Raw genomic sequence first — 144179 nt, 5'->3', positions numbered from 1 at the left:
TGGATCGGGAGCTGAGAGACAAGAAAAATCTCTTCTTCAAAGTAATTTGCGGTGCCTCTTTTAATCCTTCCTTCATTTCCGTGGTGCTCCCACCCAAGACACTCTTTCCTCTGTGCTCATGGCAACCCGTGCTTTACATTTTGTTATGCGAAGCTTGGCAAATAGTGTCAACTAAGTTCACCCAGAGGTTATTTTAATTCCCTCCATCAGGGTTGCAATCTAGAGGCTCATGTTAACCCGTTAATTAAAGTGACCCCCCTTTTATTATAGCAGCTTCCCCTCCATCAGCCAGCACGATGGTGATGCCGTGCCAGGCAGGGAGCTCTTTTTAAGAGGACCTGATCTCTGCTGGGCAGGCGCCAAGCAGTAAAGCAAAGTGGGATCCCTGCCCCTCGGCACCGCATCTTCTGTGACTACAGGTATGAGAGCTGCAAACACACGTGGTGACAGCCAGGGACCCACAGCAGCTCCCACTGACTCACGTGGCAGGTCCACGCTATGAGCACCTCTTGCAAATAAACGCAAGCCTGCCAAGGGCTGGCGTACCCCGTAGAAGTTTGCACTCCTAAAAAGCTTGAGAAAAGTTGTGCTTCGAGCAGCTTCGCTTCAAAATGTTTCACTTCAAAAAGGTTTGGCTGTTGCATCTCTTTTGTGCTGGTGCTCCTTGGCCAGGTCCTTTCTGCTGCCGGCTGGCTCTGCGCAGGCAGGTGAGATACCTCTGCTTTGCTGCGGGCACTCGGGTACGTTTGCTGCATGTGGGAGGCCATGGCACGCGCCCAAGGGCTTTTTCCACATCCGCTGGCTGTGCTTGTAAAATGGGTAGGGGTAGGTTTTGGTTTTGCTTATAATTCACTTCTTGCTTCATGAACACTAGCTAACTGGAGGTACCAAAATAGCACTTCCTTCCATCAAAGCACTCCACAGCCTCACGCTATTCTTTTCTTGAACAATTTCCTTAATAAGAGAACTTCCCTTTTTCTGCTAATAACTCTGGGAAATATGTTTTGATAGCACCCACATTCAGCTGCCTGCATTTGTTTTTCCCTAGCTGGTACCTTTTGATCTATATATCTGCTAGGATGAGCACACGTATTACCTTGTATCTGGATCGGAGGTGACAGCCGTGCTGAAAGCTGGACTGATGGCTTCTCTGCAGCTCTGCAATAAATTCTGCTGTGGCCTGACAGAGGAAGGAAATCGGTAGCCGCTGTACTCGTTTTGCTTGCTCTGCCACTGCCGTGGCCTAACACACTCCGTTCCCGGGCCCTTTTACGGAAGAGCTGTTTCCTGCATGGGAACCCATTCCTGTTTGTGACATACTTTATCTGAATAAAAAAAAATCACACCAACATATATGGCAATTCCTTTCCTGAGCTCTGTCGTGATGACTCAGCTCTCGTTCTGGGTATTTTCTGATTCCTGCGCCTTTTCTCTGGGACAGCCTTGACCCAGCCTAGGAAAGCAGCTTTCTGAATGAACTTCGGCTACTTGACTGGAAACAAAACTATTTATATATTTAATTACTGCCTTGGATTTCAAAAACAGCCCTGAAAATATGGGTACCTCGCTCCTAATGTAGCACGCATATATGCACGTGGACTGCATTTTCTGGGTACCAGAAAAATTGGCTTCCCTCCTTCCAGTGGACAAAAGCTGCACAATTGTATCGATGCAGTTTATCTGCCATATGAAAATTAAGCTACACGACTATAAACGTATCAATGCTAGGAAAGCCTCACTGATAAATACGCAAAAGAGTTAATGAGTACACACAAAACTCACACCCCTACCTGCTGTTATATTGGGAGAGGGTGTCATTTTTTTGTGTCTGAAAAATCTCAAGGATGGTTCCTTTGCCTCTAGTTAGGCTTGCTAATTGTCTAAGCAGGAACTTAACAGATCCGGTATAAGAGCTTGATTTACAAGAAGTAGAGTTAAACCCAGAGTTAACAGGCTGAAAAGAGAAAAGCAGAATTAAACACTCTTTAGATACACATCACCAAATTACTTCTGCAACAGTTCTCATGAACAGAAAACCACACCTTAGATTCAACACCCTTCCTGTGAACCTAAGCTCTCGTAGCTGACTATTCACAGGCTTAAGCATTTGTGGGATGACAAGTATATAAAAAGTGTGAAGACACCTATCTTGTAATGACTTTCTTCAGAGCCCAGACATTTGCCTGCACCTGGACTGTTGTGTCTGTTCCTAATGAGAAACACCACCTCACTTCAGATTTTCGTTTTGCAAGTATATTCTCGCAAACAGCACATCTCTGATCAATTTAATACCTTTTGATACCACTTACGAGACTTCTTAATGTTTATAATCAACACACAGAGTGTTGAAGGCTCTTCTAAGAGCTGGATGGCCAGAATTTGGTTAATTACAGGTAGGAGTCCATGTTTTGTTTTTAGCATTTGGAGGATCCACCTGTCAGGGGGAAAAGACGATTTTGGCTCAGGCTTGTACTGCGCTGTGCTCCCGAGCACAGCATGTGCCTCCCTCGTAAGCTCAGCACCGAGTTCTGTGTGTCCTGGGGTCCTCTGGCAGACCCCGGGCAGTTTGCATTGTCATTCACTCTTTCGTAGGTCCCAAACAGCAGGCTTCCACAAGCAAGCGGAGGGGCCATTTGCACGCAAAAATATTTTTGTAATTTTAGAAGCTACTTTGGGAACAGCTATTTATTTATATAAAGAGTGGGTATTGACATTTCTAAGCTTCATATCAGTATTTGTTCTAATTATATATCCTGGGCTGTAAAGCATTTAATCGGGTTTGTTCAACAAAATAGCTATCAAAGCACTTAAGCTCACCCTCTGGGCTTCAGTTTGATTATAAAGGGCCCGTCTGGTACTCAACAAGTGGCACTCTACCCAAATTAAGCAGCAGGGATCAATATTTGTATAAGAGTTCTGTGCCTTTAAGTCCTTCAGTCTGATATCAGGAGGGTCCCTATGCCTCATGTTTATTTGCAAAAACAATTTCCACGCATCTATCCAATGTTGAACGTGCTGCTACAATCAGAGTCATAGGAACACCAGAATTTTAAAGGAAGAAGTCCACTTTGGGTGACGACTTTGTTAAAAGAGCCAGATTTTACCTGGACACCCAAGTCTGGCTCAGTAGACTGAAAGAGTTGGAAAACAGGAGAGGTACAACCCAATCCCCAATATCTTTTGGAAATAGAGTTAGTAGAGAAGAATGGGCAATTAATCAGAAAATCCATGGACAGGAATTTTCTTCCCAATGTTTTGCTAAGGGAATAAGACTAGAGCAGCATGCCAGCCTCTATGGCCAGAGAGGGAAGCAATGGGGAAAGGAGAAATGGGTGTATGGCTTCTAGGATGAAGAGACCGCAAGTATGTTTTTCTTGAACCATTGTTTTCTTCCATCCATGTCCAACTATTAAATTGTGACAGGAGTTCTTATTTTATGGTTGTTTGCTAGCTACTACAAAGAACCCAGACGGAAATTGTATGTGCTGCTATGATTCTTCTGAGTATATGTAGTTGTATCTTCTAATACTTTGTGTTTCACTGTTGTGGAGGACAGAAGAGAATTTTTTATCAATATTGGGGTACTGAAAAGAAAAATTAATCCCAGGACATGCTGCCACATGGAGGTTTATAGAAGATCATTAAAAAGCAGAAATGTGCAGTATATGCTAGGGAGTGATGCTCATCATAGAATCATTTCTCAGAAATAGAAATAATGAGACTGGGATGTTTTCTACTATTACTGAAAACATGTGCCACAGACATCATTTGTACCAGAGATGGAAGAAAACTATTAAATCATAGTTCACACCCTGCAGATGGATGAACCATCTTCTGCTAAAGAACTTCACAGATATTTAAAGGACGACATGTAATCTTCTGAGATCCAAGACTAGTAATTACACAAAACATACAAAACTGAACTGATTCTAGTGTGCCTGTTGAAAATGTCACTGGAAAGGCCACATGAGATAGTTACATTTCTAACTCTTCCAAGCAGTTCTCGATCAGCATTATTACTTATAAACTTGCACACACAAAAAAATCCTGAAAAGTCACTTCATTTTTATGCTCACTTTAGCATAAATTATGCATAAAGAAGAGGCCATTCCATATTCTAAGAACATTTACTGAGAAACCATTTCTAAATCAGGATATCCAGATGTCATCCCATTCAACTTGGGCAAAGCATTTGCATCAACATTTCCCAGTGCTCTCAACTCTTCTCTGAATGCAATTCAAAGGTAGAATGAAAGTGGAATTTGGGCCACAAACCTCGCGGGTCCATTGATGTTTAAAATAAAGTGGTTTATAATCTTCGGAACAACATATATTACAAAATTACTTAACAGAAGAACAGAAGAGACTAGCTCAAGCTTTTATTGCCTTGTCAGATGTAAAAATTTATTTACACAAAAGATGACACTTCAACTGCAGGTCCAATTGTTTATCTCAGTATGTCTTACATTGGAATAATCTTGACATTTCTAAGTATGATTTTTGCAAGACAGCTTGGAACAGCTGCATCTCGCACCTCACGGCCTACCTCACAAGCCCAAAGACCATTCTGTGTTTGGGATTTCTCTATTGAGCACGACCCACAGGTAAGAATAGCAGAAATCTTAAGACCGCTGTAATCCACAAACACTATCGCTACCACATTCACAGCATTAGTAAACCACATTGTCTTGCATTATTAACATCAAACATTATAGCTAGTCTTAAAGATTTACCACACACTTCTCTAACAAAATGTCTTTTTTACATTAAAACAGAACTGTGCATCAGAACAACTGCAAGATATGTAATCATCCATTTGGCTTGATTTTATAATAAAAATAATATCAGTCATCCGTTTAACTTCACCACTTGTGTTGTGCTCCTTTCCCCTACCCTCCCGCTTAAGAACAAAGATATTAAAACAGGCAGTATAATTGTAGCACTGAGGTAGCATATTGTAGTTGAACAGAATAATAGGTCTGCTATTGTGCATTCTCCCCTTTAAAGCACGATTAAAAAAAAAAGGCTTTCCAATTTCTTTGGAGAAGATAAGTGTACAGTCCATTTTCAACAGCCACTCCATGTTAAATCCAAAGGACAAGGCGTCTCTGAACAGTAGGTATGTTATACCAGATGGAATGAGTGAGAACATGCACAATAAGGAGAACGAACTGTGTCAGTTGTGTTAGAACCATAGCTACATTTTAGCTCTATTGCACCCTATTATGAAATGCACCTTTACAGTCTCTGAAATTTAACTTCAAAAGATTAGATCCCAAGAAAGGGAAGCTCTGTCTCAGTTCTTCTAAATGTGTTTGACCCAGAAAGGGTCAAACAGGTGTGACAAAACCAAAAGAAACCAAACAGGTCTAATATAAAACCAACAGGAAATATCAACTTGAGTATATTAAGAGAGTCAAAATTAAAGGTAAAAGATACAACATGACTAATTGAATGAACTGAGAGCACCTTCTACTTCCTTCACTTAAAGTTAGATCTGGCATAGCTTTAAAAAAAAAAAAAAAAAACAACTTGCAAAAATGCAAGAGTGGAAGTTTAGCTTCATAACAATTGAAAGTAACAAATGATTTCTCAGCTTTGCCCTGCTGGTTAAAAGCTTTAAAAGAAAAAGCTGAAATGAACCTGTACCCAAGACTGTAGCCTTAATACCCAGACTAACTGCTGAAGCAACTCTTACCGACTCCTGCATATTTTGGGGTGAGCAGCAAACAGCGATCCCGAAGAGCTGTGATCTTTCCCTGCTCCGTATGCCACACTGGTGCAAACAGCCCTGGCAATCTCTGTTGCACAGTCCACAACCCCCTGCCCTGGGCTGGATCTTGGAAACCCTCCTCCTCTCCATCTCTCATACAGCAAAGCAAGAATGTCACAAGGGTTATAGCCCCTTGAGCCCGAGCTGCATGAAGGAAAGGAATTGCTCTTTAATATCTTGGAAAGCAGGTAAAGAATGTGACTGAGCTGCTTGTTAAATGACCTCTCAGAAAAACATGTAAACGGCAGAGGAAAAATGCAAATTCAGTTAAGTTGACCAATTCAAGCTGCTAGAAAGAGAGATTTTAATGTTAATCTTTCAAGTAATCCACAATGCACTCCAATACCTGCTATCAAAACTTTTAAGGCTTTTTTGAACACCCTTTTAAATACAAAGGAGTATTAAACAGAAGGAACTTGCTTACAGTAAATACAAACATCTGAAAAAATCTCTGAAACCTGTTTATACACATACTAATAAATTCTTTAATATTTTGTACAACTAGAAGGTGCACAGACTGGCATTCAAGCGGTCAATGTTGGCAAACGTCTGTCAAACAATAACATGATTTACTTGGATAACAATATAGTTTAAAATGCCATAAATTAAAAATAAGTTAGTTCACATTTTTTCCCCCAGCAGTTATGTACATCTTAGTCTTTAATGAGATCCTGTAGCCTTCTTTAGAAGCTCCAGGTCTTTCCGTCGGCTTTTGATAGCTCTGGCACAGCCATACTCTTCCAGTTGTAAAGGGATATACTTCTCTATCTGAACTAGCCCTTGCCCAGCAGGACTGGTAAACAGCTTAATCCAGGATGGCTTAAAGTTTCCTTTGAAGCCCAGAAAGGCCATGCTCCCTGTGACAAAAAACAGCTCGGTATTACAGAAGCAGCCAAGTCCCTTCACGTACAACACACTAATGGCTCAGGAAGAAAATAACGCATTGCTGTGATATTCTCCCCCCAGGACTCCTCAGTGCGTTAATCCAATCTCAGCTTCCCACGCAACTAATGAGGAAATACTAATTTGCATTTTTTTTGTCATTTGTCATTAAATATTTTGAAATCTTTATTTGAAAACCCAACATGCATGACAGCTATAAGCTTGCCGTCTCAATACAGCACTCGTGCCAGAGGCAGAGCGTGGTCTAGACCATGTGGTCTATAAAGCGATCGTCCCTCAAAATACTAACAGCTTTTAATTGCTACATTCAGATTTTGTTAGAACAGAAAGCGCTACCTTGGCACAAGGAAGCTTTTAAAAATAGAACCGAAAACCCTCAGATTTGCTAGGTGAGGCACAAAATGGAGGCTTTGAAAAAAAGTCTGAGGAGAAGAGAAATGTGCAAAACTTCACTAACCATTGCTCTGCAGGTAAGGCGGTTTGGCTGTCCCCAGGGACATTAAGGCTTCTGATATATTAGGACTGTCTATGTCACCTCTTGTGCTCAGCAGAACTATAGACCTGCATCACAAACAATGCAGAGATGGCAACGGTTATAAATACTGAGTTTTCTGAACACTTTATTGCATGCTTTTACAGTTAGCTGGCCTAATAGTCCACTTGCTTAATAGTACTTGTGGTACATGGAGATAGAAAACAGTCTCTGGAAAAACGTTCCTAGACAATAGCCCATTCTGGAAGATAATTGTTATTAAAAAACAAGACTGACTTCTAAGATTAATTTCAAAACCATTTGGAAGTGTGATTAAAATAGTTTTTTTTTAAAAAATTATTCATTAAACAATCACATTAAAGCATTGATACAAAATTAAAATATTAGAAAGTTGATATTTCTGATGCTAACTTTTTCTCTTTGTTTAAAAGGGGTTTAGTGATAAGTAGTTTTCTCCCTGGATGAGAGAGAGAGGTCACTCACTAACAGTATAACATTTTGTGACGTAGTTCAGATTTTTAGATAGTTTCAGATTTTCTCAAATGAAGCAGTTAAATTGGAACACGCAGAGTTTTCCAATGCTGCCTGCCTTCCATCTCAAAAGCAAATTTCTTTAACTAAATGTCATGCAATAACACTTCTTAGCTTAAAAGAATAGCAACTTATAGTTTAACAAGGTCATTTCAGTGCACTGTTAAAATGTTCCCGTGTTTCTTTTTCCCTCAACATACATACGTTTGGTTCACTTTTAGTGCTTCTGCATAAACGCAGTTAGTGAAATCCTTGTTAGAGAGCTAAATATTTCCATGTAGAACTACAGTTTATGGGACATACTGTAAATAAATGTTCATTATACATACCTTTGTGGAATTCCAGATTTTAAATATCCATCTATACGCTTAATGTCTACTTCAGAGAATAATTTATTTCCTGACACTGTGCCAATGCAGGCATCAACTACAACAATAAGTATACCATTATCCTTGAGGGGAAATATAGTGTCATTGACCTAAATGGGAGGAGAAAAAGATGGGAGGGGAAAAAACATTTTTTTTTTAACATTATGTACAAATTCAACAGCTATTCTACTGCACTCAAAGTTATCTTCGTCTGGTTTAGACATAATGGTGTACAGCTCTTCCCCCAAAACACTTGCTTCTCATTAGCATCTCTTCATTTTTCCTCTGGAGAAGAGACTTTTGGTGGGACTTCTGAAATTGCATGGGAGTTTTGAGTCACCTGCTTTTATGTGGAGATCATACGTTTCAGGTGAGTTACTGCCTGCCTTGATAAGTTCTCCCATTTGGGGAAGCTAACATTCAGATACTGAACTGTCTGCGCTTCTTGCAAGAGCTCAGTTGATCTGTCTCTGCAACAGTCCCAGTTTTAGCCCCGTTTTTCCCATGAAACACTCTTCTTGCTTATGATAATGTGCAAAAAGGCCCCTAGAAGTTTGTAGCTTCTGTGTAAAGATTGCTGTGCTAACAGATCACAATCAATTTGTCTGTTTGGATAACTCAGAGTTTTACTATTTCAATCAAGACAATGCATTTAAATTGCAGGATGTAAGTCAGACTTTAAGCTTTGTGGTATGAGGATACCACATAATAATGATAATTCTAAAGATAATTCTATCTTCAGCATCACGTACAAGTCTCCTCCAGCTTCCAAACAGAAAAAAAAAAATCAAAGTAAACCAAGTTTTATACAATATCACAGCACTATGCACATCAGTACAGCATCATAACAAATTCAGAACAAATACAGCAATCTCTACGGATTCTTTTGTAATTGCAGTTTAACAAAGCTTAATGGGACAAGTCATTCAAACCATTAAAGTCAGTCATCTGTTAGCACAAAAAGTATTTCAGCTAAAAGGATTATTTAACAAAGTTTTTTTTTAAAGCAGCCATCAACAAACATATAACAAACCAGATTTTAACAGGAATGTGAGGATTTTAAACTCTTCTTTACTAGTACAATTTTTTCTCCAGTAGCAAAGGACTTGAATACATAATGGAAGACTTTGGAGCCTAATTTCCTGAGGGAAAAACATCAGCTTGATTTCTTTTTAAACTATGAACGAACAGTTATTTGAGTGAAGTGAGCTCAGCATTACATAAAGCTGTACAACTCCTGTAATATAAACTGCTGAAGAAAAAGCTTTTAAAAAGAAAACCATGAGCAATACTTACAGAAATAAATGCCTTCTGACCTCCACTTAACTCTTTTTTACCAGGAGAATTAATCTGCACAAGGAGGTAGTTTTTGTGAGGATCACTGGTGAATACCATCTGGATATCAAACAAAACACTTTAAGTATACATGTGGAGATGTCATCAACACTTTATCACACAAGGCTTAACTCACTCAAATAATCTATGCTCCAAAGCCAATGTGTCCATTTAATCATCAACAAGGCTGTTATTTCCATTTCTAGCCATGACAATAAATATAATGACATATTTTACCTGAGTTGCACCACACTTTGTACACGGTACAGTAGATTTTACTGGCATTTGCTTTATGACAGTTGGCCCTTGGTAGTACTTTGGATAAGCTTTTGCCATGCAGTTACTGATCCCTTTTGCTGAATCTTTGGTTACAATCTTGATCCTTTCACATCCCTGAGATGAGCAATAACTGTGACCATCCCTATTATATTTGGCTTGAAGAAATAAAAAGAGTAATCTATGCAAAAGGTGGAAAAAGAAAGAAAAAAAAAGTAGATCATTTACTAGAAAGATACATATTTACATAAAATTTAACAGCTACACTCCATGATTTTAAGAAGCAGGGAAACAACAATATTTACATCAGCATTTACTTCTGTACAATTGTTTAAGTTATTTCTAAATATTTAGAGTTTTTACTAGAATTAGGAAGTCTCTACCAAGACATCTGAAATCCCCAACAATTACAGGGGACACCATGACAAATGGATCTGTTCTGAAAAGAAGAGCCACTCCCCAAAATAGAGGCTTGCAGGAAACAAAAAACAAACTGCAGAGCACAAATGTTTTCTTTGATCATAGATCTTCACAGATGCCCAGCAGTAACTGTTTGGATATTCGCCTTCACCCGCCAACACTGGACAATGTAGTTGTATTCTTGCATGTTAAACAAATGCCTGGAAATGCATTTTAGGGGGTAGCAGTCATTATTGTTCCCATGACATAGAGACTGATAATAATTCTTCTACCATTTACTTGTTATCATGGAAGTTTTTAGACAAAGGAAACTTAAATGTCTTTTAAAAAGCTACACTCATCAGCACATTTACCACAGATGGACAGAGTAACGTATAAGGGAACGAAGCCCTGTAGTAATCATTTGCTTATAAACTAAAGAACAAAATTTGCAAGTGATGTACGTAGAAATTTTCTAATAAGTCTACCACATCTTAAATTTCCGAGAAGTGTCAGAAGTACTTTTGAAGGGGAGACTAGGACTTTTAAGTACTTCAGATAAGTCTGAAAACAGAGTAGTATTTTCAGAAATGGGTAGGTACTATCTTTAAAACATTCGTGGAACCAAAACCTTTCTGGAAATTTCTAGAAATTTCAGTTTAACAGGAGGGCACAAATTTTCTTTTAAGACTTTAAGTAACTAAGTTTCTTCCTGAAAGACAGTGCTCTGCAGCACTCCAGGTACCATGGTTTCCCCAGGCCTAGGACAGGAAATAGCTGTGACAACTGTGGTAGTCTTAGAAAAATATTTTAATGACAACCACTGTATTTTGGAAATTGGAAGTCACGTAAAGTATTATTTCACATATGCTTTGGGCTCCTTTGAAATCACTTTCCTCTTATGCGGATATCTCAGAGTTGATTTTAAGAGCATCAAACTGGCCATTTTAAGGTTAAACAACATGCCTTCCTGTAGGGCCAAGCTACAAGGAGTTACCCAGTACTGCTGTCAAAATAAAACTTCTTGTCTGATCGATTCTTTTCGAGTTCCAGCACTGACGATACAGGTGTATAACGCTCTATCTTGCTTGACAGAGCAGATGACTGCCTTTGAAAGGTTTCCAATACTATAACAAAATCCGTATTTGGTTGATAACAAAGACCAACACGAATCCAGTCATTCCTGAAAAATAAAATCAAATGTATGATTCACCATAGGAACAGTTTAGGTGACAATGTGCAGCAAACAGATGATTCAAAAAATAAGCAACAGGAATATAGAAATTCCCCCACACCCTCAAACCAGATCTTTCTTCCCCTCTCTGCACAAAATGTTTCATTAAATACCTTTGATACCCTTAAGATATGTTTGATTTTATACTTCAGATATTTAATTAGTTTATCTGACAACAAGATCAAGTATGACAAACCACTCAATTCCTGCTCTGTGCAACTTCGCTATTTGACACTTTTTCTTCTCCAAATGATTTTCCTTAAAGACTTAACTTTAGGTGCAGGCTCGCTGTTTAAGCTCAGGCTTTTCACATTTTAATATTTGTAGCAAAAAGTCAATATCCAGTTACACTGATGGTTGACAACTTTCACGCATGCTAATTCTGCAGGACATTACTTCAACGTTGCTTTATAAATCAACAATAAGAAATAAAAGGAACATACTTGTTGAAGTTAATGAGATAAAGATAAGTGACATTTGGAGCTTTTCCATTCCAATGGATTGTGTAGCCCTTTTGAAGCATCACTACTGGCTGGTATTGTTGAAAGATGGCTCTCTGATTAATACCTCGCAGAACCACAGGATTGGAGGGGTATTCATCTCGTACGATGGTCATGGAAAGGTTCTGCCCATTCCATGTTTGGACATAAATCTATAGGATATTAAGGGAGAAGAAAAGAAAGAGGAAGGGTTTGGACATAATCTTTTAATCAGTCCAAAAAGAAACGAAGTAGTGAAGAATAATCAGTACATTATGAACAGAGCTGCTACATTCTGAACTATGCAAGACCCAAACAGAACTACTTCTTTTTTTAAGAGCCGTTTGTAAAAAGGTTGTAGATTTTGCCCATTTTACAGACTAAAAAAAAGGGGATGGAGGAAAGAAAAGAGAGGTATAGAATCAGTTAAGGTGCTGGGCCAAATTCATACCCAACGTGAAGCAGAAATTGGAATTTTCTAGGCAAGAGATTTGTAATTCAGAAAGCTGTTTTTAACATTTTCATAAAGAAAAAAAACCACCACCAACAAAAAAACCCACACAAACCCAAGAAAACAAGACCCAGCCCATGAACAAAAGACAGTACTCCAGTGAAAAAAAATCTCCAATGCAAAAATGTCTTAGCAGATAGGAGTGCAACCTGGAACTTATGGTACGCAAACTCACAGCATAAACATTTGCTTTTACCTTGCTACATCTAATATTGTACACTCTGTTTACATACTGAGAATAATGCAAATTACAGAACTTGCCTGAAAATACACATAATACACATAAAAGTAGTTGAAATACTTTAAAGATACTTTGAACGATTTTTTTTTTTAATCTAAAGATAGGGAATTTTGTATGCTATCCCCCCAATTTTTCATGTTCTAGATTTGTTTTAAATAGAAAGCTGGAACAGTACTAGCCTGAGCATACGTCCCACTGCAAATCACTCCATTCCATTCTGTATTGTTAATGCACTTGGGGTGCTGAATCAGGTAGTTATCCATTCTGCCAACGTAGGTATCCTTGTAGTCAGTCACCGAACCATCTAGATCATGGAATATTGAGGTCTTGTCACCATCCAGATCTCCATCTTCAAACCAGGGACCAGGTTTTCCAAAGAAGACTCTCAGAGAAACCTGGTAATAGCAATAAGTTAACTGTTTGAATTGTTAGGTGACGCACAAATTAACACTTGCACAATTCCAGAAATGGAGGAATTTGACAGAGTTGATTAAAAACCTTCTGGCAAAGGCAGTGGAATCCTGCAAACAGAATTTCATTTTTTGGTAGTAGGCTCAAGTCAGGTCTTTTGCCCAGAAGATCTTTACTGCAACACACCCTCCATCTCAAACAACATGCCCTTTTGTTCAGGGGACAAAGGACACCTTGGGTGACCTCTCACCAAAAGATAAATTCTGGAATAGGAAGCCCTTAGATGATAAAAATACAACAAGAAGAAAGTGAAGCCTCTTACAGGAATAAAAGCGAACTCGTAACAAACTTACATTCGGACCAAACTTCACAAAAGAAATGTTGTTTTTAGGTGTCATCTGCCATGTGTTCTTCATCAAGAAACCAACTGCACTGGTAAATCTGTCCGGAGTTGGCACAAAGTTTTTGAATGTGCATTTGGTAAGATGAATAGGTCCATCATAAATTTGAAAACCTCTGATTGGAAACGTCCTGTTAATACAAGTAAATATTTAATGGTTTTTAAAATAGCATCCTGTAACAATAACCATGACAAGCCTCAGCTGGTGTTAAAACAGGTTTTCTCTCATTCAAGAATCAAGAAAGCAACACGAGGACAATGACACACAGATCAGGTCTTTGTAAAGGAAAACCTGTTTCTAGGCTTATCTATACGACTCAAACTCCCAAGCCTTGACTCTTTGAATTTTCTTGTTAGAAGAAAGAGCTGTCACAGTCCATCTGCAAATCCGTCCTTTCCCCAGAGGGGGGGGGACACCGCAGGAGAACACTACCACTTGCTCGACTAACCTGAGTACCTCATGAAACATCACCGCATTCCCCTCTCAAATAAATGAGCCCTCACAAGTGGCTAAGTGGCATAAAACTAGTCTGGCCTAGACCTTGCAAAAAGTCAAGAGTGACACAGCTGTCACGCAAAGTGTTAAAACACTTTGTCACCTTCAACAGAGTCTTCATCTCCTACAGACCATGCAAGAAAGGAGCTTATATCTGATACAAAGATCATTTCTGGGGCAGTAGTTATTTCAATCATAAAATACTTACCGATTTCTAGGCAGAGTGCGCGTTTTATTGTCTATTCCTCCAGTTCCCCAATATTTATTTTGGCCACCAGGAACCCCATAATTCTTGCTCTCACCTACAAACAGAGACTCAGATACCTCCTGGCTGGCACCTTCGTCATTTGGGAAGCTCCCATCACTATCAAAGCAATTTCAGAGAGGAGCTTTTAGTTAATGTTCTCCAGCAGATGAAAACACCAAGCTGTGGTACTATTTCTGTTTTTACAATGGTCTTGATAAAAGCAAAGCAGTCTATGCCTCATTTATAATACATAAAGCAATAAATTTTATCATTAACAGTATTTCAGACTAAACATTTAAAAGGCTAAATACACTTGTGCTGAGCTGAGCATTACACTTTCTTGTCTCCCCCTGTAGTCCCATGCTTTCAGAGCCCACAGCCGCAATTCTAGACCCGTTTTGTTGTTACCTAAACTGACAACAATTTTGGCATTCTACCAAAGTTGTTTAATTCTCTTGTATTAAAATGAGACTCTGCTCGCTTGAAAGACTCATCCCTTTCCTTTTCCTCTACTCAACTCTTCAGAGAGAAAACCAAAACTGCCTAAAGAGTTGTGCTATACCAAAAACACCTAACTCTTTTGGTGAAAAAGCAGCGAATTGTGGTGTAAAGCCAGCACATGTTGAATTAAAGAGCAAGCTTTGCCAGTCATGTCAATTTACAGCCTTAACAGTATTTTTTGCACCCCTGGAAATAGACCTGGGCCCAAAAATGAAACAATATCCTTATGCAGGTATACCTATTAATTTTGATAGAAAGATTTATATTTTCTAAACTTTTAAGCAAGTAAAAACACAAGTGATTAACACGAAGTACTCACCTAGCAAATGTCAAACCTATTCCATTGTCTGCAAACCTAAAAGAAAGTTTTTCAAATCAAGCTTCAAGTCATATTTTCTGAATTATCCTTCAATAAACTACTGTAAGAGCACATCCTGTTTTGAACTGCAGAAAGCTTGAGTTTTTGTATTAATGAAATTTAGAAACCCCCCACACTTATAAATAAGTCTTATAAAAATGGTGATGTTAAAAAAAGATCAAGTAATCTTTTATATATATTTAAGTGGAAACACGATAGCTTCAGGGAAGCCATAAAAATCTCAGTACAAATGTATGGTCTTAACCAACTTCTGGGCTTCATTCTTTTCTATTATGCAAATTTTTTGCTTCCATTTAAGGCAGGTTCCCATTTAATTGTGTATAAACTTGTTTCATCTAAAGTAGTGGGATACTGTGAAAGTAGTGGAAGATATTGAGAAGTTCCCAGAGTTAAGCATCAGTCCTCTCTTATAACCCTGTTGTAATTCATTGTCATAAACGCACCTTTCGGGGAAATTTCTTACCCAAATGCAGCGGTTTGCTTCTGGATACGTACCCTGAGTTCTGAATGAGGATATCCCCTCCCCTGACCCAGGCCCCGTGATCGTTGTTTTTGAAAGAGATCAGTCTGTCAATCAGGGCAGCAACACGGGGCTTTTCAGGGTCTGCATCTTGATGAGGCCGAAACCTGGGACGAAAAAAACAAACGCTTAAAATAAAAATACTATTTGTTTTATGTGTGTCACACGTGTAGGGCTGAGAGAACCTGAAAGTTAAACGCTCACGCTCATCTGAGAGGCAAAAATCAACTCTGCTTCATGTTTGGAAGTGACAGAAACCAAAACCAAGCACATCTGTAGTTCTCCATTTCTAGAAAAGTGTCTACATGGACCTAATCAAGTGGGAGCTTCTCTTTTCTGAGAACTCTCCAGCCCTTCGTTCAACCTCCCTCAACAGTAATCCATATAGTAAGCTTCCTAAACTATATTTTCAGTTTTAAGGCTCAGCGGTCACAACAGAATATCGATGAATATAACTACTCAGTACTTTATCTCCCATTTGACATTTGCTCGCTAACCAAAGATATTTTATTTGAAGTTCAGGACAAAACTAACCAGATGCAGCATAACCTGAAATTTCCTAGACTCTCCACTATTGTCTCTCACTGTCTCATTGTCTCTCGATGTGTTTGATTTGCACTGTCTCAGCAAATAACTTCCAATAAAACTGTACCACTGAACTACGACCTCCAACTCTAGGAGGTACGCCAGGAAACTTTCAGCTGTAGGAAAGGCAAGTGTATGTATTACCACTTGTTTGAAAAAGGCATACAAGTATTTAAGACTGAACCATAAACCAGAAAAACAGATTTTAAAATAAGCCTTTACCTTTAGCAACAATACCAGAAAATACTTAGACCGTGACAACAGAGCATGGTTAAAATGAATTCTAAAAGGCTGAAAACCACCTTGGGCAAGCGCTCAGGAGGAACAGCCAGCTCCTTTAAGGCACACCATGCTCTGTTGTTCCTAAAACACATGAACATATGAGAAAAAAAGGTATGACCTTATTTTTCAGTTATTATTTATAATATTTAGAACATGTTTTTCCTCATGTGAATGTACAATCTCAGACCTTATCCATTTTTCACAGATTTGATAGAGAATATCCTTTACCTTGCATTGTTGTCCAAACAAAGGTATTCTCTGGGATCATCAACACTAGCGTTAGTTGTTTTAATGCCCTTATCAATGAACAAACCAGCCTAAAACAAACAAGGAAAGACATGTCATACTATCCAGCACTGAAGGCTTTTAACTAGTTATCTTCAGCAATAAATATAAGCATTAGATTTTCAAAATTAAAAAGTTACAATGCATTCAATACACTACATTACATACTGTCTGACCTTTCGATTGGACCTAGCTGACATATTCTCTAGAAAGAAAGAGATAATCTATTTTTTTGGGGGGGGGTTGCATAGGAAAGAAGGAAAGAGGGAGGGAGAGAGGGAGAAAAAAGAAAAAAGCTACACACACACACACACACCCTATTCCTGAAAAATCATTAAAGTTCATTCTAAATTTCTTTCACATCATCTGACTATCTGAGGTTTTACACTTTCTTCCACATGCTGTACTGGACAATCTGGAAACCAATCTTGTGGTGAATTCAAAATATTCTCACAAATGTCACCAATTTTGGGGGGGGGGGGGGGGGGGAGGAAAAAAAAAAAAACTGTGCAAAATTGTTTTGTCTTTTAGTTTAAAACTCAATCACCTTTACTACTAAAGCTAACTTTCACCAAGAAATCATCATCAACTTGAAACTCAATAATACAGTATGAAATAATTTACTTTTGAAAGTAAGAAAGAATAATTTGTGTGACTAATTTAACAAATTAAATACACTACAGCTGCAGCTACCTTCACCTGTGATCCAAATGACAATTGTGTTGCTATACAAGTAGATCTTCAGATCTGCTACTGGAGTTAGTTCTTTTAACATGTAATTTAGCACACAAATTCCTATTTTTGTTTAAAGATAATGACAGTTACAGTGCTGAAACACTTTTTTTCTTTACAATGCACTTTTGCCTTCAATACATTTTAATTCCAATCTGAAAAACTGCCCTACAGTCCCAAATAGACCTTTCCTTAACTTCCATAAAACAGTGCACCTACACTTTGACAGTTAGGTGGCTGAGGTACTAACAAGTAAAGTCAGAGGTGTGGGGTTTTTTTTATTTGGCAAGAAAACATCCAAGACTTTGACAGAGAAAGATTCTGCAAATAAATATTGATCCTGGGTTTTATTAGGTAAGCTTCACACTAACAAAAATAGACATCTGAAGTTAAGTAGCTTTATAAACGTCATCGATATCTACACAGACAGCAGCTATCTTCTAAGTGAAAGCATCAGTTAAAGGACTTGAACCGACTTCACGTAGCAGAATGTGGAAAAGATTAAAATCACTTTAACAAAACAATAAGGAAAGCCTGTACCCAGACTGAGAACCCTCTAACAAAAAATTGCTGACAGTAGGTGGACTTCTAAAGGCAACTCGAAGCATAATCTCTAGTCAAACTGTGTCACCATGTAGAAATACCCGAATTACTATATGTAAAAAGACTCCAGGAAAACACATCACAGCTATTCAATGAATCACAACCATAATAAACCTCAATACTTTGGGGATCAGCTTTCTTCAAAGTAGGAAACTGCTGCCAGGAAAACTGAATAGCATCTGAAAATGTTACTCCTGGGACAGTGTACTTCACTAGAAGTATTAATTGATTTCAGTTGTTTGTGCTCTAAGAGAATACTAAACACAGCAAGTACTTGAAGTAAAACATCGCAAGAAACCATGCACATGCTTTTTATAAACTGTTCTACAATACCTAGACAGAATCACGCAGGTCAGTAACAGCTCAAGCCATCACCTAACTGGATTATCATTTAAATAGATGAGTCCCTATATAGAAAAATAGCAAAAAAAATTAAAGTTCTTTATTTATGAGATAGTGCACTACCTTAAAATTGGAGTGAACCCTGTTGTTATAGAAGATTCCTAAAGGTGTAAGCTCTGACTTAGTTTCAATGGCTGAACCATAAGAATCTCCCGTTGCAATCTTGTGAAACAAATACCATATTCCAGCATCCTGCAGATAAGGAGAGAATAACATTACTTATAAGAGAGTCTGATACATCAGTGTTGATATATCCACTTCTAATCACAAACCAATTGTATGTTAAATAGAACTTGCATATTTTAAGTAGGGCAGCAGATACGAACAAAGCCAAAATTAACTTCGGGCAATGGAACGCATTCTTCAAAATAAATTCTCTGAACACCTGTTTGATGAGAAAGTAAAAATTTTCAAATAGGGCTGTATTCTAGTGAATAATATTTATAAAAAAGTGTTTTGCTTTTCGGTGAAACTATGTAACACTATACATTTAAGATCCTCTAATATTTCAAATCACAAAAAAGTGTTAAGAGTTCATGTAATTTTTGCATTTGAATTACACTTTATATATATATATATTTGGTTTCCTTTTGTTACTAGTTAACTATGCTAGTTACCGTAAAATATTCAAAAGTCCCTTCTCTCCTCCTCACTACTACAGTCTGACTAAGGTTTGTTCATTTCCGCTCACATCAGATTTAGTGACACAGCCAAAAAAAAAAAAAAAAACCCACAAGAATTTTCAGGGAAAGGGAAAAAAGCACATCGAGAAGTCTGGCCAGTTCAGAGCACTGTGCCAATAACATGCAGTAATAATCAGTGTCTGTTCATTTTCTCCACTTCCTCAACATCCCTGCTCTTAAAGAGGCTAGGTTTATCTGCTAAGACAGAACCACAAAAATTCATATTCTGTTCTATTCATATTCACATTTGGGCTCACAAGAGGTGGCACAGGGACTGCACCAGAATAGCAAACACCTACAAATATGAAAAAAACCCTTGCAGAACTACATGCTCTGCACTCTTATAAAAGTTAAGGGGGGGTGGGTGGGAAGCATAGGGAGCATTGGAAGGTTAAACAGTAACCAGAGAACTGCTGCATATTGAGTGCTCTATACTACGAAAGAGAAGAAGAGTTTTCATCCTCCCCTCTTTTCATGAAATGTTGAAAAAGCCAAATCACTCTGGCTCAAAAGAATTGACAGATTTCACGCTGACAGAACATACTCATTTTCCAAACACCCCTGGAAACTCTGCTTCTCCATAGCGTATTCCCATCCCTAACGATGGCGCAGCTCAACGTTTCTGATGGTTAACAATGCTAAACAAATGTGGATGTTCCATTAGTAAAATACCAAAATCTTACTTCACATTTAATTAAATACAGTTCCACGCTTGGCAAAAGCAAATAATTTTTACCCAAAACACATCTTGCTGCTTAAAAGAAAAGTTTTAATAAGGAAACTTAAAAGCTCCTTAAGCACTTACGAGTATTCAGAAAAAGGAATAATGTTATTTTTAAGAAACACAAATGCAGCTCTCATAAACAGCCCAAACAAAAGAAAAGCATCTTTTGCTGATATAGCCTTACGATAGGCTTCACTGTGTAACAAAGGAGAAGGCAGGGGGGTCCTTTTATTTGCTTGTGATTTGTTACAATTTATGCCAGCAAAAGCTCCACAGTGTAATTTATAGCAACAGTTTGAGTATTTTGTTTCTGAAACATAACAAGCTGTAGCCTTTTATACTAATGTAATTATGTCCATGCAAGGGAGGTTTGCCAGCTTAGCCTGCACGAACACCAGAGCTGCTAAACTTCATACCATATACAAATGCTCACTCTGATAATGCACACCAAGATAACAAAAGGAAGTGACAGTCTCTAGGATACACTGCAAATGCAAAACGAATGCAAATTTTAGGCAGCAGACACACACAAGCTGTTTCCTGTAACTTGGCCTGCAATACTGAAAACAGGTAAAAGAATGTTACATAAAGCCAACAAAATGGAAAGATACTGAGTAGGAAACAGAAGAACGATTTGATTCAGTAAGTTTGTCCAGATACTTCCTAACAGTAGACAGTTAACAAGAAAAATGTTTCTTCAGAGAAAACAAAAACAAGCAAGAAGCAGAATAAGAATTTTGTAAGTTTTTTACACTACAGATACTTCAACTCATTTCAATATTTCAAATCCTGTTCCATTAATTCTGTTTTTTATGTATTCTATGCCTAAGTCATAATAATGCACTGACACACACATTCTACTTTCAGTACTGGAGTCTCTGCATTAAGAAGTCCTTCCTTTATTCTATTCCCACTGATCTCTTCAAAACAATCCACTCAAAACAACGCACACATATCAGCCTCTTATCCAATTTAAAAGCTGAACAGACTCCAGCCCCTACTCCACAACCTATATTGTGACAAAAGATAAGCAATAATGTTCACAATAGGTAAAAATGCATCGAGCAATCACTGCTGAGACACAAATGGCTAATGACAAAGTCAATAATAATAAAAAAGTATCTTAGCTATGCTGTTTCTTGTATAATGAACTATTTGTCAGCCCAAAGAATGAAGCTATAAAGCCAAATCTTGAAAAGCAGTCAAACAGTAAAATCATGACAGAAGTTACAGAAGATACAGAAGCCTTAATGTTAAAGTGCAGTGCACTAACTCCTTGGGAAAAAAAGGATTTCTCTCTCCCTTTATCCCTCTGTCTCTCTCGATATATATATGTGTATCTGTGTATATAAGCACACATGCATGCACACATATGCACACACATACACGCACTATTATAAGGACTAGAAACTGCAAAGAGGAAGAGATCTCCTCTGTTCCAGCCAAAACAAAGGTGGCATCTCTTAAATGCACATTTAGACCAAATTTGCACTTATAATGCCAATGTGCTACTAACATGCAAAGAGATTCATATGTAAAAAAAGGAAATGTGTATGTGTGCGTTTGGGGTGTTTTTTTGTTTGTTTTTTTTTTAAGGTGTAATGTTGTTCACATTTTGTGAGCATCAGGGAAACGAGTAGTTTGTGCTAAAGTACATTCGTGTGCCTCACCTGTGAACCTGCAGCTGCATTATTTATGAGATGATTGTTGGGATGAGAAATCCAGAAGGTTGAAACCGCCCTGAAATATTATTCAGAAACAAACTATTATTCAGAAGCTCTAGGTCCCTTACAGAAATCTCTTACCTTTCATAACAAGCACATTAGAAAATGCTAATCTGATGTCTAAATTCACTAGTTTACATATGAAGGAAAATCACAACCCCCCCCCCCCCCCCCCCAAACACGCATTTTAGTAGTCATGGAAATGCTTCTTTTTTATTTCAATACACAGTATTTTAAAACATTTTAAATACTCAGTGCAATGATAAACTGTTTTAGTAAGCTTCTAGAAGAGATTAATGCTATGAAGAAAAACTAGTAGCAACAATTTGAGAATGTGAGGGCCTTTGCACAGAAATAAAGATGCAGTCTTAAAAGTCTTTTGAACAAGTACCACAAGAAATAACAATCTTTCTACAAAACAACTTATTTTTATCTTTAATAAAAGGCTAGATACCAATTCTTTTTCTAAATAGTGAAGCTACATGAATTACACTTAAGGTCTCTGTATTAATAAGCTTATGCATAAAAATGTTCTCCTCTCTATATTGTCAAGAGACCCTCAGCAGTTTAACTACTGCAAACAGTTTGATTCTGCTTTTTCACCATGAAATACTCACATGCAGTCTGTGGCTGGCACTGGGACATAACTTCCATACACTTTATCCCTAATGCCAATACACATGCTGCTGTTTCTATCTGTAGGAAGAAGAGTGCCTGGTTTGGTGACTAGTCCAAGGTTGTGGAACAGAGTATTCCTCTGTTCAATGCCATCTTCTAAGAAGAAACAGTGACCTAGTGTGTCATAGCCAATGGTGTCCTTTATCTGCAGAAATACAAGTTCATTATGTCATTAGCAATAGCATTGACTGGGATTTATTTGACAAGGGCCATTTAGTTTTACTATGTTCATACAGCTGCAAATGAAGCTTCAGGATCAGCAGTTCAGATGATTCAAACATGAAGTTTTATTTATCCCTTACAAACACACTACTACGGCCTGGAGAGCTTAGCTGCCTGCAAGGATCTGAAAAAAACAGAACAGCAAGATCTGTTAAAAAGAAAGTTACTGTTTGCACTTGTTTGTTTATTCGTTGCCATAAAAAACACCCACGCTGCCAAGCATTTAAACTTGAAGAAGGTGACTATTTTTGCTCTAAATACTCTTTTTAACACTTATCTCAACAAGGCATGGTTTTACTGTCCTGGCACCTACCAGCAAGCCATTAGTTGCATGAACAGTCACACATCTGGAGAAACAGTGATGAATGGAAAGACCTTCCAGATAAGTCTTAAAATTATAACCTCCTTTTTCATCCACATCCCCACATAGGTGAAAGTGGACAGGGTAACTTCCAAGCTGCTGCTGCCCCATTTGCTTCAGCTCCACATAGGAGAGATGAACAGATGTAAAATTCTTCAGAATCTAAAAACATAATGAGATGTCCAGAATAAGTAAAACACTGCTTACTTTTTAACCAGTGGAAATTCAAGCTAATATATCAGCTATTTCTGCCAGATATACACAGGTATTGTTAAGGAATAGTGAACTGAAACTGTCTAGAGGTAGCCGCTTAGCACAACTTATATAAAACTTGCTTAGCATGAGTAGCTAAATTTGCTGAAGCCTTAGGCCGCACTTAGATAAAATAATGAACTTTTACTTAGTCCAGTAAGGAAAGGGCCTCAGAGCTGGTTCCAGCTGGGAAGATAAGGAAGTTACAAGCAGTCTGCATTCCTGCGCCTCACACTCCGAAAGGGAGGGTGTCAAGGCTTTGAAATAAGACCAGTGCAGGGCATTAGGACCTTGAGGGACAAAGCCTCAGCTCACTGCTGGGGCAGTGTTAATTGTTATGATTTAGAATCACCTCCTCCTCCTCCTCCGGACCTTGAGACACAACAGTAAGACCCAACAAGAAATGAAGGTACAACTGTCAGCAGAAACCGCAACAGTAAAGATAAGGGAGAAAAACAGCCTGCCTAGGAACAACGATGAGACCCAATAGGGAGCAGGAGACCCCAGACCTAAAAATTACTATTGGTCTGAACTACCGCGTGAGGGGTGGGAAACTTAATTTGAAAAAGCTATAATTGCCCAGGGATTTCTTTGTTCGGGGTCCCTCTTCGGAGGCACCCAGCTCGAGCTGTAATTACTGCACGCGCGTCATTAAAATTTAATTATTTAATTTGCTTTGATTTGGCTCTGAACTTTTCTGCGGGAACCTAGGGTCGGGCCCTGTTATGGTGGCCGACAAGCCTAATTTCCATAACAGTTTGGCGACCCAGGTGGGACCCTAGGCGACCACTGTCGGGGCCTCTCGTCTCCAAACGATCATCTGGCGCCATCGGGTGAGTTCACCTGGGATCTTTGGCAACGAGAGGCACCGAGAAGGTGAGTCTTAAATTCCCGCCGAAATTCTAAATTCTGGTCTGGTAACAGTGCACTGTAAGGGGTACACGGGCTGGCCACCATAAGGCGTACCAGGGGATGGGTGTGAGTCCCATCCCCAGGGTCTGAGTGGGCTTTAAGTCCCAGCCCTGCCCGGCCGGAAAGGGGAGTGCGCAGCCTGATCAGCATAAGGCGCACTGCAAGACTGTAAGACAGAAGTCTAGAGTCACTGTGACTGGTGTGAGTGTGAGCAGTAGTGTGTGTGTGTGTGTGTGTGTGTGTAGCCTGGGAACCGACCGGGGCGCCCGTCGGCTGAGGAAGCCGCCCGCTGCGAAGGGACAGCAGTCCTAGCAGTTAAAGACTCGGGGGGTGTGAGTGCGGTTCCCAGAGAGTGAGAGTGAGAGAGTGTGTGATCACACCAGCCACAGGGGCTGGAGTTACTGGTAAGGAAGTGCGCTGCACTTCCTTACTTTCGGCATAGAAAAGGGGATGCCCTTAGCCGAAATTTTGGGAAATTGGAGTAAGATTGAGGGTACCAAAAATCTAAGGAAAAAAGGTTGATCCAACTATGTCAGGAGGATTGCCCATTCCTGACAAAGGAGGGAAACCCAGCGGAACGGTGGCCACCACAAGGGACTTTTGATCAGCAGGAACTAACTGTCTTGTGAAATTGTCTAGAAGACAGGTTTCCAAGTCGAATGGATTACTGGTATGTTTGGGATAACTGGGCATGGGCGCAGGAGCATTTGAGCCAGGAGGGAGGGAGGAAAGAAACCCGCCGAAGGTAACACTTGTGCTAGCAGATACTAGTACCCCGGACTGTGCTCCAAAAGTTTCTGCTCCACCTTATATGCCTGATGATCTATCTGTCATTACTCCTCCTTCTCCCTCTACTCTACCGGCTGCTGGACTCTATCCTATGATCCCCAACGTGCTGACTAACCCTGCCGCTTTACAGCCAGGGGGAAAGGGAGGGGCCAGTCCCCCCCTCCTGTGCTGCGGGTATTTACTAATCAGCCCTGGGACCCTGGCGATCTCGCCTTATGGAGGGGTAAAATGCCGAGATTAAGAAAAGATGCAGAGCGATGTGTGCAGTTATTTTCTAATATATGCACTGGGCACAACCCAAACTGGAGTGATACTCAAATTCTTTTGAGGGAATTATTTCAACCAAATGAAGGGGATAAGATAATTAAAGATGCGGAAGAAGCGCAGCAAGCTGGGGGAAATAGAAACCTCTGGCTAGCAAATGATCCAAATTGGGATTGTAATAATGCAGGAGATAGAGCTGTGTGTCAAACAGGACTTTGAAATTTAGTAGAAGCAATCAGAGCATGCAGAGAGTTAGGAGTAAATTGGACTAAAGTGCAAGAATGCAGACAGTGATTAGATGAACACCCCAGTGACTTTTGGGGACTTTTGCGGTAAGACCTGCTAAAATATGGAGGAATGACCCCACAAAAACTTCAGTGATGCTCTTGCAATTAGTGTTTTTATAGATCAAGCAGCCCCTGACACACGAAAGTATTTTAAAGAGCATATGCCAGGCTGGCAAGGGGAGGGGGCGCGGCAGAACCAGAGGAGATAGATGGAATCAAAGTGAAGGTGGTGTACAATTAAGAGCTAATGATGTTTGTCATTATTGCGTGGAACAAGGGCACTGGAAGCAGGAATGCCCAGTGAGGCCCCGTGTACTGGGGAATAGAGGGGCCAGCATGAGAAAATCAAACACTAGGAATGAGACCAGGCAATTCCCAGCCAGTCCACAATGACAGGAGATAGGAGACTCAGAAAATACTGTGGAAATTGGGGTAAATTTATGGGATATAAATTTGGATTTGAGGGGCAGGTAATGGCAAATATAGAAGGTTTAGAAGTTCCCTTTCTAGATACCGGAGCCACCCTTTCCCTTTTAAATTTTGAGCCTAAAGGATGCAAGTCGTCAGATAAAATAATGATGCGAGGAGAAACGTGAAAAAGCGAACGAATGTTATCTAAGCCCTTATTGCTCACTATTGGAGGTAAAAGAGCATGGGGACATTTTATAATTTCCACAGACTCACCCTCTTGCCTCTTAGGGAGAGATCTCCTGCAAGCCTTGGATACTCCGATCTGTTTACAGCCAGAAGGGATAAAATTAATAATTATGGGCTCATGTGTTCTGGCTAAGACGCCAGAACCAGAGTGGACTAATCTGCAAATTCCAACAAGTTTAGAATCAGTTCCTAAAAAGTTATGGAGCTCTTCAGGAATGGATGTTGGACTACTGAAATCAGCTAGTCCAGTCTCAATAAAAACAAAGGGGGGATTGCCTCCCACGGTTAAACAATACCCTATCCCAAAGAAAGCAGAGAAGAGCATCCAAAAACAAATCAATCATTATTTGAAACTGGGTATCCTTAGAGTCTGTGAATCCCCATACAACACTGATTCTGCCGGTTAAAAAGAGAACAGGCAAGATTCTGATGGCGATCCAGAGTATCGGTTTGTACAAGACTTAAGGGCTATAAACCAACATGTAATTGCTCCACACCCAGTAGTTCCCGACCCATCAACCGTATTATTACAGATACCTCATTGGGCAACTTATTTTACCGTGATTGATCTAACGTCAGCCTTTTTTAGTATACCGATAGCTGAGGACAGCCAAGATCTCTTTGCTTTCACTTGGAAGGGACAATTAACTTGGACGAGGCTGCCACAGGGATTTACTGTGTCTCCGACTATTTTTTCGCATATACTCAAAAATGATCTCTCAGATATCGAACTTCCAGGACATTCAGTGTTAATACAATATGTGGATGATTTGTTATTAGCAAGTAAAGATTATGAGGCATGTTTAAAAGACACTATTTCTCTATGTAATGCTCTTGCAGAAAAAGGGCATCGGGCATCTCTGTCTAAACTTCAGCTGTGTCAGCGAGAGGTAAATTATTTGGGTTTTATTTTAAAGGAAGGACACAGGTTAATTGATCCAGAACGAGTAAAGACAATTCTTAATATGCCCTGTCCTGTAACAAAAAAGCAACTTAGGGGATTTTTAGGAGCTGTAGGATTTTGCTGACCGTGGATTCCTGGGTTAGGAGAACTTACTAAGCCTTTAGTGCAGGCAACAAAAAAAGAGGAGATAGAGCCTTTGGCCTGGGGCCCAGAAAGGGAGAAAGCTTTTACATCTGTAAAAAAGGCATTGGTTTCAGCCCCTGCTCTAGGGTTACCAGATTATAGCAAACCATTTGAATTATTTGTCCATGAACGACAGGGAGTAGCAAGTGGGGTACCAAAAAACTAGGTCCTCACTGTAGACCAGTGGCCTATTTACTCCACACAGCTAGACGTGGTAGCTAAAGGCACTCCAGGATGCATCAGAGCAATAGCAGCTACGGCAGCTCTTATTGAAAAAACACGACCTGTAGTTTTGGGTCACTCATTGACTGTGTATGTGCCTCATGAAGTAGAACTGTTAATGAAACAATACGCAACTCAAGCACTATCCCCACAGAGAGCTCACCGCTCTGAACTGATAATATTGCATGCAGATAATGTGACCTTAAAGAGATGCAATATCTTAAATCCAGCAACGCTACTGCCTCTACCTGAGGATGGAGAGCCGCATCATTCCTGTGAACAGGTGGTCGTCAGCTCGAGCAAGCCCCGGGAGGATCTTAAAGACGAACCTTTGGGAAACCCGGACTTAGTTCTGTTTACAGATGGATCATCCTATTATTTGGGCGGAAGGCGCCACTCAGGTTATGCTGTCACTAACCTCTTTGAGGTACTTGAGACTAATCCTTTGTCTCCGTCTGTAAGTGCTCAAGGAGCAGAATTAATAGCATTGACCCAAGCAGCAAAAATCAGTAAGAACCTGCGGGTAAATATCTACACCGATTCTAAATATGCATTTGGAGTATTTGATGTAACAGGGATGTTATGGAAAGAACGAGGATTTTTTTACGTCATCAGGAAAGAAATTAGCTAATGGAGAAGAAATACGTAATTTGCTGGAAGCAGTCCAACTGCCCGAAAGAAATTGCTGTAATACACTGCCCAGCCCATACTAAAGATACTACAGAAATTAGTAGAGGAAATACGTTAGCTGACGCCGCTGCGAAGGCTGCAGCCCGACAACCTCTGAGAGAATGTATGGGGGCAGTTCCAAGGATGAACCAAAGTGAGTGACCAAATTGAATAGACCCCAAAACCATGTATGAAAAGGACTGCTCAGTGGAAAGAAAAAAAAAACAGGAATACTGGGAAGCAAAACAAAATGATGATGGAATATGGACAATTGGAGGAAAACCAATTCTACCAAAAAAAAAAAAAAATTTAATTGCTATAGCTAGGTGGTTTCACGATAAAGCTCATGCGGGAGCCGAGGCGGTAGCTAACCAGGTACAGAAAGTGTGGGCTGCTCCAGGAATTTATATGGCTGCAAAAAGAATAACAAATAGCTGCCTGACCTGCCAGAAGTTTTCAAATAGCAAACCAAGCTCAGAGTTAGGGGGATGACCATGGGCCCACTTCCCTTTCCAAAAGCTACAGATAGATTATGCGGATATGCCATCCGCCAATGGGTACAAACACTTGTTAGTGATAGTAGATCAGTTATCAGGCTGGGTAGAGGCTTTCCCAACAAGAAAGGCCGACGCAGGAGGGGTAGTAAAAGCCTTACTGAAAGAAATCATACCCAGGTGTGGGGTCCCAGAAGCCATTGATTCAGACAGGGGTGCCCATTTTACGGCAAACATAATCACTCAATTATATAAATCATTAGGAATAAAAAGAAACCTATGTACCCCTTATCACCCACAATCTTCAGGACAGGTAGAAAGAATGAATAGAACATTAAAAGAAAAAAATAGCAAGAATATGCACACCAGCCTAAAATGGCCAGAAGCATTAAACTTAGCTCTATGGGATGTTTGAAATGCCCCACGGCAACCCATAGGACTAACGCCAGCAGAAATTCTCTTCGGGAGACATTTAGCTATACTAGGGACTTATTATTCCAGCTAAGACCAGCCTGTTAGACGGAGATGAACGACTAGCCCAGTATGTTCTAAGTATGCAAAAAAGGTTTGAAAATCTTTAAAATAAATAAATAAATAAATAAATGCTCAACGATATCAATCCACACCACCTGAAATACAAGTGCCTGGTATACAGCCTGGGGATGAAGTTTTAGTTAAAGTATTTTCACAAAAATCCAAGTTAAAACCTAAATGGAACAGGCCATATACTGTCATACTATGTTCTTATTTTGCTGTTAGAGTTGAACTGTACTTGTATATGTTAAAAAAGGATGTGTATGTGTAAGAACACTTTGTAATCTTATATTCATAGATAACATTGTTGTAGATACAAGTAATTAATTACTCAAATATTTGTATTTGTAACTTTACCCAAAATTATGGGATGCGACTTTAATTATTCAGCTCCTATTACATCTTATCAATTGTTCCAATCTAATTATACATTGAGCCAAAATTTACTACCTACTTCCATTGGAATGAATCTTACACTAGTAAAGAAACTACTACAATGTGATGATTTGCGTTGACTGCTAGAATGCACCTGAAACAATGGACGAAAAACTCTGATCACCATTCATCATGATGCGGAAGAGATACACCACATCTTGGGAAGGGTAAAGGAGGACGGAGAACATCATGGATGGGAAATTCTTCTAGGATGGTCACCAACTGCAACAGGGATTTATAATAATGTGTTGCACCCAGTAGTAGTTGTGTTAACTGTGTTATGCCTATTACTTACGATTATATTATACATAAGATTATGGAAAGTGATAGTACGCCTCAAAAGACTTCGAGAACTCTGTTTAAAGTATTAGCAGGGATGCGTAATAAAAACAAAGGGGAGACTGTTAAAGAATAGCGAACTGAAACTGTCTAGAGGTAGCCGCTTAGCACAACTTATATAAAACTTGCTTAGCATGAGTAGCTAAATTTGCTGAAGCCTTAGGCCGCACTTAGATAAAATAATGAACTTTTACTTAGTCCAGTAAGGAAAGGGCCTCAGAGCTGGTTCCAGCTGGGAAGATAAGGAAGTTACAAGCAGTCTGCATTCCTGCGCCTCACACTCCGAAAGGGAGGGTGTCAAGGCTTTGAAATAAGACCAGTGCAGGGCATTAGGACCTTGAGGGACAAAGCCTCAGCTCACTGCTGGGGCAGTGTTAATTGTTATGATTTAGAATCACCTCCTCCTCCTCCTCCGGACCTTGAGACACAACAGTAAGACCCAACAAGAAATGAAGGTACAACTGTCAGCAGAAACCGCAACAGTAAAGATAAGGGAGAAAAACAGCCTGCCTAGGAACAACGATGAGACCCAATAGGGAGCAGGAGACCCCAGACCTAAAAATTACTATTGGTCTGAACTACCGCGTGAGGGGTGGGAAACTTAATTTGAAAAAGCTATAATTGCCCAGGGATTTCTTTGTTCGGGGTCCCTCTTCGGAGGCACCCAGCTCGAGCTGTAATTACTGCACGCGCGTCATTAAAATTTAATTATTTAATTTGCTTTGATTTGGCTCTGAACTTTTCTGCAGGAACCTAGGGTCGGGCCCTGTTATGGTGGCTGACAAGCCTAATTTCCATAACAGGTATCATGAGAAAACACCAGCAAGACTAGTTGGAACAATTAGTTTCTTGTTCTAGATCCCATTTTACAAAACAGTACCCTTCATGAATAAGAGTAAAAGCAAAAATCTATGCATGGCTAAAACAGATCAAATTTCCCCAGACATTATATTGCTACATTACACTGTTTGGTCTTTACCAGCTGATATGTTAAATATTCTTCATGTACAATGACATTCCATCCAGATAAATAGACACCACCCACATAGGGCTCATCCACCATGAAGCTGTACCAATGTACCTAAACCAGTCTGGGACAGGCTTAGTTGAACAGAACCACAGAATAACACAGGTTCAAAGAAACTTCTCAAGATCATATGGTCCTATCATTGGCTCAACAGAGGGTCAACTTAGAGAAGCTTGCTCAGTGCATTGTCCTAGGAATACCTCTAACGGTATAGATATTCACATGACAGCAACTGGTTCCTCCCTCTTATTTTCCTAATATCTAACCAGAATTTGCCTTGCTGCCCTTTGGTTCCAGTTGCCTTTTGCCCTATCACTGTGCACCTTCACAAAGCGTATCCATGTCTTCTTTGCCCTGGGGAGCCCAAAACCAGACACGACACTCCAGATGTGGTCTTGCAAGTGCCAAACAGAGGGGAAGAACTCTTCCCTGGACCTGCTGGCTGCACTTGTGCTAGCACAGTGCCTAAGATGCTGTTGGCCTTTGCCACAAGGGCACATTGCTGCCTCATGGTCAGCTTCTCACATAAAAGGTCCTGGTAGACAAAGCTTCTCTCCAGCCAACCAGCACCCTGCCCATGCCTTTGCATGGTGTTATTCCACCCCGGATGCGGGACTTCTCACTTGCCTTTGGTGAACTTCATGAGGTTTCTATCAGCCCTTTTCTCCAGCCTATGCAGGCCCCTCTGAGTAGCAGCTCCCTGTAATGGACCGACTGCTTCTCCCAATTCGGTACCACCTGTGCGCTTGCTGAGGGCACACTCCGTCCCATCATCCAGGTCATTTAAATAAAGATGTTAAACAGCACTGGCTTCACAACTGAGGCCTGAGGGACACCTCTAGGAGCTAGCTACCAGCTGGACTCGGTACTGCTGATCACAACCTTTTGAGCCCAACGCCTTACCTGATTTTCCACCCACCTTATATAGGTGGGAATGCCAAGTGTTGATGCTTGAACTGAGAAACTGGAAATGCCAGAATTAACAAACAGCTCTCATTCTGGAGTAATACCATTACTGCTGATTCAGATGCTCTTTTAAATTAAGAGCTCACGAAAGACATCTTTTAGCACCGAATTGAGAGAGAAATAAGAATTCTCCATCAAAATTGCCTCACAGAAACCAGAGAATTGCCCAGCTTCCTACATGGGGATCACCACACAACTCCAGAAAAGAACCCCATGTTCTAAAGCTGCAATTTCACACACATTTTAAATCAATATAAGTGTGGGTCATCATTGAAAGAGATGATATGAAGAGGCCTTCCACCAGCCTCTGCATTACCACTGCCTCCTTTTCAGTGACAACTTGCATTTATGTTGCTTCGAATGGATGTTGGAATTTGACCTCAAAGAGCAACTTCTTTGTTAAGAAAAATATGAAATTACCTTCAGAATTATGCATAATAAAGCTACTACTAGAAAGCAAAAATATTAAGCTGTAGAGACATTGAGGTAATGGGGTTGTACAATAATGGGGGAAAGCACAAATATGCTTTTTCATTCCATCTAACCTAATATGAAAACAGAAAACGAATGCAACAGTGATGCTCAGGCAGCAAATCCAAAGGAGCTAAATTGGAAAAAAAAAATTTTTTTTGTTATTAACTCACCTGCACTAGATATTTAACAAACAATCATTTTCATACAAACAGCTGAGTCCTCAAGGGATGTTGCTGATATAGTGGAGGACCATTTGGAGTTTTTCATCGCATAGCTAAGGTTTGTGTGCTTAAAATGTAGATGGATGGTCAAATCCAGACATTCCTTTGAGATCTGACTCTTAACATTTAAGAACACTAAAGCAGCAGTAAAGCCACAAACTAATGCCTCATTACTCATTGCCACTAAACCTCCTTTATGCCCCCATGACCAGTAGAAATCCCAGGCTGATTAAAACCCCTGAGGCCATGAATGTTTGCTAATGCCTAGCTCTCTCTGCTTGAGCACATAAGACTAAGAAAAACTGAAAAATGCCTTTAGTGCTAAAGTCTAGGTTCAGCAACAGACACCCAACAATTTTGAATAGGCTCCTGGGAACAATTTAACAACTTTGATGACTCAAAATGTTTGTTTTCTGTTCCATCTTCTCGCCATCTGACAGGCCTGCTGTACTCACCCTATTGTGGCAAGGTCACGCTTTGCAAGATTCACAGTTTGTCATTATCTGCTTTCATTACATTATCTCAAACACAAAGCATACTTACAGCCCACTCTGCTTTGCTTCCACAAAACAAAAGCGGCCACAAAAGGGAATGGGCTTTCCCAGCATTATGTCCACCTCTAAATCTAAAATCTGCATCCCAATGTTTCAAAAAGGGTGATTTAAACTGTGACCAACACATAACAAGCACAAATAAATTTGCATTTAAAATACAAGGTCTCAAACTTCTCCACTGTGAATGAAGAGCTGATATACTTCTGCACAATAATCTTAGTACTTAGTACAAAAAAAAAAACCCACAAAAAACAAACAAAAAAACAACAAAAAAAACCCCACATATCTAGTTTCTTTCATTTCCCTGCCTGACTTCTTGAGGCATCGAGGCAGACTTCTGGGATTCGATGCTCATGATTTGGGGAAGGAAGAAAGGGAAAGAAGATGGAGAAAAGGGAAATCAAATTTTATTCTATAATGTTACATGCTGAACATGTAGGGAAGTCGCTTGTAAGTTTTAAACACTGCCACACAAAGTTGCAATATATAAAGTATGTTTCTACAACATTTAAAGCACCCTCTTGCCCCAATTCTGCAGTCTAAGTCTTGGTGAGTTATATCTAACTTTGGGAAAGCTGAGAAGAGAGTCTTCTAGGCAAAGCAGCTATGTGAATTAATGTTCTCTAAATTTTCAAATCCCTCCAAGTTTAACATTAATCCTTTTGTCCTCGGTATGCCTTTAGGTTACAGAAAGCTACTTTAAAGTGTTCTTCATACCTTGATATGTCCACCAAATGCATCATAACTGAAAAACTGACACTCCTTTTCACGATAGCACATATTTTCTGTCTCTCCCTTGATTAAGATGTTCCTTGTAAGGACTCCAACTTCTGCTCTCATGTCCACTCCATCAATAACTTCTCCCATATGAGGAAACTGAGGATTTTCTGTCCAAAAACAATTTTGAATTAAAAAAAGTGAGAAAGTTGTCATTGATTAAAAACAAAAATAGTTATTGTATATAGGAAAACTATTTTTAGCACCAAAACTCTCATTCTGACACCTCAACAAGCTTTCAAAAGCTCTCAGCTTTTCTTATGCTAAGACACACGAATGCTGTAACTGGCAGTTGATAAACATTAAGCAAGTAAAAAACAAGCAAACTCCCCTTTTCCAGACATGGTTGATTCAGTGATACTTGAGCACCTTAGTGTGAGGGATCAAATACGCTACTGCATGTTTCATTCCAAAACAAGGCGCTGTATATATATTTTTCATTTTACTAAAAGGACCAAGACCTCTCCATTTTTGTCATTCCTAAAACAACTCCCAAAACAAATGCTGTAGCTGTTCAGGATGGGAAAAAAAACAAAAACAAAAACAAAACAAAACACGGAAGCCTTTTCAAAAGCTAGTTACCCTAAATTTCTGTATCTTGCTAAGAATTAGATGGGAAAACAAAGCTGTAAAATGGGACTATACTCCTCTTCTTGAAGTCTTCCTTATTGTTCTTTCCATATTTGAATAGCACGCACATATCAAGTGAGGAGACAGCAACTAGGCCTCCTATAAAACAATACCTTTCTTCATTTTTGTTTTCCAATTACAAAAGGGCCAAAAGAGCAAAAAAAAATTTGAAAAAAATCATTTCAAAAGATAGTGAGTTCTTCGTTATGTCAAATTTGCCATTCCACAGAAAATTCATTTTTTGTAGAATAAAGATATTGTTTTTTGGTTCTTGTTTTTTTTAAAACTGCTTCCCTTACTATGAAAAAGGAGACTTAATAATATCGTATGGGGGAGGGAAATAAACACGATGGTCCAATTCATCTCCTTTAACATCTTTTAACAATCTAGACACAGTTCTGGTAGCATTTATTTTCACAAAACACAAAATTTTGTATTTTATGTCATATTGTAAATCTTGCAAAAAAATTGTATACAGATTCTTAAGCAGCTGCTTTCTCATGGTACACAGTTTCCAAGATGAAACAGAGTTTGCATATTTTCTATTCAGTGGTGACAGAAAGTCTTCTCAAACTTCATGCTGCAAGCTTGCACCTTAAAATATCAAGTTCAATAACACATATGAGGTGAGAAAGTTAAGAACAAAACTGAGGATGTTTCCTGCACGCCGGCACTAAGTCAGTTCTGTGGTTTCACGCATGCTGGTATTCTCTGATGTCTAATAAGGTATATTTATATAAGATTTTTTCCTGCCTAGGACTTCACAGTGCAGTAGAACATATCTTATCAGAGCTAATGAATGCTGTAGGATGCAAACAACGCTGCAAAGCGGACATATAAATGGGCAGTCCCAGAAGACACAGGGGAAGAGGAAAGTTTGAGGGTGTACACAGCAAAGCTCTGGGAACCGAGAAGCAGAAGATAAGAGTTGTTTGAAGAAGAGGAAGTCGCACATTACAGAGGTGAATGGGACAAACCCAGATCTCCACGAGGAGAGGAGCATCGCAGCTGATGCAGAAGTAGCCTGCTCAGCTGCAGATAACCCTGCAGACCACCAGAAGAGAGCGACGCAGGAGGCCCAAGCTCTGAGGCCGACAGAGCTTCCTGGGAGGAGGCCGCTGGGTTGGCATGGACGGGGAGCAGGGTGGCAGGAGGGAGACACACATCTGCAGAGCCAAGGAGTCGATCCCAGGGGAGGCTGCCGTGAAGTCAAACGGCATGAGTCAGAGCAAAAAGGGAAATGGGCAATAACATGTACGATCATTTTGTGCACATCACGCCCAAAGAGAAAACAGATTGCAGCTAGCCTGGGACATCCTGTGCGGGCGCAGGCTTAGAACAGCCAGCTATTTTCATAACCATTTTACTGGGAGGGTGGCGCAGATGCAAAAACTGAGGAAGAGAGAAAACAGGTTCAAAGACTGACGTTTTCTATTTTTTTCCCCCTTTTTATAAAAATGGAAAAAATATAATGACAAGTTTTGGAAGATGGTAAGGGCACTACAGGCAAAGGAAGTAGTAATGACCAAAACAACAATCCAAGCACATATAAAGATTAGTGAAATGACAGAAAGCAGCCAAGAAGAGAACACAACCATAATTCATTCATGGATGAAAACTAAAGCATTCACTAAGCCTGGGAAGAAAGGCAAAAGAAAGGTTAGTATGGTGAGCATTACAGGTCAGAGGCAGATCTGACATTATACAGAGCAATTTTATAGTAAGGGAAAGTATACATTCCTGTATACGGCAACAAGACAGAGACATTAACAGGCAGTTACTGCTCCTGCTGAGAGGACCTGTTTGGGGTCCATTCCTGCTAATACACATCTCGCACAAGATTCAGGAAACGCTGACCATTCCCATACCTTTGACTTTGACCTGGTGTTTGCTACACTCTGGGCAGGGAAGGAGAGTGAATTCCTCCGTCTGATACATTGAATAATCTGTGCTCGCAACTATGATCCGGTCTCCAGGCTCCCAGCTACTGACATCATCCAGAAGATTCAGTATCACTCCACCCACAGCTTCCACCCGGAAGCCTGAAATTGGAACACCTAATAAAAATGGGAAAAAAGAGGAGAGTAAATACAGTAAGAGATTATATTTACCTGTACATGAAACCATCTTCAAGAAGATGGTTAAGCTCTGTCTAATAAGAAATTTGTGAGACTTCACACATTTCAAAATCCTCTAAAGTACAGCTCTGCTCTGAAATGTGACAGTGTGAAATACCATTAGAGTCTGCTTATTTGGTGGATCTCAAATAAAAAGAAGGGAAGAGGTGGAATTAACAGTGACAGTAAAAACTGTATCAGTAAAAGAAAAATCAGTAAGTATCAGTAAAATCTATCCAAAAAATGATACATCAGACAGCAACAATTTGTAGATCCAACTAGCTCTGCTTGTTTAAAGTGATATGTTTTTGCATTTTAAAACTTTGCAGATGTAAGCAAGGACTTGGCAAGCCAAAGTAAGGAGACTTTCATTTTACACACAACTAAAAATGGTTTGGCAGGCTAAATCACACACACATGCAATTCTACTGCATTCTGATGGATTTGCCTAAGCTCAGCAATTCTAATTTCACTTAACATTTTATTCACTGCACAAGGAAGAACTGAACCAGGATCTGGCTTACCTTTATAATGGAGCCTACCTTGATAGTACCAGCAAGTAAAAGATATATATATTTTGGTGAGTTTTCTTTTTTTTCTTTTCTTTTCTTTTTTTTTTTAAACGTGAGCCAATATGATTGCATAGGGCCACAACAAACAATATAAGGGTAGTAAAAAGCATAGTAAAAATAGCTCAACTACTTTAAAAACAAGAGTTTGACTACCTTAAAAAAGTCTTCTGAGGCAAAACCAATATTGTTCAGTAATTTCAGAAGCAGAAAAAGATGACTGCCCATAAACAACAAAACTCACATCAAAGGTCTTCTTGAAAAACAACTAAAGGATAAAAGCAAATGAGTGGTAGATCTTCCAGGCTCTTTATACCAGAAAAATCAACCTTGAAAGAGGTTGCCTAATGCTGATGAGAGAACTGAAGTTCACTATCATAAAGAACAGAAACTCGTAACACAGATAAAACTTTTCTCTTGGCTTGTGCACAGTTTTCCTTTTAGGATCACCATCAATATCTCAGAAGCTTAAATTTAAAATATATATGACTGACAGATTGCTAAAAGAAACAGAAGATCTATTTTAGTGGTTTATTAGAATCCTTATTCCTATCTAATATACTAAAAATGAAGATGGTAACTGCCTCTTAATGTAATGCTTCACATATACTGTACATTTAGATTGAGACCAAAATTTAGATTGCGAAAGCAGGCTGTACTGGAAGAAGACTGTCCTTGTACTTAATCCAACAGCCAGGCCACATGTGTGGCAAAAAGCAAAACTCACAGAAAATTAGAAATTAGAATTGCAACTGACAGTTCTAGCAAAAAAAAGCATACACAGCTTCTTGTTTTTCCCCGGCCTGCAGAGTTTTACCAGACAGTTCCCTACCATCGTTCCACTCGCTGTACGCTCTCACAACAAACTTCTGACCATCCGCCGTGAAAAATTGTTTCTGAGCGAGAGCTTTCCCACCGGTGCTGTGATTTTCGTAGTTTCTCACTGATTCATTACAGGAAGAATTTCCACCACCTATGACACCAACTAAAGCCCAGGCTTGCCTAAAAAAAAAGGAAGAAAAAAAAACCCCCAAAGTAAATATTTGAATATAATCTCCCTAAACAAACTCTTCACAAACAGACACAGGACAAGACAGGGAACACAGAAGGTATTTATAACTCCTCTGCCTACTCTCCCCAAACTCATTTTAAAGAGCAGGAGAAAAAAGCTGACATACATAATAAAAAAAAAAAAAAAAAAAAAAAAAAAAAAAAAAAAAAGATAGTTTAAAACACTTGGATGTTTTACATAAACTGGCAAATATGAGACCACTTCATTTAGAAGAGAAGCCTTTCAGATATGTTTTTGGCACACCGTCCAACAAGATACCCCCCTCCCCCCCCCCCTTTTTTTTTTTTTTTTAAGAAAAAAAAAAAAACACAAGGGACAAGCGATAGAAGTAATTCTGGCTCCTGCTCACAAACAGGTCTGCTGGAGCTGGGGCAGACTATGAGGCATCGCTGACACTTCTTGCCGCAGCAGTGCTGTCAGCCACTGCCCGTAAGCCGCCTGCACACAGGAGCCCCAGGAGACGTCCTTGCATCAGGCGGGGAGGGACGCATGGGCCCAGCTGCGGCTGCTGGGGAGCAGGGTATGTGACTGGCACTATCTTTTGAATCTTTCAGGACACTAAGTATACTCTTAAAACCTTTGGACACATGATCGTGGAGGTTTTTGAAGGCTGAGGCCAAGGGTTTCATTTTTTTCCCTCCGCTAGCCCTTCCCTCAGCTGGACAGTTATCTTGGCCACGTGCCTGCGGGGAGCCGGGAACTGTCCTTGATGTGTTTCCACTTTCCTACAGCCCCACTAGGTTTTGAAAATGGAAAATGAACTGCGTGGCACAGAAAGCTGCCACCAAGTTGAAAAAATCACAGTGTTTTGTTGTCTTTTACTGCTCCATAACGCCATAATTACATGCAGAGGCAGCAGACTAGGACATCATTAAAAAGCTGGAAAAAAAATGTATCATTAAGGTTTGACTCAAAGGAAAACAGGGTCAGTCAGCTGGACTTAGTCCATTGTTAATGATTGATTCAAAGGCAGATATTAAAACCACCTTCAATCTAGCTGCCTTTATTTCAGCCCTCTTGTATTCTTCTTAATGATTCGGTTTAAAAGGCCAAATGAAATTGTTTGGTTTTAATACACTTTTGAGAACAGTATATACTGGGCATGCTTTTCCACAGTACCAGCAAACAAGGTGAACCTTCCATACACCAACATTTAAAATAAATATCACAGAATTTAGCGCGTCCTATTTTGGATGAAGAGACAAGTGGAGAAGGACATAATGCAGTATTTATTACCATGTTGTTTCACTAGCTTTACAAGTTTAACAAAATGACCCTGCTTTTCCTTGGTGACCATCGAGAAATGAGTTGCTTGTCCATCTTCTGCTGCAGAGAGCAGAACACCACAATTTTATGTGCTTAAAGAGTCTCTTAATACTAATGAAAATAGACAGGAATTGGTTCAGCAGAAAAGAGAGAAAAAAGAAATAAAAGATATCTACTTCATGGCAGTGGGTTAAAGAAGTTCCCCATTTTAGATTAATTGCTGTGGCAGTCACAGGCAGAGACGAACATCAGAACCCGTCATCCGGATCAAGGCTGGCTGCACAGGTACCGAAAGACTTTCGCATGGTCTTTCTCGACTCTCAGAAGAGGCACTTATTCTGGGCCATGTAGATCTCAGTGCCTCTAACGAAACTGCTTCACAGGCAGGCTTGAAAGCAGGACCACGTGGCCAGATCTTTACACAGCTATTTTTAAGAACATGTTTCTGAAGGGAAAGTTGTAATACGTAACCTCGATTGATATTCTGACACTGCTGTGTCAAAGCAGAGGAAGGGCCAGATCTTTACACAGCTATTTTTAAGAACATGGAAGGAAAAAATAACCGTAATGCAGATTTTAGGGGATAATGGGGGGTAAAAATACAATAGAAAAACTAAACTACTGATTTTCTGAAAAACAAAAAGAGGTTATACAAAGCCATCTTTACGGAAGCTGAAGAACTGGTGGACACTTAGGCGATTCGGTGTCCCTTTCACACTTATTGTCAACCTGTACAGCAGCAAGCCACAGTAAAAACATGCACTGCAAAGTCATTTACAATAACAAAATGAATGGCACAGTAGTTTTAAGTTTCCTGCTTTAACACCTCTCACTGTCCCTATATAGCTTGTTTTACCTCTACTGTTGTATCTTATTAGTTGTCCCACCATTTGAGCACCAACAGTCTGAATGAAAGGAATGGCAAAAACTACAAAAACACCTTATAAATGTATTTCAATAATAAAATATTTTTATAGACCACTTCACTTGAAATACAAACAAAGGGGTAATGCACTTTGGTTTCAACAGTGCACGGGCATGGATAGGATGTACAGAGTAGTTTGATATACCTGATCATCTCCCCTTCTCTGTAGTCCCTCTCTAGCTTGTCATTCCTTGCACTTCCAAATATCAAATCATATGCATTAAAAGCTTCGCCTAGTACCTATTTGCTGTCTGTGTATTTGAAAGGAAGCAACTCCTCACTGTACCCAAATTTAATTTCCATAAAGAACAGCAAAAGACTGTAATTGTAATAAAACCTATCATACAGATATCTGTTAACTACCAGTCTCTGCATTATCCAAATACTACACTGATAATTAATCCTTATAAGATTTTCAAGACAGCCACTGTCAAAGTTTGACAAATCCCCCAAAGAGGGTAGAAGGTCTATCTAAACTTTACTCAACACAAAAGATGAAAATAAGTTATTTACCTGTAGCTCAATCCTGTGACAAACTTACTTCCCAGAAGATTTTGAATAGTCAATCTAGTTTCCTTCAGTAGATTTTTAGCAGCTGAATCTCCCACAGCAATAGCAACAATGCGACCAGGACTTCCTTTTTTCAGTAAGTTCTGGAGCTTCAAGCTTTCTTCTGAAAACTGATGAGTATCAAACCTTAATATTTCCAAAACCTCTGCTGTGTCCTGATCGATCACTCTCACATTTAGTCCACGAGAAAAATTCTTTTTAAAGGTATAATGACCATAGGCCAGCCCTGAGAAACTTATAGTCTTTGACAGAAGAGTCCATGATACCTTCTGGTGCCCATGCAATTCCAGCGTCCCTTCAGGGCCCACACCAATAAATTTTTTGCCAAATTCCGGCACATCAGCATCTTCATTTGATTTCCCATACAAAACGATAGTTGCTTTGGATTTATAGCGGCATTTCTCTGCTCCAACATGAAGCATTCCACCATCCTTTATCAGGATAAAACGAGTTCTCAAAGTAATATTTTTAGAACCTTCTTTATCATCACCGAAAACAAGTAACCCTAAAGGAAAACATATTTTCGTAAGTCAAAGTAATATCAAAGTAGACTCAAAGAACCCAGCTCTCCAATAAGAGCAACAGAAAAGTTGGAAAAGATTTAGTTTCCACTCCCATGAAATGAGCAGGTAAGCTTTTAAATATGTTTAAGAACACTTGGGAAAGTAACTCCTACTAACTGTGATTTATCTTTCTAAGAATTTGTTGAGTTCGTTCCTCTTTTTTTTTTTTTGTTTGCCGTTTTGGTAGGATTGCTAGCACACTTCTAAGACCAGAAGACAATCAGACCCTGTACCTGGAAAGCTACTACACAAGCCTTCGTTTACTATATCCTAGAGAAAACCATACGATTGCCCCACTGAAAGGGCATGAGAGCATTCATCCATCCTTTTAACGTTTGATGCTTCTGGCTTGGTAGCAGGTAGAAAAGTAAAAGCAGAAGATCTGGTCAATAAGCTGCAATACAAAATTTCAATGCACTTAGCATACAATCACAAAATAAAAAGTATATAGTCAATTGAAGCTTCTTGTTTATCTTGCCGTTACATACCTCCATCCTGTATAACTATAGAGTGTACTGTAGCATCTGAATCCAGACGAAACAAATCCCCCTTTTTGATAAAAACTCTTTTTTCAGGATCTCGTCCGGGGCTCCAGTTTTTAAGACGGGGATTCTGATCAGGACAATTCTCTGCAATACAACGTGAAATTCAGTCTTTTGAAATAAGCTGTCACCAACAGGACTATGGCAGTCAAGGGAGCATTAGGATGAACACGCGTCAGGCAGTGTCAGTCACCTCTAACAGACTCCCATCACCTTCTGTGCTTACAGTGCTTCAGTGACGGGTGCTGCAATGCGCGTTCGAGCAGCCAAAAGGCTACAGAAAAAGTGGCTAAACTTTCACAGGAAGGAAGGCATTCCTATGCCTAAATTAGAGGGGGGGGGGGGGGGGGGGGAGAAGAGAAATTCAACAGATGGTGGGAAGCCAAAAAGCCAGGAGCACTGATATCTGCAAGCTTCAAGACCCAACTCAGGCAGGACCACTAAGCCCCCTCCCCCCGACACCACGCACAGGCTCTGTGAAGAAACACGCCATATTTCCTGGCCGGCAGCGGAGGGAAATGTGTCCATGAGTCAGCAGCTTGATGATTTCTACACTGTATGATTCATCTAGTAACTGTACGTGTTTCTGTCGAGTCAGAAAGATGAGGAATATCATAACTAAACGACGATGACAAAAAAACCCCCTGGACTCGATTGCACATTGCGTTTTAGCAAAGACGACATGGCTGCTAGAACCAAAACGAAGCGCTCCTCCAACGCAAGTGTGCTTTTAAAGCAGGCGGATCAGCTTTTTGGCAAGCAAATCGGATGCGCTCAGCAAAAGCGTTTTGAAGTGCTTCCTTAGTAATTCCACCGGGCTGCAGGGAAACTTCATATATTTAGTGCTTCACCATATATTACCTCCAAAATTACCGATTAGATTTTACAGTCCACAGTCGTTGTCTCCACGGTTAAGATTAAATGAAAACAGAAACACATAACGGAAAATGTTAGGCAGCTAGAGCCTGGCCAAACCGCTCAAGCTGAAAATTTTCCAGGTCAAGCCTCTGCTTCGGAGTATTTCTGTAAGTTTTAACAAAAATGGGTCAGCTGGTAGTTGCTTCTAACAGGGTTAGGGGGGAAAAAAAGTGGTATTTTTGTAAGTGGTTATAAAAAAAAAAAAAAACCCTGCCAAAAAGAAAAAAAAGAAAAAAAAATATCTAGAACCTTCCACATGTTGGAGCAAGAATATGAAATTTGGCAGGAGAAAAGGCAGGAAACAGTTCTCAACATGCTGTTAAATAGTTGCTTTCTACCTGCTTAGCCACCAAGTCTGGAGTTTTCCAAGCCTCTGGGAAAAAATTATCAGTGTTATATTGTGCTCAGCAGAGGTTTATCACGGCTTGGCAGCCACGTTTTCTGAGGATCCTGTTTACCCTGGGCCAGCTCCAGCCGAGCACTACAAAGGCCAAGCAGAGCTTTCCTCCAAGAAAGCCTCTGCTCCTCGCGACGGCAGCCCTGCAGCGCAGGCCGCCGGGGCTGGGGGGGGAGGGACGCCGCGCTTGCAGCGCCCCACGGCCCGGAGGTGACCACGACGGCAGGAGGCTAAAAGCGAGGGGGAACGAGGAGCCGGTGCAGAGGCAGGCACAGGGGCACAGACCTGCATCCTTTTCCCTGCTGCGGAAGTATGCCGGAGGGTTAGGATTTACAGGCGATTGCTACTAAATCTCACCTTCCCTCCGTGGCCCGTTAAGCAGCCACAAAAAGTATCGACAACGTGGATTTCCCATTACCCTTTAGCGAGAGGGCACCTAGCCGGGATGGCTATCGCTGACTTTAATGCTGCACCTGCCGGGTTTCAGCTGCGGACATTAAAATTCCCGCCTGTCAAAAGCCTCCTGGGGAGCCGCTGCAACAGCAATACCACGAGGTTAAATTTCCAACCAGCCGGATCTTCCTTGGTGCCTGTGTGGGATGTCTCTTTTGTTAAGGCTCCCAAAGAGCGCGTGCTTTTCCTCTTACAGGATGACGCGGGGAACTGCAGAAGGACAAGATGCAACAACTAACGCTGCAAACTAGCTGGACTTCCCCAAGGGAGCAACGGGAGGTTGAAGGAAAGCAGTCATGACCTTGGGTTATTCCTCAGTCTTTACAAAGTCATAACAACAGACAGAGGGGAAAAAAAAAAAAAAAAAGGAAAAAAGAAAAAAGTTATCTGTCGAATCACAACTCTTCCTGCAACATCCTGAGTATCCTGGGTGATCCATCAACCACGTGCTAACCATACCTAAATATTCAGCGCAAAACATCTGTACAACTCAGGAATAAACTACTACAAATGATGCAAAAACATGCCCAAACCATTTATATTAAAAAGGGGGGGCAGAGGAGGGGGAACTGTCTCCTTCACATCAGCAATTTTTAAAGCACGAAGGGACCACTATTTATCATAGCCCACAACACATAATAAAACCTCACCTCTTTTACTAAAACATCTACCAAAACTTGTACCTTTTAGTTAATTAGCAACAGCAAGCTTTAACGTCTTGATATCAAAGCTGGAAGACTTTCTTCCCAGGATATTTCTCAGTCAACTAAGTCACCTTTAGCTCCCTTGCATGTGGCTGTGCTCAAGTACTCACTGCAAATCTGCACCCACATCACCAGTGATCACAAGGTAGCACTAACCTGCCATTTACCACTTCCTCAATTTTCTGTTTTCCTGCAGCCTTGTTGGGAAAGTACAAATTGTGCAACTTCACCCAAGAAGAGATCTCTGCAACCCACCACCAAGCGTGTTCCAGTAAGACGTATGCACCCATTTAATACTGCTATCTGAAATCTTCAATCGGTTGGTATCTAATTTGATCACCACGCATTGTGTTAGCTTGGGAAACAGAACTTTTGGCATTACTATGTCAGAAATGCAATAGTCATCATCAACCAGTTTCAATTCAGAAAACTTAGTTTTTAGAAACCTGATTCTATGTTAAAAAAAACAAAACAAAAAAAGCCACTCCCCAAAATATACTACCAACCTTTACCAACTGCATCTCATAATGAGCCTAAGCAATATTTTGCCAGAGGCACATCTAGCTAATGGTCAGCAGTTAATAAGATCATCTGCTCATGCTTTCTCACCACTGGCACATTTGGTTCCCCCCTATCCCAGATTCCCTGAAAGTTGTCCAGATTTCCCAAGATCAGCTAAAATGGGCTGATACAAAGAGCTGCCCGTTCAATTTGTTTAAAAACAAAGCAAACACATACTCAGAGTATTTTACTTGAATGCTATTTTACTATCTTCCCTAGTTACTGCTCAAACAGTGAGTATTTCATTTTGTCTGCAATTTGTGAAAATACCAGACAGCTTCTTTGACATACAAAAATAATTACACCTATTCAGCACACACTCCCCCCCCACTATCTTTATTTATTGCTATGCCTTTTTCCTTCAAGTAAATCAAATTATTCATAATAAAAACATAAAAAGTGACACCAATAACAGAAAAAGGAGCTGAACTTAACACTCCAGGACTGCTCCCTTCCCCACGTCAAAATTACAGCGAGTATCGCATTTTTGTGCTAAACCTTTAACACTATTCTGATGTTGAATTATTGAATTACATTCATGCAGACTTTAACTTCTAGGACAAGTTTGTTTGCACAAGAACTTACCATCTGGAGCATATTTTGAAGCTATTCCCAAAAAAATCCCCAGTGCAACAAAAAGCGAAAAGCTAGAGACGGCAAAGCAAATGAGAGTATTTTTGTGTCTGTTGGCTTCTGCGCGGCGGCGATGCTGCTCCGCTGGCAAGGACGCAAACGTTGCCCGGGCTTCTTGCCTGGCGGAGGTGAATTCGGCTGAAGCGCGGCTCTGCGAGGGCGGCGGGGGGCGAAGAGGGGCGATTCTGCCTGGCACGTACCCGGACGACCTGGGACCGCTCCCGTTCTGAGGCCGAAGGAAAGCAGGGGAGCTCCCCCTGGGATCAGCGTCTTGCATGTTATAAAGTCACTGGAACACACACGCACAGAAGGGGGGAAAGAAAAAAAAAAAAAGAGACAGGGTTTCAGAACGGAGAGTACATTACAGCAGGAAAAACCATCAGTTGCAAGTCACGTGCATTCTCCCCAGCGTGGCTGTTCATGCAGTACCAGCCACACAGTAGCTACTGGTCACCTGCCACGGTGTAACAGTGCAAACCAACATTTAGCATTATTGTTCATTAACAAAATTAAAATCAGAAGAATCTGGTACAAGGACCAGGTAGAGCACAGACCGTTTCCTAACGTTTCCACCAGGTATTTTTAATTGAATGTCGTCGCAGTTAATTTGTATTGTGCAATTAAGAAGTGACTTGCTGAACAATGAGAAAGCCAGCAACCCCCTCTTGCCACAGCTATGCAAAGAATGCCTAAATGTATTTCTTCCGCACGCAGAAGCTGAACAAACTCCTCATTGTTTTCTTTTATTGAAGAGACTGAAAGAGAAGTCTTCATTTCATAGGGGAAGCACTAAAAAGCATTTCATAAAGCACCAGACACAACTTTTATTTATGTTCACTTTTCCACTCTGATGCAACTTTTAATGAGCAGAGGTGCACAGAGCCTGCAAGCTCCAATTTGCTCCCAGCAGGATTCGGTTGCCAGTAAAGGTGTGTCTGGAGCGATCCTGCGAGCAAGTCACCTGCTGCCTTGCTCGGCAAGCCTCACCGTTTGTCTCCTTGCTGGGACGTCTGGGTTTGGACGCAAAGCTTGGAAGCAACGTGACTGTTCCAGATTTTTGTACTTATCACCCAGAATAGTGCACTATTTTTATTTCAGTTACTAGTATTCTGGTTCCATCTTTTTCTGGAGCAACCAGGGAGAAAAAACTACTAAAAATATTACTCCCCAGCCCATTCTGCCCAACAGCTTTGACCTACCCCACTTCCCTGGTCTACTTTAAGAGATACAACACTGCATACAATTACTTCCTCAAGCTTTCTTCCGACTGCATTGCATTGTAAGGAGTATACACAAAGCTGGCATGTATTTTTTTTATTAACATTTCTTAGGGATGGGATTTTTAAGAAGGCTGCTCAAGTTTCAGCTAACTGAAACCTGACCTCCTAACTAAATCCTGAAAGGGCTTAAGCAAAAGTCATGCATATTAAATAGCAAAATGAATTATAAAAATCAGAACTACCAAAGAGGAAAGGCCATAAAGATCCCCTTTCTCTCCCATTAACAAAGGGAAGTCTAAAGCTATACTCTGAAGTGCCAGGCACACTGGTGAAGGAGAAACACGACAACTGTAATCGTATTCTGAGAAGTAGCAAAGGAGCCTTTTGTCTCGCACGCTGCAAAATCTGATACTTCACTGTTTCAAGGCAAGCAGGGTTGTTGTCAGGGAGCAGGCTGGATTACCCTTTCAGGGGAGACAATGCCACTCCAGATGTACGCACAATGAAGATAAAGGCACTGAAACATTAACTGGAGCAGCCAGCCCCAAGTGCAAAAACCACGCCAAATCCACCAGCAGCTAATCCCGTGCTCCTTGCACCTGTTCCTCGCAGCAAACTGGTTTTCACCATTCTCCCTTCTGTGCTTTGAGAAACTGCTCCACAAATCTAATCCTCTGTGCTCAAACTTCACTGTCCAACGTTTTATGAGCACCGCGGAGTAGCTTGCTTTCATCACGAGGGCTTTTAAACTCAACTAAACATCTTCCAACAGTAAAATCTCAATCACCTTTTATGTTTCAGAAGCAGGGTTAAAAGCTTAATAGAGAAGGAGCCTTTCAACTAATTCAAAGGCAATATTCACATCTAACTGAAGCAGATATCAAACTATCCTTTTATTAAAAAAAAAAAAAAAAAATCTGACCCAGCAGTGAGAATTTTCATGTTTTGGATACCAAACTTCTTAGACTTGCTTAAAAAGTTTGCAGATGCAGCATTTATATGCAGCGCTGACTATAATGTGAAACAGAGTTAATAAGTCTTTTAATTGCTCAGCAGTATAAACTAAATCCAGAATGGTTATGCCACTTTTATCTACTAAGGCTTCATCTTAATAGCGCTGCCACTTTAAAGGAAAAAGTAATGGCAATTGAAAGTAATTCATTACAGCAGACACGGAAAGCACTGATATATTTCAAACATATTTTGTTTTATATGCTACAAAACATTAACCCTCCTTCGCAAGCATCATTTTGCTAACTGTAAAGTTAAAGTTTTCTAAGAATCCCATCCAGGTGCAAACACTGGTCACCCCAGGGATGGGTGGAAAGCAGCCTGCACAATCAACATCTTCCCCATTACAAAATAAAAATGAAGCAATACAACCACAACCAGATATTTAGTACAATCAAAAATTTAGCATATAGTCTTTCAGCACAACAGGAGTAACTATTTCCACACTTCTTTCCCTCTTCCTGTGTCATCTGAAATTCTCTAGCTGAAAGAATGATCTTTTTTATCCTTTACAGCAGCTATTGGTTTTTCTTTTAAATTGAGACATACTGACAATCTGACTCAAATTACTGACTTTTTTGTTCCCTTTTCAGATAGCACCACACAAATGCAAGTGCAATAGTAGTAGTATAACCAGTAATGCCCTAGAGAACAGTGCAGTTACTCGGCTGTGCAAATACAGCTTGAGTATAATGGGGGGGGGGGGGGGGAGGTGGGGGGAAGCTCCCTGAACTTTTTAAGTGCCACATTTTCTTGCAAACTCCCATTCATCTGAGTTTTTTCAACTTACCACTTTTACTTTCTCCACCCACAACCAAGGTTCGCCACTTCCCTTTGACCCAAGCCTACACTATACTCCTTTAAAATACCAAAGAAGGTTGCATCTTCTTTCAGGTATAGAAAACAAAGGATCCAGGAGACCATTGCAACTAAGAAAACCAGAGAGGGCTGGCTCCTGTCACCAGGATCTCCTAAACCCACGGGAGCAGGAGTTCTCATGAAGGAGCTCCACAACCTAGGTACCTCCTCTTGATGACGCAGTCCTAGACAAGCAGGAGTCCGCTCTTACAATTCCACTGTATTACATAGAGCTATTTTTGTATTTCACTTTGCAGCTTGTTTCAGAGTGATTTCAGTAAAAGTCAAGTTCTTGCACAATGTCCAACTGACTAATGCTGCCATTAAAGTTGTACAGAGTTCAATGCAAGTCTGCTACCATAACATTTTTGCTACACCATTCAAAGGGGCTGCTATGTTGGCATTTCAAAATTCTTGGCCTTCACCCTTTGACACAGTATTATACAATTTTTGCAAATCCATCATTCACTACAGTTTTTAGTTAGGGTTGCATATAAACACCTACTTCCAGCTTACCAATACCAGCGAGGCTCCAAATACATTCGGGTAGAGCATTTTGGATACCACAGCTCACTAGGTGCTTGTTAGCATCCCTCTGCTGGGATACTAAATGAATTCACATGTCATCCTTTTGCAGGAGTAATGCTATTTCCTTCCACACAGTTCAGATTTCTCCTTATGTACCCCTTCCTTAACATAAGCAAACAGGGAAGTGCTTCTCATATTCATCACGTCAGCCAAGTTGGCTTAAATAACTACCTTAAAATGAACCAGTTTATTTTGCACTGCAGCTAAGTACAGTGATTACCTGCAAGTTTCGTCCTGGTGGTAGTAGTGTGGACAGTAAACCATTGCCATGGATGGATGGCAATGGATCCCAGAACGGGCAGGAAAATCTCCAATTTCCTCACATCTTCTTCACCACTTTTAAGTTGTACCCTTATTCTACAGCAATAAGCAGTTACACATTCATACGAACCTACTTTGTTCTATACTGGCACAAACTGGAAACATATGCACGGTAAAACAAAGGAGAACAGCTGAATCTCCAGAGCCACAAGCGTGCACCGAGCAGCAAGCGGTCCACTTACCTGCTCCTCAGCACGGGGCCGATTTCCTGCAAAGGCATCAGACCCTACGCCTTTTAGAAGGCAATTCAAAACATCTTCCGATGCCACCCAAAATGAGAGAAACACACCAAGACACTTCACGCTTTCCTGACGGGAAATGATCATTGTAGGAAAACACAAGCTTGTTGTAAAACTCCTCGCTCACCACTGCATCATCTGACAGCCCAGTAAACAACGCAAGCTTACTTCCGTATTGTGCAAAATTAATGCTTCCTTTAAAATATATTTTAAGGGTGCCTAGTTGCATGTCTGTCCAAAACAAAAAAAGAGCAAAGAAACTAGATGAAACTGTACTGCTGCTGCTCTTGGCTATCAAACACTACACGTTGTAGCTCTGGCCTATCACCACGCAGTTTAATTTCAGAATATATAACCCCCAATAAGAAAAGGAGTGCAGGTGGGGGGGGGAATAAAAGAAAACCCCACACATCAGGAAAAATATTTCCTCATATAATACAGCGCCACACTGGTTCCTGCTGCTTTCCTGGCACACGGGCTTGTCTGGTATGCGATCAAAGGGCAGCGAGGAGCCCAGCAGAAGGGAAAGGGACAACGAGCTCATTAAAAGGCTCGTACGTAGGTACAATTGCTGCACAGAAAGCGGTGTAAAGCAAATTTCCAGTGTGACACGTACACTTTTACTTGCTGCCAAGCTGGCCACTAACTACTAGAGCTATTAATTTCAGGGCAATGTTTCAAATGCCTGAGAAGTTCCCAGTTCATTGGCATGGCATGAGCTTACCTTTAAGAAAACAAAGACTTCCCAATAAACACCTGGGGTATCTATATGCCTTCCTAGGCAGCTGCACATTTTGTTCTACCCCTTTGTTTTGAAATTAGGCCTATACACTAAAATAATAGACAGCATGTTTATAGGAATCTACTTTTCCATCTGCAAACGGAAAAGCTGGAAAAAAATGGGCGCACGGTAAAATGCATTAACAAAGTAACTGGGGGAGATCACAACAATGTTTAAGAGTCTGAAAAACCCCAACTGATTTTATAAATTGTAAAGCTAGAGACATCCTCTACCACGTACGCTGTTTGCTGCATGCCACCAAAAATGAGTCACCTCCCTTGCCCAGAGGTTTCTGAAGAAAGTCAGAGGACAAACAACAGTCAATGAGAAACAGAGACGTAAGCAAGATAGATAAGAAGTAAAAACATGGTTCAACAACAAAAAGTCATATTGCCCCAGATTTTCTGAATTTCCTGTATAGTGACTATTCATTTTAACTGAATTTGTAGGCACGCAGAAAACACACAAAATTACATATTATGCAAGCACTGGAAACTATTCAAACCAAGTATCACATTTCCAAAAACAAGCCTCCCCAAAGCACCCCAGATCAAGAGAGAGAAGTACAGACATGCATAATATTAACAATACAAGACAAGGCATGCAGGTACAAGTAATCTTTTTTGTTAGTCTGATTAAATATTTTGGGCATACAGCCTTTCTCCAGGTCAGAAAGGGAAGGAAATTTCAAAGCTCTATACAAGTAGGAAACAATTGCCCTGAGTTTAGTTACATATGGGTCACGTGATATGGGAAGCAATTTAGTTATTATCTATGGATTAGAAAAGATTTGGGGAGGAAGACGGTGATAAAATTACTTCCCAAGGGACGGGGACAGGTAATTTGTAGTATGTGGAATATGAGTCTGTCTGTAGGAACAAGCATGAAATTATGGCATGTCAGGTGAAACCACTCGCGTGGTTATGACTTGTAGCGTACGGCAGAGCCATCAGGAATTTGTCCTGGTCTCCCTTGGAGGTGTTCTGGAGATCTCCCTTAAGGCTGATGCCTGAAAGGGCAGAGGCAAAGAGACTTTTTGGGCAAAAAAAAAAAAAAAAAAAAAAAAAAAAAGTGGTTCCCCTCTCCAATGATAACTGGGTATGTTTTTGTCCTTTATCAACAGTTTGTGTGAATGAGGTTTGCAGCAGCCAGTTTCACTTATATAATTACCAGGAAAGCATTTGAAAGCAGCAGATGAAACATCTAACTTTTCAGAAAGTTCACATATGAAATTTAGGGATTTTTGTAATTCTTTTCCAAGTGTGCTTATTGTGGAGGTTGCTGAGACATGTCTGCCTTTTCTAATTCTTGGACGCTAAGCTTTATATATACAGTAAACGTTCAAGTGTTCTTAATTCATGTCAAGGCACTGCTAGTTTCAGTACTGCTCTAACAGAGCACTGCAACACCTTTACATCTTCCCCATTAAAACGAAAGCCAGAAACCGCAGCATCTGACTGTGGTCCTTATAGATAAAGCAATGTCTAACACTTCCAGGAGCTTCGTTTTTTTCCCCCTTTTGTCATAGTTAATCTTTAGAAATCATTTACAGTTTGGGGAACTCTATTCTGGTTTTCACTCATTGTTAAAATGAGCAGAATGTTCTGCTGGAGGAAGCTGCACAGAAACCAGTTGTTTCTTTGCGTACAACTGCATCTACCCATGCTTCAAATACAGAGGATCCAAGACAGCACGCTAAGAAACACCGCATGCACCCTCCAATGGGCAACCTGCATGGAATAATTTTTACTACACTTCTCACTTCAACCCTTTCGGAAAGGAAAGCTTTAATAATTTGCATAAGAGATCAAAAGGGGAGACCTGCATTTTAATCATGCATCTGTCTTTAGCTTGCTGTGCGAGTCACAGTTCATTTGGGTGCCGAGGCTGTAACACGAGAGAAACGGTCGCTAGCCTCACCGGGACGCCGCGGAGCTCAGTTTACAGAACACTTGGGTCTCCCTCGGCTCAGCAATATGTTTAAGTACAAGCCTACTTTTAAGCAAATAAAGAGGTCTGTTTAAATGGGCAGCTTCCATGTGAAAGTAGCTTCCTTCACCTTAGAGAACCTGAAGAAGATGCCACCAAAAAAAAAAAAAAAAAAAAGTAAAACCATTTTTTTTTAACTATTTGTCATGCTGATGCTAATAAGAGGCTGCATTTAAAGATATCTGCAGTCTCTAAAAGCACACAAATCCCATCCAAAGTTGCTACAGCTTAGGACTTACTTCAGAAAAAATTTCTATGCAATGGTAACACATTTCAAAGGAGAACTCCACTTCTGGGACAATCTTGAGTGACTGATTACAATCAAGTTCTGGCTTGTACAGTAGTCAAGAGGAGGATGGTTACACTACCTACCTAATTCTTGTTTATTAAATATTGTGATTGAAAAGCCCTTATAAAAAGATTATAATCATATATGACAGCACAGAATATAACAGTAGGAAAAAAACCACAGTTAGATCTCATGTTTAGCTTTGGTCAATGGACATAAACATAACTGCTCCAGGCAACGCCCAAGTATATTGATAGGATTACTAAGTACTCAGTGGGCTTTCATGTTAAAAAAAGAAAGGCCTAAGTCACACCATTATATTTAAAATATTGATCACTAGCACGATATGCTCTACTCTGCATCAGCATATGCATTTGCTTCTTTCTCTTCTTCATCTCAGTTCTTTGTACTTACCGTGATTTTCCTCTCTACTAAAGCTCTCAAATCTTAATCTTACAAGTTTATTCATCCAATTCAGATTTCAAGTGATGATACGCCACCCCTTATTTCTCTTACTTGACGGATTTTTTTCAAAATTTTTTTTTAATTGTGCAGAAGAAAACAATGCAGCTTGAAAAACTGCCTTCTGCCTGCTATAATTTCACACCTTCGTTCTTCTGACTCATACAAACACGAGGCAACTCTAAGTTACAGGAGTTTGCATTAAAAGATGATTAAGCCAAGAGCTCCAAGTCACACCCACTGAGCAAAGAGCAGCGACATCCGCACCTCTGAGCTGCATGAACTCCCAGAGGATTCTGTATCCTGGAAAAAGATGACTAAAAGGATATATGACAGAGGTCCATAAAGTCATAAGTGGCACAGAAAAGGTGAATGACTGTTCCTGCCTCTTCCAAGAAAAAGAGACATATAAAAAACCTTTGGAACCTGACATAACGCTGGATTTTGTAGATTTTAAGAGGTTATGTAGGTTCAGAAAACAGCAAGGACACAAAAAAGCAGTCAGCCAAGGATTGCTGCACACAAGGATTGCTGGCAGCTTAGGAAGTCCTCGAACCATAAGTTGCTGGTGGCTGGCAGCAGTGGGATGATTGTACAATCTTTACCAGACATCTGTTGCTCACCACTGTCAGACATCGAGTAACTGTCTGGACAGATACTTAGTCTGACGCAGTATGACCATTCTTGTACTATGCTTTATAAACTCCCAGTTATCCGTCACCTTCTGCCCCTGCTTCTCCGAACTCACCACCTCCTATAACTACCAAAATGCCCTCAGCCCCACCACGACAGCTCTTTGTCAACATTATCAGCACAAAATATACCTTTAACTGATGACTTAACGCGCCAGACTGGCATACGGTAGCTGAGGCATGGGAACACCTTCCCATTTGCTATAGGGACGGTGGCCTCCAGCAGAAGGGTAGGGCAACTGCCAGCTAAATCCACGAGGGCTCAAGGCCCTAATATCACACTGACCTGTTTTTGGTGCCTGCTAAAAACCGTTGCTACAGCGCAGCTAATGCATGGTAACTTGACTGCATGTCTGAACACTTGCATTCTGCATAGCTTTACAGAGATCTAACCCATAGCACAGAAAACCCTGGTACAACTTTAGAAAACAAAAACATTTCCCATCTGTAAGAATCACAGAGACAAACAGAGTACTTGAGATATCTGACAATAGAAGCAAATCTTTAAAAGCCAAACAAAGGCTTCAGATCCACCAGTAAGCATGCATTCTGCCGAGCTGGTGGCTGCACTCATAGTTTGGATTATTGTGGTAAATTCCTTTCTAGGGACTTTACTCCAAGAACTTTGCACCCGAAATCCAGGCCTTGCAATATCCTGCCAGGTACAGCTAATCATATTGCATGACCGTACTACCTTTTTTTTTTTTTTTTTTTTTTAAATCCTGTGTGTCAAAATGATAGACGAGCAGCTAGTACGTTCCCTTCTGTTAACCCACTTCACAACAGAGGAACAAAATCAGATACAAGTTTTAAAGCATGCTTTCTTTAACATCTTCAGTATTTCCTTTCCGTATTGGCAAATACCTCACTTTTCTTCCTTGCATCTTTCTTCACGGTATGCAGATTTCTATTCCCCCTCCGCTTCCTCTCTTAGTATTACTATTCCAAGAAAATATATAAATAAACCCATATCTATAAACAAGTTGTCCCCATCTGTCTTGCCAAAAACATCTCCACTAAATCAACAGTGAAATCCTTTCCAGTAAAACATAACTTATAAAGGACCTTATTATCACATCTAATCATGACTGGATTCAGCAAACAAGAGGCTGAAACATACATATGGATTTTCATCTTCTTTTGATGTATATTTTAAGTGGTTTTATGGAATTGTCTTTGCTAATCCAATGAATGAACTTCACAGATACACTTTAGACAACTCTGTAACACCACGTGCTCCTATCGTATCCTTTGCATATGCAGAAAGTGAGACTTAGTAGATGATAATTTTCCCACTCATTTATGTCAGTAGTTTTTAAATCAGTGACACAATCATGCAAAAGATGAGGAACAGAGCTGCGGAACAAGCTTCCTCGCAGAGATGCACGATGAAGCCAGTCAGCTGAGGAGGCCCTTAGTTTGCAGGGAGGGTGGGAAGATGCCACCAGCCAGCTGTGGAGGCCGTGGCTCTGTGGCTCCAACTCTCAGCAATTGCTGCAGGGCAGTTCAAAAGGGGGATTCTCCCCATCTCCTGTGCAAAACAGCATAATTTGGTCTGCAGAGCCCACCAGAGCTCTGCGAGCTGCCCGGTTTGGATGTGAATAAAGAGGAGAGGCCAAGCTGGAAGAGATTTTGCAAGGGAAGGGCAAGCAGTAGGGAGGAGGGCAGCAGCACCGAGAGGAAGGACAGCTGGGATCCGCTCAGTGCCAGTAAAGAGGCATGAGGCTACCTCATGTTCAACAAATCAGATAAACATACTTGACTTGCTGCATAACATCCATGACGTTTTTAATACCCATCCTCCTTTATGGCTCTTCACATTTGAGAAGAAATAACAAGCTGCAAAACACTACTCTCTCTCTCTTTTTTTTTTTTTTTTTTGCAAATGAAACTCCAACGCAAAGAAATAGAGAATGCACCCACTTAAAAACACACGAAAATAGTTTGCTAAAACTGTTTAATATAGAGCTTCCTACAATATGCTGGATACTTAATAAAGGTAGTTTAATGACTATTTGATATTAAAAACAAATAAGTTATTATCCATAATTAAAGAATGTTTCAAGTAGTCCAGATTGTCCAAGGTATGTAGGTATATATTTGCATCTTTTATAATAACGTTGCTTTCAAGCGTTTAAATTAGACTGAAAAGCATCTGTCCCACTGAACCTTATCATTCCCCACTGAAAGAAAATCTCCTAATCTCCTTTCAGATAGAAGCTATTCAAATACATATCAAGCAAGATTTTGAAAAATCAGGCTACTTAGTAACTGAGAAAATCCAGCGGCTTATTCTTCAAGCTTCTAGGATTAGTAAATCTCATTCTACTACAGCTATTTTTACATTCACATATAAGGGGAAAACCAACTTTTTTCTGTTCTCCTATCCCATCGCTTGGTTTCTCAACTTGGAAAAAAATGAGATTGAAGCCTCTCTTGCAGTCATGCACGCAGGATCCCCGCAGACAAAGCAGCTCAGAGAGCTGCAGGCTCCATAAGAACAGTTTTTTTCTCCTCCCTACTGCTGTGTAGTTCAAACCAGGCTACTGAAAGACCATTTTACATACACTGATCTGCTGCTATATATCTTTTTCTGTGCTGAAACCCGACTGATGCCACCTAGCAGTTCCAAGTACCGCTTTCTCTTTTTTATTGCTTTATCTTTGTCAAGCCCCAGACGCTATTTCATTTCGACAGCAAATAAGGAATACAAAACCTCTTCCCTTTCCCGACTCTGCCCCACAAATCCTTCTTTAAAAGGCGAACAAGGAGCGGCCTCTTCAGCGCACACCTCTGACCTGAGCTGTGAGGTGCGCGTTTGTCACCGCAGACCCTCTCTCCTTAGAAGGGTTGAGATATGGGACTCCCGTTACGTCTTGTGCAAGTTTTGGGGCACGAAAAGCACGCAAACAGGACAGACGCCCCGCGCTAAGCCGAACACCAGGAGATGGGGCAGCGGGGCAGTTACTGCAGCCGAAACGGTCCGAGCTGCCCTGCAAACAACGCCGAGAGCATCCGATGAGCAGCCTCCCCCCCGCTGCGGCACCTGCCACCCACCCGCTCCGCTGGGAAGCCCCCGCGCCCACCTGTCCAATAAATAAATAAATAAATAAATAAATAAAATTAAATAAATAAGAAAGCGCGCACGCCAGGCGCAAACCCGGCCGCAGGCTGGGGGCCGCCTCAGCCTCGCGGCGCAGGCAGAGCGCAGCCCCCACGGGCACCGACCGGTGCCCGCGGGAACAAAGAAGCAGGCGCGGTGCGGCCGCCCCCGCACAGCGCTCGCGCCCCGCACTCACCTGGGCCCGGCACCCGGCAGCGCGGCGCTCAGCGCGGCGGCATGTCGCTCCGCGCCGCCCCGGCTGCGGCTGCGCCAGGCCGCGGCGGCCCGGCCCGGCCCCGCCCCGCCCCGCGCAGCTCCGCGCCGCCCCGCGCAGCCCGGGGGAGGAGCGCGGCGGGGCAGCGGCGCGCAGGCCCGGCCCGGCGCCGCGCGGCCTCCCGGCCCTCGGGGGCAGCGACTGGCGAGCGGGCTGTGCTGGGGCGCCAAGGTCCGCGGAAAAAAAAAAGAAGAAAAAAGACAAAAAAGCGTGCAGGTGCCCAGAAAGGAGGTGCAAAACGTTGCAGCGAAGGAGCAGGGACACGTAGAAAGGAGGGAGAGGGAGGGACGCGGCGTGCTCTGTCTCTGCAGCCGCAGCGGGGAGACACGCGCATAAGCTGCGTGGAAGGCAGCACTAGAGAAACCCCGAAAGCAGAAAAGTAGGGGCTGGTTATCTCTGCGCCGGGGCTCGTCCGGCTGCCCGGGATGAAGTTACTCACAAGAGTCGGAGCCCGGACGGCCTCCGAGCTAGGAGCAGAGCCGGCTGGAAGCTCCCGTCCTGCCTCCTGGGATTTTTTTTTTTTTTTTTTCCCCGCAAGTCCGATTTGGACTGAAACCAAACCAAACCCAAAAATGTTCTGAATTTCAAGGCACCAAAAAAAAAAAAAAAAGTTGCGTTTAGCGGAGCAGCGGGGCCGAGCAGCTCCGGGACTTACCTCTCGCTGGGACGCCGCAGCCCCCCAGGTTGCTCGCTTTGATGTAGATCTGACAATGGACTTCTCTTAAGCGCGGGACCTCCCGCCCCTCCCGGCGCACCGAGGTTGGGCCAGCCTCGCTAGGAATCAGGAAAAGAAACCCAACAACCAGCCCTGATCAGATCCGAGGTGCTTTCAATGAAGCGGCTCGGGAAGAACAGCCAACATTTTCCAAAGTAACTGTTCCCTTGGAAATTTTCCAGGCGGCTGGAAACCAAGTGATAACTCACTTCTGTTCCCATAAACAGTGCCCTGCGTAACTTTGGTTCTAGCCATTTCTTCTTTGTTTACCAGCAACCATATCCTGTGTTTGCTCGCAGCAGATGGAGACATCTAGTGACTAAACACCGAACTGCAAACCCACTTCGGTCCGGGCTCCAGCCCGGAGCGGGGCGCGGGGGCTGCAGCCCGGGGGGGCCGAGCACAGCCGCGCGGACGCGGACGCGGTACGAGCTGCCGCACTAGCTCAAGCCGCCGGCTGCGGTTTCACCCCTTACTTGGGCTTCAGCCCCTCACTTCGACGGCTCAGAGTTAGAGCGTTACTTCACCCAAGATTTTGCCTGTATAGACACGAAAGGGGCTGGGACAGTCCTTAACTTGTGAAGAAGATCAGTACCCCACTGCAGTGAAGACAGGCCTTTAGCTATCTGAACAAGGCAGTTTCTTCTCTCTTTGGTCATGTCTCTGCGTTACTATTCTTCCTCCTCCAGCTTAATTTTTTAAATGGAGCACAATCCTTCTCACACCTGTGAGCCTAAATCTTTGCCTCATTTTGGCAAATGCACATGCAAATTTGCATTTGTGGATGACCTTGGTTGAAGGACAAGTTGGAGTGGAAGCAGTTTATTTTTCTTTGGTGTGAAATTCAAACATTTCAGCTGACAAAGTGCCCAATTTTTTTTTTATATAAAAAAATAAAAACTCAGCATGGCACTGGGCATCCAGTTTACACATGTAATATGCTTGTCCATGAAATGTAGATGACCAATTATTAGCTCATTTGCCTGTTTAATGGGAAAATTGCCTTAGTTTCACATGCAATGAAACTGGCAAAAAAGAGTATGTACACTGTGGCATGCTCTGTTTTTTAGCATATATCTGACCTTTTGAATTTTCTTACCAAGCCACTCTTTCATTTATATAATCCTCTACAAAAAACAAAAACAAACAAAAAAAACCAAATTATTCTTTGAGAATGCCTATTGTAACAAAATGTTCACACAATTTAATCTTTGAACCTCCCCACATTCAATTAAATAATTAGAAGTAAGGCTAATTTCTCTTTTGATAAGTTATTTTCACTTAATGCAGTACTTCACCACCAACAACAAAATCTGTAAAGGCAACTTTGCCAGATGATATGTTTCCTGTTCTCAGTGAATAGTAGGACTAAATTTAAAATGTGTTTTTCTTCAGATGATTTTGTTTTTCATTAACAGACAGCATTGCTTATCCATTGGAAAGCTATGGGTCCAAGAACACAAAGAATTATTTACTTTTTTACATACTTGTATACAAAACTAAGAAACACAAAATCATCATCATTCCCAGTCCTAAGCCTGCAAAGTGCTCATTTCAGTGATACATGTGGTAGGCACTGTGCTGGTGGGCACCACATGCATAGAGGAATAAAGTAGAAACACTTATGCACATAAGGCAGTCTGAAGCGAGCGAGTGAGCATCTCAAGCAGTATTCAAAAGAGATTTTTATCAGAAAGATTATCTCACATGAGTGTAACTGTTTATTTTCTTGTATTTTCCAGAGAAGAATCTTGTGCTGTGACTGTCTGAGACGGGATCTCCAGTGAGACTGGCCATAGGCTTGCAACTGTTTGCAAGTCCAGTATCGTTTAGCAATTCCAGTATTTCGTTCAGGTATACCTATACAAACACACACACGTGTGTGCGCACGTATGCATACCTATTAATCCTAGGCAAATCAAAATACCGGACAGCTGTAAAAATGCCTGGTATCTTACAGGATGGAATTATCATTCAATAAAGTTTAAAGTCTTGTCTTAGCTATAATTTTAAAAAGTGATAGATGCATTTGAATAAAACAATCCCTAAACGCTGTAAGCATATGAAAGATTTGATTTAAAGATGACCTGAATATACAAAATCTCTGTGTCAAGCCCAAATGGAGCACTAAAGCATTACATCTGGTACAACTTCTTTACTCGCACTGCTTGGAGTCTAAGCAGACAAATCCTTGTGCTAAATGTGTATCCTAAAAAGCTTAAAAGTAGCAAAAGATACACTTAAAAGATGTCATTGGTCTGATCATTTCAAAATGAGCAAGAAGGAAGACATTTTTTGTCCTCCTAAACAAAATGAAGTACTGGTAGACGAGGGGGCAGTGGCAAGTATGATTCAGTTACTAGCAAAAATTATGGCCTTTTCTCTGAATTCCCATCTAGAGCTTTGTGATTCAGGAAAGCTTGCTGTTGGTACGTTGCGGATAAGAGCACAAACATACATATTTCTTTCCTTATTTAAGCCTTTCTGGCTTACTTCCCAGGTACTCTGTGGTAATACCTTTTCCATATAGTAGCTGTGTTTTACATTATCTTACTAAGCATATGTATTTTTAATAACCTCTCTGGGAGTCTAACATGTCGGGTGGCAAAGAAAAGTTAAATTCTTGAAATAATACAAAGGCTGCCTGGGTTGAAGGGAGATTTGCTCTTGGTGAAAGCCTGTTCAAATTTTCAAATACTGTTAGCAAAGTATAAGAACAGTTTAAAAAAAAAAGAAGACAGAAGAGCTTAAATTGCATATTTTGGGGAATGTTTGAATAATTTTTAACCGGATTTTAGTATAGAATACTTTCAGCGTAATTTCCTGTTTCACAATCTGTTATCATTCCCCTCTGACAATTCCCCTTGTATAATCTTCCCTGGCTCATTGAAAAATTGTTAATACTTATAAAACTTCTTAGCTGTCATGCCTTTTTGCTTATATATGTCAAAACAAAGCAATGCACAACTCATTTTCTCATTGCAGGCCTATAAAAAAGTAAAGAAAGTCATTAGAGACCTAATTTATTATTACTGAAATTAGTAGCATTAAAAACAAACAAGAAACCCCTGTAGATGGCAAGCACATTCATTTAGGAGATCAGAAGTCTGGGTTCAGTTCTCACTGCTCTGACACAGATTCCTGTGTATCCGTGACAGTGACCCTTTCCCCCAGAGCAGCGATGCTGGCAGGAGATGCATGGTTCGGGACTGCAGCGTCCGCTCTGGGTGCTTCAGGGATTTCACACACTTCCCTCTAGTTCATGTGCTTGGGATCAGTGTCGGGTCTAGATTTTTCCCTAAAGAATAATAAGCACCCTCAATCGCATAGCTTAAATTCCCCACATGTACCCATCACAAACACGGATAGCTTGCAAGTTAACAGTGTCCTCACCTACTTATCCAGCTGCTGGGGGTATCACTGAATGAACAATTCACCCAGGCTAGCAAAGTGAACTTTTCATGTATTGCAATATCCAAAGCAGCTTTGAGTCGTGCTTATGTATAAAAGATTTGTAAAAGATTTGCTTATCTGCTGTCACTGCAAAATACAAAGTCTTTTCATGGCTTTGAAGGACATAGCTTTGCAAACAGAGGTCTCAAGTCACTTTTTTGTATCAAATATATAATACTGAACTCTGTTCAGTTTGCTAGCACGAGTCAGTAAGAGGTAAGTATTACATGGTAGCTGGCAAAGGATGTTTTCCATCTGTTTATAATTATTAAGATTACTTGAATGTAAGCACACCACATACCCCAGTTCATAGGCCAAAATCACTTTTTTGACTAATGATCTGTTACTGAGTTCTGTCAAAATCCTCTCTTACATTGTCTCCCCGCACTCCAGCTGTTATCAGAAATTTACAGTGGAGAAACATGTCACAATTTCAAGATTTGGAGTCATATAGAGATTAGAAACTGTTGAAATCCAGCAAGAAAAACTGACAAACTTTTCTGTGACCCATAGATTTTCTCCTCTGTAATCAGACACTCATAGTGAATCAGTAAAATCATTAAGTCACAGTTTCAAAGTCACAGTTTCAAACCAAACAAAATGCTGAGTATTCTCATATTAGGAAATACAGATATTATCTTCCCATTGTGTTTACATTTTGGTTCAATGCTATTAAAAACATGTAATCCAATTGCCTTCCTTATTTAAACATTTTCCCTGGGAAGGTGTTCACCTTCCAAGTTTCTTTAATACTTATTTTAACAGGAATTGGATTGATGCATATGCCAAATTTACTAGCAAACTGAAATAGTAAATTTAGCATACATTTAAGGGAAATATTAAAGGAAACTAATTTTTAAATGAGTAACTGTGAGGATTTTTACCAGAAACATAACCTTATGGACTATGCTTATTTGGTCAAGAAGCAGAAACAACATATAACCACACAGACCCTGTGTCTAGTCAATCCCATGAGAGTTGAGTTCGGAGTGGTATACTCTTAAGTAAAAAGACACAGTCTACAGATCTTTACATACGAGTCAGAAACTTTTTGATGAATGATGGATCATGAGCTCTTACAAGACATTTCACAAACTATAAGGTAGACTGAAAACTGTTTAATACACTATTTTCTACAAGTTTACCAGACTTCAGTGAGACTATTTGGAATATCTGTTATGGTTGTGTTTCATCTCATGTACTGAATGCAATGACTTTAAAACTACACACATAATATTTCTAAGCAATAAATTTGTGTCCTGAAACTTTTAGTCTTTAGTTTGATCTTAATTGAGGATGATTTTGCTTTACATACCAAGAAGTATACAATAAGCAGAGCTGAGCTAAAACCACACAGTTCTGATCTGGAGATAAATACAAGTCAGCCAGCTATGTGACAAAAACATGTCCTTTTCATCTTGAAGAAAGAGGGGCAGTCTGACTTCCACATACAGAGAAAAACACTAAGTGTTTGCATTTTTTTTCTTTTTTATAAAGTTAGTTGTTAGATAGCTGATAAGAGACAATATGCGTATTTTCACAAATAGAAATGCTCAGGAATATCAAATAATTCAAAAGCATTAATAAATACTTCTGGAAGAAGAAGAAAGCTACAATGTTTCTAGACTGTTGTCAAAAACACGTCAAAAGCGCTGAAAATCCGCATTTGCCAGTAACTCACTTCCTCTGAGAAGAAACATACCCATATAAAAATACTTTGTGTATCTTTGAAAATGTAACAAGTAAATTACAACCCAAGGATTTCAAGGGAACACATATTAAAGGGTCATTAAATCCAAGTTTAAAACAGAATTTGCCATCAAGTAGTAGAAGACATCTCTCATACTTACTATTGCAAAACTTTAGGCAAAGTTTTGGGCTTTCAACTCTGATATACATTCAGATTATAGCCCTCAAAATTCTTCCCATATATAAAACTTCTCTGAAATAGCATTAAAACACATCTGGCATACTTTTAAGTAATATTGTAAAATATCGCAGTTGTTCTGCTTACCTTGTTTTCTATCAAAGCAATCATATGCGTATGTAAAACTGAAGGGTTTTGCTTCCAGTAAATTTTCAGAGGGGTTTTTTTGTTTTTTTTGTTTGTTTGTTTTTTTAAATCAGCACAGTGTGTCACCACATGGCTGACTGAACCTTTTTCCTTTTGGGAAAGAACAAATACAAAGGCTAATCACTGTTACAGGAAAAGTTATCTGTTGGGTTGCCTGCACAGGATATCATCCTGACCTTTTGTTTTCTACAAAAACAGGAATTAAAGTATCTCACATGAATAACAGCCAAATGTAAAAGTGAGAAACATTTGTTTGCCCATCTGAAATGAATCTTTTGATTCTCAGAGCAGAGAGGCATCTGCATTGCTGCAGACCACTTTGCTGTATCACTTTGAACAACTGGAAATTCAGGTTGACGTATTCAATAATGCTAAAAGTCATGCCATTTTTTTTTTTTTAAGTCAGCTTGTAATAAAAAAAAATAAAAAGAGCTTGAGGTGAAAATACAGTGACTATCATTGGTTTCCTAGGTCTATTTCTTAGGAAAAAATAAAGAAAGTGATATTAAAATGGGATTCCACATGCCATATCGAAGGTTCATGTGGTACTGTTGCCTGTTTCCAACAGCAGCTGATGACGAGGGTATAAGCAGAAGGTAAGTAAACACTGATACTGGGTTGTCTGCTCTCCCGGCCTCCACTGATTTCCAGCTCTGCCACCACCAGAGTTGGGATATTTCTACTCACCAGCCCTTGAAAGAATTTGTTGCTTTCTGAACTCAGGCAAACTCAGAGCATCCACAGTGTCCTGTGGCAGGGAGTTCCACAGTGCAGTTACCTCTTGTAAGAAGTGCCTGTTTTTCAGTTGGTTTTGAACATCCACCTACTAGTTTCATTTGACACCCCTCTTGACACCACCCCTTTGACATAGCTTTTATGTTGAGAGAAAGTCATTCCTTGTTCTTCTCCATGCTACTTAGCCACATTTCCCCAAGTCATCTCTTTTTCTGTCTAAATAAATGAAGTGTATTTATTTGTTCCTTACACAAAAGCCATTTCATATCTTGTCATCTTCTGTCCTTTACCATTCTTTTGCCAGTTTCGCTACTTTTTTCTTTTTTTTCTTAAGATGAGAGAACCAGATTGCAGAAGTGTCCAGAATGCAGGCACCATGGATTTAAAAATATGCTTTCTTTTTATTCTCTTCTCTGAATCATCTCTAAATTCCACCTGCTTTTTTGGCCACCACTGAATACTGAGCTAATGCTTGCTTAGTAGCATTCATTGCAATGCCAAGACCTCATTCCCCAAGCAGCAATGGTTTAGAGCCTATCACTGTGTATTTAAGACTTCCCAACAACTGATAAGTACGACACACTACCACAGTCAGATCAGTAAATCTTAACCTTTCAGATTAATTGCATGTTCCTATTCTGAGTCAGTCACAAAATAAAACCAATTCACTTAAGCCAGCTCCATGGTTTTATTTTGCACGTGCAAAAAAACAAGTGGTCAAATCACTTCATTCGATAAGTCAATGTAGGCCTTAACATCCTCTAGATAACTCACTCAATGCCACTTCGTGATCATCCCATTGATTTCTTACAAATACATGGACTTTGAAGGACTTTAAGAATTAAACTGAGGCTCAAACTTTAGCGAATTCACCTATATTTTTTTAAAAATCTTTTTTTGGTCGTGTTTATGAGCACTGAAAGGGAAAGCAGATAGTTCATATTCAAACTTGCTCTCCAGAGAGTGCTGAAAATGGCAGACTGAGATGCATCCGTCCTTGAAAAGCTCCATGTAAAGGAACAATGAAAAAACAACAACTTCACAACACATCAGCTCCTTTAAAGAAACAGAACATGATTCTCCTGTTGTCTTCTCAAAGCATCGGCATTTAAAATTTAAGATAAACAATGGGGGGGGGGGGGGGAAGAGAGGAGCTCAGGAAAAATACCTAGTGAAGTATATGGTCTACAACACATACACAAGGCAGGACACTGTTCTTTGTGCAGCCTTGGCATTCTTTATACACGAGGCTAAATGCCACTAAATCAGCAAAATTCACTTTTGCTGACCCCTTAATTTTCCTTCAAGTTCTCTTACCACTAATCAGTCATTTGTCTCTTGCTTTTTGGTTCCACTCCCTTCCCCCATTGCCTATTGTTTTACTGCTGTAGAAGTACATTTACTAAGCAAGCCAGATGCACATGTTGGACTGATACCAAAATTTTGTAGTTAAGTCCTACCTCCACAAAACTCCATGGAGCAAGCAGCGTGCAGCAAGAGAAGAAAAAAAGCCTACAGCTGGGAACATACTGCATGTTTATAGCTAATACATCTGAAACTCAGATGGCAAGGATTTCCTAGACAATGATTTCTCAGTTAAAAACTTAGAGCTGAGCATCCACATAGTATAATAATAGCTTATATCTGTCAAAGGAATTTTCTCTATTTCTGAATTAGAGAAAGCACAGGCTTTATAGAGATCAGAAATGTAACCATAACTCAAGCCAGATCGTAGAAAAAAGCATGCTACAGTTGGAGCCTACAAAAAACTCCACAACCAACCCATTAGAGAATTTGAAGTAATGGCTGGACAGTAACAGACATTGAACAGAAAAGGCCTTGCAGGCTTTATGCATTACACAAACTGTCTGAGAGACTAGTTTGGCCAACGTTTTCTACCGAGCACAGTGTTCCCCAGCATACATATGATTTACACTGTTTACAAGCATAAGGAGTCACAGATGGTAGAATTTACTCCTGTGCTGAGCTAATACAATGCTTAGGCCTGTTTGTGGATTGAAACCAAAACTCAAGCAAGAGCTTAACAATATACAAAGCTTCTTGTTGGCCTCTGTTTCATACAGATTTTGGACAAAACTTCCACGTGGATCTGAACCAGAATCATGCTGTAGTCCTAGAGAATGTAGAACAAAGAGAGTCAATGCATGAACTTGGTAAACAAAGACTTAAAGGTGTATGGTGAGAGCTACCTCTACTTGCAAGACCGGTGGTGTCTTTGAACAGGATCGGTCAGAAGCAGCTGTCTGGGACTGGGTATAATTTGGATCCTCTCCTTAAAGTGACCAATGATTGGAATATGAATCCTTAGAGATCCTCAGTCCTGCCAACAAGAGGAGGCAAGGACCAGAATATTGTTGCTTTCTAAAGCTATGGATGCTTTTAGGTCAAATTCCTTCGTGTGCACAAAAGACTGTTTATTCCGCAACAGTTGTAGAGGTTAACAGGAAGTTTGTTATTTTAATTCATTTCACATAGCTAGTGTTAAATGGTTGTATAGACATCCCATTTTAACATACAACTTCCAGGGATATAAAAATAAATCCTCTAATCCTCTATGTAAATTGTTTAGTATTTTTATGGCCTATCTGAATACATACAAAGTCATATGAAACAAAACAACATGAGAAATAAAATAAGGAATCTTTTTTACTTAAAAAAAAAAAAAAACCACCTAGGTAAACACTCGTTTACTTTTTTAAAGCTATTATTGTTATAAGTATTCTCCAAGGCCATTTTAATTGAAAGAATATTCAGAGTAGAAGGCTTGCCTCTGGTCAGCCTCACAACTTCTTGTCTGTCACAACTAACCAGGCAAAGAAAATGCATTTTCAGAAACAGAGAAATGTGATGGTAAGTCATAAATTAACTGAAGGCCAGACAGTACAGAAATTGCTTTTACTTTAGAAACATCCCCCTCAAAGCAAAACATTGAATTGAAGTAGAGATAATGAATTAAAATGAGATAATGGACACAAATGTATTATTTACTCAAGCATACTTTTTTACTTCAGATCCCTTCTCCTAGGGTATCATTAAAAATTAAGCATTACTCATCACACATCTATCCTGTATAGTAAATACTGAGTAACATGTTGCTAGGTACAAGTCTAAAGGATTGTCCAGTGGCAATGACTTACTTTTTAATTTATGCCTTTATTCGGGCTCCAAAATTTAAGCCTTTGTTTACCACTACCGCTCACCCTCCCCTCCCCTCCCATCCAAAAGGGATCTATTTTATTTGATGTATTTACTACCCAGTGTCTTTAAGATTCTTGGTAAGGTACTATACAAATATATTCAGGCAGTCTTAATATCTGCCTTGGAAAGCTTGCAGCTCTACAGTTAAGTTTCAAAATATGGACTGCATTTCAACTTAATGACAGAGATTGCCAACTAATAAAACAAAAGGCATGAGATGTAAATGGCTCCTGTATGTCTCATCAGTGCTAGTCTTGAAGCTTAGTAATCATATTCTAAAGGGAAGTACTAGTAATTACTATACTCCTGATTTTCTTTCCTCTCTGCTGAAACCAAAGTTAATATGGCTGATATCTCCCCATCACTGTTAGATATTGCCATATTCCACTCCAAACCTGCAGTAGAACAGCTAGTTGCCACCTAAAATTGCTGGCATGGAGAACGAGGTTGCCTCCTCCCTTTAAAAGAATTTCACTTCTATACTGGTATAAAAGATGGAGGAAAGTCTCCCTTTCACTAGCCCTATTTTCAAAGGTTTCCTCAATGAGAGAGTCTGACAGTAGCTACATGCCTTCTCTTTCTTTCTTTGTCAACAAAATACTGATCTTACAGAAGTTGGAGGCTTTGAGGCCAAAAGAAGATTTGGCATAGATGGCTTATTTTAAGTAGGTTTTTATCAGTTTTGGTGTCAGTGTTCTCAGTATCCTTGCACTTCTGAATCAAGACCTAAAAGCATCTCCTCTCCTGACTTGAAACGAGGGAAGTGGCAGCAGTTCCCTTTACAGACTGCTTTCTGGCCCTGACCAATCCTAGTCTTTCCTTCAGCATTTTTAGATGCAGTTGAGAACATCTCAAACTTCATAGGAAGCCTTTTTCTTTTGTTAGACTGCTCTTGAGTCTGAACTTAAGTTAGAGAAGTAATTCGGGTCTGAACAGGTCTGTCAGGTGAAGGCCATTTTTGCTTCCCTTGTACTTGAATAGGACCAAGCAATAACGCAGCCCTGAAAGAGAAGACAATTCTTTCACAGGAATCAGAAGGAACAGCTTAGGGGAAAGCTCTTCATGGCTGAGGGCTCTTCTAAAACATTCAGATAACATTAGCAATAGAAAAGCCACATCTCAGTATGAACCTGGCAAAGTTAATACGGTCAGCACGATACTGTCGTATTCGGTATCTGGCTGACCCTCAGCAACCTGTTTGACCCTGCAGTTTCAGCACTGAAATCTCCTCTGCTGGACTACAGATGCCCAAAAGTCTGAGAAGTCAGAGAGTTAGAGAGGCCAGTGCTGTGATCTTTCCTGTCACATAACCCAGCATACCCACCATTTACATGACCTCAGGCACCTGTGCTTGGTCATTGAATCGCTTTAATGCAGAATCTCTAAATTGACCCTGCAAGCAGCAGCACATAAGGAAAAGTGCAGATTTAAGTGCAGTCAGTATTTGTTGTTGTCAACTCCCATGACTCTTTCATTAGCTTGAAGCTTAATTCAATGTTTGCCATGAAGTCTCAGCCCCTACAATACAGTAGTTATGCTTTTAAGCCCTTTTAGAAAAAGGGGTGTTTTTAACCTCTGTGTTGCAGCTGGTAGCAGTGTCCTTTGAAAGTTCAAAACTCAAGAGGTAAATCAGAAGAACTCTGCTTGGTTTAGTTTATTTTGAGGGAGATTCTTTGTGGCCCAACATATGTTTTTAATATACCGGATTGGGCTGGGTTGAGCTCATTCACTCTTCCTTGTTCAAAAGACTGATAAACATCCTCAGGGAAACAGACCTCGTATAAAACTTTACAGAATGCATTCTATTTGGAACACAATTCCAGACATCCTATCTACACACAGTTCTATGGAAGCTTTTTTTAATTATCTAATTGATATATTTTTTTTTTTATTTCACAATGCAGTATTGTCTTGCTATCATTCAACTTGTATTCTCTCACAAACAGTATAGCCATTAAATATTACTTAAAGGGTAACAGATAGCTAACAGGATACAGCCCCCTTTATCTCAAAGGCATCTTCAACTAGTGCTCCAACAGTTGAAAAGAATGATGGATTCATATTTATAAAGTGAATTGAAAACAAAGTGGAAGGGAATTGCCTGATGCTGCCATGCAGAAGTATACAGAAGACAAGCAGTTTTCTCAGTCTAATACTACGTGAACCAATATCTGTTTTGTAACAGTTACTGTCTTGGTTCATATTCTCAGCAGAAAGGTCAAACTGAGGAAGGTTAAAAAAAAATTCTTTCTGCCAGTTCTGCACAAGGACTATCAATACAGTTAATGAAGTGTCTCAAGAAGATATGTAAAACAACACAGAAGTCGGGGGGGGGGGGGGGGGAACAACACCTGAAATGCATTTCAAATCACATATTTGAAACATAAGTATAAAATTACCTAAAGACAGTGAATTTTCATATTTTTGACATTAATACATGTATACATATTCTTACAGCACTCAAACCTAGAGCCTTTCCTTTGAACTGTATCAAATTCCGCTTGCAAGATCCTTCAGCCTACAATGTTCAATGCATTCATTTCTGGCAATTCAGGTATGTGTCAGCAGAGGGCATATACACAGTTAGAAAGCTTTTAGTTGTAATCTAATCCAAAAATATCTTTAAAAACCCCACTGTTTTAGCATGTTTTCTTAAAATTTTCAACATTGGAGGTTTGTTGCTGCTTGAAGTGGCTACTTCTGGGTGCAAGAAAATTAATAAGAATTTAATGTAAATATTATTAAAGAGAAATATTCTTAAAGTAGAAGTCTCTGCTTGTCTGCTTATGGCTGTATCTTCCTATAAACTTTGTTATACAAATTTCCAAAGGAAAGCTTGGGAAGATGACAAAATGAAGGCGAGTGCTTTCAGACTTACTCTTCTCAAGAAAGCCCAGTATGATTTAGTGTTGAAGTTTTGAATGTCATGTTAATGTATTATATTAAATATATTCAAAATTTAAGAGTCAACACATGTAAATAAAGTTATTCCTGAAGTGGTTAGTCTAATCTTATCTGTGCAACTGAATGCATGATCAAAGAAAGGTCTACCTCAGAGGACTTACAAAATACATCTTAGTTTGCAGATCCTACTTTGAGAAGAATATGAGAAGAACATAAGTCTCTAAATAGAATAAAATTCTCAATGTCTTTAGCAAACTTCCCCCCCCCCCCCCAGCAGGACTAGAAACTTTCAAACTGGTGGCTACCAGCTTCAGTAAGACTTGTGGCTATTTTTGGAAATCCGTAATTTTGGTCCTTCTGGCTGGTAAAAATAAGATCACAAGAACCTAGAAAATTCAAATGTGGTCAGATTGAATGATCGCATATTTGTTTTTCTACTGTACCAGCTATATACATTAGCATGTTCCCGCGCAGTGCTGCGAACACTCAGATTCCACTGCCAGAAAGAGCCGAGGCACCTTGTAATATAAGCCAAGGCCACCAGAAATGCCAACTATAGCTTTGGAGAGAGCTCATTATGTAACTCGAGACATTGCATCATGGTCTAGCACTAGTACAGTACTATTATCAACAAATAATAATAGAGGTGTCTCTTCCCATAGGAACATTTTAAGACATGCACATCATCATTATACTTATCCTATTAGACCAGCCATTTCCCCAAGGACATATGACAAAACATAGGTATTGGAAAAAAGTAGTATATTTGTAGGGCGTTCTCTCCCCCATCCCCTTCCACTTCCCTTTATTATTCCATTTTCCTCCTCCCCCTCTGTTTTTAATTTTTGGCACTTGTGTCTAATGCTTTCTCCACTCCCATTTAGATTAGTTTTACTTTTCTTCAAAAATGTTTTATTTTATAAAGCCAAAAGTTCTTAGCTCCTTTTGTCTTTTTCCTCTTATTTTTCTTTTCTTGCATTTTGTCTAGTTCTGTCATAACCTTTTCAGATTGCCAGCATCTCCCCTTTCTGTCTAATTCTACTTTTTTTTTGGCCCTCCTTTACCTAACCACAAGCCTCTTTTTTCTTATTTTCAGATCCATCCTTGGGCCTTCTCATCTTCTATTCCCCTCCATCACCTTAATTTTTCTTTTCCCCAATGGGACCTTGGTATTTTCCACATCCTCTCTTTCCTGTTTTTTGTAACAAGATGAGAGAGAAATACTTGGGAGTAGAGACATACCTTTGTGATGTTCTGTTTCCTCTAGCCTTCCGGCTACCCTTTCTCTTGGCAACAACACTCTGCTTATGAAAGCGGGAATAGCTGACCATTTGCTGCAACAAGTCCCTTCCTGTCTGAGGTGCTCCACACCACTGAAACACAGAATACAATATGCGGCTGGTGAAGCCTTCGCCACTTCTGGCAGCAGGTTGGAAGATTTCTGTGTGGATGTACTTGCTTGTGAAGCACTGAGACTAGCATAGGGACAGCCGGACAGACTGCAAAGGTGACAAAAGGGAGGAGATAAGAGTATGCAAGGAGAAATGGTGTGTAAGATGATCTAAACTCAGGAAAAGACTTCCAGTATTCACAGGTGGAGTAATGACATCCAATTACATGCCAGAGCACATTATTTTAATGACAGTATTGTTATAATAGCAATCATTACAGTAAGCAGTCTGGCAACACGCGACTCAGTGGTCAGAAGTCAAAAGTATTTGAGATTATTTGAGTTGCTTCTCCACTGCTGTAATTTTCAAAAAGTCATTGCCCTTGCTGCTTCAACATACACAATGGCGTAAGAAATTATCAGTTACAATGAAATGTAAGCCAAAAAAATATTAACTTAGATACTAAGGCACTTAGTATACCTTTTTCTTAGAAAAATTCCTAGAGCTAAAAGAAAGGACCACTACAGGAATTAACTATGTAGGCCCACATCCTTGGTCAAAAAAATGCATATCAAAATATTACAGTACATATGAGATAACATCACTAAAAGTTAAAGATGAATATTCCTCCCTGCCCGCAAATACATGCTGAATCATGGTTTTACTGCTTTATTTAAAAAAAACAAAAACAAATAAAAAAAAACCACAAACCACCCCACACTTTGTTGGAAGGGATTAAAAAAACCCCCATGATCTCCAATGATTTTCTTTAATGATTCTATTGCAGAAACATTACTGGCATCAACATTTCATTAAATGTCACCCTCTTTTTTATGCTACTAACCTCTAAAATTAATAAAAACGCTTTGAGAGTATTGTTCCATCGTATGTGACGAGTGCTAAATTCTATAGTTTCTATACTTCGGGTTTTCTTTATCAGATTATTTGAAAGCATATGCCTGTTTTTTCAGTGGGCAGCTTCTGCGCAGTTCCTTTGTGCAGTTCTAATCACTGCTTCTCAAACAGGACACTGAATACAGAAAATGACAACTAAAACAATTAAGGAGATAGAGCACTTTGCAAATGTCTACATAGCATAGAAAGCTGCAATAATACATGTACAAGACTTAGATGTGCATAGAGGCCTCTGTACATTTTCATGGAAGTCTAACAGTGTCCATGAGCTCCTATCATGACCAAAATTGTTTCTTTAATTAGACCTAATAGGAACAAGCTCATAAACCACAGACACATGAAGCACAGTAAAGTACAATGCAGCCACTTATGAACAAGAATCAAATCCTCAGCTGTCCTAAACAATGCCCTAACTCTAATGAAACTATACAGATGTATACCCACTGGCCATCTAGCTTAGAGTCTTTTGTGAACTGACACTGATATAGGGACATGTATTTGTTTGAAAATATTAATCGAGTGCTTATATAAACACATTGCACCTTGTAGTCCATACATAGACTACACCCTAGTGATTTCTTGTTATTTATAAAACCTAATTGTTCAAATTCATACAGTATTGATTATGCTTTTGAGTGGGTGATAAAGTTTAACTAGAAGAACAACAAATTATTATTAAACACATTCTCATGGGTGGGCCAGTCCTCACATACTTACAAAAAGGGAAAGAGGCAGTTCAGCTCGGAAATGATCAATGACTAAGAAATAATCAGAAATGAATCATAATACTGTTTTCACACATGAACACCCCTGTTCATACCTGATAGTTCCTTAGAGTAGCTATTCCCCAAATATCTGAGCAAACAAACCTATTTGTGCAAGTTTCTGTAGAAAGCAGCCATAAAGGTCACATAAAGAGTCATGGGCAACTATAATGTGATTTTGTTACTTGTGAACAATACCTTATATAAAATCCATCTCTGTACCCTAAGTGAAAACTGTGTATGGCAAAAACACATTGTAACAGAAATGTCTGAAATAGCCCTGGCATAGATTTAACATTTACCTTACCTGGATTATTCTGGAGGTGCTTCTCGGACTGCATATTCAGATTTCCCAGTCCTCATGGTTTTGCCATGTCTTATATCTCATGTCTCTCAGAGCTCCAGCTACTGAAGACAAGTGATTATCATCAGAATCTCAGCTTTCCTCTAAAACAGATCAAGTTTCTAGCCTTTGTGACTGCAGAGAAATGCATAAAGTACAGCCTACAAGTCATTCTAGCTCTCAGAATGACTCCAATTCTTTTTGTTTTCCAGAACTGATCTAGGCTTCAAAAGGACAGGTTATCTATTTGTTTTATATACCTACTGTTATGTGCAGACTGAAAGAGAGAGTTCTACCACTACAGCAGAAACATAATCCATGTTTTTTAAAGACAGTTTTCTTGATCTATCCTGTACTGATTCTACACAGATGTTCTGTTACACCACTAGAGTAGCCACAAAACCTCTCAGAAGTAGTGGCTTTTCTTAAAATTGTGAAGTATCACTATAAAACAAACATAAACCTAGCAAATAAACTGTGCAATACTTGGCCCTTTTTGTACAGCATGGTACAAAAGTACTGACTAAAGGCTAAATAAAAGAATAAATTATATATTTATCATGTGCCATCTCAGAGAGCAGAAGCGGTTGAAAAGCACAATGACTGTTGCCAGCACTCAGCCTTTATTGCCCCAAACTTTTCTAAATATACTTCCAATGCATTAAAACATCTCTATTAATATAACAAAATAACACCATCTTGGGAGATCATTTCAGGTCAGCAACCAGCAGAGTTTGTTCCTATTCTGAACAGTGTAGAATCTTTTAAATGTACCTTAAACTTATTTTAATCAAGAATTGGGGCAGCAATCACAATGCCTCATATATTCAGTTTCAGTATTTTCAGTATTTTTTTCAATTATATTCATACACTTCTAATTCAGTAATACTTTGACCAGCTGCTGGAGATTTTGAGTCCATCTTCTTCTGCTCTCCCTTGGATGTCTTAAAACCCTTTAAAGTGTACTTAGACTGTATGATCTTTGAAATTAGATGACTTGCCTTACCTAGGACCTTTGAAATGCTTAATAAAGATAACAGCGTATATACTCGTTCGTATGATCGAACAATTTCTTAGCTGCTATATAAGTTACAATAATATGCTAATGTTTTACAAAAAAAATAACATAAGAATAATTCTCCATTACTTCACAGTGGAGAGCAACAGATACCTTGCTGAGACTTGCGCTACCATTATATGCTTTTGAGGTACTACATGAATTACTGATTGAATGGTCTTCATCTTTGTAATAAACTTACAACACTGTTTTAGTTTAAAGCTCAAATTGGTTCATTGGTATAGTTCTTCTAAGAATAATACGATAAATTTACTATCCATCTGACACCTTAAGAAAAGTTGAGGCAAAAATGTTTGTGGATTTTGTAGTATGGAAGATTAAAAAAAAGATTCACAAAATAATGTCCCAATGCAAGAGTTCTACTTTGCATTCATATGTGTATGCCCTATGCTCTAGAAGGACACAGGGAACAGCTACCTGCTTAATTTATGCACAGCTCCTAGTACAGTAGGAATGTAAGCTGATCTCATCTTGCATAATCTCTCTTCAATGTCTTTTCTTCAGTGCTGAAGGTTAGAAAACTATTTGCCCTCTGTAAGCAAGAAAAATTTAGAAATGAGACACGTTATAAAAATCACACTCCTTTGTATAATGTCTAATTTACCAACCACAAAACCTCTTCTAGGCAACAAAATCCTTTTAAAATTTTTCAATTATTTTGAAATAGAGTATTAGGTTAAGATACTTTAACAGCTCTAGGGAAAAGATGTTTGTTTAAGGTTCCTTCCTTCCTCCCTCTCTGGAAGAAAAACCAGTTAAGAACATTTTTGTACTATTCTGTTTTTTAAAAAGTTTTCCTTGGCATTTTCTCAGGAATATGCTAGAATTTTCCTTCCTTTCACAGGAAGGAAGGCAAGAGGTCTTACCTCAGAAATGCAAAAAAACACATTTAAAGAAGTTATGGTGTAGAATTTCTTATCACCATCATAGTATAGAATCTCTTCACAGGGAAGCTTCATTTCTTTCTATGGCTTGTTTTATAATTAATATTCTCTCAATGCAAATTGGTAACAAAGTTCCACATCTGTCAAAAGTTCTATAGTCATTTCATGCTGAAATTTCAACCTGGGGTTACTTATGCTCAATGGTTTTTCATATCAACTTTTTAATGATTTAAAGAATGAGTCAAACTTTGTCATCTCATCTGTTTGAATGAAGGGGAACAAGCCCATGACACATTGTTAATAAGTTATGAAAAGCTTTTTCTTTTTGACCCGCCTCTGCCATGAGAACATAAACAACCCTGCATTTTTGTTTCACAGCCACTATTCAAGTCAAGTAGACCAATCTTTATTCACTAGTTTTAATAAAAACAAAAAACTCTCTGCATTCAGGCTCATCAGCTGCCTGCCAAGCACAAAGGCCATAGTGTAACCCACCTTTGGGAAGGTTTAGAACAGCTTTCAAGCACTTCTTTCTCTTTCAGGATAGTATGCCCGTGCTCCATTTAGGTTCTCAATATTGATTTTGTTGTAGGATACCAACATGAGACCTGATGCTGTTTGTGGTATAAATTTTGGTATTATAGTCAGTCCCAGCAACAGCACATCAAGCATGGATGATGCCAGGATTAAGACAGCCAGATATGGGCTTTTTCTAGAGTAGTCTTTTTGTTGGTTTTTTTTGTTGTTGCTGAGAGATGAAGCATGCGCAATAGGGAGCACTCAATGAAGATTATTTTTGTAATTCAACAGTTTCCTCCACTTTTAGGCTGGTGTACAATGATGATACACAAATATACCCACTGCCAACCATTTAAAGAAGGATTTACATACCATACTTATTCAGGATGCTTTTTCCTCCTCCTCTTTTCCAAATTTTCTTGTGTGTCTTTTAGGCTGATCAAAACATATACTCACTAGCAATGCCTATCATACAGTGAGGAAATTTTTTTCATCTACAGCATTCGTTTCTCCTATCACAGGAAGCACTGAGTAACTAGCCTCACTGCACAATGACATTCAACAAAAATAATAATAAAAAAGCATGCAAAACTTTCACTAAAAAGCTTGAAAATAAAAGTAGGTTTGATACCAGTCAGTAACAGTAGCTAACTAGACACATGCTAGATCACTTTGCTCCCACAGGCAAACCGTAAATGGAGTGGAGATTATCACTGTGACTGTTATGGCACAGGACCCAAACATGCCCCAAAAGATCACATGTTTGGCAAGTGATCTCACATTTTACATATATGAAGTTGTTTTTAAAGTTGATTTGCCAGCCTTCCAAAACTGAAAAGAAAGTTCATTGTCAAATATTTGGCTTTCAAAGAAAGAAAGGGGGGGAGCAAGACCACGTGGTTCACAAAACACTTTTCTTTCTCTCTAAAATACAGACATTGTCTTTTTAATGAATGATGAATCAACTCTTATTTATCATGAGACAATTGTATTTATAACATAAAACAACAGCTCATTGTCAATTCCATCAAAACGATGATTTAAGAACAAGACAACCACAATGTAAAATGTTTTCCTTCTAGTTGCAATAGCTCAGTTGCTTTGTCAATAATAGGTTTGTTGCCATAATATGCTACACAATTAGGTAGGCTCTGCTAAAAAGCTATTTTCATTCCTTCAGTAAACAGTGTTTATAAAAAAAAATCTAGGTGAAAAATACAAATCAGAATAAATTGGCAATAATTAACCATGCATAAGTAGTCCCAAAGAAACCAGAATCTTTCCTTACCACCGTAATTCAGCACACCTGCATCAACTGAAGGCAAAACACTGTTAGTCAGGTTTTTTGTTCTGCTTCTACAAAACACAGAAACAAGAGCAGCAAAATGGCTATGCCATCTTTTCTGTCCTTTCAATTACAGGGTCCCACAGTACTGCCTAGCATAAAACTCAGAAATCAGATAGTTCTAGTGATGACACTTGATCATTTGTCTGCAGTACCACCAGCCAATCTGTATCACTATTCATGGCGGTTCCACGCTCTTTATTTGCAAATTTCTAAAGCAGACTCCAAAAACAGAGTTAATTCATAATAAAAAACAAAGGTTTTTTTTTTTTTTTATATATCCTTAAGCACTTAAGGGTTGGTCTTTCCATCTAAATCAGACATAGTTGCTGAAACACAGTAAGAAACTGAAATCAAACTGTGTATAAACATGATGTAATAAAGCTGAGCTAGATATCTACTGAAGCGCATTTCCAATTGCAAAATTTTGGATTAAGATGAAAATCTATGGGTCTAGTATTATTGTGCCTGAATACTAGTCTGAAGTTTGGAACACAAAAACCAGATCAAAAACCCAGCTGTTTGAGAACAAGCTTAATTTCATTATATTCAAACAATAAACCAGGGAGAACAGGACAAGAACTCGCTGATGATTTCAATGAAAGCTAAATTTGAATTTGTCACAGAAGAATGTTTAAAATGCAGCTCTGCTGCAGAAAACCTGTATGTCAAGCAGCTGACTGCAAGAAAAAAAAAAAAGAAAAAGAAAAACCTCAAGAATTATGAGACATGAGAGTGCAAGGGTAATCAGAGCAATAGATGCTGATACAGAAGTTTGCCATCAACTAATAACAATGCATTACCGCATTGCTTCTTAGATTTCCTACAGTTAGTGGGGTGGTACTTCTTATTTTGATATTACAATTAAATGTTGCTATCTCTTTTCAGAAAAAAAGAAAGAAAGAACAGCAAGTGTGTGGAATATTGTTTACTGTTAATCAACACATCTGAACCAAAGTCTTCACAATACTTGGTAACACATTTAATTATATAATAGTCTCAAACAATCACAAAAACAAACAGAACAATTAAACTACATAAGGCCTTAAAATTAGAAGCACAGTGTGTATTGTTGGAATATTACTTTGTTTACAAATTAGGCCACATATAATTAAGTTTATCTTTCATAGTTTTATTCAAAAAAATGCATTCAAGGGAAAGGCAACTTACAAAAGTTTATTTTACTATGAGTTAATAGAAAAATGTCAACAGTTTCTTATTGGCCCTTCCCCCCACTGTCCAGGAGTGATTAGTAAAATTTCCATACAATACTCAAAAAAATAATAAGCTTTTACACTAAACACTCGGAAGTAAGCCCAAACAGACAACTGCAAACTTGCAAATTGTTTATTACAAAGGTTGGATGAACTTCCAGGTTCTTTCTATTGAAATACTGCATCTCTACACAATCAATGTTTAAAACTATGTTGTCCACTATGTTGTCCACAAAGTTTTTCTAAGCTCTAAAAGTCTTACTGATTTCAAAGAAGTACTTAGTGGCCTCAGTAGCAATCACGTGAATGATATTTATGTTATAACAATGGTAACTTGTGACATTATTTGGGCAGGACCAGGATAGCTGAGAAGAAGAGTGGGTAAATTTGATCCTTACCTTTCAGGTTAAGCAAAACAAAAAAGAACTAACAAAAGCAAAACTAAGCACAAAAGACATGAAAAGTATGAAAAAAATCTATTTCGACCTCCTCCCTCTATAACAGGGCATGGGTCATTTCCAGTGACATATCTATTCCCATTACATACATGAGTATTTGCTCAAATTCCATGGCTATTGCATTTTTACAGGACAACTGCTTAAAAGTCTGGTTTTTAATTTACACCTGTGCAACAGAATAAGTCACAGTACATTTTAAGATGTTTAAAAGATATTTATAAACTTGCTTCTGATATGCTAAAGCATTTGGCAACACTTTTACAGCATCTGATTTTAGAGAATGAAAATTTCATACAGTACTCCTTGTGATTTTTTTGTACATCTAAGAAGAAAAAAACCTCGCACAAAGTAATATGAGCTGCCAAGCTTGACTGCATGATCATGTAATTCCAGTTTATAATACTGGCATTAAAACCTTCATTAATTATGTTGACAAATCATTACCTGTACATTTAACGAAGGCAACCAACACGATTTGAGAACACAACCTTCAGGTTTTATGTTATGTATTTATCAAGGTGTACAGTTCTGCAGTGAAATGAAAAAGCATGTAAATATACAAAGAAAGTTACAAGTTCACTAGTTCCTGTGACACAAACTGTTTTAATCTTTCAAGGTACTGTCCATAGAGTTCCACATCATTATGGCCTGCTCCTTCTACCCACAGTGGTTCTACAGGTCTCTGGCAACGCTCAAATAATGCTAGGCCATGTGAAAAGTCAATTACTTCATCTTCAGTCCCATGGATTATTAACACAGGAGATGTTATTTTAGAGATTTTGTCAATGCTGTAAGAAAAAGATTATATCTGTGAACACAGTCAGCCTTATTAAACTTTCTTGAAGGACCAGAGACTCTTAATTTCACTTTTTAATTATGCATTGTAGTTTTAACCATTTAATTTTAAAGTTGTTTAAATCATTAAAAATTTAGATCTTATCAATGCTCTGGAAGCCATTTCAGTAGCATATGTAAAACTACACAGAAAAGAAAGAAACTGGTGGAAACTATTAGGATTGCTTAACGAAGCAATCAATCTGAAACAGTAATGAGTACAGTTATTTGCTTTAAAAATCAAAGTCATTGGACTGATGAAAATATGGCTTCAGAGTTTTTCTTCAGCAGAAAAAGTGCTTGTCAGAACTGGAAGAGTTTTGACTCTTAACTTTTGATCCTCTATGGGGAAAAAACTCTTTGAAGTTAAATACTTAAAATGCAAGCAATTCTTCTAGCCAAGTGTACCAGTTTGCAGTGGTCAACTAGCAGCGTAGTTCTGAAATTATACATGAAAGTAATGTTTCCTTCAATTAAATAATTAAAAATTACTTTTTTTTCATTCTTTGCTACTGAAATAAATACATGCAAAAGACTATTTATAGTTACTCAGACTAGCAACTCACTGGAATAGAACTACCTGTTAGCATTCAGTGGTTACATATAGCAAAGCTAATCACTTTTAAACAGATACTCACTGAAATGATTAAAGACGTGAAAAAAGCTACAAGATTTATAAAGTTTTGTAAACTCTTTCAAATAAGATATTCCTTATTGTTATAATTCGCTCTGATCATTCTCCAATTATTTTTTAAACTTTCTAAATAAAATTCAAAGATTTTGCCACATTACTTTTTTCCCCTATTCTAAAACTTCAATAATAGGGGAAAGAGGAAAAAAAAAAAAAATGCATGCACAAAAAAATCCCACAACTTACTTCGGGAATGCATCAAAGCAGTAGGTCTTCTTCGTATCAGGAAAAGCTACTCGCATGCCTGAGGTCAGTGGAGAATGAAGAATTACAGCAGCACTTTCATACCTAGCAGCAAGATCCACAGATGGTACTGTTCCTATACTTTGGCCATATATAATCACATTTTCAGGGCGGATTCCATACCTAGAAAATTAAATATGTTAACAAAAATGGCACATAAAAGGAAACAGATCAGTTCCCACATAACTAGACAAAAAAACCTCTCTGTATATCAAAACTTCCTGAAGAAGATGAACAAGAACTACAAAACAGCAGCTGGTAGAAGCAGCAAGTAAGTACATTTTATAATCTTCATTTTAAGTGAAAAAATGTTATTTACTCTGTATTTACAATACTTTTTAAAGGTAAAAAAAATGGACTGCAAATACAAATTTAATAACATCTCTGCCCTGAACGATACTGAAATGTGCGTGTGTTTTTTAATACGCATTTGTGAATGCGGTTGCAGAGCTGATAAATATTTAAAACATTCGTCTCCCTCAAACATGACTGACGTCTATTAAATCCAATAGATCAGAGGCCTTGGTTCTTTTACAACTGTATTCCAGAATCATCATGAATTTATGTTTTAACACACAATGTGGTGACCGTAAGAATAGCTGTATACTTCTACAGATAACTCTAACAGACCTGCAACAGAAAACTGCTTAAAGCTTTACTAGCCTTATGGATTCACCAAACAAAATGTAGAAAAACCTCACAAAATATTTGGTCAGTTTTACTCTTCTAATACTTGGCAAAAGCGACAAGCTGGTAATGCTACTCAGCACTACTTACGGAGACCTAACTGTGACCTGTACAGACAGCAGCCAGAATATTATGGTTTCTGTGTAATAGCTGAGATGCTTCTTTCGTATTACAGTTGCTTTGACATGCAGGCAAGAGAAATATCTAACCTAACCCACAATGGAGACTGTCCTGTAAGCACTAGAAAATTGAAGTCAAAGCCCTGGATAGTTAAATGAAATCACTTTCATTTTTTCCTCTAATTAACTGAGGTAGACAATAGAGTTGTCAACATCAGTTTGATACTAACGCAAGTCAGATCTAAAATATTTTTCCCACACTAATGTGGATACAAAGAGGGTCTGGTTCCCAAGCAACACAACAGTACTGGAAAAGCCTGTAAGCAGAGAGTTATGCTGGCAAGAACAGCAGCCACAGCACAAATGAACTACTGATAGTAGATCATCATCAATCTATATTGGCAAAGCACTCTTACAGGTTCAGACTGTAAAGGCATATCTAGCTGGATACCTCTGTTTTATTTATTTGGAGTACCTTAAATAGGAAGAGATACTTCACTGCATTCAAAAAACAAAAATTGTTCTATTGTATTATCAGGAGCTTGAGTCTAGAGTAGACTGGTCTAATCCTCACACTATGCCACCGTGGTTTAAACTTAACATCTACCAGTTGGCTACATTCCTAAAAGGACAGACTACCAACTATTTTCAGATGAAGTGAAAGAAGGCTGTGAAAGAAAGGCTGTGCTACAATGGATGCATGCATCCTTTCTGTCAAAGGACACTAGGATTGGATGAGAACACACACACCAGAGAAATTTTCAAACTGGCTCAATTTGCCTATATATCATCTTTTTGCACAGCTCCAGTAAAACCAGGGCAACGGAGGTAAAGAAAAACTGTCCAGTATTTCATAAATATGGCTAAATGCCTGTATAATAACTGAATAGTACACAAAGCAGTAGAATTAAAGTCTAAAAGCCTCAACATCCAGAATATTAGGAAAAAGAATGTTTCATGTGTACCAAAATATACAAAAGGTACCAACCAAGCAAAACCAAAAAATCCACAAGTACTTTTCAATAAGCCAGAAAACCCAGAAATGCCACATGTGTTACATCAGTCAATAAAAAAAGCTAGAATGATTTCAAGAAAAACATCAAATGACATGTAAGCATTACTGAAATACAAAAATCATTAACAAATATTATTAGGCACCTCCAAAAACTTTCTAACTAGGGCTAAAACCCACTGTTTGCAGTTGACTATATATATATTATATATATATATAAATATATATAATATATATATTTATATATATTTTACACACACACACTTTATACCATGACTATTCTTAATTACTAACAGTATTTCTATAAAGAATTTCTAGGATTATAATCAAATTAGAAGTTTTTAAACACTAAGGCTCTCAGTCATCAATTTTGAACTACAGTCAAAACCCCCACCTTATAACAGTCCTCAGAGAAGGGGGGGGGGGACCACCCTCAAGATTCATTCACACAAAAATACAATAAATTAATGCTTTGAAGCCTAAGCACATGTAAGGGCTCCACACTACTTCTGTATCTCTTCTGAATAGCTTAACATCATTCCTATTATTTAATCTCCAATTCAAACAATTCAAGACACATTTGTCCATTCTGAAAATACAGTATGTCCTTCTATTCCTTCTAATTTATTTGGACAAACCTCACATTAAATACATCACACATTGCATCATTAATATAGCATTGAGTTTGCACAGCATATTGAGATGTGAGTCTCAAATAAAACACCCTGCTAATTTTTACACTTGCATTTCCTCAGGTATTGAGTTTTATAAGATGCAGGCCCCTGTAAAGAAATTTAATGCAAAACTTAGAAGTACATTTTAGAGCACACATTCTCTCCTTTTTCTTTATTATTCCCCTTATATTTGAGCTGTCCTTAGGCTGAAGGATTTGGATCCAAATATTAGCTGGAAGAAGTAATCCAAGATTAGCATTTACTAGTTTTGGATTAAAGTAATCCTTTCTCCATCATAGCCAAACAGGCTGTGTTCACAGCATCTGCCAGAAACTTGTTTCACAGTTTGGAAACTAAAATAGTAAAGCCAATCACCAGTACTAGTGGTTCAAAGCAGTCAGACTTTTGAGTATTCTGGCTCAGGGAGAGGAAAAAAAAACCCTCAAACAACAACAACAACAACAACAACAACAACAACAACAACAACAACAACAACAACAACAACAACAACAACAACAACAACAACAACAACAACAACAACAACAACAACAACAACAACAACAACAACAACAACAACAACAACAACAACAACAACAACAACAACAACAACAACAACAACAACAACAACAACAACAACAACAACAACAACAACAACAACAACAACAACAACAACAACAACAACAACAACAACAACAACAACAACAACAACAACAACAACAACAACAACAACAACAACAACAACAACAACAACAACAACAACAACAACAACAACAACAACAACAACAACAACAACAACAACAACAACAACAACAACAACAACAACAACAACAACAACAACAACAACAACAACAACAACAACCAAGAAACTTGGAATCCAGGGAACATCATCTGTCACGTCTCTCTCTCCATTCTTCTCTCTTCTCTTGAGCTGACTTTCAAAAAGTGAGAGAAAGGAGGAGCTGAACTGTGCCTCAGTTGTTTTTTTTTTTTTTTTAAACACACCTTTTCTAACTAAAATTGAAGAATTCTCAAAGCAACAGCTATTGGTAATTTCTTTATTCAGAAAATTTGTCTTTTCCTCCTTTTGGCAGTCCTGTAACAGGTAAACTCCAAGAAGTTTAGTGGAAAATTATTAGTAAAGAAAAGCTACAGGCCTGGTCTCCTAAATTAAGAAGTGTCAAATCAAGAAAAAAAGTGGCAGTAACTCTGTTCTCTTTAACAGGGTCCTAGAACTACAGGTCATCCTGAAGAAAGGGGAAGTGACAGTTAAAGAGCTATACGCTCTAAGTAGCAGGTCAGATAATAAGAGCTCAAAGATACACTGTTAAAACTATTCACAGAATCACAGAACAGCTGAGGTTGGAAGGAACCTCTGGAGATTGTCTAGTCCAACCCCCCTGGCTCAAGCAGGGTCACCTAGAGCACATTGCCCAGGACCCTATCCAGACAGTTTTTGAATATCTCCAAGGAAGGAGACTCCATAACCTCTCCAGGCAACCTGTTTGCATGCTCTGTTACCCTCACAGTAAAGAAGTTTTTCCTTACATTCAGATGGACCTTCCTGTGTTTCAGTTTGTGCCCCTTGCCTCTCGTCCTATTGCTGGGCACCACTGAAGAGTCTGGCCCCATCCTCTCTACACCTTCCCTTCACATTGATAAGCCCCCTCCTCAGTCTTCTGTTTTCCAAGCTGAACAGTCCCAGCTCTCTCAGCCTCTCCTCATATGAGAGATGCTTCAGTCCCTTCGTCATCTTAGTAGCCCTCCGCTGGACTCACTCCAGTAGCGCCATGTCTCTCTTGTACTGGAGAGCCCAGCACTGGACACAGTACTCCAGATACAGCCTCACCAGGGCTGAGTAGAGGGGCAGGATCACCTCCCTCAACCTGCTGGCAATGCTCTGCCTAATGCAACCCAGGATACCATTGGCCTTCTTGGCCACGAGGGCACATTGCTGGCTCACTGTTATTGTCATCTACCAGGACTCCCAGGTTCTCTGCACAGCTACCTTCCAGCAGGTCAGCCCCCAGTCTGTACTGGTGCCTGGGGTTCTTCCTCCCTCAGTGCAGGACTCTGCACTTCCCTTTGCTGAACTCCACGAGGTTCCTCTCTGCCCATCTCTCCAGCCTGTCAAGGTCCCTCTGAATGGCAGCACAGCCCTCTGGTGTATCAGCCACTCCTCCCAGTTTTGTAGCACCACCCAACTTGCTGAGGGTGCACTCAGTCCCTTCATCCAGGTCACTGATGATTAAGCTGAACAAGATTGGACCCAGTATTGACCCCTGGGGGACACCACTAGCTACAGGCCTCCACCTAGACTCTGCTCCGCTGATCACAACCCTCTGAGCTCTGCCATTCAGCTAGTTCTCAATCCACCTCATTGTCCACTCATCCAACCCATACTTTCTCAGCTTGCCTATGAGGACATTACAGGAGACAGCGTCAGAAGCCTTACTGAAGTCAAGGTAGACAAAATCCACTGCTCTCTCCTCATCCACCCAGCCAGTCATTCCATCATAGAAGGCAACCAAGTCAGTTAAGCATGATTTCCCCTTTGTGAATCCACACTGACTACTCCTGATCACCTTCTTATCCTTCATATGCTTGGAAATGGCATCCAGGATGAACTGCTCCATCACCTTTTCAGGGATGGAGGTGAGGCTGACTGGCTTGTAGTTCCCTGGATCCTCCTTCTTGCCTTATTTGAAGGCTGGACTGACATCATCCTTCTTCCAGCCCTCAGGCACTTCTCTTGATCACCACGACCTTTCAAAGACAATTGAGATTGGCCTAGCAATGACGTCCATCAGCTCCCTCAGCACTCATTGGTGCATGCCATCAGGGCCCATGGACTTGTGGATATCAAGTTTGCTTAAACGTCTTCTAACCCGATCCCCTTCCACCAAGGGAAAGTCTTCATTTCTCCAGACTTTCTCCCTGGTCTCCAGGGTCTGGAATTCCTGAGCACCAATCTTGACAGTAAAGACTGAAACAAATAAGGCATTCAGTATCTCTGCCTTTTCTATATCTTTTGTCACTAAGGCCCCTGCCCCATTTAGCAGTGGGCCCACATTTTCCCTAGTCTTCCTTCTGCTGCTGATGTATTCAAAAAAGCCCTTCTTGCTGTCTTTGACATCCCTTGCCAGATTAAACTCTAAATGGGTCTTGGCATTCCTAGTCCCATCCCTGCATGACATCCCTATATCTCTCCCAAGTGGCCAGTCCCTGCTTCCCACCTTCTGTCCACTTCCTGCTTATGTTTGAGTTTTGCCAGGAGCTCCTTGTTCATCCATACTCAACTTCTTGCTCATTGGGATGCACCATTCTTGAGCTTGGAAGAGGTGATCCTTGAATACTAACCAACTCTCTTGGATGCCTCCTCCTTCTAGGGCCCTATCCCATGGGATTCTCCCAAGAAGGTCCCTGAAGAGGCCAAAGTTTACTCTCAAGTCCAGGGTTGTGATCCTACTTTTTGCCCTGCTCCCTTCTCATGGGATCCTCAAAACTCTGCCATCTCATGGTCATTGCAGCCAAGGCTGCCCCCAGCCTTCACATCTCCAACCAGCCTTTCCTTATTTGTTAGTACAAGGTCCAGCAGCACACCTCTCCTCATTAGTTCCTCCATCACCTGCGTCAGAAAGTTATCATCAATGCTCTCCAGGAACCTCCTGGATTATTTGTGCCTTGCTATGTTGTTCCTCCAGCAGATATCAGGTTGGTTAAAGTCCCCCATGAAAACCAGGGCCTGTGATTGTGAGGCTACTTCTACCTGTCTGTAGAAGGCCTCATCAACTCCCTCTTCCTGATCAGGTGGCCTGTAGCAAATGCCCACAACAGTGTCAGCCATGTTAGTCTGCCCCTTAATCCTTATCCATAAGCTCTTGACCCACTCATCGTCCACCCCTAGGCAGAGCTCCATCCATTCCAGTTGCTCTCTCACATAAAGGGTAACTCCTCCTCCTCAACTTCCTGACCTGTCCTTCCTAAAGGACCTGTAGCCATCCATGGTGGGATAGCTCATGTCTGGAATGCTGCCATGTCTCCGTAATCTCAGTGAGATCATAGCCCTGTGACTGCACACAGATCTCTAATTCCTCCTGTTTATTCCCCACGCTGCATGCACTGGTGTACAGGCACTTCAGAGAGGTATCTGAGCATGCTGATTTCCCAGAAGGGGCACAAAAGCTTTCCCCATCATGTTGTCTTGTAGGTATTTCCTTAGCTGCAAGCAATTGCTGGAGGTATCCCCACTTGAGCCCTGCTTTGCTGACTGCATGGTCTCTTTAATTCTCCCCTTTCTCCATCTTTCCTAGTTTAAAGCCCTCCTTATCAGGCTGGCCAGCCTGTTGGCAAAGACACACGTGCCCCATTTAGTGAGGTGGATCCCATCATTCCCAATCAGCTGTCAGTCCTCAAACAGGGTCCCACAGTCACAGAAACCAAAACCCTATTGCTGACACCAGCAGTGCAGTCAGTTGTTTACTTAGGAATATCTGTCTGCTCCTCCTCCCATCCTTCCCCTCACTGGCAGGATCAAGGAGAAAACAACCTGGGTCCCCACACCCCTGACCACCATCCCCAGAGCTCTGTAATCCTGTTTGATATTTTCAAAGTTGCACTTGGTAGTATTGTTGGTGCCCACATGGAACAGTAGCAGGAGGTGATAGTCAGAAGGGTGGACAAGCTTCGGCAGTCTTTCCATGACATCTTGGATCCGAGCCCCCGGTAGGCAGCAAACCTCTCTAGACAACAGGTCAGGTCGGCAGATGCATGCCTCTGTCCCCTGCAGCAGGGAGTCACCCACTACAATCACTCTCCGCTTCTTCCGGGTGTTCCTGCGTGGCATGGGTTCCAGCAGCCCAGTTGCTTCACTTGAAGGTGTGCCCAGCTCCTCCTCGGCATTGATATCTTTGATATTGATATCTTTGAAAGTTGATCATAGCAGTAATGTAAACACTATTGTCCATTCAAGTAATCTTAGATAGGCCTGTCTGTCCTGACACAAGTTTTTTTTGTTTGTTTTAAGCCATGGTCACCCTGAATGGACCTTGCAACAAAAAGCCTGGAAGTAGCTGTGCACAGCACAAGCAATCTTCTTAAGGGATAAATTTCTGTACTGATTCTGGCATAGAATGTGGACAGATACTTTCTACAGTTTAAAGGGTGGCCACATCATTTTTCTTTCTCACAGCACCTGAGATTTCAATTCCTTTCAACACCCAATTAATCATTTATGTTTACGCACCTAAGGACTACCTGAATGGAAGCATGTGGAACCTGAAGAGCAATATTCACATAGCTCTGTTGACACAAGTTTGCTGGTGTCCACAGAGAGCATCTGAGAGCTCACAAACTTCTTTCCTACCAGCACACTAAAGGTACGGGTTAATGTTACTGCTAAACCAACAACTGCCACAGAGAATAGAGCCACTTTCCTATTTGCATCTTCTGCCACATGTTCCCCTTCACCAGGGCTTGTCAGCTAGTTCAGGAAACCTAACTAATCCCTTCTGGGTGCAGAGTAGCAACTAGTTTTCTGCTCCTGTGTGTTATACAACTGGCTGTCTTCAGGGTCAGACAAGACAAGACATGCCGTTGGTGAGGTAAAGGAAGGAGCAAGGCAATATACCATTGTAACTGCACCATCAAACCAGTCCCTAGTATCAGCACACAAGCTAACACAGGACCACTGATAAAGCCAGTAGGAATGAAATTTTGCTCTTGCAGTAACAATCCTCTTCTGCAAGCCTATATATGTTGACCAGATATAGATAGTTTTAATGGACACAACCCAGATATAGATGGATTCTAGTAGTGGAGTCAACCCTGAATGATGCTGCCTGATCTTTTCAACTTTGGGGGGGCAGGAAGGGAGGAGACTGTTCAACTGCACAAAATACTCTTTTTTTGTTTTTGTGACAACATGCTCTAGCAGAATTTCCTTTATTGTTTCCTTAACATGTTTGCCTCTGCCACAAGAGACCCTTTCTAGGCTTTTCTAAAGAACACTTATTGACAGTCCTCCTCTTTTTTCCTATTTTTTGGATATATCTTGTATTCCTATAACTGACATGCAACCTACAAATGCATGTCTGGCTGTAACAAGTGTTTTCTAGACTTTAGTCACCTTTAACAACAAGTATCAGCTGAAGTTACCATAATACACTTTGCTGGCTCTTATAGTACATGCCACTTTGCCCTTGATATATCTAAGGGAGACCACAGTTGGTTCCCCTCTGCCCCCTGAACTGCTTCTGTAAATCTAGAAGACTTGCTTCCATTACAAAAATAAAATAAGATATCAGTACGATCTCCTTAAAAAGGTGTATTTTCAACAGTATCAGTCAGGCTCCACTAACAAAGTGGAAGTGACGCTCTAGAGAGGCTACCACTTGTGAAGCTATTGCAACATGCAGACAAGTGACAGCAAGGCTTGAGGCACCTGGAGCAAAGGGGAACATCCTGAGGAAGTTTTAAATGCATGTTCCAGGACCTTTTGTCTTCATGCACAGCATAAGAAGTTACAGCTGCAAATTGTAAGACATGAAGGGCACGAATATGTTCCACACCTTTAACTATCAACATTCCACTCCATGAATAAGATTTGAACATACACCTCTTCCTAAACTCAGATGCATATTCCTCTACTGCATATGCAACATATAACATTGCTAGAAAGAAAAGGGAACTCATGTTTTAGGAGAGGCAAACCCACAGACCATGCACACACCAATCAACAAGCTGCACCTCCTCCACCTTCCTCACAATGGTTTGGTGTTTTCTAAACTTTAGTGTTACTGGTACCTTCATTTTATTGGCAAGGCATGTGCTCACGATAAATTGAGTCTACTTTTCCCCACTGCTGGGGGAAAAAGCTCAAGTTCTTTCCATCTTCTGGCAAAGAAGAAATTACTTTAAATGGAAAAAATACATATATGTAATTCATGAATTCTCAAAAGAAGACTTTCAGCCAACATCAAAATAGCCTTGTTATTGTTATAATTGGTTGTTTAAGTGATCTATATTCTGTCCACTTTGACACATCAACCTGATGGTGAGATTCACCTTTTAATTTTGCCAGTATTATACAGTCCACAATAAGCAGCAATGACAAGGGTGCTTGGCTTCCCGAAGCTAAATCGGGTCATGAGGCAACTCTAGCAAGCTTTCAGGTTTCTGAATTAGCGCCACTCACTCTGGATTTGCCTGGGGCTGGTTAAATCTCTGCATCCTGTTAGGGTGTCATCAAAGGCCTTCACAAACAGGACAGCAAAAGATAGGCGTCTCCCCAAATGACTACTGGTATTTCAACACTGTGTAGCTATGACAGTCAGAAAAAGAATGTCCTCACTTGCAGCTTTTATATAGTCCCATGGTAGTGAGGAGGTGTGTGTGGGGGGGAATGGTAAACACACACACTTGCACTCAAGGTTGTGAAAAAAGATATTACTAACACATTGCCTCTATATGTTCAGGATTCAGGAAGCATTTGGCTGCCAAATTTGTTTTCTATAGACATCTATGTGAATCACAATATTCACATACCCTTATAGCAACCACCCTTAAGAAAACACTTTCTTAACACCAGTTAAGAAACAGAACTAAGAATAATAGTCAGGGTGATAGTGAGGTTAGTCTGTACTAATATTATTCTTAGCTCACAGACTATTCCATCTTGGGTCTCCAGCCCCCACTGGAAAATTGTACTAGTTTACAGAAGGCTATCAGGATTGTCCTTCCAAAGTACCACTTAAAACACTTAACTTCACCACCACAAGCAGCTGTGTTGACTGAAGAATTAAGTCTGCATCAGTATTTCAATTGCCCCAGAAACATCTTTTAATGCTGGGTCCTATGATCCCATTTCTTACAACAGGGAATGGGGTTAGCTGTGGGTGGCTGTGATCAACCTCCCACAGAGGCAATTTCTCTGCTCCTTTCTTTGTTCCATCACATAATTCAGGGGGAATGGTTTGAAAGCCTAAGAGCCTTCTCTTCTCTCAAGCCATCAACACGAATTGTAAAGGAATTACAGACATACTTAACATCTATCCTACAAGCAATCCACAGAATTAATTTGTTTTTGCAGAACACTGACATTATAAACGTTAAAGATGGTGCCAGCATAATCCTAACAGAACAGGCTATGCTAAAAGAGTGAATCAATGCTACAGCAAATGCTCAAAGGCTACATTCTGGTCAAGATATTCAGTAGTTAAACACAGCTGAGCACTGTCTCAGGGCTCTAGAGAATACCATGGACTGGAAACCAAACTCTGATGCAGACCCAGGAACCAGTAGCTCCAAAGTCATATGCTTAACTTGTCCCCTCTCCATTCAGCTACAAAAAAACCCAGGTCTGCCTGGTAAAGTTGTTGAACATAGCACAGTGGAAACTAGTAATAGCAAACACTTTTTATCAATGGCCAAAAAAAAAATCATTTCAGGTTTGATAAATCCACAAATTGAGCAGACCAACCCAAGTGCTATCTACTCTATAGAATCATGTATGTGTAAAGGAGATTTTGATACAAAAAATAAATGCAGGCAATAAGTGTGTTTGAGGTCATTCCTGAATTGGGGAGGAGAAAAAAAAAAAAAATAGATGGAAAATATATTTAGTGCCCCCCTCACAAGGGCCCTTCAAAGGGCATACTTAAATTGAATAGATTAAGGGCATATTCAGATGGCATACTATTGTGATCACTAATCTTATTTGATTGGGGAAGGTATGCTATGGGTTGTTCAAGTGTGGAGGGGAAGATGCAACTTGCAGTCATGTTACCTTTTAGGTTTTCAGTCAGAAATAATTGGGGGGGGGGGGGAGGGGAAATTACCAATTAGTTCATGTAACAGAGCCTGTAAACTGACGTAAACCGGTGATTAAGTTTCATCATCTACTTTGCTTCTGTTTTGCTGGTATGTTTAAACAATTCAGACTGCTTTTCACATTGGCCACAGACCACATGGTTTTGGTCAGTGTTACTGTGTACTTTGCCAAGTGGCTATCTTCCAGATCACCTGTCAAATACAGGCCACAGTCACCAATGCACCTTTTCTAAGTATTGGCTGACAGAGCGGATGCTAGTTATAGCCCAACTTTCCACTACAATCAAGAAAAATGCCAAAAACTACTCTAATTGCAGAGTATAACTCAGATGTTATTCTAAAACATTTATATATCACCCCCCTCTGCTTGTAGGAGGTTTACTATTATAATCATTCCCCCAGTTTTAATATATGAACAAGATACTTTCTTTTGAAGAAACATATCACACCCTTGTAATGTAAGAGAAATGCAAGACAATGTGTATTTAAAACACTGAAAAGGGATATCCCCCCCAAGGAATAGAGAAGTAGCTAGAATTACATGGATCAAGTTCTAAATTCACTGCGACAACTTCCAGGCCCAGAATTTACAGAATCTCAATGCATGCCCCCACATCACATCCCTGATATTACATTATTGAACAGTATACTCAAGTTGTAATGATCTAACCATGATGAGCTGCATAATATTAAATTCAGTTTTTCACAGCTCTTCTATTGTAAAATATACAATACTATGGGAATTTTCAAGAATAATCTTTTTGTAGTTTAGTACTCATGAAATGAGGTGAGCTTTCTTTTCAAATGGAAGAAACTATGCTAAAGAAGTGCTCTCAAATTCCAGAAGTGGACATTCAGTGCTGAATACATTTGGTGCCTGGATTTCCCACCTGTAGCAGAGAATGCCTCCACAACCTTTTAACTTACCATTTAATTTCCCCCAAACCAGAGTTTAGAACACAGATGTTTCAAAACAGCCTTCCAGTCTGGAATTTTCTTGTCCAGTTTTAATTTATCTGAATTAACAGCATTGATTCAGACTCCTGTTCTTTGCTTCCACCATAATGTATTTATGCAGATCAACCGTAACCTCTCTCAGACATCATATTTTACTGGGATAAAAGCTCTTTTACCTTTGTAAGGAAAGCAATCTTTGAAAAAGCTAGAGCTGCTAGTCTCAATTCTGAAACAAATGTGACCAGAACACTAAACAGAAATCCAGACTCTGTCTCACCAGGGTCTCTTGTAATGGCCTTTCCACTATCCCTACAAAAAATGTACATAATGGATGTATCTGAAGAACAGTTTTGCATTTTCTCTCACCCACATCACACTGGTGGCTCAGTTACTGGAGAATCATTTATTATATGTTTCTTTTCTGTTCTTATATCTCCAAATGAAGAGATCCCAAACTATGATAATAAGGATTATCTTCTAATCATTCAAGCAAGACTGAAATATACACTATTAAATATCATCCTATTTCAATTTCTCTAGCACATCAGCACTACATACTGATTCTGCTCAATATTGACAATGCCTTCAGTATAAGACACTATCAACCAGCTTTGATACGTATCCATTAATACTAAACTGCAGCATATTCTATTCCATATTTCTATTCCAATGTAGATCAAGTATAACCATTCGGAAAGCATGCTGGAAAATAAAAATTGCAAATAATATCTTACCTTGTCCTAAGAGCCACCCAAGCAGCATCAATGTCAGCATACAGGTTCTTCTCTGTTGGTTTCCCAGAACTTGCACCATATCCAGAATAATCATATGAGAATATGTTGCAATTAATCCGTGAACCCAGTCCTATGTAAAAGCTGCTCATCTGACCTAGGTCAACAGCATTTCCATGCGAGAAGAGCAAAGTATACTTGGCGTTAGGCGAGCAGCGCACAAACATACAGGCAATCCTGTTACCTTTACTTGTTCTAGTCATGAAGCACTCAATGGCATCTTTTTCTCTAGAAGAATATTGCCAGTCTGCTTGCTCTGAGAGATGTAAAGTCCAGCGACTACCGCTCTCATCACACATCAGTGTGTATGTGGGGTCGGGAGGTAAAAATGCCAGTTTGGAAGCAATTTTCCCTGGGCATGGTGGACAACAGAACAGGCAACACAGTTCGCTAAAGGAAAGATTATTCATCTTCTAGTCTGAAATAGGAAGAGAGAGTGGTATCAGTTTCTAGTTACAATCCATATGAAAAGAACAAAGAAAAACTCATGGAAAATACAAACTTAACCGCTCCAGTGAATGAGTAGTTTTAGTGAAAGCATTTAACAAAACATAGGTTTAATTATACAAACAAATTTCTGCACAATAGTTTATTCAATTTTGTTAACTGATTTAAAATGAGCATGTTATTAAAGAAAAATGGTAACTTTAAAGCCCTGCCAGTTTTAAACTTGAATATCAAAATACATTTATCCAGGGCAAGAACAAGCATGAATTTTGGATTTTGTTTTGAGGAAATAAAATCCCTCCCCTCAAGGCAACAACAAAACTGTTCACCCCCCTTGACAAATATACATCTTAAAAAGAACCATTAAAATATGCTGTCATGTTTGCAGGATACTAAGGCAATGAAGATCTCTGTAGCCAAGAATCACCACAATGCTTCCCAACTACAGAGAAAATATGAGTAATGGGCCCCTGCAAACAGTATCAGTAGTATGAAAGGCGCATGAAGGTCAAAACTTTTAGGAGGCAAAACAAGACATTTCTACTGGCCTACAGAGCACTGGAGACCTTCAGTACACTAAAAATCCAGCAATAAACACTCACCTGCTCCCCACACTAGCTGGCACCAGTGTTTCTGAGCCCTTGACAGAAATTATTAGCCAAGGTTTCCTGCCTTGCAAGGAGGAATTGGGATCATGTTGGGATCATCCATTTTAATGATAAGGCTATTTTTACTCTGTCCTTTAACAAAAACATCCCACACCCAAACACTATCGTAAGATATTTGGCAAATCAATATAACCCACACTACCAATTCCAGGTACTGGTTAACAAAGTAGAGAAAAAGAATAATAATAATAAAAAATACTACATATACATCTGAAACAAGCTTGATAAAGACACAGCTATCCTGACAAAGAGGCATTTTTCCCTCTTATGGAATAGGGAAGGGGAAAAAAAAAATCTTTGTTGATAACACTTTTTCAGAGGAAGGAGGAGTGACAAAATCTGCCAAGAACCACGCTGGCCACAAAGCACAGCTAAGATAAGCATTCTTCTTTCTTTCTTGATGCTAAGGTGTCTGACATTTCATCTCGGCTTAAACAGCTTTTCCATCTCAACTCTATCCACAGGTCTCCAGTTCAGTTCCCACTGGATCATGCAAACAGAAACACTCTTACAGCTTGATGTGCCACCTTCAACGGCTGAATCTAAGTCTATGACCAGGAACAAAACAAGCTAACTACTAACATTCACAGCCACACACAGTTTCATAAATACCTGTGTAATCCAACGGCAACAGAAAAAAAATCTTACTTCTAACTATAATACTTTACAACATTGAATCAGATTTCAAAATTAGTCCTCTAACTTGTATAAAGTGTGGTTTTCATGCCTGTACACATTGCCAACTCCTTTGAAAAGCTTCATAGAATACTGTTGTAGGAACTGTTGAATACAGATCACAGCACAACTATCCTCATTTTGAATGTGAGTGGTGTCTACCCTGTGATAGGGTATGAATGTATACTGCATGTAATGTCTCATAAAGAAAGCATACTTGTAGAGTAGTAAACAAGCACCACAAGACAGTCTGCTGAACAACATGAGCATTCTTGGAATACTACTGCTCTTTGTAGTGCACAAAATAAGTGTTTCGCCAAGAATGCTACAGTTGAGTCCTTTCACTTTAGACCTCCAGTTTTCTCTGAAACAGAGGGAAACCACAGATTCTTAGATATTATGGGTAGCCAACACTAATTTAGAGGAGATGGCAGAAAGGGTACACTAGTCATCTCCCATAAAATTAGATTGTTTCTTGAGTGACAGGTACTGCATAAAAATGACCATATTTCTGGTTGTCAAAGAAACAATAACCTCACATATGTAATCAGCATAAGTAGTCACTGAAATTTGTAATGGCTCAGCTGTTCCCTGCCAGGCAAGATCATCTGGACATTAATTTTAATTTGCAAGTCAAGACAAGAAGAGGTCTATTGAAGAGGACTACGGATTTGCAAAAGGCTTAAACTGTCTTATGCATACAAGAAGCTCAGCTCAGTATTTTTTTCTTTCTTTACTTCTCTTGGAGCTGTGAACACCATAGGAGCCACTTTCTTCAGCTCTACCCAGAATGTTCATGATCACAGCCTAGAGAAACTGTTTTAATGCTTCAACAGGCTCTTTTTGTGAAAGAGCCTGTAACTCAGAATTCAACCACTCTTCTACCAGAAGAACAATTACACTGACCTGTTCCGAGCGATTTCTTTCTACTTTGTCAGAAAAAACGAAGGCTAAGATGGATAATACAAACTGTTTTATATATTTATTTATATTTTATGTGAAAAATCTAGCTATATTTCCAGAAGTGGGGTATAGCCAAGACCAACAGACTGCCTTCTACCCCAGCAATAGAACTATCGCTATAGAATTTACTTTCTTCTCAATCCACTTGTCAGAAAGAATTAAAACAGGAGCTTACTTGATGTATAACACCACAAACTACAAATATGATTTCACTCAGAAAATATTTGCTGTTTGTCACAGCCATTTCAGAAGACTGAAAGCTGGCCTGTGGAATTCACATACATGGCGGTAGGGCAGTAACCATTTCAAGCCATACTAGATATTAAATAAAATCAGCTGAGGGGGTACAGATCCCTCAAATAGCTGAAATGTGCTAAAAATGGACCTTTGCCACATATGGCAAATTATGACCCAAGCCAATGAATATAACCAAAGTATGATTTTGCTCCTATACTAGACGGTAACATAGATTTAAGGTAATATTCCACTTAATCCAATGGAAGTTCTCTTCAATCTAAAGATTCTGATCCTGGTATTGTTCTCCATTTAAATCATAGCTAGCAAATGCTCTTTCCCCCCCCCCCCTTTTTTAAAGAAATACTTGCTATTTTCCTTACTTGAATGTCCTAAAGAGACAGCAGATCCCTAGCCCCACTAACTGAACAAATCTGACACAAAACACCTACTGAACTCCCTCAGGAGGATATCTCCAACTAAATGCAAACAATGTTTTCATTATACTGGAACTGGTTTGTCATTCATTGTATTCACATGAGTGTGTTCTTAACCTCCAGATCTGGAATGAAATCAGGATGTGAGAGAGTCCCCAGGGTGCATAGAGTAATTCTGATATCAGTGTTTAAAAGTACAACTGAATCAGCATTTCAATCTAGTAGTTATTCACGAGATGTCATCATTTAACTTCAACTAAAATAGTCATTATCTTTCCTCAACAGGTATATAGGTGAGATACTTCATTGAAGGGATTAAATTTAGCATTTAAAAAAAAAAAAGTGTTTTTAATGAACAAAAAGCATTTAAACATGATTTCCTAATGCTTCATCTCGCCAAGAATTAAGATACAGGTTTAAAGAGTCACAAGTAAACCTTCATTTAGCATTGCCCAGCCTTGGCAATAGCAGTTCAAAATTCCATTTGGAGACCAATAGTCTTAAAAGACCAATAATTCCATTAAGTCTAAAATAAAACTTAAGGAACATTAAGAAAGTATCATGAGTGAACTTGCATTAAAAATAACTTCAATAACAAACTGGCTTGATGAATGCTTTATCTGCACTCTTTCACTAGAACTGAGAGAAAAAACAACACCCACCACAGATTCCCTCAAGGGGACAGTTCCATAGATACAGGTGAATGATTTTAACTCATCTATTCAAAATGTATATTAGAAATGCACTCCTATTATCATCTAACATCTTTTTAGCATACATGATGTAAATAAATTTCTGCCCTCATTACAGCAGCATCTTCAGATATAGAGATCTACACCACATAACTATTTCACTACTTCTGCTTGTTAATTCAATGCTAATAAAGAAACCAGTGCTGTTCTGCAAAGACAGTTCCTGATGCTGGTAAAATCACTCACAGGAAGAAGAAAAAAAAAGATATTAAAAGAAATATATCCTTTAAAATCCAAAACTTTGCATTTTTATTGAGTAGGAAAAAATCTACAAAGGAAACTGGAATGCATAAACTTTTACTATTGCATCTAGATAGGCTAAGAAACAAAACAAATCTAAGTAGCCTCACCCACACGCACCCTTTGAGGGATAGATTTTAAAAGGAAAAAGATCACTTTATCAAATATATCTCTAACTCTCTCATGAATAAAAAGAAGTAATGCACAAAATGACAAAATTAAAACTGCCTACAGGCAGTAGTTTTAATCCGTTCTTTAGTAATTAACCTTTTCATTAAGGCTGACAGAAGAGGGGGAAAAAAAGTCTGTCTAGTCAGAAAGAACACCTCAAGTATTTATCTTGGGACTCCTAAGATAACACAAGTGTATTTCTTTCATATAAGCAATTATTCCCGGCTTCCTCCCTCTATAAACCATAACAGGAGAATGGCTCCCATTATTTATGTCTCCGAGTACTTCACTCCATATTAGTAGCTTAGCCTCAAAAGCCCTACCCTTGCAAGCACTTATCTGGAAATGATCTTATACTTACATTAAATATAAATTATTCTAATCCTGTATTTAAATTAAATTACCTTTTTCAGAAGAACTATTCACAAGAACAAAGTCAACCTTGTAAATACAGCTGCCAGTTTGTAAACTTAATTTAATGTTGCTCTAACTGAGCAACAGGCAAGATCTCGCATTGTTGGGTTTTTTTATTCATCATTTTTCATTATATATTGCTGAAATAAGAAACTATAACATAGTATGTCTCGTCCTTTCAATGAAAACAATGAAATAGACACTTGAGTTTAAGCCGCTCTTGAAATAAATATTACTGTTTCAACATCTGCATTATATTATCATGGAACAGAAGGCTATGAATATTTCCAACTTGTTTAATAGTTGAAGGGGCAAAACGTGAACATGTATTGTTTAAAAAAAAAAGGGCCAAAAAAAATCAGTGTCTAAGTATTATATAAAAGGCATTAAACTAACAGAACTATTAAGAAAGAACACACAGTAGGTCCAGAAAAGAGTACAGAGGAAGTCTATTCACTAACAAAAAACCCATACCATAAGTACCTTGGAGTAACTCTTTAACCTTGTAAGTATTTCTCAAAGAGCACAACGACCTATGCAAAAACTAAGCAGCCTGACAGGACCAAAACTGCATTGCTGGAATAGTTTGACTTTAAACAACAGCAGAAATATGGTTACGCTAGTCTCACAAATTCTGAGTGTATTAGAAAGCCTAACTTGCATTCAAGATAACACAGAGACGTTTCTAATTGTACCAGCGACTGTTTTGCTGGTTACTCTGCACACTTCAAAACAGACCTAATGGCAGAGCTGAACCAAGGAGGGAAACGCAGACTGCAAAATTGGGCCATTCCCACTCACTTAAAAGAAAACCAAAACAACCCTCAAAAGATCCCGGAGAGACAAGTGCGGGATTAAGTCAGATTACATAATGTTTTGCAGGCTCCGGGCAAGACGCTGCGCTGCGGTGCTGCGCGCGCGCCGAGAGGCGCCGGAGCCCCCGCCGCGTCCCGGAGCACCGGCCAGCGGCTCACTGCCCCGGGCAGCGCAGCGGGGACGCAAACCCCCGTTTTTAAAGCCGGTCTGTGCTCCAACAGCTCTGCTCCGTCTTGTGCCTCTTCACAGTCACCTCCCGGCCAAGCACTTCTGAACCGCGCGTCTGAACAACTCGCGCCCGCGAGCACCCTCACGGCCCACACCTCACCGACAGCCGAAGCCCCGTCCCGCGTCCCCGCCGGGGGAGGGCCGCGATGGCGCGGGGCGGCCGCGGAGCCGCCGCGCCGGCCGCGAAGCCCCTCCGCCGCCGAAGCGGATCCGGCAACCGCCGCCGCCGCCCCCTCTCCCCGGCCCAGCCCCCCGCCGCGCGCGCACACGCCGAGGGGGGAAGGGGAGCGCGTACCCCCGCCTGGCGCCCGCTCCGGAGCGCGCGGCCGCCTGCGGCTCCCTCGCTGGGCGGCGCGCGCGCGGCCCCGCGCTCGCCCAACAGCTGCGGCGGCGGTTGTGCTGAGTAACGGCGCGGCACGCAGCCGTGCCCCGCCGCGCTCTTCGCGGAGCCGCCCTGCCTCGGGCGGCAGCAGCACCCTACTCGCCTCTCCGAGGGACTAGAGCCAATAGAACAACTGCCTCGGCGGCCAAGAGGACGGCAGGGCGGGAGCAGCCCCGCGGCGACCAGCAGCCAGCCGCAACGCCACCAATGGGAGCGCAGCCTGCAGCCCCGCTCCGGCCACTGAGGAGCCGCCCGGGGCGGGGCGGGCGGGGAGGCGGCGAATGGGCGCGCGCGGGGTGATTGTGCAGACGCCGGCCGCGGCCAATGGGCAGGCTGGGCGGGAGCCCTGCGCCGGCAGCCAATGGGAGGCGGCGGCGCGGGAGCCGGAGCGGGGGCGGAGCGGGGGCGGAGCGGCTCCGGGGCAGACGGCGGAGGCGGAGGCGGATGAGTTTGTAGTGGGGGAACGTGGCCCGGCGGCGGCTGCAGTGCCACTAGAACGCGCACAGCTTCCGCAACGATAAGTATGACACCAGCGCCCAGCGGAAGGTAGGCCGCGCGCGCTGCCCTCCCGCCCTGCGGTGACGGCGGGCCGCCGCGGGCCCTTAGGCGCCCGCTGACGCTTGCCCGCGGTGGGGGTGGAGAGGGAGGCTCGGCTCGGTTCTGCTCTGCTCAGGAGAGTCGCTGCGGTGTTGAAGGAGCAGTCCCTAACGGGTCCGCCACAGTGCCTCTCTGAGCGGGCCCCGGTCTTAAGGCATAAAGCAAATATTCTGTACGATATTTGAAACGTATCTATGAAGTGGAAAGGTCTAAGCCAGAGAACTAAGCCAAACCGTAGGGCTCCAAGCAGTGCTGGTATTACTTATTGTGTGTCACTACATGATCTCTGTTTGGAACATGTTTTCCTGTCTGCCCTGCACATGCACACAAAAAATATCCTAGAGAGTCAGTCTGTTGAAAAAGTCTTAAGAAAAAATGGAACCCCGATGTCAGTTTTGTAACTCAAGTACTTTTTTAATAACCACAAAGGATTTTTTTTTCTTTTTTAATATTTAATATTATATAGAACTGGCTACACAGTACCATGTACTTAACAACAACAAAGTAGCCAAGGCTCACTGTGGGCATTAACTGTGACATGGGACTGCAGCTTTCTCCTTTCTGTTTCAAGCAAATGATTTCTTCCCCTCTGAACCTGCAGTTCTTGGAGATGGCTGAATGCAGGGTTTTGAAGAAGCTGCTTCCTAATACAGGGTAAAATAACATGGGGTAAAAGGGAAGAAGGGGGAATGATGTATTTTCATTTGGCACACATTCATGTACAAATTCAATTTTTTCACAGCTAGTGCTAAGGGATATAGAGGGGCCTGCCTGTAATGATAACTAGGCCTGATCCTGTTATTTAGAAAGTTTGAAAAGAAGTTAGACTAACAAAGATTAAGTGGTATTTAATGTTATAGTTTAGATACAGAATTGATAACACTGAGCTTTGCATCTCTTTCTTGTCTCTCCTTGATATACATGTAGACCTGAATGATCAGATGTACCATGGACATTCAGGCCATGATGAGGAGAAGGAAGAAATACTATCAGTTTGATCATAAGAACTGATGCAGGAGTGGACACGCTTCTCTCCTACTTCTCCATGGTTGAAAGAATGCTTAGAGCTACCGAAAGAGGATTGATCTGCAAATCATTACTTTAAAAAAAAAATCATTTAAGGTTTGTGACCTGTCTCTGACTACTGTTAAACACTGTACGTCTCAAAACTATCTTGAAAGGCTGCAGAACACTTATTAGTTTAAGATTTATGTTATGCTGCATTCATGCACTCCATTAGCAGTGTTGAATAAACTGCTCTAGCTTCAGGTTGTTCTGTGGGTGGCGTTCAGGTCGTTATTTGCAGTGCTATTGCTGCTTCTCTCAGTGGAGGAATATCTGCAGAAGAAATTGATCTAATAGTCTTTTGACTTTTCCCTGCTGGTAGTCATTATCCAGTGTTTTATTTATTTATTTATTTTAAAGGTTTTATGCTCTCTCTGACAGTGACCTTGCCATCCTTTTTCTAATCTTAAGGAGCATAGATGTGATTACCTGCAGGACATGCTGACAGATCCATCTGTCTTTCCTGTAATGATGCATCTTTACTACGGCATTATTCTGGGTTAGGCAAGTTGAGGTGAAACACCCTTGCAGCAAAGTACACTGCATCTGTACTATATTTGGGTAACTGCCTACAGCAGTGCTGGGAAAGCTTGCGTGCTAGGTTGAATTGAAGTAGGAAGAGCCAGACTGGGTAAGGCACCCTGTGTTGTGTTAGTTTTTGAATCTGTGAATTTGTTTATGGATGCTTGCTTGCTTTACATAGTATATCTCAGAACATCTGTTTGTGGCACTGAAATGAGGAATATACGCTGTGCTATATAAATATACATTTTATATAAAGTATATTATGTAAGTCAACAGGGAAACTGGAAATGAAGGTAGTTCTCGAGATGAAAGCAAGCAGCATTCAAAAAGAACTTTTAGAACTCCATTGTAATAAGATGGTAAACCACAAAGTGATTCATATTTACACCCAAATGACTAATCTGTTTTCCATTTCTTTCCTCTCATTAAATACACTCCAGATATATACCCCAGATAGTCTACATTTCCCTAAGTTTCAGAGGATTCTGTTTTGTTAGTGTAGGTGACCTGGCAGTGTGTATATAATGCACACATGGAATATTTTGTGACTGTGTACTCAAAGCTATGTATATATGTCTGTATTGTATATTGCCATTTCTGTGGAGAATATATAGAAATAACGTAAGTATTGGCTGAGTTTGTCCTTGAAGGAAGTACAGCAGTGGGAGAGAGGAAAGAAGAACTATTGAATATAACAGGGAAACAAGAGTAAAAACCATAAAGAAACTACTGTGATAAACAGAGATTCCAATCTGTTAAGGTAATACTTATACCAAGAAATCCATTTCAGACCATGAGTCTTATCACATCTTTGTGTATGAGAGCTAATTACCTGGGTAAAAAAGTTTTGATAGAAAAACAAAGTTGACAACCTTTGTTCAGATCTGTTTTTATTTTAACTTCCTTTTTTTTATAACTGTTAAAAGGAAAGCAACCTCTTGAATGAATGAAAGAAAAGAAAGAAGGAATATATGAAAGTTTACAAAATATATAAAATAAAAAGTGAATATTAGCAGGAAAAGTGAGTAGCAGGGAGATTTCTTTGCTTTAACGAATAACTTCATCGTTTTGAGTGGGAACTGAGAAAGCAGGAAAGTTTCTTTTCCTGCTTGTTAGGAGAGCTCATTCTCATATATACTTTTATGAATTCTAAAATTCTGAAAAATCAGTTGATTCAAACCTTTAATTATGGATGACTTTGCTTTTTTGAGCATGCTTTGCTTTTGAAAGCGATTTGATACTTTTTGTCAAAAGAAAATGTTGAATTTTGTTAAATGTTACTATTACTGAAACAAGTTGATTTGTAATTTCCTATGATTTTTACACAATCGTATGTTTTTTCTGAGCAAAATAAACTTAGAAGACATGCAAATTAAGGTTGAACTTGGCAAATGCTTCCTGCTTGCTCACTTTACATCAGTCCATCCTCCTCTATTGACTTTCTAAATCAACAACCAGCGAAGGATGGTAAGAGTCAGTCTCTCTCATATTCTATTGTGTTGAGCCAATAATTAACTACACCACTCCATACTTAAAGTGCCAACACCATATAAAAAATAAAGGAAATTGCTGAAGGGGAGGAAGAGAGTGTGCTGTACATGTGCCTGTTAGAAGGAGGAAATTAGAACTTAAAAGCTGTAGTCTTTCTTTCAATTGTTATCTTCTGAGCAGACATCATATGTGGTTTCTTCACATTTCTAAGTAGGACTTGTCCTACAGTTGATTGTGTTGAGATAAGTCCAGGAGTCTGTATGCCTGGAGGAGGATCTTAGTCATACATAAATGTGATTTTTTTTTTTTATAATAGATACAGTCTAATTTGGTGTCCTGATCTTTTGTTAGTAGTACCATAACATTTACAGCATCCTTTCTTTTAAGAATGATGAGCTTCTATAACAGATATGTTCGTGATTTAACAAGACATTTTATTAAATCTACTTGAGACTGCCTTCTAACAAAACATTTTCTTCCTGAAGAATAACTTAAATAACTGTAATTACTAGTGTTGTATACTCAATCATTCTATTTAATGCTTAGAAGAGTTTGCTTTTACTGCTGTGCAGTCTTTATTTCACCCAGTGATTCTGAGTCTAGATTTTTGAGGACAGTTTCTGTATTTATTACTTATCTTAAACCTTAATAAAGGCCTCTCTTCTTTTTATCTGCTACGTGTCCTGGTTATGAAGGAGGACTTAGCACAATGTGGCTATTGTGAGTTCTAATACAATACCGGATATCATTTCAAGATTAATGGGTAGGGGAGGTTAGGAACTGCTCTTCTTTTTGTTACTGATCTTAGGAATCATCGTAACTGAATTTTGAGTTTCGTTTTTCCGTCTTATCTTTATTCTCAGTCTAACTCTTCTACTCATTAAATTCCTCTTTGAATCTTTACAAGTGCTATGCACGAGAGTGGTACACGGGACTTTGGTGGAGAACCAAGCAGGAGTCTCCTTGCATACTTCCTGTGACAGTATTGCTCTAATGCTTAACAAGCTCTCCCATCTTTGTACATGGGATAAAACTGGCCCCTTAGCTCTCCAATCTTTCTAAATTTAGTCACCACTTCCACTATTACTCAAAAATACATCTGAGTACAAGCCAGCTTCATTCTTACAGCATTGTCCTCTACTTAAATTGCATTTTTCCGCAGTTCCCATAGGGAATCTTCACTTTCATTGCATTGTCTCTCTGAAGCTAGTGGCTTAGTCAAATCAAGCTGGTGGCTTAAAAGTGGTATCTAGCACTTCAAAATATGATAATGTCTCTTAGGGATTCAAGGTGATACGTAAAAGTTTGACTTCATAACATTGGATTCATTTCTCTTCATGATTTTAGTGTATAAGCTGATAGCTGTTAGTTTTTTGGTCAGTATTCTTACTCTTTAGATTTTCACTGAATATTTGAAGTGTCACTGGTCATACCAAGAAAATGGACAGTGTGGCTGAATAAACTAAAATGGACTGTGTCTAAATAATCTGAATACATTGACCGGCTTTGACTGAGATTGGCTGACTTTTTCTTTAAGCTAGTGGGACTGTTGTTGAAATTGAATTACATTAACTTTCTTTTACTTTCTTTTATAGCTTCTTGTGTGTTATTCATCTTAAAGCCTTTTTCTTATTGGTGAAACAATGTGCTAAAGAATATAGAGGGAGCACTGATCTCTGGGATGAGGACATCAGATGAGAACTTGGGGCTTTGTTGTTAAACATACACACACAGTAAAAGCAAAGGTGGAGAAGTCCCAAAAACACAGCCTTTATGCCACATAGTAGCCTCTTGGCCTTCCAGGAAAGTGAACGTTGGTATTGCCATGCACAGAGAAGACCTATATGATGAGTAATATGGAAAGGCCTCTTAGGAATTTGAGATGGCCTGCATTTTAATTGTTGGTGATGAAAATGTTCATCACTGTTTGTGTTCAGCAGCCATATGAGAAGCATGGGGGAGGGGGGAAGGCATTATAAAGGTCTCCTGATAAGGGTTATTCTTATTTCCTTGTTTCATAACTAATGTTTAGTACAGTTATTTTTAAGAAGAATTTTTAATCAGCTACCCGTTGTGACAAACTTTAAAATAGGAATTACTCTCACCTCTCGTTTGAAGGAAATTAATTCTTCTGTACTGCTTGTGCTGTATGCAGCCCTTCTGAGCGTGGCCTCTTGCATGCCAAGTATGTGGCACATTGAGCCTCTCTGTGTCATCACTTAGTAACAGGGCTTCCGTCTCCACTTGGGATGCCACCATGTGTTATTGGAAACTAGTTAGTTAGCAGCAAGGAGGCTAACTCCCTGTTTAAAGACATCACTTAGCAGCAACTAGCTGTGTTCAGCTCAAACTACTGCAGTCTTTTCAAGTTTATTGGGCTTCTCCTTAACAATACTAAAAATAGCTAATTACAGTAAAGTGCTTCTGGGAATACAAATTACAGTGTTTGTGTTTTGTTCCCCTCCTGCATTACTAATTAATGCAAATCAGTAGAGCAAGAGGGAGAACTGGGGAAGTTCAGGCTAATTTGCAGGTTATTAGATGTTTATTCAGGCTATGCTACTTGGAGTCTTACTTTGTGCTATTTAAGCACTGAAAAGAAGGCTTATCTTCAAATTGTGTGGATTTTGAAAGAATGAAGCACAGTCAGTGCTGACAGAAGTTTGAACTGCCAGCCTTTTAACAAATATATGTGAGAACTTACCAATGATTTTCTTCCCTCAGAAAGTTTCTAGGTTAGCTAGTTTGTGTTTTCTGAAAAATTTCATTCATAATACATTCCTGACATCAGAATCATGGCTACCCTCCCCCCCCCCCCCCCCCCCTTAAGCATTTTGCAAAACCTGTGGTTTGTTGTTGGGTTGTTTTTGTTTTTTTTTTTTTTATTTTAACACACAAACTCTGTCAGTCACTTGCAAGAAAAATAACTCTTTTAACTGAAACAGTCAAAAAGCACCACAGTTTCAGGTAAATGAAGCATGGGAAAATTCATACTGCATGGTTGAAGTTTAGTAAAGATAGAAACAATGAAACCAAGTCCTATGGTATGTTCTCACTCCTAAGCAGTATATCTTCTGCCACATGCTATTTTGGGAATAGAATAAAGACTATATTTTTAAAGATAGGCTTGTTCTTTTCTTTATTGTACTGAAGTAGCATTTTGTGGAGCAGTAAGATCTGGGTCATAAAAGGAGGCAATTACTTCAGAAGCTACTGTATACATATATAAACTTTTTGATGTATCTGTAAGAGAAGAATCTAAACTTTAAGCTTAATGCAGAATCTGTCCCAAAGAACTCCTAGGTGTTCTGAGCATTAGATGTTCTTTTATAGACTATGACAATCATGTAATTTTGGTACAATAGCTGTTTTTTAGACTATATTAAAATAGGTGCAATAGAATTTTTTGGGGAACAGTTACTGTTAAAAGTTACTGTTAAAATTGCCGTTGGCACTTTTGGAGAAAGAAGAAAAAAAAGTAGATCGAATTGGTACATGTTGCATGTTCTTTCATGCAACTGTATGGTTTCCTGTTCTCCAAATAACTTTTCTTGTGCAAATAGTGGCAGCCAGTTGACCTTTTATATTCTCAAGGAGACTAAACACAAAATGTTGCAGAAGATCCTACAGTAAATTTTGGCTTGTCTTGAGGATATACCATGGTTTAAATGACTGTTTTGTGGATTTTGTCTTAGACACTTGAGAGCAAAAATGTATTACTTTATAGTAAGGAAAGGTTATGATGATAAAGATGTTGAATGGTTTGACAGCAAATGATGCATCAATTCTATTTTATTGTGCTCTGAGAAAAAATCCTAAGGCAACCCACTTTATGTAGTGTAACAATAGCTTGAGCAATAACAAGTTAAATATTAAGTCTTTTAAGCTGTCTTCTTTGAATAAAAATGATGTATTTCACAACCCATTTCTACTTGAAGATATCTGCTTTTGTAAAATCTCTAGAGATGGAAATGACCTCATAATTATAATTAAAAAAACTTTTGTTATTTATTATTGATAGTTCAAGAAGACTACCTTGCTGCTCTTCCTGCTGAATAAATTTACTACTAGCAAATATATATGAAATACTTACTTTAATATCAATCAACATCTTTCCAAATACTGTATGAATCACAAAAACATTTTTCTTCACTTTTTCTTTTTTATTTTCAGAAAATAAATGCCAAGCTTCATGATGGAGTATGTCAGCATTGTAAAGGTATCTTGGAGCGGCGGGTAAAATTCAGCAAGTATAAACTACTATCAAAACCCCCAAAATGGTGAGTTAAGATACTATGTGTTAATCATTGACAATATAATTTCTGAACTTTTTAGAGAATATTCTGGTTTGGGAAACTCCAAAGTAGTAGTTGTAGTCTGAAATGATAATATAAATGCAACGTTAATTTTCTACTTCATTAATCTTTCCATCTTAAAGTTTTGAGAAGAAAACACAGTAGAAAAGCAATTGATTCCCTCTGCTTTCTGTTAAAATGCTTGAACATTCTTAATACTCGCTGTGGACCTGTAAGCATGTCAGCGCATCTTCTTTAACAAAAAGAGAAACCCGAACCAGATAAAACTAAATTTTTTAAGACTTTATGGCAAGACAATATTAGAGGAAACCACAAATCTGATTTGCACAGTTGAGAGAGACTATTTGGCAGAGAAACAAGGCAAGGAAAGACTTCTTAATTGTGTGCCCTATCAAAACTCATCACCAGCACTGTTCTCAGCATTACAAGAACCTCTATTCGTATAAAGTATTTGCAATACATGTGTTTCAGTATCTCCTAGCATGTTCTTTCTTTTCTTACATGAAACTGTAATCCTAAATATTAAATGTTTAGCATTTTTTGTATACAGAGCTGTATTAGGTGTTTTTGGATGAGTACATAACAATAAATACCTTGAAATAATTTATAGGCATGTGATAGGTTAATTTTCTTAAGTGGATATTTTTACCTTTCTTGTACGTGCTCAGCTATAGCAGTCCTTACCTCCGTGGCTGCAGGCACAGGCCTAGCAATGAAGCTAAACTCAAAGAGCTTGGCTGTGGTGTATGATACAGCTAGCTTTGTCACTCTCATTCTGTCTGCATATGTGTGTTGTTCTCAGTTATGTACTTCTGAAATACAAAATTATAGAAGAGTTATGAAGAGGTTCTAAATGTAACGTGCAGCTCCCTGAATGACTGCATTTTATTTTGCTTTTTGGTAGGTTAAAAGGGAAGGAATGTCCATTTGTACTATTTCCCATGCTTGTGAGAAGTTTTACTTTTTAATATGAAACACTATCTAATAAATATATATATTTTTAAATAAATTATTTCATCCTTTTGTGTAAAAAATTTTTACTCCTGATTAAGTAGGAGTCTCACTGGTTCCCAGAGTAAATATTTTGGGTTGTACACACAATTGGTAAAGTTTGAAATTTTTTTCTTCTTAACTCTTTCTCAAATGTGTATCCTGTACAGAAATAATGAGTTCTAATAAATAGTTTTGTTGTGGATTTGGTTCTTTTGCCTCATCTCCGCCTACCTCAAAGGAAAAAAAGGCAGGCAAAAAAGAAGTAAATCACGGAAGCATAAGAAATAGAAGAAGTGACTTTGTGGGGAAAACAACTGCCTTTGACAAAATATTTTGTTTTCTGTCATATTTGTGAACAGGTAAATTAGACTGCATGCCATTCTAGATCTACAGGCAGTGGTTTCTAGGCCTGTCTATAGCAGTATAGTGACTGAAGAGTGTGGTGGAACGCAACTATCCCCCCCCGGCCATCTCGGGCCCAAAGTGTGGTGGAGCACAACTACCCCCTGCCCTTATCTCAGGCCCCAGCTGACTGCAAATAACTGACAGCACCCAGGGCTGACCAGGAGGAACTAGGCGATACTGGTTGCAACTGGTGAGGCCAGAAAAAGGCGTGAGGTCAGCAAAAAAAGGGTATATTTTCCCCAGCGTGGCATGGGGTCGGCAAAGAGGGATATCTCCACACCAAATATTGTATGACCATGAGTCAAACTCCATGCCCATACATAGTGCTGCAGCCTAGAGCCTGTGGAGCTCTCCTGCATGGCCGTGGGCTGCGGGGTGGTGAATCTCCCCTAGAGTTGGGACGCCTCTCAAGGTTACTCTCTGGGAGTTAAGAGAACCTCTGACAAGAAACCGTTGGAGTGGTAAGAAACCGAGACTCAGGCAATAACGAATGTGCAGTAAGATTTGCTTGCTATGACTACACTGTATAGCCATCTTCAATAAATCTGTTTGCAATAAACCCAGAGAGAATAATACCATAATAATACATAACCACCCCACTCCCTACGACAATTTGGCATAGTCGGCAGGATGATGGCTAGTGACCTCATAGCAACCTACTTACAGAGGCACGGAGTGAAGGAATCCCCCAAGTTCTCACCCGAATGGGTTCACAATCATTGGTATGATTGGGAGGACATGGAAAGGCAGCTAGACTTAGCTAGGGGTACGAGTAGGGATGGCTGAAATAAAGGTGTAATTCCAAAAATGCCGGGGGCTTGTTTGGAGGCAGCTTACGCTTACAGGGAACAGCGAGATAAAGAATTAACTACCCTCCAAAATGAACTGCAGGCCCCAAAACAGCGATGTCTGCTACTGCAGATAGAAAACGATCGCACCAAAGAGCAATTGAAGGTTGAACAAGATAAAGGGAGGGCAGTAGAAGAGAAGTTTGAGGTGATGCTGGCAAGGTTGTTTAAAACTTTTGCCCCTGTCAAAATAGGCCGGGTGTTCACCAACCCAGAAACTTGGGATGGGGACATCTGATTTGATCCAAATAATGATCAACCCTCCCCCCCCCCTCCCCCTGCAGAGATTGGAGAAGGAGATCTGGAAGATGATCTGTTGATAAAAAGGATAGCCACCATAGTAAAACATGAAATCACTATGAGACCCCAAGGAGGCAACTGGCAGGAGGCTACTTGTACCACCCTGTGTGACCCCATGCAGCTGGTGAGTCTCCAGGAAAAATTCTGTCGGAAACCTGGGGAAACGGAGACATAGTGGGTAAGCAGAAGAAACAAACTGGGAGGAGATAGGATAATGTTTGACAGGATGGAGGCAGAAGGATTCTGGGGACCAGGAGTTTTTCTCTTGGAAGGCCCTCCTGACAACCCTGCTCTGCCAGGGGGTCACCTGCATTCTCTGACTTCTCGGGCTGCCTTTTGGGCAGGAGGAATCGATCCCCTTGAGCAGGGGGAGCCATTAGTGATCCCTGTCCACACCTTAATGGGATTGACTGAGGCACTAAATGAGGCCGCCTGTCTACAAGCGATCAGGGAACAGGGACGGCTAGGCCTCTCACCTATATTGTACCCAGTGGACCTAAAACCATTGATAAGAGGGTTGCCATATACCTTGAAGGCGTACTTAATTCAACAGCGGGGGGGAGATAGAGCACATCCAACAGCGTAATAGGTTAATCCAGGACCCTCAGCAGCAGCAACAACCCTGCCCCATACCCACATGGGCTGATCTCTTACACTGAATGGTCACCCATGGATGGGAAATGGGATGGGATGAGCCCATGCCACTATCCCGGAGGGCTCTGGCACTCGCCAGATGAGGAAAGTGGTCAGAACTGCAGTTGAGGAGGAAGGGAAAGAAGAAATCAGCTATGGCACACAGCGCTGTGTACCTAGAGCTGCTTTACACAGGCAGAGGACAGGGACAATTGCTAATCTAATAGACGCCTTTCGGCCTATGTCCCCTGCAGTGCAGGGAACAAGATTAGATAAAGGGGAAAGGAAACAGGAGGGCACTACTCCCAACGCACCTCCGTGCACCAATAACCCCTTCTCCCGTCTCTGGGAGGAGCTAAGGCTGTAGAAGCAAACAACTAGTGGGTCCCAGATGGGTATTGGGCCTCCCCGTCCGGAGAATAGAGGCCTTCCAGTGGGACCCCCATGGAAGGACCCCATATCTACCTTCCATTAGGGACTCATCAAATCCCAACCAAATTCCTTATTGACACAGGGGTTCAGGTGTCCACCCTCTCAAAGGTGGCAGCAAAGAGGGCAGGGGTTGCTGTGGGGAGGCACCAGGTCCGACTACTCGGATGCACTGGCGGAAGAGAAGTGTGCCCAGTAGCAAGAGCTTATCTGCACCTCCCCAACGGGAAGCGAGCAACCCTGTGCCAGCTGGCTGTCACCGAGAGCGGGGACAATGTCTTGGGGTTTGATGTATTGAATGGCAGACAATGGTTACTCCCGAATGGTAGTACCTGAGCATTTGGGAGACCCCAGCAGATAGGCTGGGAGGAGGACAGCAAGGCCACCTGAATCAGGCTACTGAGGATTGCCCCTCCTCTGCCAAATTCTAAAATCACTCACGTGTCCCCAAACCCTCTATCTGCTGCAGCCAGGAGAGGGGCCCACAACATAGTACAAGATTAAGATTGAAAGCAGGAAGTGCGGCTCTCCAACCAGCACTGCCCTTGAAAACAGGGAAGTCCCTGTGGACCACCTGGCAAATCGATTATGTGGGGCCCCTGCCTCATACAGCCATGGGGTGGAAATATATCCTAACTGGAGCAGAAGTCGTCTCTGGCTTACTAAAAGATGGATATATCCCAGTCATTAAGGGGTAACTCATCTGGACTCACCTCGCCAAGACACACTATTCTTATTTTCACAGGCTCAGTGCGTGAGGCCTGAAGCTACGAATCCTACTGGCAGGACTGAAACTGGTAGTACTGCTTATTATTTTCCCAGATTGTTAACCTCTACCTGAGGAAGTACTACCCTGAAAAAAAGTCAAATTCATCCTGAGGAAATCCTGTGTGAAATGAATTCTTTCCAAATGATAAGGATAGTGGGAGGAATGATAACCCTAGTACTTGTTACTGATGGTATGGGAGCACCCCCACAAAATGAGGGGTTTGAATCTAATGTAATCCTAAAACAAATACAACTCTTTGACCGCCATATTAATACCTCCTCAATCGCGGCTTGTTTAAACAACCTGGGATTGACTGAGAGAAACCCACTACCCATCCACCTCTACTTCCCAGATTTAGAGGAGGACTTAAATAATACTTGGGCTAAAGGAGGGTCATTTGTCTTCCATTTGGAAGCCAGTGACCCACTATGGCACAATTATAGCTGGAAGGTAAAACCTGCACTGACCAAGGTGTGTACCCAGATGGAACTGCACGGGGAAGGAAGACCACCGTCCCATGCACTACCCTCCCATGGGGGCTCCCTTGTGCTCTTGACCAATGGAGTCGAGAAGATCACTCATTGAAATGGGAGTGGTTGGAAGAACTTGCCCCATGGTGTGCGGTGTGCCCCAAAGTCAAAGGACATGAGTGTCTGATGTACTGTCAGGATGGAACTCGGAGGATACTAGGAGAAGGAAAACAAACTAAATTCTCCCTTTGCCCAAAATCATGTCAGTGGGGAGGAAGAGGATTGTTGTGGGGGCGTGCTTGGAGAGGACCCAAACACTCTCGCAACCCCCCCCTCCCAAAAATCCTGAATGGAAGTGCACACTCCCGTTGCCTTATAATGCCTCATTCCATCCGCTCATGACCTTTCCCCCCTTGTGGCGTGTGCTAATGCAAGGTTGTCTCTGTGCCAACAGCTCAGCACCGAGAAACTCTTCAGAGATTATTTTTATCTCACAGATGGGAAAAGGACCTTTGTAGCTGAATACAAAAAAGCAACTGTGCCAGCCCCAAGAGGAATGGTTTGAGCATGCTCAGACTGCACGCTATATACCCTGCTCCCTGCTATGCTTGTTGGGGTACGACGCTCATTAGCTATCCCATTGCTCTGTCCTAAGTCATATTATCCAGGCCTCCCTTCCTCTCAGAAGTGGGGATGAGTTAAAAGGTCAACTCTATGGCGAGACCTATCACACAGAGAAAGGGTTCGGAAGCGGTTGCTCTGGGGACTAGAGGGATATTTCAGCTGGGGAATTGCGTCAGCTAAAACCCAAGAGCAATTAGTGCAACCACCTGATCAAGTAGAAATACTGGCTAACGCCACAGTGAACAGCCTAACTCTCCTAAATGAGCATGGAGATGCAATCGCTCACATCACACTACAATTGAAAACTACTCTGAACCTCATGCTGTTGAAGGAGGGAGGAGTCTGTGCCTCTTGAACGTCTCCAGTGAAGACTGTTGCATTCACATTCCCAATGTCTCCCAGCCACTCTCCCTGCAAATTATGTGAATCCGCCAAGTAGCAGCTGACTCTGCAAGCATCTGGGATAGAATATATTCATCATGGCTAAATCAACTATTTGGACTGATGGGTTTCTGACTTTTGGGGTGGCTTGCAAGCCTACTCCAACCATTGTTCACTGTTTTGATAACCATTATTATTGTAATAGTAGTAATTAGCGGTAATTGGTAATAGCGAAACAAGTCCTCACACTCTCATACCAGCCTCTTCCCTCGGCCGAACCGGAGGAAGATGCTCCACCAGAGAGTAAACCTATAAGAGAGGAAATAACCACTGTATATATTTAGGACACAGAGGCAAGAGGTGACCACACCACCACTCTGTGAAAGCATTGGAGGTTTGACTATGGTCATGGGGCGGAAGTGTGGTGGAGCACAACTACCCCCCACCCTTATCTCAGGCCCCAGCTGACCGCAAATAACTGACAGCACCCAGGGCTGGCCAGGAGGAACTAGGCGATACTGGTTGCAACTGGTGAGGCCAGAAAAAGGCGTGAGGTCAGCAAAAAATGGTGTATTTTCCCCAGCGTGGCATGAGGTCAGCAAAGAGGGATATCTCCACACCAAATATTGTATGACCATGAGTCAAACTCCATGCCCATACATAGTGCTGCAGCCTAGAGCCTGTGGAGCTCTCCTGCATGGCCGTGGGCTGCGGGGTGGTGAATCTCCCCTAGAGTTGGGACGCCTCTCAAGGTTACTCTCTGGGAGTTAAGAGAACCTCTGACAAGAAACCGTTGGAGTGGTAAGAAACCGAGACTCAGGCAATAACGAATGTGCAGTAAGATTTGCTTGCTATGACTACACTGTATAGCCATCTTCAATAAATCTGTTTGCAATAAACCCAGAGAGAATAATACCATAATAATACATAACCACCCCGCCCCCCACGACAAAAGGAAGGACAAGACTGTGAAGAATTTCAATGGGTGAAGCTTCTAGATTATGTCCGTGTTGTATTTAAGAATGTAACTGTCGTGTGATGAGAGACCGAATTTTTCAAATTGGAGAGTGAAAATGAAGGACTTCCATGCACTTGACCTTTCTTTTTTCTTAACATTGTCAAAATCATGATTTTTAGTATAGCAACCATGAATTATCCCAAGATCTAGTTCACTTCTATTTCACATATTTGAACATTACAAATTAAAGTATTAAAAGAAAAAATCTGTCTACTTTGCATTGATAATGCCACTGTTTGGTAAGACACTCCTGGTCCTTGCAACTGAGTGTGTGTGAGGAAATACTAAATAGGTATTTTCAGTGAGCTCTCCCTGTAGTTTTTTACTGGGGAAGAGGGAAGACCAGAAACATTAGGCAAATCACAGTTTGCTTTTGTCAGATGTGTCCTACAGCAATCACAGAATTACAGAATGGTTGAGGTTGGAAGGAATCTCTGGAAATTGTCTAGTCCACCCCCCCTGCTCAAGCAGGGTCACCTAGAGCACATTGCCCAGGACCCTATCCAGACAGTTTTTGAATATCTCCAGGAAGGAGACTCCACAGCCTCTCCGGGCAATCTGTTTGCGTGCTCTGTTACCCTCACAGTAAAGTTTTTCCTTGTGTTCAAATAGACCTCCCCACATTTCAATTTGTGCCCCTTGCCTCTCGTCCTATTGCTGGGCACCACTGAAAAGAGTCTAGCCCCATCTTCTTTACACCCTCCCATCAGATATTTGAACGAATTGATAAGATCCCCCCACAGTCTGCTCTTCTCCAGGCTGAACTTGCAACCTCTCCTCATACGAGAGATGCTTCAGTCCCTTCCTCATCTTAGTAGCCCTCTGCTGGACTCGCTGCCGTAGCTCCATGTTTCTCTTGTACTGGGGAGCCCAGAACTGGACACAGGACTCCAGATGCAGCTTCGCTAGGGCTGAGTAGAGGGGCAGGATCACCTCCCTCGACTTGCTGGCAACGCTCTTCCTAATGCACCCCGGGATACCATTGGCCTTCTTGCTGGCTCACTGTTGTTGTTGTTGTCCACCAGGACTCCCAGAGTCTGGGAGTTTCTGCAGAGCTGCTCTCCAGCAGGTCAGCCCCCCAGTTCTTGTGAATTCACAGTTTTGTAAGGAGTTGGATATGTGCATCTTAATATAAAAACTCTGCAGAGCCTAGATGAAGATAGTAGGGAGAAGAAGATAGTGCTCAGGAATGGAACTTGAGAAAGCAAGTCAAAATTCTGTTTCAGAAAATACTAGTTCATGTGTTTCTCCTTATAAGGCATACAAAAACACTTGACATTTTTCTTCAGCCTATTTTAGCCAAGTCTGCAAATCTGCTGTTGAGAGCTGTACGCTCAATCCTTTCTGATGGACCTGGAGTGCCTGAAGAACCAAGGAAGGGTGTCTTTTAGGCCAGCCACATACGATGGGATATATTGTTTTGGGTTCTGCTCTCCAAAAATACAAAGCTTTAAAGATACGAGGTGAACATTAAGCCATAGCAATTTAGAAATGATTTAATATACAGGGTTTTATCATGTCTCGAAAAGCACAGCTGAAAATCTCTGGTTAATTAGGTTGGGTTTTTTTCAGAACAGAACACCATTCCGTGCAGACTTATGTTCCTAGAAAGCAAACTCCAGCACTGGCTTTGTTTATATTCTGAGAAGTTCAAGAGGAAGACATTATATTGTTTGGATTGAAAGCCTTTGTTTGTAAAGCGCATGTGCCTTTTTGTACTGTATTCTGATTTTCTTTTATTGTTAAGCCAGAGGAAAAAGTTATGCAGCTTCTAAAGCAAAACAGCCTGTTGAAATGAATGGAAAGATTAGTGTTTTGCCACTTGGAATGTAAAAATTCTTACTTTTTATGTTTCTTTTTTGTTTCTAGTTTTAAAAATTATTTCTGAAAAAGTTAAAGGAGAAGGAAAACAGGCAATGCTGTTTGTGTTTTAGCAAGCATCAAAAACAATTGTTTCATATGAAACTGGCTGTAACAGTGCCTCTTCAGAAGAATACAGTAGTTTGTCTATATTGTCTTTGAACATAGAATGTTTAATAAGTGCCTACAAATAGTGTTTTAATGCTGTTTTCTTTCTCTTCACAGTGTCAAATGCCTCCAGAAAGCTGTAAAAGATCCTTACCATATTATTTGCCAACCCTGCGCTTGTAAACTAGGAATCTGTGCTAAATGTGGAAAGGAAGAAGAAATTGTAATTCCGTAAGTAGCTCTTAGATCACACACCTTCAGTATTGTGCTTCTGTCTTCCTCTTTTAATAAAGCATGTTTGGAAACTGCCTAGGAGCTGTCGTACTTCATGCCCATATTCTGAATAATCGTGACAGGAGTCATTAAGAGTCATTAGCTTCAGTTTCCTCTGCTGAAGCCAGGGTGAAATGCCTATTGATGTTAGTGTGACTAGGCCAAATAATTCTTACTTGGATAAGACACTTTATGGTAATATCAAAGGGTAAATTGCATCTCCTCCTTCAGAACAAAGCACTTTAAAATGGATAGAGAACCATAAAATATGCATAAGCCAATTTACTATTTGCAATTAATCTGTCATTTTATGATTCAGTTACTAGTGAACAGAAGTAAACTAAACAAGGGCTGATGTTGAGCTCAGTAGCTACAATATATTTAGTAGGGTTTTGTTTTTATTACCCTTTTACTAGAGTTTTATCTTTATTGAGCATCCTGAATTCATTTACTAGTACCTGTCAGCTGGCCAGCAGTTGTTTAGCTGGTCAACCTATTCACAGGGTTTTTTTTCTTCAGAGACTTTTTTTTCTTACTGTCTTTTCTATTTAACATGAAAGTAACTTTAAGTTGTCACTCCTGTCCTAAGTAACGTATTCTACTTTTCATTCCTTTCTTATTTAAGAGAAAAATGAATTCCAAAAGTAGCCTGGTGATACCTTCATTTTGCTTTCTGTAGGATTGATAAAGGACAAGACAGAACTGAGAGTGAGGCTACTGAAAATGGCCAAGAGAGAAGTGGATTGGAGGATGAACTGGATTTTGAAGCAAACTTCAGTAGTACAGACAATGATGAAGATTCTGATGTGCTTGAAGAAAGATTTAAAAGCATGAATTTTGAAAGGACAGAAGTCTAAAAGTTCGAGTTTCTACTTAAGAGACTGAATAAAATAAAATGTAGTAAGCTGATGTTTGCCTTGAATTTCTGTTCTGAAAGCCTGGTTTGACATCTACGATCCTTGCATATAAAAGTTGGCACTTTGTCTATTGATGCTTGTTAGGTTCTTTGGGGGAAGGGCAGGAGGGGCATTAATAAATACACATTCCTGTATTAAAGCAGGAATTCTTGTGGAAAGATTCAGAACTTGAATCTTTAAGCACAGATGTTTTTTGCATATATGTGACAACTTCCTGTTTCTCTAGAATAAAGCCTCTTTGTGGAATTGTTCTAAATTCAGTATTATGTGACTGTTGTACAGCCACTTGGAAAGCTGTGTGGAAAATCTGTAGGATATATAAAGGGCCCTGTCATAAATGAATGCCATCACCAGTACAGTTCATGAGCAATTCATGCTTACTTACCATCTATAAATGTGGATTTAAAATTTGTGATTGTTATTACTACCAATGTCTTGAAAATGAAGAAAAATTAAAAAAACTTTTCTAGAATTTCTCATAATTGTTTTCACATGTTCTTTTCCTTTGAATGCAGATCTAATTTAGTTTTTCCTGATATGAAAGCACTTGCGTATCATGTAGAGATGCTCATATGGAACTGCATTTATTTTTGTTGCTATTTTAGATACAGACAGATGCATTATAGTGCAGGATGTGTAGTTACTTCTCCCTGATTTTCAAATATTTCTAAAGGTTATTTCAATGTAGATTAAGATCTAGAGAGAGCTCAACTAAATTTGCAGTAACTATCTCGCTGTAACTCAGAATGCTTTGATTTCTTTTATATAATCTACTACTTCGGTAAATAAAGCTGAAGAAGTACTTCCTAGTAATTAAATGATTTAACTAAAATATTTTATTTGGACTTATCCTGTGAACAGATGACAACATAACAGCCACACATCCTCGCTGGTGTTGTGCCTGGTCCGCAGCAACAGGCACAGCAAACACTAGATTTCCAGACTGGCTTCTTCAGATGAATTGTAAGAGACTTGGACTGTGTGATTTTGTATTTCTTTCAAATGAGGGAAATGCCGAAATTTTAGTTTCTTCTGGGTGGAGATAGAACTTCTGCCACCCCATGGCTGTTGTAGTTGACCTTAGCTATAAAAAACCCCCTCAGTTATCAAGATAAGGAACACTAAGACGTTCAACAGTCAGTAGGACAGAAACTACTCTAATTTAAAGGACAACTTATCTATCTATTTAGCATTTAATGAGACTAATAGCCAACAGCAACTGCAAAATCCTTATAATCAGCTGTGGAACAATGAGCTCATACAGGCTTTTCTTAACTGCCTAGGTGATTGTCACTACACATCAGGCCTTAAGAACAGGCTTTTTCTTTTATTATTTTTTATTTATTCAAGTTCATCTTTCATTTTTATATAATTTAATGCTACAATAAAACACCTCATTTGCCTTTTCTAAGTCATTTGTAAAATTGTACCTTAATAGCTAAAACATGCTTTTGTAATGATCTCTAAGAACTAATAATTGCTCTGTTTCTCTTCTTTTGTTGTTGTTGTTCCTTTTCCCTGCTACCCTTCAACTGTTCACAAATTTGATCAAACAGCATTACCCAAGAGATTATTGTAATTTTTCTGTCACAGGTATTTCTTTTGCGCAGGTGGATTTTGCCAAGAGTTTTGTGGTAACCCTTAGCAGCAAGCTATTGATAAGCATTCTGCTCTTTGTTGCTGTGATGCATCATGATTCTTGTGGCTCTTCCCTGAGACAAAGTCTAAAGTTTACTAATGTTTGGGGAGTTTTCTCTATCCATCCTCCTGGAGTTGCTTATTGCATAGTTGTCTGCTGGGGTTGATGACCCAAACAGCCCATCTCCTTTCCCCACCCAGTCTCTAAGTATGTTGTTTATAAGCTAAACAACCAATTTTGTGAGCAAAGGCATAGGTTCTTTCACTTCAACTAATAAAAAACAAGAAATGCCTAATTTAAAAATCTGTAAAAGGTGATGATTTGTCTTGGCCGAGTCAGATAGGGAAGCTGCAGAGCACCAGCAGGTGCCTGGTGGCAGAAAGCAAGGTTGGCTTGGCCGCTCTGCTGTCTGGCCCCATCAGAAGTGATTGGAAACTGGGGTGAAGGTTATGTTGTGCTGACAGATGAGTCCTCCCAACAGGACAGTGGTGACACCTGCCTTAGTGTGACATTGCCTGTTGTCCTGCCAGTTGACGTCAGTAATGACATTGAGTAAACAAGGAATAACCCCCCCACACGTGACGAGTGGGAGTGGCAAATTAATAGGTAATTTGGAATTAGCTTCAGAAAGGGGCTCTGTGAAGAGGAAGCAATGAGTTTCATACAAAATGAACTTGGCTTTCGAAAGTGATGTATGTAAAGCAAACAATCTGTCAGGCGGAAAAATTTGGTCACGGTCTAGCCCTTTGCCCAGAGGTGAGAGGAAATCCTGAAATGATAGGAAAATGTGTCATGGAACTGACAATAGCTGCCTAATCTGAAAATAAGGGGAAGGGCTCTCTGGTCAAAGCGGTGACAATCTGTCAATACTAGGGAAGAGCAATGGCACACAGATAAGCAACATGTAACAACAAAGCTCAAAAAGTAGGAAAAATCCCCTCAAGTTAATTAGTCTTTTCATCATATACCGAATCCTTTGTTCAGAGTTGACTTAGGTAGTTGGTACTGCAGATGATAAAACTATGCTTAGATGACAGACAGCTACAGTGCTGGCTGGCTGGCACTAGCCTCTGTGAGGACAAGATGTGATTCTGGCAAGGTTTCCCTGTGTTTGATTCCTGTGCCTAGAAGAGATGCTTTCGGAAATGACTGCTGCAACTAAAACCACATGCTAAAGCTCTCAAAATTGCTAACTTAGAAGAGTTTGTGTACATTTGCTATTACAGAGAAAATGAGTTTTTATTTTCCTGGAGACGACTGTAACAGGGAAAGAAAAAGAACAGTTTTGATTTTATTGTCTAATTTGTGACCAAAGTTAGAGCGTATTGGGAATGCCTGTAAGGTTTGGTTTTCATAAGACTTTTAATTAATAGTTCCAAATTTCAAGTTCTTTGTGAACAACTTGCTGAACAGAGGATTATCCAGGGGCAGAACTGCTTTAAACCCTGGTCTTAGATAAAATCTTATTTAGATGAGAAAATCAAAAGAAGGAAGGAGATTAAAAGTCTTATAAGAGATTTCTGAGAAAAATTTTAGGGTAGTTACATAACAGGAATCATCCTTTGATTTTTACTTTTTTTTATTTGAGATTTTGAAAGGTCTTTACTCTTTCTTCTTTTCTTTCACAAAGAATAATGAATTTGTATTTGTAAGCCTTAAGAGAGGGGGAATAATAATATCACCATGGCTGCAGGACATTGAGATGCACTTTAAGTGCTCTATGTAGGATGACTGATTGGGGGGGTTTCACAGAGTCAGGAATTGAACCGAACCTTATTGGTCCTTACCTAATATATTCCTGGAGAAGAGAATGATAGATGTTAATAATTAGTCATACGAAGAATAAAGGAGATGCAGTGATGCTGCTGACACAGTTGGATTCCTGTTAACTGATTGTTCTTCGAGTGTCATCAATTCTCATTTAGTGTGACTCAACACTGACAGTAATTAATTAGATAATGGACCATCAGCATGTGGAAATAAGGCATGCAAGATCATTCTCACTTCACAAGGGAAATGCTTATCATAGGCTTGTGCTGTCAGAACTTGTCATTGTTAATTTGAGCAAATTAAGATTTCTGCAAAAACAAATTCCCATAAGAGGATTTCCTAAGAGAGTCCAGATTCACTGCAGCATGAGAAGAGTCCAGTATGGATGCAGTGCTGAGTCCTGGCATAATGGCCTTTGTTAAAAGTTCACAGGCATCTCAGATATCCTATCATTAAATGTTTCTGAAGTATCAGGCCATAAAAAAAGCATTGCTAGTTGATTTACGTCTAGCTTTGCATGGGGCTGAGCTCCTCTATTTTTGTCCTGATTACTGATTAACTCCTCTAAACTACTAATGCAATACAAGCCTCTGAAGATTTGTAGGGTCACTGGTTAATTAAAAAAGGATGATTTGTTTTCTCCCTCTAACGGGCATGTGCTTGGATGCTGAGATGCAAATCATTGCATTAGCAAGGAAAATAGAGGAAAAAAATTGCAGGTAGCAAAAGATGAGCCACCTGGTAACCCTCGAGCCCTACAATTATACCTTTGCTTTGTTCAGGAGTTCTCACATAAATGGACTCTGGCAGAAAATGCAAATCTACCTCTGCTTATAGGAAGCATCAGGCTGACTTACAGAGTTAATGAGTAAAGGTTTAGAAGTAGCATGGAGAGACATTCTTAATATCCAGGTGTCTAGTGAGCTGGTCACGCACACTGTCAACATCTGTTTCACTTCATTCTTCTGCCTACCTTTTATCTGACAGCTATTAAAAGGACAAAAGATGCATATAGAAAAGAAAGTTTCATAACTCATCATATATAGTCAATATGAAAAGATGAGTTCCTGCCCTCAGAATGATTGCATAAACTGGTATTTGAAATGAAGTATTCTGTGTAGGGATTGGTAAAATATTCTTGGACAAATGAGCTTTAACATAGATTTGAAATGAAGTACTTGGTATATTATTTCAGGTAGCAGATTTTCTTGTTAGAGCCTCTAAAAAGGCTTAGATGAAATCACACAGGGAGTTGCTTTTTTTTGTTACTGAAGTCCATGAGAAAACTGCTATTTGCAATAATAGGGAGAGGATCCATAATTTAGTCATAGATAAAAGGCTTGAATTTGAAGACCTGAAAAATAGGGGCTGAAGACTATATCCTTCACATTAAGATTTGGCCTGATTTTCAGATGCATGTACCATCTCTGTTTTCTTTGATATAGATTTAGAAACCCAAGTTAGAAGGGTCTGGCAAAATCACATAACTTAATGTGCTTTGATTGCAGTATCAAATATTTTTGTGTTTTTCTTATAGCTATAGCATGCAAGATTATGCTTTTGTACAAAAGATACATGGATTTTATGTGTTCCTGAATGGTAGCACTCACTTGAAATCTCCCTTTTCAGGACGGCTTGCATTTCTGAGTCTCAAGATTGTCACAGCCCTGTGCCTAGCACTTGGCTTGCTGTTTCCTAAATCCTATGTGAACATATGTGACATAATGTATGAAGACAATCTATGAAGAATATCTGTAGTTTGCATATGAATATGTGTAGCATTAGTGAAACTTGTAACATTCATTGCATAAATAATTGCAAGCTACATCTGTGACAGTCTGAGATGCTTTTTCTCATAGACCTTAGTCTATCTCCTTGGTATTTTGTTCCTTTTAGGGTCATTTTCTATCTTTGTCCCACGCCCTTGTTCTGCACCGTGGAAGCTGCTGGCTTGAATGAAAGCTGATACAGCCTCTGACTGACAGCAACAATAGATTACTCTGGGTTATTCCCAGGAGCAGCAGCAGAGTTGCTGCCATAACCATAAAGCAAACTGCTTCCTCGGAAGCGGTGATATTTGTGAGATATGTATGAAATAAAATGAGGCTACAGGTCCCGGGGAAAGGAAAAAAAGGCCCCTAAAATGTTTTTTGTTGGTAGAGTAGTGTAAAAAAACCCCAAACCTTCCAATTCCATAGAAAAGCACAACCCATAAAATAAGACTAAATCTATTCTTTTAGCAATAGCAAATTTGTTATTGCTTCCATGACAAAGTTAAAAAAAACATCTTTCTCTGGGCATGGCTAACATCTGATGCTGTAAGGATAACGACTGTTAGATAATAGCTCAGTCTTTCTTACTAGAAGTTAGTTACAAAACCTGCCACTGATTTCAAATGGAACCAGCTTGTGCCTGCATGATTTGGAAGAAAGACAGAATATGTTTGTTATGTTATAAATCTATAAATCTGCACCCTGAAAAGACTGACACCAATGAGGAATTTGGCATAAATGTCTAGAAAGACTTGATGGCTAGAATTTTTGTACTTCAGGAAAGTACAACATCGAGGATTAAGCCATCTCAGAAGTATGTGGTGACTGGAACTTCAGGTCTCTTGCTTTCACGGTGTTTCAGCACCAGGTTTCCCGCGCTCTCCAGTTTGCATAATGCCTTGGGTTGCGTTTAGGTAGAAACAGCACTGACACTGTGATCTCCCTGCGTCAAGAAAGCGTTAAATTTCGGATCACTAAGTTCAACTAGCTGCTCCATTCACGTCCTCACACTTCAACTTTTCTCAGAGGTCTGGGGGAGCCAAACAAGGATGATGGCTGTCTGTGGATGTTACTTCTAAAAATCACACTAGCAGCTGGTGGGCTGGGACAAAAAGGCCTGCAGGGCTCACCCAGAGCACGTCAGAAATGTGGCCTGTTGGGCATTTTGTTCCCTGCCGCAGACCGCTCTCTTCTATAGAAGTTAGCATTAAAAGCGTGCATTGTTCGCCTGCCGCGCAGAAAAGTCCTGCTCGCCATTAATGAGAAAGCAGTGCGTGGCGCGAGAGGAGGCATAACGTACATGCCTCTCGCCTTTAAACTGAGAGAAGGGCCTCTGCCAAACGGCTGAGGGTGTCAGGCGGGCTGCCCGTGCCAGCTCTGTCCAAAATGCCAGTGAGAGGCCAAAAAAGAAGAAAAAGCTTCTCACTGAAATAAACACAGCGCTGAGCTTGTGAGTAGGGAAATATAGAGGTTCACACAGCCTGCAACTGCCTCCCTTCATCTTCACAGTCTCCAGCTGTCACTGTAATGTGCATGGTAATTAATCCTAATAATAAATCTGCTGCTTTACCATAATTGGCCTGACAACAAGTTAGTGTTTATTGCCCCCTAGCATGTTTAATGGGATTTGCAAGCAGGCTCCAAGAAATGAAGTACATTGTTGTTGCTGGAGCACTCTTAATTTTAAGGGAAAATGAAGCAACTTAAACAGAACTTTGTAACAGATAGAAACTGTTCTGTAATGTACTTATGTTACAAGACAACCCTGGGAAGCTCAGAAGCAATGTTTGAACTAGGTAGATTAGGATAACTTCTAACATTAAGTCTGAAGTGGTCTAGAGGTAGCCACTTAGATAAAACTTGCTTCATGAGTAGCTAAATTTGCTGAAGCCTTAGGCCGCACTCCTAGTTCAGTAAGAAAGGGCCCCAGAGCTGGTGCAGGCTGGAAAGATAAGGGAGTTACAAGCAGTCTGCATTCCTGTGCCCCACTCTCCAGAAGGGAGGATGCCAAGGCTGAGAAATAAGGCCTGTTTGGGTGCCAGGACCTTGGGAAGCAAAGCCTCCTCTCACTGTTGAAACAGTGTTAATTAAGGGGTCTGGATTATGTCCTCTTCGTCAGGACCTTGGGAGATAACGTCTACTGACCTAGCTGGGGCAGTGTTAATTGATCAGGACCTTGAGAAGCAGGGGTGGGACCCAGGGAATGAAGAAATCACTAACCAATCAGTGTACAAGGGAAAGTCGCAAATCTGGCAATTTGTTTGTATAAATGCTACCTGAAAAGTTGGGGGGGTGTGCTCGATTTGTGGGAGACCACCGAGCACCCAGGCTTGCGCAACTCTGAAATAAATAAACAAATGTCTCTCCTGAGTGTGTAATTATTGGTTCATTGCACACCGGGCAACGAATCCGCTTTTCGGACAACAGTTTTCTGGCGACCCAGGTGGGACCCTCGCTGTAAAGCCTTGCCCGGATCGTCTTGCCAGTTCCGGCAGGGAGACGCTGCTCATCAGACTCCAGCGCGCACCGACCGTTTTGTTCGGGGACTCCGTGAGCACCCTCCCTGGTCGGAACAGGTAAGCGACTCAAAGGTGCAACGCAGTAATTATTAAGAGACATTGCATAAAGGGTATGATACAAGGGTAATTGGTTGTGGTAACCAAAGGTAAGCTTTGTACACGTTTGGACAGTGACGACTGGAGTGTACGAAAGCGTAATTGGTAAGAACGTTCTTTTAAGGGTGGTAATATGGGAACAGGACAATCTGTGGGGGTATCCTCCTGTTCTCCTTTAGGATGCATCCTGAAACATTGGAGAAAGTTTGGTGGGAATCCTTTAACAAGGAGAAAATTAAAGGAATACTGTACTCAGTGGTGGCCAATGTATAAACTGGAGGATGAGGAAAAATGGCCAGAAATGGGAACGCTAAACTATAATACAATCTTGCAACTTATGTTGTTTTGCAGAAGACAGAACAAATGGGATGAGGTCCCATATGTAGATTTGTTCTTCTCTCTGAGAAATGATCATGAAACTAGAAAAAAAATGTAAGCTGTTGATCTCTGATTCAAATGTGTTAATGATGATGGGAAACAAAGAGAAAATGTCTCGGTGTTGCTCTGCTTGTAGCATTGGGAAAAGATGTTTAAAAGTGGGTGATGAGGAAGAGGATGTACAATTATTGGTCTCTCCTGAAAGAGATCAAGATAGTGTTAATAGCAGAAATAAGGGAAGTGAGGCATGTAGCCCGATTGCAGGCAGAACTCGGGCCACTCGGGCTCAACAAAATCCCGTGATTCAGGCCCCGCTGCGTCAAGCAGTCGGACCAGACGGGATGCCTGTGTATGTGAAGGTCCCTTTTTCAACTACAGATTTAATGAATTGGAAGGAGTCTGCCGGGTCGTACCGAGAAAATCCAGAAAAAATGTATCAATCCTTTAAAATGATAATTGAAAATCATAATCCAGATTGGCAGGATTTACAGGTGCTTTTAAATACTTTGCTTTCACCTGAGGAGAAAAGAATGGTATTAGATAAAGCTCAAGAGGAAAATGAAAGGCAAAATGCCAGAGACGGACCAGACCGTTTTATGCCGACCCGGGAACCGGGTTGGGATCAAAACACAGGGGCAGGCAGGTTAATGACTAAACAGTACCAACAGTTAATACTATATGGGGTAAAGCATGGAGTGCCTAGGCCCAAAAATATTGCAAAACTATATCAAGTCGCACAGAGTAAGACTGAGGATCCCTCTGCATTTTACGAGCAGTTATGTGAAACTGCCCGAAAATGGACAGACTTGGATCCCGAGGACGAAGCAAATAAAATAACTTTTACTACATTATTTGTAGGACAATCAGCACCAGATATAAGGAGAAAGCTTCAGAAAGTAGATGGTATGTCGGGGATGTTGATATCGCAATTAATAGAAATTGCAGATAAGGTGTACAATAATAGGGAAGAAGTGGAGAGAAAGGAAAAACAAAAGGAGAAACTGAAAGATAAGAGGCAAAATGCTGCAATCTTGGCAGCTGCATTTGCCCAAGCACAAACTCCCTCTCAGGGAAGGAGTTTTCTGAAAGGACAAGGACGTAGAAGAGGGTATAGAGTAAGAGGGAATTTGGGAGATGGAATTCCGCTAAGGAGAGATCAGTGTGCAATTTGCAGGGGGAAGGGGCACTGGAAAAATGAGTGCCCGAAGAGACAAACAGATCATTGGAAACCTGAGTCTGCATCTGTTCCAGAGGCAGATTTGCTCATGATTGGTACAGAGGATTCAGACTGACGGGGACCGGGGGTTGAGGAATTGGATTCCCCAACCGAACCCCTGGTTTCAGTAAAGCTGGGGAACGAAACAGTTAAATTTTTAGTAGACACTGGAGCAGCATACTCAGTACTAAATAGCTGTAAGGGACCAATGAGTAAATTCTCTATGCCAGTAATTGGGGCCACGGGAAAGCGAGAGGTTAAACCTTTCTGTCAACCAATTAAATGTGAAATAGGAAATAAAGTGTTAACACATGAATTTTTGTACATGCCAGAATGCCCATTACCCCTAATGGGGAGGGATTTACTGAATACACTGGGGGCACAGATAACCTTTGATCAAAACAAAGTTAAGGTGCACATTCCACAAAGTAACGCCTGGAAGGCACAAGCATATATGTTGCAGAAAGCACTGGATTCCGAACAGGTGGAGGATGGACCAAGTGAAATTCCCTCTGAAGTAATGGACGCAGTAATCCCTTTTGTGTGGGCAACGGAGAAACCTGGAAGAGCCAGATGTGCAGAACCGGTAAAGGTGGAATTAAAACAAGGAGCTAAACCGGTAAGGTGAAAACAGTATCCCATGAAGTTAGAGGCCCGTGTTGGACTGGAGCCTATGATTAATAATTTCTTAAAGTATGGACTGCTGCGAGAATGTCAATCCGAGTACAATACTCCAATCCTGCCTGTAAAAAAAAAAAAAAAAACAAAAAAAAAAACCAAAAAAAAAGAAAAAAAAAAACAACTTTATGTACATGAGAGAGGGCACCAGGCTTTGGGAGTGCTTGTACAGACTTTAGGAAATTGGAAAAGACCTGTGGCTTATTTTTCAAGACAGCTGGATAAAGTGAGTGCAGGGTGGCCAGGATGCCTCAGAGCAGTTGCAGCTGCTGTGCTGTTAATACAAGAGGCACGAAAATTGACATTGGGACAAAAAGTGACTGTTTATGTGCCACATGCTGTTGCAGCAGTTTTAGAACAAAAAGGGCATCACTGGTTATCCCCAAGTAGGATGGTGCAGTACCAGGCAGTGATACTTGAGCAAGAAGATGTAACCAGGAAGGTGTCTAATACCCTTAATCCGGCATCTCTATTACCAGTCCATGAAGAGGGGAGGTTGGCTCATGACTGTCTGCAAACTATTGAGCGAGTATATTCCAGCCGTCCAGATTTGAGAGATATTCCGTTGCAGAATCCAGACTGGGAATTATTTACCGATGGGAGCAGTTTTATAGTAAAGGGAGAAAGAAGGGCCGGATACGCTGTTGTCACTTTGGAAGGAGAAATCGAAGCAAGATCGCTACCAGCAAATACATCTGCCCAGAAAGCAGAACTGATTGCTTTAACCCGGGCTCTGGAATTATCAGAGGGAAAACGGACTAATGTGTTTACAGATTCAAAATACGCCTTTGGGGTTATACATGCCCATGGCGCAATTTGGAAAGAAAGAGGATTGCTATCTTCTCAAGGGAATCCTATAAAATACAGTAAGGAGATTATGGGACTACTCAAAGCAGTTAATAAACCCAAAGAAATAGCAGTAATGCATTGCAAAGCGCACCAGTCCGGACAGACTGACATAGTTAAAGGGAACAAAAGGGCCGATGAGGCTGCAAAAAGGGCAGCATTATCCGTGTCGGTGGCAGCCTTAGTTCCAGAAAGAATGTTAAAAATGGAAATTCCAGTATACACTGAAAAAGAAAATAAATTAGCAGAAATACTGAAATGCATAAAAACTCCCGAGGGATGGTGGGTGCCCTCTACTGGACAATGTGTGGTAACTTTGCCGATAATGAAGAAGCTGATGAAGCAAATACATGATAGCACCCACATGGGAGCCGAGTCACTTGTTGAAACAGTTAAAAGATTTGCTGTGGGAGTCAGTATGCTAATAATTGCAAAAGGTATTACACAAAAATGTGAAATCTGTCTTAGAAATAATCCCAAGATTCAGAAGAAGCCCCCCCAGGGGAAGTAAAAAGGGGCTTTATGCCCGGGGATTACTGGCAAATTGATTTTTCTGAATTACCAAAATGTAATGGATATAAATATTTGTTGGTGATTGTTGACACCTTTTCAGGATGGCCTGAAGCTTTCCCGTGCCGTACCAATAAGGCCAGGGAGGTAGTGAAAATGTTATTAAAAGAAATTATACCAAGATTTGGGGTACCAGAAGGGTTTTCTTCAGATAGAGGACCTCATTTTATAGCAGAAATAGTACAGCAAATCTCAAAAATACTACAAATTAAATGGGACTTACATACCCCCTGGAGGCCACAATCCAGTGGAAAAGTGGAAAGAATGAATCAAACAATTAAGAGACAGGTAGGAAAATTGTGTCAGGAGACTCAGATGAAATGGACTGATGTTTTACCTCTGGCATTATTAAGAATCAGAATAACCCCAAGGGTTAGGGAGAAAGTTAGTCCATTTGAGATTCTGTATGGTAAACCTTACACTGTAAATTTAACTGGAAATGAAATTCAAATGCACGTTAAGGGCGATCAAATTTTAAGTGATTATCTCTTGTCTATGGCAAAGGTTCTTACTTCTCTCCGTAGGTACATCCAGTTAAGATCTCCTGTACTTTTAGATTCACCTGTACATTCATTCCAGCCAGGAGATCAAGTGTACCTTCGGACCTGGAAGGACGAGCCGTTGGTAGAAAAGTGGAGGGGACCGTATCTTGTACTGCTAACAACAAATACTGCTGTGAAACTGCAGGGAATTGATTCCTGGATCCACTACACCCGAGTGAAAGCAGTACCTCGAGAGACGTGGAAAGCTGAACAAGTTCAACCTTTAAAGTTAAAAATATATAAAGATATTTGAGTTGTATTGAAAGCGAATCGGTTTTAAATTTAGATTGTATTCAGGAAAGAATTGCTCTAATCTGTTTGTTAGGAATAGGGTTAATATTGTTGTTATGGTATCTATGGTATCTGTGTAAAAATGATGTTCTCCCAAATAACCAGGAGAGAAATGTGGTGGTTAGTTTTTCTAAGTTACCTGAGCCAAACAATTAAAGGGAACCAGGAAGGATTTTGGAGCCATAATCTCCATTTGGAAGTAATTACGAAATCTATGAAGATAATTAACCAGAAGGATTGCTGGGTGTGTACCCACTTCCCTGAACATTCCAATAAGGGCTTCCCCCTAATTGGAGTGCCTCTTAATTTTTCCTTTATGGAATTTATGAGGCAGATAAGAAATGATAGTGATCAAACGAAATATAATGAAACAACCGAACAGGAATGGGAAGTCCGGAGTGTGACAGGAGATTATTATCAATGTGTCCGAAGATGTAATAATAGTAATAGATGGTGGGAAAAAAAACTGTACCCTATGGAAAGCAACCGATCAACTGTATTGGAGCCATTAAGGTGGGAGGTTATAAAAATTGCTCTCATATACCTGAAATAGGTTATAAATGGCCAAGTAAGGAACTAAATGGGTGGCATGTTCCGAAAGGTAGTGGATGGTATTGGTTGTGTGGGAACAAGGCACGAAAAGTGCTACCTCCTAATTGGTCAGGGACGTGTACTTTAGGGGCAATAATCCCTAATGTTACTATAAGAAAAGAACTAAGTAATAAATATCAAAAATCCTGGCTAAGAACATTCATGAGGAGACAAAAGAGGGTCAATAATCCTTTAATGGATCGACCTACTCGGTTTCAGTCATTCGTAAGGTGGCTGTTTCCACAATTGGGAGTGAGCGAACTTGAAAAAGCAATAGTAAATATTTCAGCAGTTATTGAAAAAATAGGGAATAAAACCTCTGATGCCATTGCAGCTTTACAAGAGGAGGTTTCAGAAATTGCTAAAATAAGTACCCAAAACCGAATGGCTCTAGATATGTTATTGGCATCTCAGGGAGGAGTATGTACAGTAATAAATACTAGTTGCTGTGTATATGTGGATCAAAGCGGGAGAATTTCTACCGATCTAAATGAAATCTGGAAGCAGACTGAAATCTTACATGAGGTTCAGAAAGATGATACTTCTTTCGGATTTGAAGAAATATGGAAATGGTTGACTTCCTGGTTCCCTGATGTGAGCTCATGGGTTAAAAAATGTTTAACAATTCTAGGATTGATGCTAGTAATTTTTGTATGCGTTTATGTAGTGATTCAATGTATTTCTAAGTGTTATATGAAACTAATATGGGAAAGATTTTAAAAGAGTGAGACTAATATGAAAATGATCATATAAGTCTCAAAGGGGGGAATTGTTACAAGACAACCCTGGGAAGCTCAGAAGCAATGTTTGAACTAGGTAGATTAGGATAACTTCTAACATTAAGTCTGAAGTGGTCTAGAGGTAGCCACTTAGATAAAACTTGCTTCATGAGTAGCTAAATTTGCTGAAGCCTTAGGCCGCACTCCTAGTTCAGTAAGAAAGGGCCCCAGAGCTGGTGCAGGCTGGAAAGATAAGGGAGTTACAAGCAGTCTGCATTCCTGTGCCCCACTCTCCAGAAGGGAGGATGCCAAGGCTGAGAAATAAGGCCTGTTTGGGTGCCAGGACCTTGGGAAGCAAAGCCTCCTCTCACTGTTGAAACAGTGTTAATTAAGGGGTCTGGATTATGTCCTCTTCGTCAGGACCTTGGGAGATAACGTCTACTGACCTAGCTGGGGCAGTGTTAATTGATCAGGACCTTGAGAAGCAGGGGTGGGACCCAGGGAATGAAGAAATCACTAACCAATCAGTGTACAAGGGAAAGTCGCAAATCTGGCAATTTGTTTGTATAAATGCTACCTGAAAAGTTGGGGGGGTGTGCTCGATTTGTGGGAGACCACCGAGCACCCAGGCTTGCGCAACTCTGAAATAAATAAACAAATGTCTCTCCTGAGTGTGTAATTATTGGTTCATTGCACACCGGGCAACGAATCCGCTTTTCGGACAACACTTATTCTCCTGGGCCCAAGCGGCAATGACCCAAAAGGAATAATTCAGATCGAGAACTCGCTTCTTGGAAATGAAACCGGGCCTATCGCAACTCAAGGTATAGTGTTATCACTGCTTTAGCTCTGTAGCTTGATTTTTCTTTGTTGTTCTTTTTCTTTTTTATATTAAAGCTATGTTTAACATAGCTTTAACATCTTTGAGCAAAGCCGTGGTCTGCAGAAAGCTACTGCTTTAAAGACAAAACCACTGAGTCATGTTATTCTGCAGCTGGGACTTTGCCCCTCCCTGAAGGTAAGTTGTGTTACAAGAGGGCTTGATGTATTGATCTTGAGTAATCTATACTGGTGGTTAAATATATCTTTCCTAACTGACTTAACATCAAGCTAGTCTACCAGTCTTCCTGTTTAACTTCTTTTGACTTTTTCTTTTTGCTTGCTTTCTTTTTTTTTTTTTTTTTTTTTTTTTTTGGTCTTTTTAATTTTAGAGTACTTTGATTCTCCACTAGAGACAAGGGCCCCAATTCTGTGTGGGAATTGCCGTTCCAGTGAGTTCACTGCATAAATAAGTTAGGATAGGAGCATGAAGGGTCACCTGAACTACAAAGTTTCACAGGAGAAAAGTAAGCAAGAGACTAGCAAATAGAACCCAAAGCCCTTAAATCCGTTTCATGCCTTGCCCCTTCGATTTTGCTGCCTTTTGTGTGATTTCTACACACAATGTGTTAAGTATAGTCTCGTATAGTTTAAGAATCTAAAAAAAGGAAATTAGCTCTTTTATTCCCCCTTACTAAACGCAGAACAAAGAAAAAAGGGATAGAAAAGTTCTTGCATTCAAAATACCACATCTGTTTGTATTTGCTTGGCAGAGGTGCATAGCAAATCGCTGAACAAGGAAGCTTTTCTAGCTTTCCTTTTAACCACATCCTCATTTTTCTGTCTCCACTCCCTTACAACACCAGGTGTCACTACAACAAAGTGAAAAAGTTAGTTTAAAGTTGGTTAAGGATGTGATGATACCAGCTTTTAAAGCCTCCGGTCATCTCAGGGCTCCAGGCTGAGCATCTTAGGAGCACTTTGTTTTCATATGGTGGAGGTGGCTTTCGTTTGGGTTTTATTTCAGATTGATACAACTCGCTGTGATCCTGATATTCTGCATGGGTAACGAGTGGTTACATGGCTCGGCAGAGCGGCTGGAGTCAACTGTGGACACCTGAGCTGGGAATTCGGCTTTTGGTTTGGAGGCTGGTTATAGGGAAAGCTTAGAAGCTCCACACCTGCAGCAAATACTGTACATATTCAAGTAGCGAATTTTCAGAAGCCAGTGCTTCGTGCTTATTCAGTGCTCTGGCCTTCTGCCATGTTAATTAAAAAAATGCTGGAAAAAAAAAACCCCAGCCACATAAAAATGACACTGAAAAGGATTACACATTAATATATCAACCTCAGCTCATGATTTTCCTCAATAGCCTGAGAAAACTGGGATAGAGAAGCTGAGAGAGGAAGAACCCAGACGATGAAAACTGTTGCCACCGAATGGTATTTCACCAGAAAGAGCTTTTCAGCAGCAGCTTCTCTGGAGCACCTCTGCGGCCATCTGAGAGGCAAGAGATGAGCTGTTGATCAACAGGGCCCAAAAATAGGTGAATCTTTGTGGTGGAGCCAACAAAATCTGAACCTTTCTCATCAGTTCGCCAAGAACAGATCAGCAGATGAACTAGTTTGATTTGGCATGTGGGAATTTATCTAAATAGGCACCTGCTCATTCAGCACCAATTTTGCTTTCTGAATTGTCTTAGTGTTACAGCAGTCTTGGTTCTGAGCGCCAGCCGTAGACGTTCTTATAACACTGTCAGTACGGACCTTCCTAGGCACACGCCGAGCAAGTCTGTAAGAAAATCTGTGAGCGTACACATGGCGATCCACATGCACCATCTGATGAAATGGTTGTCCCTTGCTGAAAGTCAGTTGTGCTGTTCACTGCTAGGTAAAATGCATGATAAGCAATGATCTGAAGCTATGTTAAAAAAAAAAAAACAATGTCTTCTCCATTAGCTAAGTATTTGAAGACTGTATACCCATAATATGCCTGATTATTAAGATTTGAACATTTGGAATCAAAACAGATGCTATTTGAGTTGGGGTGGGCTGGCTTGGGTTTTCTCTTTCAAAGCTTTCTGGATAGCTTCTTGGATATGTGTGTTCTGGATAAATTTGAATGTGAGGGGTGGTCATTTTTACATGAGCAGGACAAGCTGCAATCACAAGTGCTTGGGAACAGAAATCTGGAAATGACTTACTGGCCACTCCTGAAAAACTGAGATATTTTATTCCTTTCCCAATGCCTTTTGTACTTCGATCTGTGATCTCTGGCAGTTAGCTGTATGCATACTAGCATTCAGATTCACATTGGTGTGTTTTCCTAATTATTATTTAAAGATCTGGGTATAGAGCAGCACTGCAAAGGCTTTTTGTTCTGGGAAGTACCAAAGGGTTTTCTGAAAATTACACATTTGTTCCTTTATCTTGGGCCAAATCCAGACTGTATAAAAATCAATGGGAGTTTTGCTACTAAATCTAATGGGCTCTGGAACTGACAATTCAAATTTATATTGTGTTGTTATTTTTATTATGAAGCCTTATGCAATTGTACACATTTAGAACAAATCTTGCTTCCACTGCGAAGCCCTTACGGGCATGCGGAGTCTCACCATAATGTTGTAATTCACAGGGATATTTGCTCACAATCGGTAACCACCTGGTTTATCCAAAATGCTCATGCAGAAATTACTTTGAAAGGTAATCATCAGTACACATTTCAGAGAAGGTAAATATCAGATGTGCAGTTTTCTTGGGTTTTTGTGGCAGAGGAGGTCTCAGCTCTTGACCAATATAGTTTTTTGGGTGAAATTCTTTTCAGTCCACACAAGTGATATAACAGGAGTGAATACACTCCTGAAGTAACTTCTCAGAGCCAAATCTCAGGTCTCTGAGCTAGAGGATCCATCTTCTGCTGGCACGAGACCGGAGGGCAGAGATGACAAGATGGCTACAAGCCACCTGTCTGGATTTCCAGCCCTTCCTTGGCAAGTGGCAGCCCCCAAGAGTGGCCATGGAGCAGGCGGACGTCCCTCCCGCGGGCTACCCAGGGCCCACAGTCAACACAACTTTTCCATGTCAGGACAATCTCCAGGTCCCCAGTTAGGGTGGTTTTAATGTACAGAGTTGAAGGCTGGACTGCTTTTGTCATTGACTGTATTTCACACACTGGAAGCAAAATGGATGAAATTTAACAGCATCAGTTAGATCTTCTCTAAATGCCCCAATAAATTGTTGTTGTGATCTTGAACCATTTCTATGGTAACAGGAGAACAGTATTTCTATATTTATAACATCACGCTGGGGGCTGGGCATCAGTGTGCTCTGTTAAAAGGTATTTGCAAATGAACCATTATAGCTAAAGTCTAAGAGAGTTGCTTTAAAAAAATGGTACTTTTTAATTGTTTGGCACAGAAGATGGAGCAGACAAAACGTTCATTTTGTTCACAGTTTAGCTCATGAATCACTTGCCATGACTGCAGTAAATGTGGTGACTGGATTAGCTACCCTAGCAATGATTCAGCTGTCAACAACTCTTCCTTGTCAAAATGGAAAGCACAACAGTGTCAAGATCAAATGTCTGCTCACAGCCATGCATGGTGACGTCACTATGTTTGTGCCACGAATTATGATGCAAGCAAACATTAATAATTAAAGACCAAATCAAAAGCATGAAATGAAAATGCACATGAAATCTACAGCTTTTACAATGCAGTTCTGTTTTAGTACTAGTAGTAATAACAGATGTACAAATAAAATTCTGAATATTAAAATGAAGTAAAATAGATATTTGCTATCACATCATAAATCGAATTGTATCTCATTGGATATTCTGAGTGAGCATATGCTTAGTGCTTTCTAAAATAGACAGTGCAGTTGGTTGGGTCTCTATTAAATGTTGAAAGCAGGGTTTTTTTCAAGGAACACTGAATTTGATCCACAGTGCTACTTGTGTTGCAAATGGCACTACTATAAATGGCACAGACCATCCCATAAATAACTGTATATTGAACAAAATACTGTTACATGCAGTGCATGAAAATCGGGCAAGCCATGTTTTGGAAAGAGATGTAATATATCTTTTTAGACCAAATTAGATATAACATAAGAACATCATTTCCCTCTGCAAATCCTTCCAGGTTTAGACAACATATAACAGAAGGCCTCGTTTTGCTTATCAGATGGCAGACCTTTGTAATATCCAATTGCTAATTGCTAATTTTTTGTTTAATAAAAGATAATATATATATCTGCTGACCTAGACTTACTTATATCTTTAGCCCTGCATGATTTTGTGAAGCCAGATGATGCCTATTGCTGTTGTGCTCTAGCAGTAAATGATTTATCTGACATAGCTGATCAGACAGGAAGTAGTAGAAAAAACTGTTTTCTCCTCTGTAAATTATCTCTTGACTAAATAAGAAAATACATAGCAAGCTGATAATGTTGTTTAGCGCTAAACACTGTTGGACATTTATAAAGGCAAGTTATCAAGTGGCACATAGGTAGGCAGATAGTGGAAGTGCAATATAGAATTATTGCTGCTTTCATGCGTTGGATGAAACTTTCAGTGCAGATACAATTTTAAATAGGTATTTATTTCACAGTCAGTTAAGCAACTATTGAAGAATTTCCTAAGTTCAAACCAAATAAAGGTGGAAGAAAATTCCTTTCCTAGAATTACCACCTCTTCTCCTTTCTGATGAAGAATGAATTAGTGAGAATTTGAACAAGTGGATAGAGCAGAAAAAGAAAGTCCTTTCTTTGGCTGATGGATATAAATTAATAAACCTAAATACTGTTTTCCTGGATACTCCCTTAACCATCATTTTAGGTCATTAACTTCTTTACTAGCAACTTTTTTCTGTTATGGAAGGCACCTACAGGAGGAGACTTAAATCAATGCAGAAGATCTAAAAAACACTCTATGCAGTACATACAACTGACATTAAAAGCTTCAGTAGTCCTCTTGGCCTTGTGCAGGCAATCTATTGGAGCTGAATTTTGCCCTTTGAAAAAAATAAAATCTATTTTTGTGCCAGTTAGGGGGAAAAAAAGCCTTGACTTGGTTAGTTTATTTTTTTTGTTCTTGTTATCAGTTCCTTTTTTAATGATTCCTGTTTGCAGAGTGCAGGAACATGCCAACGAGTTTCTGTGTTTATTCATACATAAAACAGGCCCATGCATTTGAACAGCTGACCCAAGTGGGGCCAAGCCCAAATGCAAAATAGTGTTGTGGGGCAGGCCAGCTACAGAAGATAAATGATACATTTCCTTCCTATTTCTCACTTAGAAGTAGGTAACCATGGTGATTGCAAATGCTTAACTTCTACACGGACTCTGAGATTGTCATCTCTCACAGTTTTACTACTTCCTTCACCCCCAAAAGAGTTATCTTGCCAAAATAATTCTGACTGCTTCATAACATGATACCAATAGCAAATCTTATTATAATTTATCCTCATTTTTAACTGCAATTATTGTATTGTGCTACAGATTAGCTGCAGTCTCCCATCTACATGGTAATTTTGCTGGCAAACTGGAAAAAAGCTGACCAAACCAGTCCAAAGGCAAGATAAGATTTTCCAAAGCACATGTATGACGGCGGAGCCTGTGCTCATTTCCCACGGTGATTTGGATGCTCATCACAGCAAGCCTGCCTACCCCTCAGTGATACACCCTTCAAAATCGGCCAGTGCACCTCTGGTAGCTGGGAGGTACTGGTGCCCGGCAGGTTGGTACCCGAAGCGACGAGTGTTTGGAGTGACATCGGTGCGCTGGAAAGCCCCCTTCGAAATGCTGAAACAAGGGAAGGTGCTCCAAGGGGTGTTCCTGTGGGGCAGGAGCCCCTCCAGCTCCGGTCAGGTCTCCTCCATCAAGCAGTAGTGCAGCAGCAGAGCTGCCGGGAGTCTCCCTCCCAAGGCACTCGGCAGCCTCATCCCCCAAAGGGATATCCGATCACATTATTTGGAGACATACAGTGGTATTTCCAGTCCAGTGAGGAATCATGGCTGGCCCTAACACTGATGATTAGTCACGCAAATGTATTTTTCATGTACTTCCTATTCTTACAGTAGTATATCAGTGTTTGCACACACCCTTTCTGCACAGCAGCTTACATGAACTGTGTATATGCACTGCACGAAAGGTCATGGATGGACCTTTATATTTTTTCCCTGAGGAAGCATATAGAGTGGGATATCTTAGCTATAGATGACCTTTTTATCTTTTAATACAAATCTCCATAAATGGTCTTTGCAATAATGGGAGGGCTACTAATGAAAGGCTCTGATTACAGCACACTCAGAGAGATTATGTGGCTCAGTGCGATAAAATTTGTGTAACAACTGATCTAGCTAGTTAGCTGGTCTAGCATCACTATGATGGCTGAAATCAACTGATGGGACAACATCTTCCCTTTTTTTTCCTTGCTTCTGTGACTCTTGGAAATGTGAAGAATGACTTAAAATTGAATAAATTGCTTTTATGTTCAACATCCAATATACTCATATTCTTTTTAGTTTCAGCTGGCTAATCTTAAAATCTCTCTTACCTTAAAAATCTTTCTTTGTCAGGAAGAAGAAACAGAATGGTCAAGATAGCCATGATCTCATTTTCCAAAATCATTTTTTAAAGAAGCCTCCCAAGTCTTTAATAACCTGAGTTAGGCCATATTTCTGAAAGATAAAAAATCTTGAGAACAGGGTTAGAATAGAGGTCCCATAATAATTTTGTTATATATTTATATAACACATTTTTTCAAGCATTTTCAGTATAGCCTTTCTAAAGAAGGAGAAAAAACCCACACTGGACTAACCTTCGTTGGACAAAATCTCAGCCAAGAAGGGAGCTTGCGTTTTAAATGTCTGCTGAGCTGCAAGTGCAAAACGGAAACCAAGGCTTCCAGTTATTGTAATCGAGATTTTATTAAAAACTTGAAACAGTTCCTCTCTGCAAGGCTGTGATTGGGATTAGCACCGCAAGCGGACAGGATGCCACATTGGTGGATCAGCGATCCAGTGGTGCTGAGGAGCAGTGCTGCTAGCTGTAAGGTCGGTGTTGATTTTCCTGGAGGAGCCATAAGCAACACTTGCAAAGCTACAGAGGTTCTCAGCACTGTCAGTAAAATTGTATTCTGTTGTTCCAAGTAAAACGCACAGAACAAATTATCTTTCTTGAAATTATCTTTCTTGAAAATTACCTTTCATTCATTGTTGGTCAACAGGCCAGCGGTGGAAGGCAGTGGAAGAGGCAGTGGAAGAAAGGATGGTGGGGAGGTTGGTGTGATCTTGGGGCACGGGGAGGCTCTTAGGGTCCTGCTGGGGTAGAGAAGGATAGGACTTCTTGCCGTTTGTCCACTCGCCCTGAATGCAACGCTGGATGGGTGAGGGCAAGCAGGCAGGCCGGCGGCAGGAGCTGCTCACCCTGGGCCGCCGCCTCTCCTCGCCCCTGCCGGGAGCCAGGGTTTAGCTAAACTGGAGGTAAACGATAAAAACTATGGGATAAAAATTCAGCCCTTGTTCCTCTGGGCGTATGCCAAACCCTACCTGCCCCTAGTTGAGGACAACCTCCCCCAAAGCTTGCTGACGCCTAATGGTTTGTTTCTTGATTTCAGCTAAGCCTTCCTCTGCAGCACTTGTGTTGAGCTTTAACGGACCAGAAGATAGCAGCTGAGAGAGGTCACCTGTCTGGAAAGTCGGTTCTTTCATTTGGTTTGTTAATGCAAGGGCTGCTTTGGAGATGGCAAAGTTCTGTTCCTTGCGTTTCACAAATGCACTGTAATAAAAAACATACATGCCATTTAGCACTTCTATTGCATACTATCTGTCAAGAGACATCCAAGCCAATTCCCATAATTTAGAAAGGTGTTAAAGTGCTTAACATTTTAAATCCTTTAGTCTGTAGGTGTTCCGGTCCTTTTATGTGGAAAACAAATACGTGTTTGACTCAAGTTTTTTTGTTCCATTTAAACAAAGCTGAATTTATCTTTGAGAACTGGAATAATACCTTTTTCTAAGAAGTTGAAACTTTAGTTTTTACCACACTCCCTGAGCTACAAAGAAGAAAATTGATATCCTAAAAAAGATTACACTAATCCTTGAATTAATGAGGTTATTTTATTCTCAACTAACATGCATGGCTGGTTACTGAAAAGAGACTTAAAAGGATGAGTCAGAAAAAAAAGATGTGAACAAAGAAAATGTGTGCTAGATTCTGAGCACACTGTTTATGTTTTTATTCCACTTAATGTTTAATCAAACTCTTCTAAATTTAGCATGTGAGAGATTTTGGGAGGTAGGTATCTGGGGGACAGGAGGGGTCACTTTCTTTTGCTTTCTGTGGAATTTCTTGACCATTAAATAAGCTTCAAATTACACAGAGCCTTACCAAAGACTGCTTTGAAATTCTTTTAACTCACAGCTTTACTTCAGCAGAAACCTATGCAGGGCTTAATGTGCCTTATTAATGAAATCCAAACATTACTCTCCCACTGTAGCATCAAGACCTGCTTGTGATTTTGTTCTGATCGCCTTGCAGCCAGATGTACCTCAAGACCAAGTGATACAGGATAAGAAGTGATAGATTTTGTAATATTTGTTTGTTGGGCGCAGCTGCATAAAACTAGTACAACTAAGATAATGATACCCAGTCTGCAACTATTAGAAGGAATCAGGTAATTGCCATCTAATAGGCAATACCCTTCTAGACAAACCAATAACCAAGGTATTTGGAGGAACCAAAATGGACTGGGTTTGATCTACGAAAAGAGGAAATAATCCTTCGGATGAAACTGGCCAGCTTCGTTTCTGTTTTCTTTCATCAAAGAAGTCTTGAGCCTGGCCATCCTGACCTCAGAGACCTAAAGCCATCAAAAACTGTGGGCACCAGAACCAGAAAAAGAGCATCAGACATGTGGTATTGGATACCTAGGGTCTGCTGAATATAGCTGATTAATGCTTCATTTTTACTTGTTAAGAGCTTGACTATTAGCTGAACATAAATAAATACATGCTAGAAATGTTGAGGTTTGGCTCAGTCTCAGTCTCCCAGAACATTCCCATCACGGCAGTACCCAGGCACCTAACAATAACAGTTGCAACGCCACCAAAATACAAATTACACAACAGCTGATGAACTACTATTTCAGCCTGTTGCTTATGTCCATACAACCTTCTTCAGGTTGCAATACATCAGGGACCTGAGATAAACATCTCCTCAGGGGAAGAGCTGAGGAATAAACTTTCCTCCCACAAACAATGTCCTTTACAGTTTGTTTTGTCTACTCTGCATATTTATTTTCAATTTTATGCGCACTAATCTTCACATTTTTTACAGAATCAGCAGAATATGAACATTAGCATTATTACCGTTATTACCATGGTTACATCATTATTACAATTTAACCTTGCAAATGGCTTACTAAAATGCTGATATCGAAAGTGCTGGTAACCAGTCTAAGCATCCTGAGCAAGTTATCAAATCTTATGCTATTGACCTCAATGAACTGCAGCTTGTTCTGAATAATAAGAATACCCCTACAACTCAGTCTTGTACAATGAAACTGAAAACCTCCTAATTTGGGACTAATTTTCGCTGCTGGTGCTTCCAAAAAACGAAAAAGGCTAAAAGACACCTTCCGACATCGTCAGATCCTCCCCTGGGCTGGTCTGAGGCCTCTGATGAGTGATGGACCATCGCCCAGGCTACATGGATGACCTTGCTGTGCGAAACATCACCCTGTCACTGTGTCACCTTCAGCTGAGACCTGGGACTGGCTGCACTGTGACAACCGCTGTGACCTGGGAGCTGGGGGGTGTTACAGACCAAATCCTGTTTATGAGCAACAAGGAAGCACACTTTATAGACAAGTAAAGCCAAAAATTTATTGTTAGAATAATGGATGCTTTAATAGTCTAATCATTATTAGTCTAGATCAAATTATGACAGGAAAAAGAAAGAATAATAATGCAGTTACAGAACTTCTGTAGAGAAAAAAAATCTCAATAATGTAATAAAACAATCAAAATTGTAACACCCACACATCTTAGCTCCTATCCCTGGTGTTATGCCCACCCTCCCATTGCTCCTCTGCATCTTAAAGTCAGTAGCTTTGGACTGCTGGAGAGGGCAAAGCCGTAAGTTTGCAGCCTCCGGAGTCCTCTGCTAGGAGGATGAATATGCTGTTGATGGTGGTGGGTTCTTCTTCCTCACTCTAGGGTCAGCTTGCAGTCATTTTTATGTTTGCTAAGACACATTTGCACCTTTCTCTTTCTTCACTGTTCTGCAACTCCATGTCACATCCAAATTTACTATATGCAGTGCCCTTTACATACGTTAGATACTATTTCTTTGTTCTCTTTGTTGCCCTTAAAACCGGTTTTGTTCAGCTTCAGGCCTGCATTTCTTTAACTGATTATGGGTGAGTGGTTTATAGCTATGAGGTCTCCAATGCCAAGTTTGTGGCCCATCTCTTATCATCGCATGTCTGTACTCCCCTACACTACATCATGTGTCTTCGCTTCACAAGGTCTCTGCTGTCAGACCAGGCCTGTATTTCTCTACACTACGTCACTGTCTTAGAGTTGTAAATATCTCATTCTACCTAGAATAGCTGCTTGCTACTGCTGTCTATATAAAACCATGGTTTTACCACACAAAGATGAACAAAAATAAAACAAGTGAACCATAGACACCTGGTGAATGAGAGAAATTGTTGCCACAGCTAAACCAAGTGAAACAAAGCTGCAGCCTTTGTCAAAAAAAGGTCAGACAGAACAAGCCTAACAAGCCTCAGTCCTGAGGCCTTTCGAATTCATTACAGGCAGCAGCTGAATAGGTGCTCGACACTCCCTTGTCAGAAGCCAAGGGTAGACAAAGGGAGAGTTGCAAAATCAAAGCTCTTAAAGCTTAATCCCTTTTGCTTTAGTTTGCCGAATAAGTTATCATCTTA

At 40.2% G+C, this 144179-nt stretch overlaps 3 protein-coding genes and 1 long non-coding RNA gene across 9 annotated transcripts; 1 reads left to right on the top strand and 3 right to left on the bottom strand.

The window, feature by feature from the left end:
* Nucleotides 1-4359: 4359 nt before the first annotated feature.
* On the bottom strand, nucleotides 4360-58478 carry LOC135323491 (inactive cell surface hyaluronidase CEMIP2-like). Of its 5 annotated transcripts, none has more exons than XM_064500846.1 (24): nucleotides 58141-58478; nucleotides 45611-45947; nucleotides 41939-42079; nucleotides 40831-41392; nucleotides 37887-38056; nucleotides 36237-36425; nucleotides 33679-33848; nucleotides 22731-22940; nucleotides 22135-22340; nucleotides 21464-21533; nucleotides 18450-18578; nucleotides 16593-16681; nucleotides 15473-15604; nucleotides 14918-14953; nucleotides 14059-14214; nucleotides 13308-13485; nucleotides 12723-12938; nucleotides 11756-11964; nucleotides 11076-11261; nucleotides 9641-9860; nucleotides 9365-9463; nucleotides 8030-8178; nucleotides 7134-7237; nucleotides 4360-6630 (listed from the first exon to the last, which is right to left on the bottom strand). In XM_064500846.1, the coding sequence occupies exons 2-24, from the start codon at nucleotides 45933-45935 to the stop codon at nucleotides 6434-6436; spliced, it is 4143 nt and encodes a 1380-aa protein (XP_064356916.1). In that variant the 5' UTR covers nucleotides 45936-45947; nucleotides 58141-58478; the 3' UTR covers nucleotides 4360-6433. The 5 variants fall into 5 exon arrangements, with proteins under 5 accessions (XP_064356916.1, XP_064356917.1, XP_064356915.1 ...); XM_064500847.1 differs by lacking the exon at nucleotides 58141-58478 and adding an exon at nucleotides 57925-58006; XM_064500845.1 differs by lacking the exon at nucleotides 58141-58478 and adding an exon at nucleotides 57408-57538.
* Nucleotides 58479-65612: 7134 nt separating this feature from the next.
* On the bottom strand, nucleotides 65613-75986 carry LOC135324318 (uncharacterized). Its single transcript, XR_010385686.1, has 4 exons — nucleotides 75494-75986; nucleotides 73963-74063; nucleotides 71828-71958; nucleotides 65613-66596 (listed from the first exon to the last, which is right to left on the bottom strand). It is a non-coding gene; the product is annotated as an uncharacterized LOC135324318 (long non-coding RNA).
* A 2751-nt stretch (nucleotides 75987-78737) lies between these two features.
* LOC112981879 (abhydrolase domain containing 17B, depalmitoylase) lies at nucleotides 78738-100954 on the bottom strand. Of its 2 annotated transcripts, none has more exons than XM_064499861.1 (4): nucleotides 100671-100954; nucleotides 94274-94748; nucleotides 81208-81387; nucleotides 78738-80284 (listed from the first exon to the last, which is right to left on the bottom strand). In XM_064499861.1, the coding sequence occupies exons 2-4, from the start codon at nucleotides 94738-94740 to the stop codon at nucleotides 80065-80067; spliced, it is 867 nt and encodes a 288-aa protein (XP_064355931.1). In that variant the 5' UTR covers nucleotides 94741-94748; nucleotides 100671-100954; the 3' UTR covers nucleotides 78738-80064. The 2 variants fall into 2 exon arrangements, with proteins under 2 accessions (XP_064355931.1, XP_025953655.2); XM_026097870.2 differs by lacking the exon at nucleotides 100671-100954 and adding an exon at nucleotides 95380-95481.
* A 247-nt stretch (nucleotides 100955-101201) lies between these two features.
* Nucleotides 101202-120273, top strand: LOC112981877 (uncharacterized protein C9orf85 homolog). The gene is given in 4 exon segments (XM_064499879.1): nucleotides 101202-101303; nucleotides 108609-108715; nucleotides 117707-117820; nucleotides 118542-120273. Coding segments are annotated over 4 exon segments (501 nt in total). The 3' UTR covers nucleotides 118720-120273.
* The last annotated feature ends 23906 nt before the right edge of the window (nucleotides 120274-144179 follow it).

Source organism: Dromaius novaehollandiae, chromosome W (genome assembly GCF_036370855.1).
Source record: "Dromaius novaehollandiae isolate bDroNov1 chromosome W, bDroNov1.hap1, whole genome shotgun sequence".
Lineage (NCBI taxonomy): Eukaryota > Metazoa > Chordata > Aves > Casuariiformes > Dromaiidae > Dromaius > Dromaius novaehollandiae.
The sequence above is the reverse complement of the archived record's forward strand: the minus strand, read 5'-3'. Positions and strand labels throughout refer to the sequence as shown.

Coding starts and splice junctions, on each gene's coding strand:
- LOC135323491 (XM_064500846.1), bottom strand. CDS start 45,935: ATGCAAGACGCTGATCCCAGGGGGAGCTCCCCTGCTTTCCTTCGGCCT. Junction 14,954..15,472: donor ATCCTCATTCAGAACTCAGG/GTACGTATCCAG, acceptor ACTTTCTTTTAG/GTTTGCAGACAATGGAATAG. Junction 8,179..9,364: donor GTCAGAAGGCATTTATTTCT/GTAAGTATTGCT, acceptor CCTCCCATTTAG/GTCAATGACACTATATTTCC.
- LOC112981879 (XM_064499861.1), bottom strand. CDS start 94,740: ATGAATAATCTTTCCTTTAGCGAACTGTGTTGCCTGTTCTGTTGTCCA. Junction 81,388..94,273: donor TGGGTGGCTCTTAGGACAAG/GTAAGATATTAT, acceptor TTAATTTTCTAG/GTATGGAATCCGCCCTGAAA. Junction 80,285..81,207: donor TGCTTTGATGCATTCCCGAA/GTAAGTTGTGGG, acceptor TTTTTCTTACAG/CATTGACAAAATCTCTAAAA.